Below are 144,179 nucleotides of genomic sequence, written 5' to 3'. Positions count from 1 at the left end.
GATCTTCCATACTTCCATTGCTAATGAAGTCAGCTTAAAAATGTTTGCTTTGCGGGAGCGATTGATTGGATGCCCATTGCTCTCGCATTTTTCTGCTTTTCGTGATCAGCTTTTCATGGACCATTTGAAGGATACGTTCTGAGAGGTTTCTGAGTGTACACAGTTATAGTAGTTAATTATTTTCTGTCAAATTGGTTCGCAGTTAATTATTTATTACCTCATTAGTTAAGAGGCTTAACATAGCTAAGAAAGATAATTTATTTATCAGTCAAGAGTTTTTACTCAATTTTGTAGTACGTAAGCACTAATCCGGATTTTTTGAGCCTACCAAAATCGTTCAACTTAGTCTAGGTGCCCACGTAGCGCGGAGCACAGACTGGGCTTTTCTTTCCTCATGAACAGAAATTTAATTTAGTTCAGTTAGTTTAGTCTATGGGGTTTAGCATCCCAAACTTTGGCGGAGGGGCGCCGTAGTGGAGAGCTCAGGAAAGTTCAAACACCTGGAGTTCATTAGCACGCACACACATTGCGCATGTACACTGGAGCCTTGTAAACTCTGCGTAAACTGCAAATGGTTGCATTGGGAAGGCAAGAAGCATTATCATACAACTGGCTGGGCGCCTGAGCTGCGCTGTATAGGAAGGAAAGAAGGTAGGAGTGAGAGAAAGTGACACTGTATTGGAGGGCTACGGAATAACTCCCATCACCTAGTGCCTTTTACGTGCACTGATATCACTGTGCCTTTTTTTTTTTCTTAACGACAAACAGTCAAGCAAACGAATGCTTTCGTATGTACATCTTAGTCGGCTTATCGCAAAGTTAAGTACTGGGCAATCGTCTATCTCCTGATACTGTTAGGAATTAATACGTTAACATTTCATTAAAGCTCGTGCACATCACAAGATAACAAGATTAAGGCATAAATGAAGCCATTTACTTCAATACAAACCAGGCTTGCAACTCCTACACAAAACAGTTGCGAGCATTGCAAAAAAAAATATATAACCCAAAGCGAGAATGCTTACTCATACATTGACAAATTTATCAGAATTTCTCCGTATTCTCTATTCTTCTACACCGCATTTTCTTAGAAATTATCAATGGATGATTATTTTTCTGTGTAGATACCTTGTCATCAATTTTTGTAGTCACAATTGTGCTGCGATTATGTAGGCCTTGGGCTGTTCAGGTTCCTCGTTGTCTGGTCAGCAGAATCATATCAAAGCTATAAAATGAAATAATCCAATATTGAATTTTTAGAGCTTCTTCGAGAAATTAGATAAGATGCTTTTGTCGTAAAGGGAACAGAATAGTACAATCTTTGTTATGTTAACGTAAGATTTATGCGAATCGATACCTTCGGCACTGTTTTTTAATGCGACCAATTCGTAAAGGTGAATCGAATATTTCGTGGAAGAATGTTTTTTCTGCCTTCTACAATCTTTGTACAGAGATACTCGTTACCTCATCTGCTCCTACTATATTTGTAGAGAAATTTGCATTCCTCTATCAAATGTCATGAAACTAGGATGTGATTTACATTTTCTATGTCCAGGACAAAGTTATTACATGGCCTTTGATTGACTTCCTGTTGCATAAAAAGCATTAACTGAGCATCGATTGCCGCTCATTACAAATGTTTCTTATCCATCTATTTTCATGAGGTTTCAAACTGTTAATATAGTTTCGCTCTCTTTGCCAGTAATTATATTATATAGTGCAAACTGACTTCTCTACTAGTTTGCGCATATGTAGATCCAACATTTCCTTTTTGGCGTTGTACAACATGTACCTTAAAATAAATGCTCGGTAAAACTAAGGATAAAATAGCACCTTCATAATTTAACGAAAATAGCGGTAAAATACATGAAAACCCCTTAAGGTGTGAAGAGACACTATTATCAGCAGAAACGTTTCCAGCTATTGGTAACACAGGCATAACCTGTTAGAAAATAGAAACAAACCTGACAGGAGCGCCAATTAAGAAAAGAAACCAGAATCGGCAGGTCAAAAACAGGCAGAGGACTACGTAGTACCGCTTTGTAAAGAAACGTAACAAAGGGAATGTGTTCATATGAATCACAGAGAGTGTAGTCCCTTCTTCAGGGAGCGGCTCGCAAAGGTGCAAGAAAGCATTATCGGAGACAAACTTGTTAAAGCTGGATCAAGCACACCAGATGCAACTCAAAAAAGTGTTAGCTATGACCTAAGTAATCAGACTAGAAACAGAACGATCTCTATGTAAGAAAAATAAAGAAAAACTGACATCAAGGCTTCCTTCGCTACGGTTGAGATAGAGTCAACTTTACGCCCTTACAAAAACAAAAAAAAAAGCCCTACGTCGCTCAATGACGGCTCTATCATTTACGCTCTCCTCAAAAACATGCCAAAAATGTCGCGAAAAATTCCGCTCTCTCAGGTTAACGCTGTGTGAGCCTCAGAGAACCTCCCAAAAACCTACAAAACAGCAATGGTTATCACCACAGCCTAATTTGAGAAGAAAACCTTTCTGATGACATGTACACTCCTGATCTCGTTCCCAGCTTTTGCTGCTCAGCAAGTGAAAAAACGATACTGGTGATACGCCCACAAAGGCTCATCAAAGAAAGACCGTTTCTTGCCGACTCAAAGAGGGTTCGCAACAAAAATATCTGATATACTTGGTCCATTTTTTTCATTTGTAAGCACCAAGCGATAAAAGAGAGAGTGCGAGATGTCTATCTAGAACCACTGCCAGCCATTGTTGTTTATTGGCACTATTTATTTTCAATGTTGTTTATTTTGCTCTCATGTCCTATAGTCAATGCGCGGCCGCTCTGGTAGATGCAAGCAACCATGAAGCTAGCGTTGGCACAAGTATATTGACAGACGTTTTCTCTATTCGCAACCAGTCAACCAGAAACAAAGACTGCCATGTTCGAAGCGAGGAACACGCTCACTAAAATCACGTGCGAGCGCTGACAAGAGCATCTGCGAAGGAGGCTACGAAGGTTTGCTCGAACGCTCCAAAAAGGCAGCTTAACAAGAGACAGTCGGGGTCTTTTGACAGAATAAATGCAAGAACGCTTCCAAGGAGTATCTGCTTGGACGTAAACTCGTGCGCAAAAGTGGAGAGACTCCGCGTTTTGGCAAAACTGGAAGCCAGCTTTTTCTGACAGTGAAGCGGTTATTTCTAAGCGATGCATAGGATAGCCTCACTAATACGCTTGCAACGTGCCCAAGCAAACTTGTCAGGTGAATCTTTTTTTGCAGAAAAATAATATTTGCAGCGGTTCATGTTGTCTCTCCACTTTTGCGCAGGGGTGTACCTCCAGAGTACTGCGTCTTCATAACGACCTAAATCTTCTTGCCTGTGGTGCCATGTAGGCAAATTCCGGCTGTCTTCGTAGCGCTCTGCTCTGTACGAAACTAGAGCCGCGTTTTGGTAGCACATTTCTCGGTACTAATTACAATCGTACTCATACGTGAGCAATCGTCTTAAGCATGAGCTTCTTTTACCTGCATTCCACACAACACAACATTTTTGAGGACCTCTGTAGCTGTAGTGATCGCTTGAGTAGGCGAAGTTGGTGAGATGCGTCCATTCTTTCAATATTTCCTTTAAACTGCCTACAGTTCCCCACGCGGAAGAAACACCGGCCCAATTCCGCACAAAAGTTTTCTTTTTTTTTTTTTTTGCTGTAGACGGACGGATAGACAGAGGGACAAAAATCTGCAGACAAAGAGAAGTAAAAATGCAGCCATTAATTATATTTTCGCTTAAATACTATACTCTGCGCTCGCCAAAACAAAGCCCTCTATAACCTGAGTTATATTGCACTGCATTTGAGCCTTTCGGAAATAAAACTGTTCCGTACCGGCCACGGGATGGGAGACGATTGCACACCGATGACGTATGCTGGCGCTCGTTGCAGCGTTACTTAAGTTGAATTTGTTGCTGGGCTAGTTGGTTCATGATCGTACGGGGAAAGTAAGCGCAAACAAAGAGACAAACACAAGAGAGGAGACAAGACAACGCGCTCAGAGCGCTTACTTTCCCCGCAGCGTTACTTATAAGAGAGCGCTGCTTTCTCGGAATAAAGGCTTTTTGCGTATCAGTCACTGGCTCGTCTGTCTGCTGCTGAGAATAGAACAGAAACCACTGCATATGAATTTACTAATGCCTTAAGGGTTTGCTCGTACCTCAAACCAGTAAAAATACAAGACGACGCCTCAACCCCTCACCCGGCCCCCTACTAAAAACTGACCTGACGGGCAATCTCCTGAGATTTTGAACATAGCTATGTCTGAACTACTTAGAAAATTTAGAAGGTTGAATCGAATACATCTACAGTGCAACATTTACTTAGATACCACAATATAGTGCAACCGAGGAGGCCTCAACGAGCGGGAAAACATGGTACAAGAAGGATGAACGCTGTTCCCTGAACGCTGTTCCGAATAAGTTCAGGAACAAGGAAGGACTCGCCTGGTTCCAGCGCAAGTCGGAGTTCATGATGGGGGCGAAAGAATGCAACAAAATAAAAGCGGATCTACGATAATCATAGGCTAGCAAATCAATTTATCAAAATCACTAACGAGGTAAACACCTTATAACCAGGTATATATACACTGAACGGTTTTCATTCCGTACTGACTCTTTAAAATATTCATACTTTGCTCATGTTACACGCGAATGGAACACTTTGAACACGTCCATTACTGCTAGTCCGACATTAAATGCCTTCATAACACTGGTTTAAAATGAACTACTTACATCACAGTAATCGCTGTGTTTCGATGTCATTGCAAATAATGTTCCTACCTTGTGTCCTTTGCGGTAAAACTATTTGTCCGCCTAATTTTTGTCGCATTCTCCTTATTCTAGTTAAACTCCTATACGTATTTTCTCGTGCATAAGTTTGTGCAATGCATTTATACTTTTATTACTCATGATTGCTATATTTGTATGTCACTGTACCTTTGAATTCCCTGCCTTTGACGGGATTTACAATATCAGATGTATATATGATTATTTATTTATTTTATTTCTATTAATTTTTGCGCGCTCTTCGGTGGTTTTCCACTTTTGAAGAGACACGCTCCCGCTAGTTGCTTCTGTCTCTCATCCTGTGATAGATGCAGTGTGTGTTTTTCTAAACAGGATTTCGTGGTCATTTTTGGTTCGTGGGCACGTGATGGCTTTGTTTGTTTAAATTATAGCCTGCATTTCAATTCACCACTTCTCCTGTTGTCTGCGTGCTGCTACGTTCTACATCTTACAACCTTTATCATTTGCTGTTAACAGACGTGCAAGGGGAGGGGCATATTGTTACTGGTGAAGATAGTCAAACTAACGATTCGCCTAGGTACGATCCCACGTAATGGTATTCCTTTTCTCATTGCAGTCATCTTCCGCCGTCTTTTTGACTGCTCAAATAAAAGTAGCTGTATTTCTTGGAACAGACTCGTTAGGGTACAACTGTTGACTATAGGCATAAAGGCGCTAGAAATGATACTATTGTAGGCATAGGGGACCTAGACCAGGACCACAAAAGTTATGCAATAAAACAATCAAAATAAGGGCAGAACTTACTTTGCTGCCAGGTGTTTTCAGACCATGAAGGGCAGTTAACCGCTATCCTTCACAGGAAAACTACGTACCGTCTTTGCCAAAAGTAATCAGGCTGCAGGGTCCGTTTCTCGGCCGTGTGATCGTAAATTCATACTAAATCTGAAGCTCTAAATCTAAATCTTGTAAAACTAAAGGCCAGTGCCTTTCTTCACTTCTTAACGAGTTGTGATCCTCTGGGAAGCTTTAGTAGCGTTATGATACCAGTGATTTTTATGAAAGCTCTGGCCAAACGCTTGCAGTCAGTGATAACAACTTTAGTTGGACCGCACCAGACTTGTGGCATAAAAGGCAGAAGTATAGCAACTAATGTCCATGTTGCTAGGAGTATTCTTTAGTGTTGCGATGCATTTGGTGACCGCGTGGCTATGATGCAGCTCGACCTGGCGAAGGCGTTCGACCGTGTATCGCACGAGATTCTGCTATGCGTTTTGGAGCATTCGAACGTCGGTCCTGTTATAACCGAGGGAGTGAGAATGGCCTACACGAAGTGCTCAACGCGAGTCATAGTAAACAGAGAACTCACTGGCAGCCTGCCAGTTTTGTCGTCCGTGAGGCAAGGATGTCCGCTGTCACCCTTGCTGTTCGCTGTTTACCTCGAGCCACTCTGTTTGGCCATTGCAAATAGCCAACTTATAACAGGATATAGACTGCAGGCGGCCCATGTTAAAATCTTGGCTTACGCCGATGATATCGCCATTTTTTGCTCAGACAGAAACAGTATTCAGCATGCCACAACTGTTGTACAACAATTTTGTGAGTGCACCGGGGCCCAGATAAACTGGGAAAAGAGTCATGGGTTTTGGCATGGAGACTGGGAAGCCACGTCGGACAATTTTTGTCGGCTCAATTGGGCATCTGTTCCAAAACGTTATCTTGGTGTACCGCTTGATGCCTATCGCGACCCAGAGCCATATTGGGCTAACCAAGCGTTGTCTGCAAAAGAAAAGGCTGACGCGTGGCAAGGAAGGCAATTGTAGATGTTTTCCCGAGCCACAGTCTGCAATCTCTTCCTTGTATCTAAGATCTGGTATGTAATGAATGTGTTGGGTGCCATGAGGATCAGTGTACAAAAACTTCATCGTGTTTTTGCTGCGTTCATTTGGGCTTCGACATGGGAGAGAACAAGTCGAAACAATCTTTTCCTTCCTGCCAAGAAGGGAGGACTAGGGCTTGTGCATTTATTTATGCGCCAGGTTGTATCGCGCTTCATTTATCTACGCGACCAAAACAATCCATTTCTCAGGACAGTGATTCAAGTCAGGCTTAGCAGACTCCTTCCAGGGTTCGTGGTGTTGTCATGTCAAAATATGTGCGGTGCCGTGACTGGATATCTGCGTGAAGTTATGCTTGCTTATAGGTTGTTAAATGTGCGTTTCTCTCATGAATATCTTTGCAATGTCACCAAGAAGAAACTCTATACAGACCTCACTGACATCATGCTTCCCCAGCCATTGTACCGTTTGCCATACCGTGGAGGCCCCGGACAAGACGTCCTTAAAAGAGTTAAAAGAATGCCGGTAATATCTTCAGCCAAATCTTTTTTCTTTAAATTGCACACTAACACGCTACCCGTTAAGACATGGCTTCATAGCAAAGGCATCTTCATACCCTGGACTACCAATTGTTTTTTATGCAAAAAACCTGAAACAATAGAGCATGTTTTTCTTGACTGCTGCGACCCAATATTTCACTGGGATGTTTTACAGCGCACGCTTAAGAAACAGTTACCACTCGATCCATATGGAATAAGGTTCTTGCCGATAGAACATGTAGTTGGTGATTAGCTGAAAACATGTAGTTGGTGATCTGCGAACGAATATCGCATCACACCACGCAGGATCTTCACGGCGTTGCGAAAAACACAGCAAGTTGTCACCAGAGGAGACCAAATCCTCCGCACCATGCCACCAGCAGCGGAATGTTTTGCCCACCACGAGGCGGCCGCCCCCTTCGCCCCTCCTCCGATACATCATCGTGACGTAGGCCAGGAGAGGTCTAGTGTACGTCGCTGTGACGGGACGTCACAACATCACGTGTTTGCTTTGCCACACGGCTCTCGGGGAGTGCCAAGAAACTAAAGCCTCGCTTATAGTCGACACGCAGCCTTTTATGGGAGTTAAGCTACCATTTACTCTTTCTACCATGTTCTGGTTCTTAAAGGTTTCGCCGAGTTTACAAGAGCAAGAAAGGCCGTTAAAAACAAGTTGCGCTATAATTACTGTGCAATAACTATGCCACGTTCTTTTAAAGAAATTTAGAAGCTAAATTTCCTCAACATAATAACGTAAAAATTTTATTTTTTGTTTTGTTTTTTACACCGTAGTTGCAATATTTACAACCCCGTTTTAAGATGTCCCTACAAGCGATTGGTGTCGCTGGCAATGGGTTTCTGTCCCAGTTTGGTTCCAAGTAACGCGACCGTGGTAAAGAAAAAGAAGGGCAAACACCAAGGCCGCCTCTGACTATCTTTAATCCCTGGCTGTCCACACGATTCTCAATCTGCCAACATGGCTCTCTGTCTCTACCGTGCGCTCTCTCACACACCTCGTCTTTCTTCTCGTTGTTACGCTTGCAAATTGTTGCAAGATCTGCAACACATGGGATGAGCCTTGGCCCGCTCAGCCAGCTCGCTGCAACTCGCACCATCCCATGCGCCGACTGGCTCGCGGCGCATGGGATGGATCGGGCTGCCGCTGCCTGCAAACAAAGCCATGAAGCCACGGCCGCGGCTGATTTTGTTCACTCGAGCAAAGGTTGCGAGCAGCGCAATCGTGGCTTGCGAATGCGCTAGTACGTGATTGTTCCTGCAATTTGCGGGCTTTCATTGGAGCTCGGAAAAAACGATTTCACGTGAGGTGTTCTTTATCGCAAGTAAACGGAATAGGCTTTCCTGAAGGTGCTCTCCAACTTTGCAGCTAACTTTTACTATCTCAAGGCAATATTAAATAAATTGATAACTTAAATCACATATAATTGCTTTTAAAAAAACTTCCAGCCTACATCAAATGCTTACACTTGCCACAAGTTAGCTCGGACACCCAGTATATATATATATATATATATATATATATATATATATATATATATATATATATATATATATATATATATATATATATATATATATATATATATATATATATATATATATATATATATATATATATATATATACCTGGTGTCCCAGCTAACTTGAACCAAAGGATACAAAATAATATATTTCAGGTAGGTCAGTGAAAGAGACTGCATACAACTGCCAGCCTCCTTGCGCACTACAGGCAATTTTTTGTTTTGCAATTACTAATTAGCTAATTATGTTAATTTTTCTAATTTATTAAATATCCGCTTTAGACCAAAAATGTGAAGTGGAAAGTTGTAGAGCACCTTGTTGTATATATATATATATATATATATATATATATATATATATATATATATATATATATATCATACTTTAGTGATTCATTTAAGGGTCACCGGGGTATATTCCGGAGTTGGCTCATCTTGGTGCGTTGGAAATCCACTCTTGAGGATCAGTGCCTTCGAGTTCGTCAACTATTTAAGTGCTCCTAATGGTGTCGGTTTCTTTTATTTGTACGAACAGTACGTGTACTGCTTATGAGTAATAAGTGAGTGAAAAAGTTTTAGTACCTGGTTTTGTCATCAATTCAATGATTTCTTGATGTCTCTGCAGCCATTCAAAAAAAGTTTGCTAAATAATATGTTCTCTGTGGCGGAGGTGTGAGTGCTTAAACGGCTGAGTCATGTCAAGAACAGGAGTCATGGGCTAACGTAATCGTTATTCATATTTTTCCAATTGGATCCAGATTTACTTTTGTAGAATCTTCTGCGAGAGGCTTTTCATCATCATTGGCACACACCGAAGAGCTCGAGTAACACTGCGGCTTTTGACACCATTTTTTGAATCTGTAACTTGAAGTTTCAAAACCGTTATAAGAAGAAAATAGGATTTATTAAATGTTACAAGATGTGACGGGTACCATTAGACCATGTCGCTGTACCAAATGAAACTATTTGAGTCATGTTAAGTTGTCGGGTAATAATGGCTTAAGATAGCTTTCAAAGATGTTCCACTGCGGCGTCGGCTTTACTTCCATATCATCAATATTTAATGTCAAATACTTTTGCCAGTGGCACCCATGCAACTTCTACACCTCTAGCGATGTGTTATACACTACTGCGTCCTCATTTTCAACAAGAGTAGAAGATCTTGAGACGGTGAATTGTTTCTTCACTTGCTAACACCGTTAAAAAAAAATCATCAGCAATTTTGTGTACTCCGTGTCGAATGCATGAAGTATACAATTTAGTAGTGAAAGCACTCCAGTAAGTGTGTCATTGCTGTTCTAAGGGCCAAAGCAAGGGCTGCCTTCAGTAATTGTAACGAAATTGAAAGTGCACTGGAGATTCAGACTTAACAGCTGCAAGCTTCCTTGATGTTAGCATCAAGGCGTTCCAGTTTCAGATGAGTCGCGTAGGTTTACTTTCATTTATTCTAGGGCTTTCTGAGATCTCCTCATACGCTTGCCATACATTCTTATGAAGGCGGAGGCGCGCTCCTATTTGATCAGGCAGTTTCATTCGTTCCTAACGAGATCTCAAAGCACAGCAATATTTCAAGTTCAGAAAGAAGGGCAGAAGAAAAAATGAGCAACTCTATGATGTGATTACGTAGGCTTAATCATCTGCATGGCGCTCGACAGAAAATGAAAGAGGCAACCTTGAAACTGGCTGCCTTATTCGGCGCAAGCCGAGATGAATGAGGAAGCAATATTACAGGGACTTTGATTATTACCACAGCTTGCCACCCTCCTTTCTCGAAATTTATATATGTACATTTATGCGAAAATCCTGTGCCTTGCACATGACAAGGTTGAGGAACGTAATTTTGTTACGAGTGATTAGGTTTGAGCAATCACGTCTTCTTCAAATCTGCGACGTATATGTAATCTAAGCAGCTTTGAAAAAGGGATTTGTTTTGCTTGTTTTTCTAGGGAAGATTTAATTAATATCCGCGATGGACATACGCAACAAAAATATTATACTGTTTTCCTACTTTAAACGAGAGCATTAAGCACCAGAATTTCTCTCTTAACTTGCTTCTCCATGTTTTCGCTTAAGCCAGGTTTGTTATTCTGGTATTAGTGGGGGGACATATAATGATGGGATATAAAGGGCGTTTTTTTTTTTTTTTTTAGAAGGTCCCAAAATTTTAAAAAGGGTAACTGACTGACAATTTTAGTCCTGCGGCTAAATTGGGGGCTTTGTCGGCCACCGGGTAAGATGCAAGAGAATTCGATTAGTTCACTGATTACCCAAATGTAGTAAATTACCTTTAACTTTCACTTTAGGGGGTATGTTGTATTTGCAGAATTTAAACTCTTCCTCCAAGCGAAAACCAATTCTCTTTAAACATTTTGTACGGGCTTTTAAAAAGTCGACGAATGTGACCCTAGTAGGCTGTTTCACCCAATAACGCAGCGCCAGTGGCGCTTATACTGCTCAGCCAATGCACGGCTTGAGGCCGGACTGTAAGCGCAATGACTGCGCATTGGCCAACGCGGCGGCTATTGGCAAGGCCGCGGTCGAAACGAGATTCAAAACGAACCGGCGTGCACACGTCTGGCTCTCAGATGATGCCACTAGAGTGACGAAATCTATGAGTGGAGTACATACGTCACATGTGCTGTGCTTGTGTGTGAAACTGCCTGTCAGGACGAAAACATTTATGGGGCTTGTAACAGGCGCTACAGTTTTTTAAAGAACATTGTCTTTCTTGGCTATACCATTTGGAGGACGAGCCACAATTCTACAAATCATAAAACATTCATTATTTTTATAAGAACACTTTGCAAGTATACAGAAAATATAATGTCCAAATCTGAGTAATTTTAAATAATTCAATAATGCTTCCTAAAGTTCTCATTTTAGAGCGTTTTCTAGCCGGTTGTTCCAGTCTTAATTGGTTCAGAGAAATAGGAACATATAATTATACAATACAAAATTGTGCACAATCCAACATATTCCAGAACAGTTCATTCTAAATCCTTCGTAACTCAAATAAACCGACATTTTTTGCTATCTTCAAGATAGAAATAAATACAACACAGTCCAGCAGAATCCACCTTACTATAACATAGGTCACCCTTATTGAAACGTAATCCATTCTAAAGCTACCTGATTCAATCCTTCGTCCGACGAAATCCAACTCAATCTACCATATTCGAACTCAATCATATCTAATCCACTCTTATTTCACTCCAATACAGCCCTCATAATGTCACGTGGGCCAAGAGACGCTCTCGAATTCAGCACCATTACTAGCTAGTCTTCAGGGAAGTGACGTCATGGTCCTGCTAGACCTACGTGAGTTTCTCGATGCACATTTTCTCTGACAACAGCGGGTTTGGATGCGAATGCGCTGGGTAAAGCTTCCACTCTAAAAAAAAAAAAAAATCGCTGTATTTGGAAGGGCGTTAGAATCCGCTTTTTAATTACGGGATAACATATCAAAAAGATGTCATCGTGGTACCAGTAAGCTGCGCAGAAAACGCATCATTTACGAACTTCCTCACTAAATTAAAAATCTTCCCAGCTGGCGCACTTGTTGCACGCTTTCTTTCTGCAACAAAAGGCTTGGTCATAAGAAATGGTTCACAATTTTCCACCTCACTTTTGCCTTCTAGCCGACTGGAACAACTGTCTAATATGAACAAGAATGATCCACCTGAAACTCCCTGGGATTACAATACATTCTTTATTAAATCAATGTCTATACACATATGTCGGGCAGCCTCAGCTAGGAGGAGGAGGCTGGCAGCTTGCCACATGCACATGAGACCGAAATACCAACGACAGCTTGAATCATGAAGAAAAGCAAGAAATAAATTAAGCACACAAAAAAAAACATGAAATGAAAACTGAAATAATCAAGTATATAAATTTATTATAAGATTCTTCACATTCTAAAGACGTCTTGAACAAAATGGGCAATTAAGGACATCACGAACGAGATCATCATTTCTTGTCCGCACACGAAGTACAAATGAAATGTTCTTGCAGGCGCAACATTCGACCAGCGACATATAGAAGGCAAATCTCATAAACCTACAAGTACCTCAACATCACACTTCCTTCAAATAGCAAGATTATCAGAGGCTTATCTGGGCCCAAACACACAGCAGTACTATCGGTAGGCCACGTCACCGCAGCACAAGTTACGTTTCAATTGGTAGTCAACTATAATGCATCAGAAAATCGGACTGAACTGAAATAACGAACACAGCAGCACCCACACAATTTGCTGAGGTTTGAGCGACATTTTCCTTATAAACTGTGAGCATAATGTGTTAACAGTTAGGGCAGACACGCCTTTTAGCCCTGATGTTTCTAATAAGAGCCCAATATCTGTTTTAGGAGATTTTTAGTTAATTTGAAGAGGAGGGACAAATACAGAAATGTTGAGAGAACTCAGCTTTACAGAATCAGAAAAACGCACCAATTCAGTTTTCGTTTGGTTAAACGAAATATATACATTCTGACTAATGGTGTTCACTGCGTTCATTTGAACCTTAGCAACGCTTCCGTTCGTAGTCATACACGTGCAGAAAAAGCAGCAATTAGATATAACCTGACTGAAATCTTTCACTTAAATCTAGAGTGGTTCCTCACTGCAGACATGAGGACGCACTCTACAGGAATTTGGCCGTGATTTTATATCAGGATTTAATATTGCCGAAGCTCCATCAAGGCAATAATTCTTACTAAACGACAAAAAAAAATAAAAAAAAACGAGATGAACGTCAGACCTCTGGAGCTGATGAAGTCCTTCCCTGAGGTTCGAATGTTCAAACCCGTGTTTTATTGCCAGAATTCAGGTTCAAGAACATTCTCTCTTCACCAATTTTCTTTTAAATAAGTTAATTCAGCTGAACATTTCAGAATGTCAAAGCCACAGGCAAATAATATTGGTTAGGCAATAATAGGATGTGTCCTATAAAGAAGCTTCCAATAACACTGAAAAAATATTTTTACATACTAGTCGAACGCATAAATGCACATAAATTTATTTACGTCCGGTATTAGAAAATACTTCCCTGCTTTCACACAGGAGAAGCAAAAGACCTTGCTTTAAGTCACTCGACTTGTGTTGGGATACGTTATTGACAGCTACTTGAATGGCAGTTGTCATGCCCTCAGGATTTCTGCAAAGAACGTCCAGACACGTGTCATCTATACCCGGTAACGTATTTTGTTCAAGTCAAAAAAGATATAACGAATATTTGACCTGAAAATCTACTTTTTTGATGACTGTGAAAAAATCATGGCATTATTTTTTTATTCGTACCGTTGTCTTGTTTTTTGACAAGATTTTATGCTTCTTTATATATATATATATATATATATATATATATATATATATATATATATATATATATATATATATATATACATATATATATATATATATATATATATATATATATATATATATATTTTTTTTTTTTTTTTTTTTTGGGGGGGGGGGTCAGTATACTCATGAGGACGGATTCTCCAGCTGCACTGCTAACTGATATTCCCCGTGTCTGAGGTAGGCACTTCAAGGCCACCTGTGGCTTTGACAGGACCACTATATATGAAGTACTTTTGCTAATCTGTCAAGTATTTTCAGGTTACTTTAGCAAGACGGAAGGCTCAACAACCGATTTCGTTGCATGGAAAGTGGCTGCCTTACAGAAAGAGGGAGTTTTAGAGCATTCAGTTGATCAGTTCGTTTCAGTTAATCAGCAAACTTTGTATATGGAGGTCAAAACTTTTATCCATGGCGATCTTGCATCTAATTATTGACAATTCACTACATGTAAACTTCATGACTCTGGTTCAAAACAGCTGTTGCTTCAGATTTTGCTACCCACTCTTGTTAATATGATTTATGCTGGAATTTTACACCTTGGTGAAGCTTTTGACAGCGCGATTTTCGAATCAGTACTTATATGCTGTTTTGCGCAAGAGTGTACACAGGGAATCAATAACAGCGATCTTTCCGCCGCCATTGGATTGGGTGCGAAAGATACCAATTTCTCCTTGAATGGAAGCATTTTAATTACATTATACCTTGAAGTACTATGTTAGCACATGGCTCCATGAGAAAATTATTTTTGCACGTTTGCTTAGCAGGCATCCGAAACAACTGACCACTGTTCATTAACTGCAAAGACTCGAGTTTTGTTCGGGACGCGTCGCAAGGAGCTTTCGAGGAAGACTGTAGTAATGCTAAACCGCCTTCCACCAACCAGGGGTCGGCGAGAACTGCGCCTTTGCCCAGGAAGTGGGATAGATGCACCAGAGGTGCTCCTCCGCGAGGCACGGATATGGGCTCGACAGAAGGATCTTGATGAAGAGCTTAGAACTTTTACATACAAACTTATTTGCATTGCATATTTAAACAGATTGCACAAGTTATAATAATCTCTGGAAATGGCTGGATCGTCTTCCTGTGAGCGACTCTCAATTCGGCAGAGCCGATGGTGGCGGGCATGAACATAAGGCGGCACCAGAGTCAAAACAACGAATTCGCCTTCAGCACCTTCAGTTCACACCTCGATTTCTCACCTCTTTGCCTGAAGCCTCCAATCACGGATCATAAGCAGCGTGACTGGGCCAAGAAGATTTACTCTCGCCCCTTACCCGGTCACGGCTATCCTCAGCACTCTTCCCGCACTGAAAACAACACAGGCAAACAAGCGACCCATTGCGCTTCCTTTTTCAGGTTCATGGTCACCCATCCCGTGATGATGCCCGCACACAGGTCCTTTTTGGCCCTAATCAATCTTACCATCATTGAATGCTCATCGCGACCCTCCTCCAAGGGTACCTGGCCTATCCGCTACGGCTTGTAGTGGTTTCTCTTCTGCTGGACCTCCTCAATGGGGCACCCCATACGCGGTTCCGACACGATATCGATTAGTGAATTCCACAGTCGCCTCGCGGTGCCCTCTCGCGCGCTATACCGCTCGCGTCTTTCTTCGAAAGACCCACGGAGAGGGCAGCCACCGTAGGTGTGTGCGTCCCCTTCCCTTTCAGGCAATCGGGACGACCAACCCCCATCAATGCATCGTTTCCCGTGGCGACGGGAGATGCGCATGTCGCTCCGCCGCTCCCTGTATTGACCTAAGCGGCCGATTACGCTTTCTTTTCAACGGCCGGATGAAGCTATCCTTTGCATCTGTTCTATATTGATGCGGCGTACAATATATGTTGTAGTTACTCAAGCTGATATAGGAATAAAGACATGATTTTATTGTTGGTTCCATAGACTTTGGAAGGTGATCATATTGACCTGCAAAAGTGAACGTGTTGCTCTACGCAAGATTCGTTTTAGTCGCATGATGTTCGAGCGAAACAATATTTAAAAGGAAATAAGTTTTAACCAGACTGCATTCCGCTGTTGACACGGCGTGTATATTTACCGGCCTTTTAGTTATTTTCTGTAAGAATAGTGCAGCTCAACCAAGGCTGAGTGTTTGAAAATAGTCTGTCTAATAACCGTTCCTTTAAATAAAAGCATGCATTAAATTCGATGTATGAAGAAACAATCAGTATCGAAATGTATGGTCTATCTACGTGGCCAGCAAACCTAATCTTTTTGCCTCGGCTTCGCTTCAAAACCCAGTGGCGGCATGATTTCGTTTTCTAGCGATTGCAGGAGGGAGGCTACTGATTTTGTCCTAAATACTACAAGTTATAATATTGCAATGGCAATGTTCCCATAGAAGAACTGCCTGATCTATCGACCATTTTGCTAGCCCACGTCAATACAATTGCATTCTGTGCCGGTCGACGCGCTCGTTGTAGATACACCTGTCACAACTATAAGCGCTCAATAATATGTTCATTTCATAAAGCTGGCGCTGTAGAGGTTAGTAGTGGCAATCTGTGTAGCAATGCGATGAAGAGTAAGGAATACCTAAGCCTTTTGCAACTCTCAATGCCGGCCTTACCTATAGTGACTACGCTGCTGTGCCCCTAACAATCTTGCTTGGCAGCTGCGCATTGAAGTGTAACGCATGTTTTGTTTCATTACAGGTAATCCGTGTGCTGACAGCGCCTGCCGTGTTGCCAAAGCTATTTTTTGTACAGAGGCACCAGAGCTCACGTGCTCATGATGTGCATTATGAACAGTGCACCTGCTGATGACATGCAGAACTACTGGCAGTTTATTTAAATTATTTTCATTCACATCACGATGTGATCAACTAAATGAGTACCGAACAAAGAAAACAGTATCTAGAACGTCAGAACAAAGAGACGAATGATTGTGCTATTTCTCGTTGTTTCTGACTACGATTGGGGGGGAATTTAGAGAGCAATACGAGGATGCGAAACGTCCGCAGCTGCGATTGAGTGAGCTTTTTAGTATAAGATTTATTACACCGTTCTTGCTTTGTTTTTTTTTTTTCCATAGCCAAGATCCGGCACCAAAATCTGTTCATGACATCCACAATACTGAAGTTAATGTCCAGGAACACTCCTTTTCTCGTGAAAGCGATTCCGGACGTTCCTTGTACTTCCAATATAATATTCAAGCTGCCTGAATGAACTGAAATATCCTGAGAAAATAACATTACCAGACGATGCGTAATAAAGTTTCGCAGAAATATTTTTTTTCAGCTATGGCCTTGTTCGCACTAAATCTTTTTATGTAATGACATGTTTTTTTTCTTTTATCAAGTATATGAATCAAAATGAGTCAAAAACCGCCTTCGGGTTAAAAACATTGCGAATAAGCGCTCGGTCATTCGAAAAAACAACACAGTAACGTCGTTCGTTCCATCTTGATGACTACATTTTGTTACCTGGAAGGGGCGGAGGCTGTGAAATTCAAACATGCAGTTTTTATGCTACCAATACTTTACTGCCTATCCATACACATGGATTGGATGGCATTCTCAACTTTCCTGTTTTCCTATATATGGTACGTGGCTTTATATGGGAGATGAGCGGAACAACTGAGAGAACCTTTTGCTTCGTTCCAACGCACCAATTTCTGCGAACTGACATAGGTATAAAACTGTTTTGCGAAGAGGTATCGTCATGCGCTAAAAAGAAGTACGTACCATCGCCCACTTCAATCATGGCCCCATACAATGGAAGCTCGGCAAAGACAAAATATGTGCACCGTAGCCTTCGAAACCGATAGAAAAATAAATGAGCGAAATTTGCGATTTCATAGAAAAACGCAATAGTCCCTATACATGCATAGCCATTGCGTGACTAGAAAAATTCGAGTGGCCTTAAAGGTTTCCCATTTGCACGCAGGGTAACTTGGTACGGTTTCTCAGTAGAGCAGGCCTGGGCCGGGCAGCTTCACGACAAGCGACTCCTTGTCACGCTTTGGAAGGCGGCGCCGGCCGGGTCCTAGTCACTGGGGGAAGACCATTCGGAGCAAGAACAGGGACCTCTGCAGTTGCTGGTTGCTCACGAAGTGCAGCACAGGACTGAGCGTATACTGCGAAGAACAGAACAGATGTCACTCGTACCAAACTTGAAGGCATCATCAATTTATTGCGATATTATCCCTTACGTGGTGATTTGGCTCATTGGTATCTGTCTTTAAAAGACACACCAATCATTCTTTCGAAGACCACTCGAAACACAACCTGAATATATCTACTGCTGACAACCACCTTCTACCAGCACGAAGCAAATGCCTGATATGTGAAAAATGCGGCTAGTTAAAAATACAAAGGAACGAAAGGCTTCCTGTTCCTTGAAACAGGCCGTTTGCTGTTTCTATTGCTAAACTGAAGATGAACACACTAAACAGACGCACGTCTAGATAGGAGAGCTTTTTCAGAGTGCATCAGTGCTCAGCTTAGCAAGAAAAAGAACATTTTTCCATGCTTCTTACGTTTCAAAAGCTTGCACTGAGTGCATGTCTGCCAAGTAAGAACATATACAGGTACGCAGATAGAGAGATGGTGCAGTCTAACTGGCCCAATACACTTCATAGCAATTGTACTTAAAGACAGCCGCATGTTCTTCAGATACCAACTACCGGAAGGGCAAGGGGAATATAAGAAGTTGAATATGAAAAAAAAGCAGGGGGAATCTGAGCAGAGTGAACAGCACCGTTTCCGCATCCCTGGAGGCTGGTAGAGAAGGGGGGGGGGGGGGGGGGGGGGGAGAGGGGGAGTCGTTTTATATTTTTTTTAAATATTATGTATCCACCAAATGACTGAAGTAGAAAGAAGTACGACGGTAAGGAAGAAGCGCGTGCCTTCCTATACATAGAAGAAAGGCGATGTAGTACTTTAGATGTTATCTACAAGAACAACGTTAGAACACAACAAAAAAAACAAGATATTCTTAGAAAACATACCCCAGTAATATTATCAACATCACTTCTAGTCGTTCCAACCACCGTAAGAACTAAGGATTTCTTTAACTGCAATTTACATACTATTACTAAATACCGGCCCCCGTACAATCACAAACCAAACAAGAAATGCACCTCAGTCACCAAAGGGGTGAATATGTTTGATTGCCTTAAGTATCATGAGCTAAAACGAATTTTATGAAAAAAAGACTCCGTGAAAGCAATGCTGTTTTTCTTTACGTGTTTGTGATCTCTGCGACGACAAATGTATTGCGATCAAGCCCACTCAAGGTGACAGTTTATTCAAATACATTTATTCTCAGCACTTCATATGAGCTAGGTTTGCAGCATTAGCTTTGCTAGATTTTAGTAATTGCTTCTAGAAAACACTGGTCGCCTGTGTGCCGCAAATATTCATGATATATCTCCTTTTAACTGCCTCAGCTTTAGTCGTGTTTGTGTAACTGAATGACGAACAAAAACAAAACTTAAATACCGTATACGGACTTTAATCAAATCTTATTACCCATTCTCTTGAATATTGGGGTGGAGGAATAAACAAAAGCTGATGGAGCAATTGAAGAAGCGCTTCAAGCAGTTGCACTTAGGAGCCAATACCTTCTCGTACCTAATGTATAAAAGAGCCCCGAGGTCATGAACCGGTGTGATGGAGGTCCTTTTGTTGGTGAGCTGAGCGGTAAGTCGTGGCGATGCAACACTGAAGCAGGTATTCCTTTCTGTTCAGAGTCATACAAGGTTCCTAGACTTACTCACTCTGGATGATCTATTTTGACGTGAACACTTTTTAGTTTTTTATGGCTTCGGAGCCTCCATTCAGTGTTAAACACTTTTCGGTAATACTAAATTCAACCTAAACACACAGTTTGCGTCCACAAAACGCCAGAAAACAAGCCTAACGATACATAGGAACATGTATACACTCGATCCCGCATATATCGAACTAGATGGGGATCGCGATATGGTTAGATCATTTGATAATTCAATAAACAATTGTGGGTGATTAAGCATGGCTTAAACTTAGGGATAGAGCGAAAGCGGTTAATGTTGCAGCGATAGCTTCTGTGACAGCGCTTTTCAATCCGCGTTTTATTTTATTTTTTCATAATTTTTATTTATGTTAGGTTTTGGGAAATGTAAGGAGCCTGGCACTAACCGTGGACGTCTACACCTAACCAGGTCAAGGTCATGTTTTCATATTTTTATTGTAAATTGCAAATTGGTTTATAAGAAAGGGAAGGCGCAGTATCCGTCAGACCTCGCGCACACCTTAACTGCTCCATGAGGGAAGAGAGGAAGGTGGGAGTTAAAGCGGAAAGAGTGAAAGAGGTCCCGCGCCTGAGGGCTATGAAGTAATTTTGGCCAACTGGGGGCCTTTAAGGTGCACTGATATCGCACCAACACACGTCGTTCTCTCCGTTTAAACTGGGTTTTGAGGAAAGGAAGGCGCAGTATACTTTTGTATGCGCCCCACGCAATATTGAACACCCGCAGTTGATTAGGTCAAGGTCACTTGGAGGTCAAATTTAGAGCCACGCGAGGACCGGTTATGCCTAGCGTAGTAAAGCATTCTCTTCAATAAAAAATGGGAGATGAGCTCATCTCTAACCCAAAAGAGTAAATACGGTGCACTTGCACAAGCGGCTCACATCCTGCAGCGATGTGCTGCTGCCCGCCGGCCCACAAGGAAGCCCGCTCGCCGTGGTAGTGGCCACCAGCGTGCGGGCGATAGTCACCGACTTTAAAGCACCAGTGCTCTGACCTTCACCTCGCGCCAGACGTCGAAAAGAGGGGCGCGAGCGCCCGGTAAAGATATTAGTACGAAAGCTTTCATGCACTCACCACCAGCAACAAAGAATCTTGACCGATCTTGTTTGTTACTGTAGGTCTGGTTGGCTGTTTCGTGATGTCACAAGCACATGGCGCAGTAGTGTGTAATTCAAACTAAGTCCGGCATAGTGCGTTTGCACGTGGGCGCTGCCATATGGCTGCTCGGCTGTAACACCATCCAGCGTCTACTCGTGCCTTTGAGCCGCAATAGACAATTTTCCCGAGCAAGAAGAAAAGTATCGGTGTGCCCTTTTATCCTCTCTCTGGTTGGCGCGGCAGCCGAGCGACAATATGGAAGCACCCACGTGTAATTCGAACTTACACGCACCAGGACAGGTGCTTATTAAATCACGAAACAGGGAACCAAGCGACGGCGCGAACAAGATTTGACAAGATTCTTGGTTGCAGGTGGTGAGTGTATGAGTTTTCGCACCAATATTTCTAGCAGAACGCTCGCTCTAACGGAGCGCAAGTGGATGTGCACCCAGTGCACCCCTCTTTTCGGCGCCTCGTCCGAGGTGAAGCTGGGAGCACTGCTACTGTGAAGTCAGTGACTTTATGGCTCGCAGGCGTGCTCCTCGTAGTGGCCACTACAACGGCGAGCGGGGTTGCTTGTAAGCCTGCTGGCAGCACACCGCTAAGAAAGCGCCCCACTTGCGTGAGTAAACCGTTTTCACTGTTATGAGTTGCAGATAAGCTCATCTCTTCGCATTTTTTCTTTATTCAGTTATCAATATATCGAAATATTTCGCTATCCCCTTCTAGTTCGGTATATCCGGAATCGAGTGTATATCTGTTTCAATATAGCGTAAGGCTTGTTTTGTGGTGTTTCGGGGAAGACAACTGTATGTTCAGGCTGAATTTGTTATTCCCGAGAATTGTCCAACGCTGAATTTTGGCTCCGCAGCCATCAAAAAAAAAAAAAAAAGTTCCTTTCGAAACAAGTCATTCAGACTAAATCCGTCTAAGAGGCTTTTATGACTCTGAAGAGGCAGAAAATATATTTTTCAGTGTTGCATCACCATGACTTACCGCTCAGCCCCCCAGCAAAAGTACGTCTACATCACACCGCTTCATGGCCTCGGGAAGTTTTTCTACATTAGGCACGAGAAGGTAACGGCGACTAAGTGCAAATGCTTCATCAGCGCTTTTTCACCTGCTCCGTCAGCTTCCATTTATTCCTCCAGTTCAAAATTGAACACAGTCGGTCATAAGAACTGGTTAATATAAGCATCAAATAATTGTTGTTGTTTTTTCCGCGGTGAGTTTGTTGTGTGCTGGCAGGCAGCACATCGCGGCCGCAAGTGCCTCGCTTGCATGATTGGTTGGTTGGTTGGTTTGTGGGGCTTAACGTCCCAAAGCAACTCAGGCTATGAGAGACGCCGTAGTGGAGGACTCCGGAAATTTCGACCACCTGGGGTTCTTTAACGTGCACTGACATCGCACAGCACACGGGCGCCTTGCTTTTCGCCTCCATCGAAAAGCGGCCGCCGAGGCCGGGATTCGATCCCGCGTCCTTGGGAACAGTAGTCGAGCGCCGTAACCACTGCGCCACCCCGGCGGGGTCGTCGCTTGCATGAGTACGCAGTAAGTGTATTCACTCTTCTGAGTTACAGATGAGCTCATATGTTTGCATTTTTTTTTTATATCTCCTCTGACAGCTTTCTTCAGCTTTGACGACGCGCTCATCTCCACCTTTGCTTTCCTTCCCCTCCCCTTCGGGTCCCCGTTGTGGTGTGTGGCTGCAAGTTCAGGGGACAGTTATAGCACCCCGCAATCCCCTCTTCTTCAAGTCTTTCCACTTACAAGAACCTCGCCTTAACGCGCGAGTCTCCCAGACGGATCTTTCCACTTCACCAGCCAATAGACAGTCACGGAGCCTATGAGTGAATAATGACTGATTATTACCCCTTGAAATGCTTTCACGCTACGAAAAACCGATCTGAGTGAATACTAATCGGTCACGTTCAAACCCGCGGCCTCAGGTTCAGTTGACGAGCGTTTTAACGACTGTTTCGCTGCGGCGAGTACCTTGCCTTGTTATCACCAGGTTAGGGTACTGCGTAAAACATACCCCACTTGACGGGGCTGTTCCTCGATGGCGCCACAAATCCGTGGGCTCCGCTATAAAGCATGCATTTGCGCTGGAAATGATCTCGAAGGCCATGGTTAAAATTCCGTCATTTGACGCGGTGGTTCCCAGATGGTGCCATATGCGCAAATTAAACTGGAGTTTGCCGGGCTTTCCCACTATGATGGGTCTAACGAAAATAACCGTTGCCAATTCATTTTTTTTTTTTTTTTTGTGGCATACGTACCGGAGTGTCGGATCTCTCACTGCTCGAACCTCGCGTCTTACACCACGCGGCTCTGCTTAGGGTTCATTTTAAAACTGCTGCCCATGCTGCTTTGAGGATAGTAATCGGTGATGAAAATAGCCATATTTATGTTACTGGTGCTCTACAAACGCCATAATAACAAGCTAAAATTGCCCACAGTCGCTTTGTTTGTGTCCTCCAGCAGCAATGTTCAGTCGAGAACCACTGTAAGCTTTTGGTCAGTAACACTGGCTTCACTGTACGACAACCATAAACTGATCCACGACTTCCTCGCATGACAGCTGTGTTGCAATAAAAATGAGCCATCCAGATTGAAAGCAAGTTTCAATCGGAGTCTAATACCCCAGTCACACGGGCAAGTTTAGTGACACTTTCACGAAGTGCACTTACATAGGAAGAGTGACACTTTCGGTGCTCGCTGTCACAAGGCAAAATCAAGTGTCATTTTGAAATGACGGCAGTGCCGATGCGGATGCTGCAGCCCTATGTGTAAATTGATTAGTTTTCACGAAAATACCTTAACATTCAATTTTATTGCCAGCACATTTACTCCAAGCTAATATTCAGTTTATTTGTGCATTTGAGTACATGGTTTCCACTAAAAAAGCATCGCGATGTCGCACGCACTTTTCGCTAACATGCATGGTTACTGCTCTTTACATGCAAAACCGACCTCATTTATGATATATAGTTACGCTACTAACTGCGGTTATCGCGAACGTAGCTTTGCGACTTTAATCGGCATCGTTAACTGGGAAAATGCCGGTAGCGCCTACATATGGAACGGAGTCAGCGGTGTTCGAGCGCGAAAAGTGCACGAGTTGTATGATTCAGAGCAGCGTGCATTTTCCACACGGAATCATATCCGACGGCGCTTCTATGCAGCCTAAAATGTCCAGCTGCGCAGCACCCACGCACGGCAGCATCGTCACGTCTTCACAGCGTTTACTTGGCGGCGTGTAGTTGTAACACAGCGTCGAAATATGTCCAGTTTCCGCAGCATCACGAAAGTAGGCGAAACGTTTGCAGCGTTCACAGCTCCGGATGCTACTAGCTTTCTGCTGTAATGCCACCCGTGAGCGCCCGCGAACGGCAGAGCGCGCGGGGCAAGTAGCGCTTAGCCGCGTGCTCCTCCGTGGTCGTCGCTAGGCCTATAGTTTGTTTCGCATCGAAGGATCAGTGTGCGGCGCTTTCGTATGGCCAGCTTAATAGGATATATGGCTCACTTGTGGCACTGCCTTGAGAGAAATGAGAATAATGAGAGAAATGTGTCATTGAAATCGACGCCGCCTTAGGAGCGTAGCTAGCGTTTACGTGTACTACAAGGGTGAGCTGCGCCGCGCCGCCTGCGACGATGGCTAAGTAGTGAGCAGAAATTTGCTTGTATCGCAGCAATTACTCCTGCTAGTGACTCAGTACGGGTCAACGATCCCCAAGAAGGATTAATTTCTGACATTGCTTTACTCCAGAGATTATTATTTACTCAAAAAACAAATTCTCGCACACTTTTCTGACGCCAGTGACAGCGGGGCCAGATGCACCGTAAAGGTGCTGGCTTGGAGCTGGCGGCTTGCGGAAGCAAAAGCGGCGCTGTCTTCGGCCGGCGCTTGAGCGAAATGCTGTCATGTCAAGGGACGACTTTCTAGAGATTGGGTCACAAATAACTCCAACTTCGTTGATGCAGCTTGAGATACCGCATACCATCGAGGTGCAACGTACGTACAGCAGACGAACGCCTTCGCCTTAGCGCAAGCACTGAGAGCGAGGGTAGCTATTCAAGTGTACGCATCGTGTTTAGTTGCTGGCAGTTTAAATCCCTTGCCTATTAATTGAAACACTCATAAAATTACGATAAACATTTCAAAACATTGTAATGCTCAAAAAATGCATGAATAATATGAAGTGCCCTGTTGTCGAGACTGCACACTCGCCTGCCGGACAAAGTGTAGTGAGTTCGCCAAACTGACTTCACGCAGAATGTGTTCGGCAGCGAGTGTCATTAAAGTTCATCGTGTGACACGATGCGAATGAAACTAACGGCGAGTGCACTCGTTGAAAGTGACACTAAACTAGCTCGTTTGACCGGGGTTTAACAGCGTTAGCGCTGCAGCGGCTGCCCTAAGCTGCGCGGACGACCCGGCTTCGCGCTCGAACAAGTAATCTTTGGGGCGTTATTATGATGCGACGCTCACGTGGGCACAGCGCTCAGTTCCGATAAATTCCACTGAACATGTGTTCGACACACACGACCACTCCTATACTTTTGCTTAGTATTCTCAAGAGCATGTTCCGAGAGCACGATATAAGCAATAATTCGATATATCCGGGTCGATTGTGTCAGCAGATCTTGTTTTTTACTGCCATAAATGGCTCGTTGCTCCTACAGCAGCAAAACGTTCTTCGCTCCACTTCAAATCTCATACCTACAAATAAACTAATAAACACAGAGATTTCGTGTGTACGCGTTTATCATATCCCTCGGCAAACTCCTTTTCGGCTGCCATCAAACATAACAAAACACTGAATTTATCGCGCGACTTTTTAATATTACAGTATAGACGCCCAAAACAGTAAGAAAAACCACTTCTGATCATAGGAAAACGCGACATCTCACAGAAAGCCTACCAACAGCGCTGGAAACAGTAAACCATGCGACAAATCAAACTTGGAACAAATTGCGACACTTTTGGCGAGACGTGGACATTTACACCCTCAAATTCGAAAACAGCCACCCGCACTAAGCCATATTTGGAATAACATTCATTATGGCAGCCGCATCGATCAAAGCATGACTGAAACTACGACCTCGTTATATTCTAGTAAAATTGGACTGGTGTAAGAATACTTCATCAAACAAAATGACTATGTCAACAACGTGTTCAAGAAACACATAATTTATGGATTGCATCGATGAGCACTCTTTGACAGACTTTTTTTTTTAAAACAGCAACAAGACGCTAAAAAAAAAAATCACGACACGACACTGCAACCCAGCCAGATCTTTACATTGTGCGTAAAAACAGCGAAGAAGTACAAGCCGAGACAATTCGCATTAACACCCACCCTACATACAGCACACGTGACAGTGCAAATATGGAAAGTTAAAATGACTAAGGTTTCCAATGCATACGCACACCTTGCAGCCACACGCCCAAAGAGAACTAGATTCCATATAGAAGAGGTATAAGGTAGAATTCCCCATTGCTGAGGGTTTCAGCGCATATAGAATAGCCTGGTGTTACCGAAGTTCCCACCGAATAGGTAACAAGGGCGACCACTATGTAAATAACGCCGATCTATATCTAACCTATAAGCATCACATAGCCATAAGGGAAAGAGACAATGCCTAATTGCTGACCGATCAAGATACAAGTTGGTACGGTGGTTCTGTGAACTGCTGCTGGTAAAACACACCCGAGCTCTGAGAAGCTACCATCGTATGAGATTATGTTGCACAATAATGACTACCACAAACTACGCACGCACTGGCAACTAGGCTGAGGGCACTAAGAAAGTGGGCCTCTCTCACATCACTGCCGTTTTGTGGCCAAAGATCTAATAGGCAGTAAAAAACAGCTGGTTCTATGCTACGGAAAAAAGTTTGGATAATAAAATAATAGAGGAACTGGGTGAAGAAGGAGTAAAACAAATCAGGAAGAAACTACTTCCCTTTCATGGTTACGGAATTCAAAAAAACCGACCCAGGTATCAGGAGCGGTTGTTGAAACTTTTAATTTTTTATCCGTAAGCATTTTTAGCCGATTCTCACAGCACAGTATACTTATACTGTGCAATGCTGTAGAAGGAGCCAGCGCCCTTCACTACGGCGTGATTATTATTAAATTAGTTTTGTGAGGTTAAACACCTTAAACAAAACGAAAAAGGCGCCATGGCTGCCAAAAAATACAATCATCCCCAAATAATTAATCGTGCTTAGCCACGTACTGCACAGGCAGCGATGCATGAGCTTGAAGGGCCCCTGAGATGCTATTTTCGGTATTATTGTAAAGCAAGAAATCCATGCAGATGGTTCCCATTACTATTGGAGTCAAATTTCAAACCTTTGCGTGGAGCGTATTATTTACAAATAATTTTTAAAAAGAGCTCCCAGCGACCGCTCGCCACCGATTGGGGCGACACATCCCCGTCCGTACCACGCGTAAACCTCCAATACGTCATCGTATAGGCTTTTTTGGACGCGTTCGCTCAATCGACTCTCACAAGTTAGTCGGGCGGGACGGGGCATGTTGAGGCGCTGTCGCGACTTCTGTTTATTTCAGTAGAATTAGTTGCTGGGCTCCTTGGTAGTGTAGATTTAAGCACATAGTTTTCAGCGCGAAGGCACACGGCCAAAGAAGGGAAGAAGAAAGAGCAGAATGGAGCACAGCGCTGACTGACAATTCCTTTTTGTTCACTTCTTTTTTTCTTGCACGCCAGCGTGGGCTGCGCTGAGTTGGAGTATGTGTGTGTGTGGAGGGGGGGGGGGGAGGGAGGGGGCGGGAAAAAGAGCCTCATTTTTGATCTTCCATACTTCCATTGCTAATAAAGTCAGCTTAAAAATGTTTGCTTTGCGGGAGCGATTGATTGGATGCCCATTGCTCTCGCGTTTTTCTGCTTTTCGTGATCAGCTTTTCATGGACCATTTGAAGGATACGTTCTGAGAGGTTTCTGAGTGTACACAGTTATAGTAGTTAATTATTTTCTGTCAAATTGGTTCGCAGTTAATTATTTATTACCTCATTAGTTAAGAGGCTTAACATAGCTAAGAAAGATAATTTATTTATCAGTCAAGAGTTTTTACTCAATTTTGTAGTACGTAAGCACTAATCCGGATTTTTTGAGCCTACCAAAATCGTTCAACTTAGTCTAGGTGCCCACGTAGCGCGGAGCACAGACTGGGCTTTTCTTTCCTCATGAACAGAAATTTAATTTAGTTCAGTTAGTTTAGTCTATGGGGTTTAGCATCCCAAACTTTGGCGGAGGGGCGCCGTAGTGGAGAGCTCAGGAAAGTTCAAACACCTGGAGTTCATTAGCACGCACACACATTGCGCATGTACACTGGAGCCTTGTAAACTCTGCGTAAACTGCAAATGGTTGCATTGGGAAGGCAAGAAGCATTATCATACAACTGGCTGGGCGCCTGAGCTGCGCTGTATAGGAAGGAAAGAAGGTAGGAGTGAGAGAAAGTGACACTGTATTGGAGGGCTACGGAATAACTCCCATCACCTAGTGCCTTTTACGTGCACTGATATCACTGTGCCTTTTTTTTTCTTAACGACAAACAGTCAAGCAAACGAATGCTTTCGTATGTACATCTTAGTCGGCTTATCGCAAAGTTAAGTACTGGGCAATCGTCTATCTCCTGATACTGTTAGGAATTAATACGTTAACATTTCATTAAAGCTCGTGCACATCACAAGATAACAAGATTAAGGCATAAATGAAGCCATTTACTTCAATACAAACCAGGCTTGCAACTCCTACACAAAACAGTTGCGAGCATTGCAAAAAAAAATATATAACCCAAAGCGAGAATGCTTACTCATACATTGACAAATTTATCAGAATTTCTCCGTATTCTCTATTCTTCTACTCCGCATTTTCTTAGAAATTATCAATGGATGATTATTTTTCTGTGTAGATACCTTGTCATCAATTTTTGTAGTCACAATTGTGCTGCGATTATGTAGGCCTTGGGCTGTTCAGGTTCCTCGTTGTCTGGTCAGCAGAATCATATCAAAGCTATAAAATGAAATAATCCAATATTGAATTTTTAGAGCTTCTTCTTCGAGAAATTAGATAAGATGCTTTTGTCGTAAAGGGAACAGAATAATACAATCTTTGTTATGTTAACGTAAGATTTATGCGAATCGATACCTTCGGCACTGTTTTTTAATGCGACCAATTCGTAAAGGTGAATCGAATATTTCGTGGAAGAATGTTTTTTCTGCCTTCTACAATCTTTGTACAGAGATACTCGTTACCTCATCTGCTCCTAGTATATTTGTAGAGAAATTTGCATTCCTCTATCAAATGTCATGAAACTAGGATGTGATTTACATTTTCTATGTCCAGGACAAAGTTATTACATGGCCTTTGATTGACTTCCTGTTGCATAAAAAGCATTAACTGAGCATCGATTGCCGCTCATTACAAATGTTTCTTATCCATCTATTGTCATGAGGTTTCAAACTGTTAATATAGTTTCGCTCTCTTTGCCAGTAATTATATTATATAGTGCAAACTGACTTCTCTACTAGTTTGCGCATATGTAGATCCAACATTTCCTTTTTGGCGTTGTACAACATGTACCTTAAAATAAATGCTCGGTAAAACTAAGGATAAAATAGCACCTTCATAATTTAACGAAAATAGCGGTAAAATACATGAAAACCCCTTAAGGTGTGAAGAGACACTATTATCAGCAGAAACGTTTCCAGCTATTGGTAACACAGACATAACCTGTTAGAAAATAGAAACAAACCTGACAGGAGCGCCAATTAAGAAAAGAAACCAGAATCGGCAGGTCAAAAACAGGCAGAGGACTACGTAGTACCGCTTTGTAAAGAAACGTAACAAAGGGAATGTGTTCATATGAATCACAGAGAGTGTAGTCCCTTCTTCAGGGAGCGGCTCGCAAAGGTGCAAGAAAGCATTATCGGAGACAAACTTGTTAAAGCTGGATCAAGCACACCAGATGCAACACAAAAAAGTGTTAGCTATGACCTAAGTAATCAGACTAGAAACAGAACGATCTCTATGTAAGAAAAATAAAGAAAAACTGACATCAAGTCTTCCTTCGCTACGGTTGAGATAGAGTCAACTTTACGCCCTTACAAAAACAAAAAAAAAAAGCCCTACGTCGCTCAATGACGGCTCTATCATTTACGCTCTCCTCAAAAACATGCCAAAAATGTCGCGAAAAATTCCGCTCTCTCAGGTTAACGCTGTGTGAGCCTCAGAGAACCTCCCAAAAACCTACAAAACAGCAATGGTTATCACCACAGCCTAATTTGAGAAGAAAACCTTTCTGATGACATGTACACTCCTGATCTCGTTCCCAGCTTTTGCTGCTCAGCAAGTGAAAAAACGATACTGCTGATACGCCCACAAAGGCTCATCAAAGAAAGACCGTTTCTTGCCGACTCAAAGAGGGTTCGCAACAAAAATATCTGATATACTTGGTCCATTTTTTTCATTTGTAAGCACCAAGCGATAAAATAGAGAGTGCGAGATGTCTATCTAGAACCACTGCCAGCCATTGTTGTTTATTGGCACTATTTATTTTCAATGTTGTTTATTTTGCTCTCATGTCCTATAGTCAATGCGCGGCCGCTCTGGTAGATGCAAGCAACCATGAAGCTAGCGTTGGCACAAGTATATTGACAGACGTTTTCTCTATTCGCAACCAGTCAACCAGAAACAAAGACTGCCATGTTCGAAGCGAGGAACACGCTCACTAAAATCACGTGCGAGCGCTGACAAGAGCATCTGCGAAGGAGGCTACGAAGGTTTGCTCGAACGCTCCAAAAAGGCAGCTTAACAAGAGACAGTCGGGGTCTTTTGACAGAATAAATGCAAGAACGCTTCCAAGGAGTATCTGCTTGGACGTAAACTCGTGCGCAAAAGTGGAGAGACTCCGCGTTTTGGCAAAACTGGAAGCCAGCTTTTTCTGACAGTGAAGCGGTTATTTCTAAGCGATGCATAGGATAGCCTCACTAATACGCTTGCAACGTGCCCAAGCAAACTTGTCAGGTGAATCTTTTTTTGCAGAAAAATAATATTTGCAGCGGTTCATGTTGTCTCTCCACTTTTGCGCAGGGGTGTACCTCCAGAGTACTGCGTCTTCATAACGACCTAAATCTTCTTGCCTGTGGTGCCATGTAGGCAAATTCCGGCTGTCTTCGTAGCGCTCTGCTCTGTACGAAACTAGAGCCGCGTTTTGGTAGCACATTTCTCGGTACTAATTACAATCGTACTCATACGTGAGCAATCGTCTTAAGCATGAGCTTCTTTTACCTGCATTCCACACAACATTTTTGAGGACCTCTGTAGCTGTAGTGATCGCTTGAGTAGGCGAAGTTGGTGAGATGCGTCCATTCTTTCAATATTTCCTTTAAACTGCCTACAGTTCCCCACGCGGAAGAAACACCGGCCCAATTCCGCACAAAAGTTTTCTTTTTTTTTTTTTTTTTTGCTGTGGACGGACGGATAGACAGAGGGACAAAAATCTGCAGACAAAGAGAGGTAAAAATGCAGCCATTAAGTATATTTTCGCTTAAATACTATACTCTGCGCTCGCCAAAACAAAGCCCTCTATAACCTGAGTTATATTGCACTGCATTTGAGCCTTTCGGAAATAAAACTGTTCCGTACCGGCCACGGGATGGGAGACGATTGCACACCGATGACGTATGCTGGCGCTCGTTGCAGCGTTACTTAAGTTGAATTTGTTGCTGGGCTAGTTGGTTCATGATCGTACGGGGAAAGTAAGCGCAAACAAAGAGACAAACACAAGAGAGGAGACAAGACAACGCGCTCAGAGCGCTTACTTTCCCCGCAGCGTTACTTATAAGAGAGCGCTGCTTTCTCGGAATAAAGGCTTTTTGCGTATCAGTCACTGGCTCGTCTGTCTGCTGCTGAGAATAGAACAGAAACCACTGCATATGAATTTACTAATGCCTTAAGGGTTTGCTCGTACCTCAAACCAGTAATAATACAAGACGACGCCTCAACCCCTCGCCCGGCCCCCTACTAAAAACTGACCTGACGGGCAATCTCCTGAGGTTTTGAACATAGCTATGTCTGAACTACTTAGAAAATTTAGAAGGTTGAATCGAATACATCTACAGTGCAACATTTACTTAGATACCACAATATAGTGCAACCGAGGAGGCCTCAACGAGCGGGAAAACATGGTACAAGAAGGATGAACGCTGTTCCCTGAACGCTGTTCCGAATAAGTTCAGGAACAAGGAAGGACTCGCCTGGTTCCAGCGCAAGTCGGAGTTCATGATGGGGGCGAAAGAATGCAACAAAATAAAAGCGGATCTACGATAATCATAGGCCAGCAAATCAATTTATCAAAATCACTAACGAGGTAAACACCTTATAACCAGGTATATATACACTGAACGGTTTTCATTCCGTACTTACTCTTTAAAATATTCATACTTTGCTCATGTTACACGCGAATGGAACACTTTGAACACGTCCATTACTGCTAGTCCGACATTAAATGCCTTCATAACACTGGTTTAAAATGAACTACTTACATCACAGTAATCGCTGTGTTTCGATGTCATTGCAAATAATGTTCCTACCTTGTGTCCTTTGCGGTAAAACTATTTGTCCGCCTAATTTTTGTCGCATTCTCCTTATTCTAGTTAAACTCCTATACGTATTTTCTCGTGCATAAGTTTGTGCAATGCATTTATACTTTTATTACTCATGATTGCTATATTTGTATGTCACTGTACCTTTGAATTCCCTGCCTTTGACGGGATTTACAATATCAGATGTATATATGATTATTTATTTATTTTATTTCTATTAATTTTTGCGCGCTCTTCGGTGGTTTTCCACTTTTGAAGAGACACGCTCCCGCTAGTTGCTTCTGTCTCTCATCCTGTGATAGATGCAGTGTGTGTTTTTCTAAACAGGATTTCGTGGTCATTTTTGGTTCGTGGGCACGTGATGGCTTTGTTTGTTTAAATTATAGCCTGCATTTCAATTCACCACTTCTCCTGTTGTCTGCGTGCTGCTACGTTCTACATTTTACAACCTTTATCATTTGCTGTTAACAGACGTGCAAGGGGAGGGGCATATTGTTACTGGTGAAGATAGTCAAACTAACGATTCGCCTAGGTACGATCCCACGTAATGGTATTCCTTTTCTCATTGCAGTCATCTTCCGCCGTCTTTTTGACTGCTCAAATAAAAGTAGCTGTATTTCTTGGAACAGACTCGTTAGGGTACAACTGTTGACTATAGGCATAAAGGCGCTAGAAATGATACTATTGTAGGCATAGGGGACCTAGACCAGGACCACAAAAGTTATGCAATAAAACAATCAAAATAAGGGCAGAACTTACTTTGCTGCCAGGTGTTTTCAGACCATGAAGGGCAGTTAACCGCTATCCTTCACAGGAAAACTACGTACCGTCTTTGCCAAAAGTAACCAGGCTGCAGGGTCCGTTTCTCGGCCGTGTGATCGTAATTTCATACTAAATCTGAAGCTCTAAATCTAAATCTTGTAAAACTAAAGGCCAGTGCCTTTCTTCACTTCTTAACGAGTTGTGATCCTCTGGGAAGCTTTAGTAGCGTTATGATACCAGTGATTTTTATGAAAGCTCTGGCCAAACGCTTGCAGTCAGTGATAACAACTTTAGTTGGACCGCACCAGACTTGTGGCATAAAAGGCAGAAGTATAGCAACTAATGTCCATGTTGCTAGGAGTATTCTTGAGTGTTGCGATGCATTTGGTGACCGCGTGGCTATGATGCAGCTCGACCTGGCGAAGGCGTTCGACCGTGTATCGCACGAGGTTCTGCTATGCGTTTTGGAGCATTCGAACGTCGGTCCTGTTATAACCGAGGGAGTGAGAATGGCCTACACGAAGTGCTCAACGCGAGTCATAGTAAACAGAGAACTCACTGGCAGCCTGCCAGTTTTGTCGTCCGTGAGGCAAGGATGTCCGCTGTCACCCTTGCTGTTCGCTGTTTACCTCGAGCCACTCTGTTTGGCCATTGCAAATAGCCAACTTATAACAGGATATAGACTGCAGGCGGCCCATGTTAAAATCTTGGCTTACGCCGATGATATCGCCATGTTTTGCTCAGACAGAAACAGTATTCAGCATGCCACAACTGTTGTACAACAATTTTGTGAGTGCACCGGGGCCCAGATAAACTGGGAAAAGAGTCATGGGTTTTGGCATGGAGACTGGGAAGCCACGTCGGACAATTTTTGTCGGCTCAATTGGGCATCTCTTCCAAAACGTTATCTTGGTGTACCGCTTGATGCCTATCGCGACCCAGAGCCATATTGGGCTAACCAAGCGTTGTCTGCAAAAGAAAAGGCTGACGCGTGGCAAGGAAGGCAATTGTAGATGTTTTCCCGAGCCACAGTCTGCAATCTCTTCCTTGTATCTAAGATCTGGTATGTAATGAATGTGTTGGGTGCCATGAGGATCAGTGTACAAAAACTTCATCGTGTTTTTGCTGCGTTCATTTGGGCTTCGACATGGGAGAGAACAAGTCGAAACAATCTTTTCCTTCCTGCCAAGAAGGGAGGACTAGGGCTTGTGCATTTATTTATGCGCCAGGTTGTATCGCGCTTTATTTATCTACGCGACCAAAACAATCCATTTCTCAGGACAGTGATTCAAGTCAGGCTTAGCAGACTCCTTCCAGGGTTCGTGGTGTTGTCATGTCAAAATATGTGCGGTGCCGTGACTGGATATCTGCGTGAAGTTATGCTTGCTTATAGGTTGTTAAATGTGCGTTTCTCTCATGAATATCTTTGCAATGTCACCAAGAAGAAACTCTATACAGACCTCACTGACATCATGCTTCCCCAGCCATTGTACCGTTTGCCATACCGTGGAGGCCCCGGACAAGACGTCCTTAAAAGAGTTAAAAGAATGCCGGTAATATCTTCAGCCAAATCTTTTTTCTTTAAATTGCACACTAACACGCTACCCGTTAAGACATGGCTTCATAGCAAAGGCATCTTCATACCCTGGACTACCAATTGTTTTTTATGCAAAAAACCTGAAACAATAGAGCATGTTTTTCTTGACTGCTGGGACCCAATATTTCACTGGGATGTTTTACAGCGCACGCTTAAGAAACAGTTACCACTCGATCCATATGGAATAAGGTTCTTGCCGATAGAACATGTAGTTGGTGATCAGCTGAAAACATGTAGTTGGTGATCTGCGAACGAATATCGCATCACACCACGCAGGAACTTCACGGCGTTGCGAAAAACACAGCAAGTTGTCACCAGACGAGACCAAATCCTCCGCACCATGCCACCAGCAGCGGAATGTTTTGCCCACCACGAGGCGGCCGCCCCCTTCGCCCCTCCTCCGATACGTCATCGTGACGTAGGCCAGGAGAGGTCTAGTGTACGTCGCTGTGACGGGACGTCACAACATCACGTGTTTGCTTTGCCACACGGCTCTCGGGGAGTGCCAAGAAACTAAAGCCTCGCTTATAGTCGACACGCAGCCTTTTATGGGAGTTAAGCTACCATTTACTCTTTCTACCATGTTCTGGTTCTTAAAGGTTTCGCCGAGTTTACAAGAGCAAGAAAGGCCGTTAAAAACAAGTTGCGCTATAATTACTGTGCAATAACTATGCCACGTTCTTTTAAAGAAATTTAGAAGCTAAATTTCCTCAACATAATAACGTAAAAATTTTATTTTTTGTTTTGTTTTTTACACCGTAGTTGCAATATTTACAACCCCGTTTTAAGATGTCCCTACAAGCGATTGGTGTCGCTGGCAATGGGTTTCTGTCCCAGTTTGGTTCCAAGTAACGCGACCGTGGTAAAGAAAAAGAAGGGCAAACACCAAGGCCGCCTCTGACTATATTTAATCCCTGGCTGTCCACACGATTCTCAATCTGCCAACATGGCTCTCTGTCTCTACCGTGCGCTCTCTCACACACCTCGTCTTTCTTCTCGTTGTTCCGCTTGCAAATTGTTGCAAGATCTGCAACACATGGGATGAGCCTTGGCCCGCTCAGCCAGCTCGCTGCAACTCGCACCATCCCATGCGCCGACTGGCTCGCGGCGCATGGGATGGATCGGGCTGCCGCTGCCTGCAAACAAAGCCATGAAGCCACGGCCGCGGGTGATTTTGTTCACTCGAGCAAAGGTTGAGAGCAGCGCAATCGTGGCTTGCGAATGCGCTAGTACGTGATTGTTCCTGCAATTTGCGGGCTTTCATTGGAGCTCGGAAAAAACGATTTCACGTGAGGTGTTCTTTATCGCAAGTAAACGGAATAGGCTTTCCTGAAGGTGCTCTCCAACTTTGCAGCTAACTTTTACTATCTCAAGGCAATATTAAATAAATTGATAACTTAAATCACATATAATTGCTTTTAAAAAAACTTCCAGCCTACATCAAATGCTTACACTTGCCACAAGTTAGCTCGGACACCCAGTATATATATATATATATATATATATATATATATATATATATATATATATATATATATATATATATATATATATATATATATATATATATATATATATATATATAAATATATATATATATATATATATATATATATATATATATATATATATATATATATATATATATATATATATATATATATATATACCTGGTGTCCCAGCTAACTTGAACCAAAGGATACAAAATAATATATTTCAGGTAGGTCAGTGAAAGAGACTGCATACAACTGCCAGCCTCCCTGCGCACTACAGGCAATTTTTTGTTTTGCAATTACTAATTAGCTAATTAAGTTAATTTTTCTAATTTATTAAATATCCGCTTTAGACCAAAAATGTGAAGTGGAAAGTTGTAGAGCACCTTGTTGTATATATATATACATATATATATATATATATATATATATATATATATATATATATATATATATATATATATATATATATATATATATATATATATATCATACTTTAGTGATTCATTTAAGGGTCACCGGGGTATATTCCGGAGTTGGTTCATCTTGGTGCGTTGGAAATCCACTCTTGAGGATCAGTGCCTTCGAGTTCGTCAACTATTTAAGTGCTCCTAATGGTGTCGGTTTCTTTTATTTGTACGAACAGTACGTGTACTGCTTATGAGTAATAAGTGAGTGAAAAAGTTTTAGTACCTGGTTTTGTCATCAATTCAATGATTTCTTGATGTCTCTGCAGCCATTCAAAAAAAGTTTGCTAAATAATATGTTCTCTGTGGCGGAGGTGTGAGTGCTTAAACGGCTGAGTCATGTCAAGAACAGGAGTCATGGGCTAACGTAATCGTTATTCATATTTTTCCAATTGGATCCAGATTTACTTTTGTAGAATCTTCTGCGAGAGGCTTTTCATCATCATTGGCACACACCGAAGAGCTCGAGTAACACTGCGGCTTTTGACACCATTTTTTGAATCTGTAACTTGAAGTTTCAAAACCGTTATAAGAAGAAAATAGGATTTATTAAATGTTACAAGATGTGACGGGTACCATTAGACCATGTCGCTGTACCAAATGAAACTACTTGAGTCATGTTAAAGGGACACTAAAGACAGCCAAAGATGGTATGAAAATCTAATAAACTACATTTGGTGACACTGTCGCCGCATATCCGGCAGCAAAAAATCGAATAATTGCTGAGATATTGCGATAAGAAGTTGAGGTTTTTTCTTGTTCCCGCCGGTCGAATTCAAACTGTGGCCTCCAACTACGTAGTTGGAGTTGAGTGACGCACACTATGACGTAAGCGCAGACTCCGTGATAGCTAGCGAGCCGGCGCGGCCCGCGGCGTCGCATCCCTCAAGGGCCAACTTGGCAACAGCGTGCTCGCAATGACGACCTCAGCCGAAATAAATAAAACGATGAAGAGAGTAATTTACCGAGCGATGGGCCCATAAAGGAAGAAAAAAAAAACATAGAGGGCTTGTAATGCACAATACTTTACATGTTTCTCAAGCTTTTGCGCTCCTTCTTGCACTGTGTATAAACAAACCGAGCCCTCGGTCATCGCAACGCTTCCTGTCATGTTTACATACAAATAAGATTTAGTTACCAGCAAAATAGTGTCCTCGCTGCTGCGCTTGTCAGTTTTTAAGCTTCGTCGCACTTTTTTCCTTCAAGGTTTGTGCTACAGCTCCGTGTTCAGCGAAAATTACGTCCACGGTAGCAGAACATGACCGAAGTGCCGGCGCCACTACATTTGCCAGCGCTGTGAAATTCCACATGTTAAAATGGATCCAGTGCACAATATAGTGCGCATAGGCATCCAGATCATTAGTTGCAAGACGTGAGAGCAGGCAGCATGCGCCAATGATCAAGAAGTTGTAATTTTTAGACCGGCAGCAGAAACACTTTATTGTAAATGGGGCCATGAGATAAAAACTATAAATATTTCCAAGGTTCTTGTGGCGCGGCGTAGCCGAGCGGTTAGTGCCGAACGCTACGGAGCAAGCAGTAGCGAGTGTCTCACCGCTTCTGGCGGTTTTTTTTTTTAAATCAATTTTTTTTAACCTTTTGTAATGTATTTCTGGTGCTTCGTTATTTTTAGTTTTTACTTTTTACCCGAGGTCCTTTTTTTCGCCGGTCGACGAGCGCAATATATCGACGCTCTCCTTGGTATGAGCGGCAAGTATGCCCCTTTTGTTTACGACGCCTGCAAATGGCACGTTGAAGGTCTTGTTGACGCAGTATATGTTGGTCAGATGTGCCATGATTTAGTGAAAATTGAATGATAATGCGTTTTTCCTTCGGCACTTAGCATATGTATGCTTTTCGTGGCGTACGTAGCTGCAGTCAAGCAGTCAGGTCGAAGCGGCAACGGCGGCGATATGTTGGCGCAGAAGTGTGAACGAAGGAGTGTGTCGGCGGTAGCGGATTTCGCTCGCTCGTGCCTCCGAATGCTCAAATGGGAACCATCAAGGCGCATCTGCTGCTCCAAGCTCGTAATTCAGGCGCTGCAGGTTCAAACAAACTATCCCAGTGCGCACGAAATGCCTGAGCCGAAACATAACCAAAACTGAAGTGGGCGCCTGTGGCGCCTCCAAGTATATTTTTGTATTTGCCTTGCAACGTTTACGTTGTCTTTTCGCCGTCGTTTAAGTATGATAAAAGCGAGTTATCATGTTTGAGAAAACACGTACTACCGCATTCAAACATTGAACGTAATTCGCATTTGTCAGCCTCCGGGATCCCTAGCGCGTCACGTGATTTGTAGTTTCGAGCCTCGGCCGTTTGGCTGTGGTGGCGATACCTGTATTTCTGTTATTCTTCTTTACTACCTTATAACAGCTCTGTTTTCAGTAAGAGTGGTCTTTCTGTAATCAGGAACTGGCATTCTATCGATGCAAACCCACTTCCTTTCTCTCTTTAGTGTCCCTTTAAGTTGTCGGGTAATAATGGCTTAAGATAGCTTTCAAAGATGTTCCACTGCGGCTTCGGCTTTACTTCCATATCATCAATATTTAATGTCAAATACTTTTGCCAGTGGCACCCATGCAACTTCTACACCTCTAGCGATGTGTTATACACTACTGCGTCCTCATTTTCAACAAGAGTAGAAGATCTTGAGACGGTGAATTGTTTCTTCACTTGCTAACACCGTTAAAAAAAAATCATCAGCAATTTTGTGTACTCCGTGTCGAATGCATGAAGTATACAATTTAGTAGTGAAAGCACTCCAGTAAGTGTGTCATTGCTGTTCTAAGGGCCAAAGCAAGGGCTGCCTTCAGTAATTGTAACGAAATTGAAAGTGCACTGGAGATTCAGACTTAACAACTGCAAGCTTCCTTGATGTTAGCATCAAGGCGTTCCAGTTTCAGATGAGTCGCGTAGGTTTACTTTCATTTATTCTAGGGCTTTCTGAGATCTCCTCATACGCTTGCCATACATTCTTATGAAGGCGGAGGCGCGCTCCTATTTGATCAGGCAGTTTCATTCGTTCCTAACGAGATCTCAAAGCACAGCAATATTTCAAGTTCAGAAAGAAGGGCAGAAGAAAAAATGAGCAACTCTATGATGTGATTACGTAGGCTTAATCATCTGCATGGCGCTCGACAGAAAATGAAAGAGGCAACCTTGAAACTGGCTACCTTATTCGGCGCAAGCCGAGATGAATGAGGAAGCAATATTACAGGGACTTTGATTATTACCACAGCTTGCCACCCTCCTTTCTCGAAATTTATATATGTACATTTATGCGAAAATCCTGTGCCTTGCACATGACAAGGTTGAGGAACGTAATTTTGTTACGAGTGATTAGGTTTGAGCAATCACGTCTTCTTCAAATCTGCGACGTATATGTAATCTAAGCAGCTTTGAAAAAGGGATTTGTTTTGCTTGTTTTTCTAGGGAAGATTTAATTAATATCCGCGATGGAGATACGCAACAAAAATATTATACTGTTTTCCTACTTTAAACGAGAGCATTAAGCACCAGAATTTCTCTCTTAACTTGCTTCTCCATGTTTTCGCTTAAGCCAGGTTTGTTATTCTGGTATTAGTGGGGGGACATATAATGATGGGATATAAAGGGCGTTTTTTTTTTTTTTTTTAGAAGGTCCAAAAATTTTAAAAAGGGTAACTGACTGACAATTTTAGTCCTGCGGCTAAATTGGGGGCTTTGTCGGCCACCGGGTAAGATGCAAGAGAATTCGATTAGTTCACTGATTACCCAAATGTAGTAAATTACCTTTAACTTTCACTTTAGGGGGTATGTTGTATTTGCAGAATTTAAACTCTTCCTCCAAGCGAAAACCAATTCTCTTTAAACATTTTGTACGGGCTTTTAAAAAGTCGACGAATGTGACCCTAGTAGGCTGTTTCACCCAATAACGCAGCGCCAGTGGCGCTTATACTGCTCAGCCAATGCACGGCTTGAGGCCGGACTGTAAGCGCAATGACTGCGCATTGGCCAACGCGGCGGCTATTGGCAAGACCGCGGTCGAAACGAGATTCAAAACGAACCGGCGTGCACACGTCTGGCTCTCAGATGATGCCACTAGAGTGACGAAATCTATGAGTGGAGTACATACGTCACATGTGCTGTGCTTGTGTGTGAAACTGCCTGTCAGGACGAAAACATTTATGGGGCTTGTAACAGGCGCTACAGTTTTTTAAAGAACATTGTCTTTCTTGGCTATACCATTTGGAGGACGAGCCACAATTCTACAAATCATAAAACATTCATTATTTTTATAAGAACACTTTGCAAGTATACAGAAAATATAATGTCCAAATCTGAGTAATTTTAAATAATTCAATAATGCTTCCTAAAGTTCTCATTTTAGAGCGTTTTCTAGCCGGTTGTTCCAGTCTTAATTGGTTCAGAGAAATAGGAACATATAATTATACAATACAAAATTGTGCACAATCCAACATATTCCAGAACAGTTCATTCTAAATCCTTCGTAACTCAAATAAACCGACATTTTTTGCTATCTTCAAGATAGAAATAAATACAACACAGTCCAGCAGAATCCACCTTACTATAACATAGGTCACCCTTAATGAAACGTAATCCATTCTAAAGCTACCTGATTCAATCCTTCGTCCGACGAAATCCAACTCAATCTACCATATTCGAACTCAATCATATCTAATCCACTCTTATTTCACTCCAATACAGCCCTCATAATGTCACGTGGGCCAAGAGACGCTCTCGAATTCAGCACCATTACTAGCTAGTCTTCAGGGAAGTGACGTCATGGTCCTGCTAGACCTACGTGAGTTTCTCGATGCACATTTTCTCTGACAACAGCGGGTTTGGATGCGAATGCGCTGGGTAAAGCTTCCACTCTAAAAAAAAAAAAAAATCGCTGTATTTGGAAGGGCGTTAGAATCCGCTTTTTAATTACGGGATAACATATCAAAAAGATGTCATCGTGGTACCAGTAAGCTGCGCAGAAAACGCATCATTTACGAACTTCCTCACTAAATTAAAAATCTTCCCAGCTGGCGCACTTGTTGCACGCTTTCTTTCTGCAACAAAAGGCTTGGTCATAAGAAATGGTTCACAATTTTCCACCTCACTTTTGCCTTCTAGCCGACTGGAACAACTGTCTAATATGAACAAGAATGATCCACCTGAAACTCCCTGGGATTACAATACATTCTTTATTAAATCAATGTCTATACACATATGTCGGGCAGCCTCAGCTAGGAGGAGGAGGCTGGCAGCTTGCCACATGCACATGAGACCGAAATACCAACGACAGCTTGAATCATGAAGAAAAGCAAGAAATAAATTAAGCACACAAAAAAAAAATGAAATGAAAACTGAAATAATCGAGTATATAAATTTATTATAAGATTCTTCACATTCTAAAGACGTCTTGAACAAAATCGGCAATTAAGGACATCACGAACGAGATCATCATTTCTTGTCCGCACACGAAGTACAAATGAAATGTTCTTGCAGGCGCAACATTCGACCAGCGACATATAGAAGGCAAATCTCATAAACCTACAAGTACCTCAACATCACACTTCCTTCAAATAGCAAGATTATCAGAGGCTTATCTGGGCCCAAACACACAGCAGTACTATCGGTAGGCCACGTCACCGCAGCACAAATTACGTTTCAATTGGTAGTCAACTATAATGCATCAGAAAATCGGACTGAAGTGAAATAACGAACACAGCAGCACCCACACAATTTGCTGAGGTTTGAGCGACATTTTCCTTATAAACTGTGAGCATAATGTGTTAACAGTTAGGGCAGACACGCCTTTTAGCCCTGATGTTTCTAATAAGAGCCCAATATCTGTTTTAGGAGATTTTTAGTTAATTTGAAGAGGAGGGACAAATACAGAAATGTTGAGAGAACTCAGCTTTACAGAATCAGAAAAACGCACCAATTCAGTTTTCGTTTGGTTAAACGAAATATATACATTCTGACTAATGGTGTTCACTGCGTTCATTTGAACCTTAGCAACGCTTCCGTTCGTAGTCATACACGTGCAGAAAAAGCAGCAATTAGATATAACCTGACTGAAATCTTTCACTTAAATCTAGAGTGGTTCCTCACTGCAGACATGAGGACGCACTCTACAGGAATTTGGCCGTGATTTTATATCAGGATTTAATATTGCCGAAGCTCCATCAAGGCAATAATTCTTACTAAACGACAAAAAAAAATAAAAAAAAAAAAAAAAAACGAGATGAACGTCAGACCTCTGGAGCTGATGAAGTCCTTCCCTGAGGTTCGAATGTTCAAACCCGTGTTTTATTGCCAGAATTCAGGTTCAAGAACATTCTCTCTTCACCAATTTTCTTTTAAATAAGTTAATTCAGCTGAACATTTAAGAATGTCAAAGCCACAGGCAAATAATATTGGTTAGGCAATAATAGGATGTGTCCTATAAAGAAGCTTCCAATAACACTGAAAAAATATTTTTACATACTAGTCGAACGCATAAATGCACATAAATTTATTTACGTCCGGTATTAGAAAATACTTCCCTGCTTTCACACAGGAGAAGCAAAAGACCTTGCTTTAAGTCACTCGACTTGTGTTGGGATACGTTATTGACAGCTACTTGAATGGCAGTTGTCATGCCCTCAGGATTTCTGCAAAGAACGTCCAGACACGTGTCATCTATACCCGGTAACGTATTTTGTTCAAGTCAATAAAGATATAACGAATATTTGACCTGAAATTCTACTTTTTTGATGACTGTGAAAAAATCATGGCATTATTTTTTTATTCGTACCGTTGTCTTGTTTTTTGACAAGATTTTATGCTTCTTTATATATATATATATATATATATATATATATATATATATATATATATATATATATATATATATATATATATATATATATATATATATATATATATATTTTTTTTTTTTTTTTTTTTTTTGGGGGGGGGGGGGGGTCAGTATACTCATGAGGACGGATTCTCCACCTGCACTGCTAACTGATATTCCCCGTGTCTGAGGTAGGCACTTCAAGGCCACCTGTGGCTTTGACAGGACCACTATATATGAAGTACTTTTGCTAATCTGTCAAGTATTTTCAGGTTACTTTAGCAAGACGGAAGGCTCAACAACCGATTTCGTTGCATGGAAAGTGGCTGCCTTACAGAAAGAGGGAGTTTTAGAGCATTCAGTTGATCAGTTCGTTTCAGTTAATCAGCAAACTTTGTATATGGAGGTCAAAACTTTTATCCATGGCGATCTTGCATCTAATTATTGACAATTCACTACATGTAAACTTCATGACTCTGGTTCAAAACAGCTGTTGCTTCAGATTTTGCTACCCACTCTTGTTAATATGATTTATGCTGGAATTTTACACCTTGGTGAAGCTTTTGACAGCGCGATTTTCGAATCAGTACTTATATGCTGTTTTGCGCAAGAGTCTACACAGGGAATCAATAACAGCGATCTTTCCGCCGCCATTGGATTGGGTGCGAAAGATACCAATTTCTCCTTGAATGGAAGCATTTTAATTACATTATACCTTGAAGTACTATGTTAGCACATGGCTCCATGAGAAAATTATTTTTGCACGTTTGCTTAGCAGGCATCCGAAACAACTGACCACTGTTCATTAACTGCAAAGACTCGAGTTTTGTTCGGGACGCGTCGCAAGGAGCTTTCGAGGAAGACTGTAGTAATGCTAAACCGCCTTCCACCAACCAGGGGTCGGCGAGAACTGCGCCTTTGCCCAGGAAGTGGGATAGATGCACCAGAGGTGCTCCTCCGCGAGGCACGGATATGGGCTCGACAGAAGGATCTTGATGAAGAGCTTAGAACTTTTACATACAAACTTATTTGCATTGCATATTTAAACAGATTGCACAAGTTATAATAATCTCTGGAAATGGCTGGATCGTCTTCCTGTGAGCGACTCTCACTTCGGCAGAGCCGATGGTGGCGGGCATCAACATAAGGCGGCACCAGAGTCAAAACAACGAATTCGCCTTCTGCACCTTCCGTTCACACCTCGATTTCTCACCTCTTTGCCTGAAGCCTCCAATCACGGATCATAAGCAGCGTGACTGGGCCAAGAAGATTTACTCTCGCCCCTTACCCGGTCACGGCTATCCTCAGCACTCTTCCCGCACTGAAAACAACACAGGCAAACAAGCGACCCATTGCGCTTCCTTTTTCAGGTTCATGGTCACCCATCCCGTGATGATGCCCGCACACAGGTCCTTTTTGGCCCTAATCAATCTTACCATCATTGAATGCTCATCGCGACCCTCCTCCAAGGATACCTGGCCTATCCGCTACGGCTTGTAGTGGTTTCTCTTCTGCTGGACCTCCTCAATGGGGCACCCCATACGCGGTTCCGACACGATATCGATTAGTGAATTCCACAGTCGCCTCGCGGTGCCCTCTCGCGCGCTATACCGCTCGCGTCTTTCTTCGAAAGACCCACGGAGAGGGCAGCCACCGTAGGTGTGTGCGTCCCCTTCCCTTTCAGGCAATCGGGACGACCAACCCCCATCAATGCGTCGTTTCCCGTGGCGACGGGAGATGCGCATGTCGCTCCGCCGCTCCCTGTATTGACCTAAGCGGCCGATTACGCTTTCTTTTCAACGGCCGGATGAAGCTATCCTTTGCATCTGTTCTATATTGATGCGGCGTACAATATATGTTGTAGTTACTCAAGCTGATATAGGAATAAAGACATGATTTTATTGTTGGTTCCATAGACTTTGGAAGGTGATCATATTGACCTGCAAAAGTGAACGTGTTGCTCTACGCAAGATTCGTTTTAGTCGCATGATGTTCGAGTGAAACAATATTTAAAAGGAAATAAGTTTTAACCAGACTGCATTCCGCTGTTGACACGGCGTGTATATTTACCGGCCTTTTAGTTATTTTCTGTAAGAATAGTGCAGCTCAACCAAGGCTGAGTGTTTGAAAATAGTCTGTCTAATAACCGTTCCTTTAAATAAAAGCATGCAATAAATTCGATGTATGAAGAAACAATTACTATCGAAATGTATGGTCTATCTACGTGGCCAGCAAACCTAATCTTTTTGCCTCGGCTTCGCTTCAAAACCCAGTGGCGGCATGATTTCGTTTTCTAGCGATTGCAGGAGGGAGGCTACTGATTTTGTCCTAAATACTACAAGTTATAATATTGCAATGGCAATGTTCCCATAGAAGAACTGCCTGATCTATCGACCATTTTGCTAGCCCACGTCAATACAATTGCATTCTGTGCCGGTCGACGCGCTCGTTGTAGATACACCTGTCACAACTATAAGCGCTCAATAATATGTTCATTTCATAAAGCTGGCGCTGTAGAGGTTAGTAGTGGCAATCTGTGTAGCAATGCGATGAAGAGTAAGGAATACCTAAGCCTTTTGCAACTCTCAATGCCGGCCTATAGTGACTACGCTGCTGTGCCCCTAACAATCTTGCTTGGCAGCTGCGCATTGAAGTGTAACGCATGTTTTGTTTCATTACAGGTAATCCGTGTGCTGACAGCGCCTGCCGCGTTGCCAAAGCTATTTTTTGTACAGAGGCACCAGAGCTCACGTGCTCATGATGTGCATTATGAACAGTGCACCTGCTGATGACATGCAGAACTACTGGCAGTTTATTTAAATTATTTTCATTCACATCACGATGTGATCAACTAAATGAGTACCGAACAAAGAAAACAGTATCTAGAACGTCAGAACAAAGAGACGAATGATTGTGCTATTTCTCGTTGTTTCTGACTACGATTGGGGGGAATTTAGAGAGCAATACGAGGATGCGAAACGTCCGCAGCTGCGATTGAGTGAGCTTTTTAGTATAAGATTTATTACACCGTTCTTGTTTGTTTTTTTCCATAGCCAAGATCCGGCACCAAAATCTGTTCATGACATCCACAATACTGAAGTTAATGTCCAGGAACACTCCTTTTCTCGTGAAAGCGATTCCGGACGTTCCTTGTACTTCCAATATAATATTCAAGCTGCCTGAATGAAATGAAATATCCTGAGAAAATAACATTACCAGACGATGCGCAATAAGGTTTCGCAGAAATATTTTTTTTTTCAGCTATGGCCTTGTTCGCACTAAATCTTTTTATGTAATGACATGTTTTTTTTTTCTTTTATCAAGTATATGAATCAAAATGAGTCAAAAACCGCCTTCGGGTTAAAAACATTGCGAATAAGCGCTCGGTCATTCGAAACAACAACACAGTAACGTCGTTCGTTCCATCTTGATGACTACATTTTGTTACCTGGAAGGGGCGGAGGCTGTGAAATTCAAACATGCAGTTTTTATGCTACCAATACTTTACTGCCTATCCATACACATGGATTGGATGGCATTCTCAACTTTCCTGTTTTCCTATATATGGTACGTGGCTTTATATGGGAGATGAGCGGAACAACTGAGAGAACCTTTTGCTTCGTTCCAACGCACCAATTTCTGCGAACTGACATAGGTATAAAACTGTTTTGCGAAGAGGTATCGTCATGCGCTAAAAAGAAGTACGTACCATCGCCCACTTCAATCATGGCCCCATACAATGGAAGCTCGGCAAAGACAAAATATGTGCACCGTAGCCTTCGAAACCGATAGAAAAATAAATGAGCGAAATTTGCGATTTCATAGAAAAACTCAATAGTCCCTATACATGCATAGCCATTGCGTGACTAGAAAAATTCGAGTGGCCTTAAAGGTTTCCCATTTGCACGCAGGGTAACTTGGTACGGTTTCTCAGTAGAGCAGGCCTGGGCCGGGCAGCTTCACGACAAGCGACTCCTTGTCACGCTTTGGAAGGCGGCGCCGGCCGGGTCCTAGTCACTGGGGGAAGACCATTCGGAGCAAGAACAGGGACCTCTGCAGTTGCTGGTTGCTCACGAAGTGCAGCACAGGACTGAGCGTATACTGCGAAGAACAGAACAGATGTCACTCGTACCAAACTTGAGGGCATCATCAATTTACTGCGATATTATCCCTTACGTGGTGATTTGGCTCATTGGTATCTGTCTTTAAAAGACACACCAATCATTCTTTCGAAGACCACTCGAAACACAGCCTGAATATATCTACTGCTGACAACCACCTTCTACCAGCACGAAGCAAATGCCTGATATGTGAAAAATGCGGCTAGTTAAAAATACAAAGGAACGAAAGGCTTCCTGTTCCTTGAAACAGGCCGTTTGCTGTTTCTATTGCTAAATTGAAGATGAACACACTAAACAGACGCACGTCTAGATAGGAGAGCTTTTTCAGAGTGCATCAGTGCTCAGCTTAGCAAGAAAAAGAACATTTTTCCATGCTTCTTACGTTTCAAAAGCTTGCACTGAGTGCATGTCTGCCAAGTAAGAACATATACAGGTACGCAGATAGAGAGATGGTGCAGTCTAACTGGCCCAATACACTTCATAGCAATTGTACTTAAAGACAGCCGCATGTTCTTCAGATACCAACTACCGGAAGGGCAAGGGGAATATAAGAAGTTGAATATGAAAAAAAAAGCAGGGGGAATCTGAGAAGAGTGAACAGCACCGTTTCCGCATCCCTGGAGGCTGGTAGAGAAGGGGGGGGGGGGGGGGGGGGAGTCGTTTTATATTTTTTTAAATATTATTTATCCACCAAATGACTGGAGTAGAAAGAAGTACGACGGTAAGGAAGAAGCGCGTGCCTTCCTATACATAGAAGAAAGGCGATGTAGTACTTTAGATGTTATCTACAAGAACAACGTTAGAACACAACAAAAAAACTAGATATTCTTAGAAAACATACCCCAGTAATATTATCAACATCACTTCTAGTCGTTCCAACCACCGTAAGAACTAAGGATTTCTTTAACTGCAATTTACATACTATTACTAAATACCGGCCCCCGTACAATCACAAACCAAACAAGAAATGCACCTCAGTCACCAAAGGGGTGAATATGTTTGATTGCCTTAAGTATCATGAGCTAAAACGAATTTTATGAAAAAAAGACTCCGTGAAAGCAATGCTGTTTTTCTTTACGTGTTTGTGATCTCTGCGACGACAAATGTATTGCGATCAAGCCCACTCAAGGTGACAGTTTATTCAAATACATTTATTCTCTGCACTTCATATGAGCTAGGTTTGCAGCATTAGCTTTGCTAGATTTTAGTAATTGCTTCTAGAAAACACTGGTCGCCTGTGTGCCGCAAATATGCATGATATATCTCCTTTTAACTGCCTCAGCTTTAGTCGTGTTTGTGTAACTGAATGACGAACAAAAACAAAACTTAAATACCGTATACGGACTTTAATCAAATCTTATTACCCATTCTCTTGAATATTGGGGTGGAGGAATAAACAAAAGCTGATGGAGCAATTGAAGAAGCGCTTCAAGCAGTTGCACTTAGGAGCCAATACCTTCTCGTACCTAATGTATAAAAGAGCCCCGAGGTCATGAACCGGTGTGATGGAGGTCCTTTTGTTGGTGGGCTGAGCGGTAAGTCGTGGCGATGCAACACTGAAGCAGGTATTCCTTTCTGTTCAGACTCATACACGGTTCCTAGACTTACTCACTCTGGATGATCTATTTTGACGTGAACACTTTTTAGTTTTTTATGGCTTCGGAGCCTCCATTCAGTGTTAAACACTTTTCGGTAATACTAAATTCAACCTAAACACACAGTTTGCGTCCACAAAACGCCAGAAAACAAGCCTAACGATACATAGTAACATGTATACACTCGATCCCGCATATATCGAACTAGATGGGGATCGCGATATGGTTAGATCATTTGATAATTCAATAAACAATTGTGGGTGATTAAGCATGGCTTAAACTTAGGGATAGAGCGAAAGCGGTTAATGTTGCAGCGATAGCTTCTGTGACAGCGCTTTTCAATCCGCGTTTTATTTTATTTTTTCATAATTTTTATTTATGTTAGGTTTTGGGAAATGTAAGGAGCCTGGTACTAACCGTGAACGTCTACACCTAACCAGGTCAAGGTCATGTTTTCATATTTTATTGTAAATTGCAAATTGGTTTATAAGAAAGGGAAGGCGCAGTATCCGTCAGACCTCGCGCACACCTTAACTGCTCCATGAGGGAAGAGAGGAAGGTGGGAGTTAAAGCGGAAAGAGTGAAAGAGGTCCCGCGCCTGAGGGCTATGAAGTAATTTTGGCCAACTGGGGGCCTTTAAGGTGCACTGATATCGCACCAACACACGTCGTTCTCTCCGTTTAAACTGGGTTTCGAGGAAAGGAAGGCGCAGTATACTTTTGTATGCGCCCCACGCAATATTGAACACCCGCAGTTGATTAGGTCAAGGTCACTTGGAGGTCAAATTTAGAGCCACGCGAGGACCGGTTATGCCTAGCGTAGTAAAGCATTCTCTTCAATAAAAAATGGGAGATGAGCTCATCTCTAACCCAAAAGAGTAAATACGGTGCACTTGCACAAGCGGCTCACATCCTGCAGCGATGTGCTGCTGCCCGCCGGCCCACAAGGAAGCCCGCTCGCCGTGGTAGTGGCCACCAGCGTGCGGGCGATAGTCACCGACTTTAAAGCACCAGTGCTCTGACCTTCACCTCGCGCCAGACGTCGAAAAGAGGGGCGCGAGCGCCCGGTAAAGATATTAGTACGAAAGATTTCATGCACTCACCACCAGCAACAAAGAATCTTGACCGATCTTGTTTGTTACTGTAGGTCTGGTTGGCTGTTTCGTGATGTCACAAGCACATGGCGCAGTAGTGTGTAATTCAAACTAAGTCCGGCATAGTGCGTTTGCACGTGGGCGCTGCCATATGGCTGCTCGGCTGTAACACCATCCAGCGTCTACTCGTGCCTTTGAGCCGCAATAGACAATTTTCCCGAGCAAGAAGAAAAGTATCGGTGTGCCCTTTTATCCTCTCTCTGGTTGGCGCGGCAGCCGAGCGGCAATATGGAAGCACCCACGTGTAATTCGAACTTACACGCACCAGGACAGGTGCTTATTAAATCACGAAACAGGGAACCAAGCGACGGCGCGAACAAGATTTGACAAGATTCTTGGTTGCAGGTGGTGAGTGTATGAGTTTTCGCACCAATATTTCTAGCAGAACGCTCGCTCTAACGGAGCGCAAGTGAATGTGCACCCAGTGCACCCCTCTTTTCGGCGCCTCGTCCGAGGTGAAGCTGGGAGCACTGCTACTGTGAAGTCAGTGACTTTATGGCTCGCAGGCGTGCTCCTCGTAGTGGCCACTACAACGGCGAGCGGGGTTGCTTGTAAGCCTGCTGGCAGCACACCGCTAAGAAAGCGCCCCACTTGCGTGAGTAAACCGTTTTCACTGTTATGAGTTGCAGATAAGCTCATCTCTTCGCATTTTTTTCTTTATTCAGTTATCAATATATCGAAATATTTCGCTATCCCCTTCTAGTTCGGTATATCCGGAATCGAGTGTATATCTGTTTCAATATAGCGTAAGGCTTGTTTTGTGGTGTTTCGGGGAAGACAACTGTATGTTCAGGCTGAATTTGTTATTCCCGAGAATTGTCCAACGCTGAATTGTGGCTCCGCAGCCATCAAAAAAAAAAAAAAAAAAAAAAAGTTCCTTTCGAAACAAGTCATTCAGACTAAATCCGTCTAAGAGGCTTTTATGCCTCAGAAGAGGCAGAAAATATATTTTTCAGTGTTGCATCACCATGACTTACCGCTCAGCCCCCCAGCAAAAGTACAGGCGCGGTCAAAACTACGCGGCCCACGGCTCCGATCGGCGGAGCGGCTGCGAGCCGCACCGCTGCGCTCGCGCCAGTGCTGCGAGGGTATGCACTGTGACGACAGATTTCTCCCTCGCTCTCGAGCGGAGACGTCACGCGGTTGATAAAGTTTTAGTGCGACGTTCAGTTTTTTCGCAGCTTATGGTCACGGCGAAAGAGGGCTCCCGTTTGCACGAAGCGTTGTCGCGCTGGTGCCGCCTCGTATGTCGTTTCCTACGTGTGCGGAACGACTGCAGCGCGCGCACGCGGAGCTGTTCACGAAGCGGATGGCGCCCGGCTTTCTAGCATCGTAGTTGGGATGACGCTTCTTGCATGTAAACCGCCATGGTGGGCCAGTCTGTATGGTGCTCGACTGCTGAGCCAAGAAACGCTGCTTCAATCCCAGGAGCGGCATTCGCTGCATCTAGGTTGAGGCGAAATGCCAGAGGACCGTGCAATGTGCGTTATCACCGCAGGCTTAAAAACCTCAGGCGGTTAAAATTTTAGAGCCCCTCCACTATGGCGCATCTCACCTATGCAGGATTGAGATTTGATTGCTCTTGTTGAGAAACAATCTCGCAATATGTTAAGCCGAAAGTTCGACGGCTCAAAATTGTGCAAAAAATAACTACTTTAAATTTTTCAAATGCTCTTGCTCTGTCAGCAATAAATCATGAGTGTTCTGAAAACACATGCCTCAAGAAAATTTTAATGCCCTACAGATTTCTCACCATTTATTACGTAGAGTCAATGTAAACAAAGAACTACGATTTTATTTCGGACTGAAATGCTATTGTCATCGGCAGTTTACAAATGTGTAATGTTATCCTCAGCAATATATTTAAATACAAACGAGCAGGAGAAGCGCACAGTTTGTTGCCATATACAAAAAAATTATCGCGATAAAAGAGAAACACAAAATTCATTGAATAGCTCTTTATAAAATGAAAAAGATGCAAGCGTCTCTAAACTCAGCGGCACTTTGTAACAAGCAATTAAAATGCCATATTTACCTTTAACAACAGGTATGCTATTATCACCTTATGCGGCCGATACACTACCGTAAAACCGTAATACTCGCCCCTGCTACACCATACGTCTCAATCCTTTTTTGTTATATTCTTCGAACTTTATCTTGATGACGATGATGACTGACACCCGTAACAAGTGACACTAATGAGCCTTCTCGTGAATACATCAGTAATAAATTTCGTCATTTTGTGGTTTTACTGCTGCGGATCACACGGAAGTGGGCAACGAGCAAGCATGAAAATTGGTTTGTAAGTTTTATCCGAAAGCATTTCAGGTTATGAGAGACGCCATAGTGGAGAGTTTCTAAAATTTCAACCGCCTGAGGTTTTTAAACCTGTGTTGATAAAGCACATTGCACGGTCCTCTGGCATTTCGCCTCAACCTAGATGCAGCGAATGCCGCTCCTGGGATTGAAGCAGCTTTTTTAGGGGGTCAGCAGTCGAGCACCATACTGACTGGCCCACCGCGGCGGTTTACATGCAAGAAGCGTCATCCCAGCTACGATGCTAGAAAGATGGACGCCGTGCGCTTCGTGAATAGCTCAGCGTGCGCGCGCTGCAGCCGTTCCGCACGCGCGGGAAACGACATACGAGGCGACACCAGCGCGACAACGCTTCATGCAAACGGGAGCCCTCTTTCGCCGTGACCATAAGCTGCGAAACAGCTGAACGTCGCACTTGAACTTTATCAACTGCGTGACGTGTCCGCTCGAGAGCGAGGGAGAAATCTGTCGTCACAGTGCATATCCTCGCAGAACTGGCGCGAGCGCCGCGGTGCGGCTCGCAGCCGCTCCGCCGATCGGAGCCGTGGGCCGCGTATTTTTGACCGCGCCTGTACGTCTACATCACACCGCTTCATGGCCTCGGGAAGTTTTTCTACATTAGGCACGAGAAGGTAACGGCGACTAAGTGCAAATGCTTCATCAGCGCTTTTTCACCTGCTCCGTCAGCTTCCATTTATTCCTCCAGTTCAAAATTGAACACAGTCGGTCATAAGAACTGGTTAATATAAGCATCAAATAATTGTTGTTGTTTTTTCCGCGGTGAGTTTGTTGTGTGCTGGCAGGCAGCACATCGTGGCCGCAAGTGCCTCGCTTGCATGATTGGTTGGTTGGTTTGTGGGGCTTAACGTCCCAAAGCAACTCAGGCTATGAGAGACGCCGTAGTGGAGGACTCCGGAAATTTCGACCACCTGGGGTTCTTTAACGTGCACTGACATCGCACAGCACACGGGCGCCTTGCTTTTCGCCTCCATTGAAAAGCGGCCGCCGAGGCCGGAATTCGATCCCGCGTCCTTGGGAACAGTAGTCGAGCGCCGTAACCACTGCGCCACCCCGGCGGGGTCGTCGCTTGCATGAGTACGCAGTAAGTGTATTCACTCTTCTGAGTTACAGATGAGCTCATATGTTTGCATTTTTTTTTATTTCTCCTCTGACAGCTTTCTTCAGCTTTGACGACGCGCTCATCTCCACCTTTGCTTTCCTTCCCCTCCCCTTCGGGTCCCCGTTGTGGTGTGTGGCTGCAAGTTCAGGGGACAGTTATAGCACCCCGCAATCCCCTCTTCTTCAAGTCTTTCCACTTACAAGAACCTCGCCTTAACGCGCGAGTCTCCCAGACGGATCTTTCCACTTCACCAGCCAATAGACAGTCACGGAGCCTATGAGTGAATAATGACTGATTATTACCCCTTGAAATGCTTTCACGCTACGAAAAACCGATCTGAGTGAATACTAATCGGTCACGTTCAAACCCGCGGCCTCAGGTTCAGTTGACGAGCGTTTTAACGACTGTTTCGCTGCGGCGAGTACCTTGCCTTGTTATCACCAGGTTAGGGTACTGCGTGAAACATACCCCACTTGACGGGGCTGTTCCTGGATGGCGCCACAAATCCGTGGGCTCCGCTATAAAGCATGCATTTGCGCTGGAAATGATCTCGAAGGCCATGGTTAAAATTCCGTCATTTGACGCGGTGGTTCCCAGATGGTGCCATATGCGCAAATTAAACTGGAGTTTGCCGGGCTTTCCCACTATGATGGGTCTAACGAAAATAACCGTTGCCAATTCATTTTTTTTTTTTTTTTTTTTTTGTGGCATACGTACCGGAGTGTCGGATCTCTCACTGCTCGAACCTCGCGTCTTACACCACGCGGCTCTGCTTAGGGTTCATTTTAAAACTGCTGCCCATGCTGCTTTGAGGATAGTAATCGGTGATGAAAATAGCCATATTTATGTTACTGGTGCTCTACAAACGCCATAATAACAAGCTAAAATTGCCCACAGTCGCTTTGTTTGTGTCCTCCAGCAGCAATGTTCAGTCGAGAACCACTGTAAGCTTTTGGTCAGTAACACTGGCTTCACTGTACGACAACCATAAACTGATCCACGACTTCCTCGCATGACAGCTGTGTTGCAATAAAAATGAGCCATCCAGATTGAAAGCAAGTTTCAATCGGAGTCTAATACCCCAGTCACACGGGCAAGTTTAGTGACACTTTCACGAAGTGCACTTACATAGGAAGAGTGACACTTTCGGTGCTCGCTGTCACAAGGCAAAATCAAGTGTCATTTTGAAATGACGGCAGTGCCGATGCGGATGCTGCAGCCCTATGTGTAAATTGATTAGTTTTCACGAAAATACCTTAACATTCAATTTTATTGCCAGCACATTTACTCCAAGCTAATATTCAGTTTATTTGTGCATTTGAGTACATGGTTTCCACTAAAAAAGCATCGCGATGTCGCACGCACTTTTCGCTAACATGCATGGTTACTGCTCTTTACATGCAAAACCGACCTCATTTATGATATATAGTTACGCTACTAACTGCGGTTATCGCGAACGTAGCTTTGCGACTTTAATCGGCATCGTTAACTGGGAAAATGCCGGTAGCGCCTACATATGGAACGGAGTCAGCGGTGTTCGAGCGCGAAAAGTGCACGAGTTGTATGATTCAGAGCAGCGTGCATTTTTCACACGAAATCATATCCGACGGCGCTTCTATGCAGCCTAAAATGTCCAGCTGCGCAGCACCCACGCACGGCAGCATCGTCACGTCTTCACAGCGTTTACTTGGCGGCGTGTAGTTGTAACACAGCGTCGAAATATGTCCAGTTTCCGCAGCATCACGAAAGTAGGCGAGAAGTTTGCAGCGTTCACAGCTCCGGATGCTACTACCTTTCTGCTGTAATGCCACCCGTGAGCGCCCGCGAACGGCAGAGCGCGCGGGGCAAGTAGCGCTTAGCCGCGTGCTCCTCCGTGGTCGTCGCTGGGCCTATAGTTTGTTTCGCATCGAAGTATCAGTGTGCGGCGCTTTCGTATGGCCAGCTTAATAGGATATATGGCTCACTTGTGGCACTGCCTTGAGAGAAATGAGAATAATGAGAGAAATGTGTCATTGAAATCGACGCCGCCTTAGGAGCGCAGCTAGGGTTTACGTGTACTACAAGGGTGAGCTGCGCCGCGCCGCCTGCGACGATGGCTAAGTAGTGAGCAGAAATTTGCTCGTATCGCAGCAATTACTCCTGCTAGTGACTCAGTACGGGTCAACGATCCCGAAGAAGGATTAATTTCTGACATTGCTTTACTCCAGAGATTATTATTTACTCAAAAAACAAATTCTCGCACACTTTTCTGACGCCAGTGACAGCGGGGCCAGATGCACCGTAAAGGTGCTGGCTTGGAGCTGGCGGCTTGCGGAAGCAAAAGCGGCGCTGTCTTCGGCCGGCGCTTGAGCGAAATGCTGTCATGTCAAGGGACGACTTTCTAGAGATTGGGTCACAAATAACTCCAACTTCGTTGATGCAGCTTGAGATACCGCATACCATCGAGGTGCAACGTACGTACAGCAGACGAACGCCTTCGCCTTAGCGCAGGCACTGAGAGCGAGGGTAGCTATTCAAGTGTACGCATCGTGTTTAGTTGCTGGCAGCTTAAATCCCTTGCCTATTAATTGAAACGCTCATAAAATTACGATAAACATTTCAAAACATTGTAATGCTCAAAAAATGCATGAATAATATGAAGTGCCCTGTTGTCGAGACTGCACACTCCCCATACAAAAATTTCCTATGGTCAGCTAAAGAAAATCCTTTGTATGGTCGGCTATAGAAATTTGGCCCAAATATCTATAGCCGCTTCTATGGTTGTCTTTAGGTTTTTCTATAGTCTGTTCTATAGAAGTCTTTAACCTGTTCTATGGACTTATCGCTGCCTATTTACTGCAGTCTTTAGCATTTTCTATGGTCGCATACAAACGTTTATGGCCAGCTATAGAAAATCCCGTGTATCGTCGGCTATAGATAATTGGCCCACAAATCTATAGGCTGCTATAGAAGTCTATAACCTATGGACTAATTCTGGATGTCCTAATGTAAGTATTTGCAGTCTTTAGTATTTTCTATGGTCAGCTATAGAATATTGGCGCGAGCGCGCGCGCGTGTGTATGTGCGTGTGTGTGTTTGTGCATTCGCAAGTGTGTATGTGCATGTGTGTCATGCTCTATATCTTCGGACGTTTATTTTCAACTCGATGAATAAATAACTGAAAATTGGCCAGCAGTCCCCACGACTAAAACCATCATGGGTCGGAGGTACTCATTGCAGGCGTACTTCCATGCGGCGACAGTGCTCCCACCAGTTATACCAAGATTGTGACGTAATCCATTTGTCGTACAGCGTCGTAGTTGATGACATACGTTTTCTCGTTGCATACAGCAGAGAACTTTTAATCAAGCTAGAGTACAAGTAGCACGAGGGATTCGAACCGACGATATATGTACATTCATATAAGGGTGTACGCCTACTGGTCTATAGCTTTTGGTATATACAATATTCTATAGCCAGCTAAAACAGGTTATATGACTTGCAGTCTGTAGCTTTAGAGGCATTGACATTTCTATAGAGGGCTAAAGATAACTGTATGGCTACTAGTCTGTAGCTTCAAGAGCATGCACTTTTTTATAGCCTGTTAAATCAGCTTATATGACTTGCAGTCTATAGCTTTAGAGGTCTTTGATATTTCTAGACAGCTAAAGACAACTGTATGACTACTAGCCTATAGCTTCAGGAGCATACACTTTTCTATAGCCAGCTAAAGCAGCTTATATGGCTATCAGCCTGTAGCTTTATAGCCATTTAAATTTCTATAGACAGCTAAAGATAACTGTATGACTAATAGTATATAGCTTTAGGAGCATATCTGTTCCATAGCTAGATAAGCAGCTTATATGGCTTGCAGTCTGTAGCTTTAAAGACATTCACATTTCTATAGACAGCTAAAGGCATCTGTATGACTAGTAGTAGTCTATAGCTTCAGGAACATACACTTTTGTATAACCAGCTAAATAAGCTTATATGACTTGTAGTCTGTAGCTTTAGAGGCACTCAAATTTTTATAGACAGCTAAAGATATCGATATTACTAATATTCTATAGCTTCAGGAGCATAAACTTTTCTATAGCTTGGAGTCTGTAGCTTTAGAGGCATTCAAATTACTATAGACAGCTAAAGATTTCGGTATTACTAATATTCTATAGCCTCAGGAGCATAACATTTTCTATAGCTTGCTAGAACTGATTCTATGGCTTGCAGTCTGTAGCTTTAGAGGCATTCAAATTTCTATAGACAGCTAAAGATAACTGAATGACTAATAATCTATAGCTCCAAGAGCATAAATTTCTTTATAGCTTGCTAAAACTGATTCTATGGGTTGCAGTCTGTAGCTATAGAGCCATTCAAATTTCTATAGACAGCTAAAGATTAGTGTGTGACTAATAGTCTATAGCTTCATGGACATATGGTTTTCTATAGTTAGCTAAAGAGATTTTGTATGGACCAGAAGCTATAGACAAAGTGGTATAGAATTTTCTATAGCCGCCTATAAATATTTCAAAGGTACTTTATAGACGACTATAAAAGTCCATAGGTAGACATAGCTGACCATAACCTTTTCCATTGAAGTACATAGACCATTTTTGTATGGGTCGCCTGCCGGACAAAGTGTAGTGAGTTCGCCAAACTGACTTCACGCAGAGTGTGTTCGGCAGCGAGTGTCATTAAAGTTCATCGTGTGACACGATGCGAATGACACTAACGGCGAGTGCACTCGTTGAAAGTGACACTAAACTAGCTCGTTTGACCGGGGTTTAACAGCGTTAGCGCTGCAGCGGCTGCCCTAAGCTGCGCGGACGACCCGGCTTCGCGCTCGAACAAGTAATCTTTGGGGCGTTATTATGATGCGACGCTCACGTGGGCACAGCGCGCAGTTCCGATAAATTCCACTGAACATGTGTTCGACACACACGACCACTCCTATACTTTTGCTTAGTTTTCTCAAGAGCATGTTCCGAGAGCACGATATAAGCAATAATTCGATATATCCGGGTCGATTGTGTCAGCAGATCTTGTTTTTTACTGCCATAAATGGCTCGTTGCTCCTACAGCAGCAAAACGTTCTTCGTCCCACTTCAAATCTCATACATACAAATAAACTAATAAACACAGAGATTTCGTGTGTACGCGTTTATCATATCCCTCGGCAAACTCCTTTTCGGCTGCCATCAAACATAACAAAACACTGAATTTATCGCGCGACTTTTTAATATTACAGTATAGACGCCCAAAACAGTAAGAAAAACCACTTCTGATCATAGGAAAACGCGACATCTCACAGAAAGCCTACCAACAGCGCTGGAAACAGTAAACCATGCGACAAATCAAACTTGGAACAAATTGCGACACTTTTGGCGAGACGTGGACATTTACACCCTCAAATTCGAAAACAGCCACCCGCACTAAGCCATATTTGGAATAACATTCATTATGGCAGCCGCATCGATCAAAGCATGACTGAAACTACGACCTCGTTATATTCTAGTAAAATTGGACTGGTGTAAGAATACTTCATCAAACAAAATGACTATGTCAACAACGTGTTCAAGAAACACATAATTTATGGATTGCATCGATGAGCACTCTTTGACAGACTTTTTTTTTTAAAACAGCAACAAGACGCTAAAAAAAAAAATCACGACACGACACTGCAACCCAGCCAGATCTTTACATTGTGCGTAAAAACAGCGAAGAAGTACAAGCCGAGACAATTCGCATTAACACCCACCCTACATACAGCACACGTGACAGTGCAAATATGGAAAGTTAAAATGACTAAGGTTTCCAATGCATACGCACACCTTGCAGCCACACGCCCAAAGAGAACTAGATTCCATATAGAAGAGGTATAAGGTAGAATTCCCCATTGCTGAGGGTTTCAGCGCATATAGAATAGCCTGGTGTTACCGAAGTTCCCACCGAATAGGTAACAAGGGCGACCACTATGTAAATAACGCCGATCTATATCTAACCTATAAGCATCACATAGCCATAAGGGAAAGAGACAATGCCTAATTGCTGACCGATCAAGATACAAGTTGGTACGGTGGTTCTGTGAACTGCTGCTGGTAAAACACACCCGAGCTCTGAGAAGCTACCATCGTATGAGATTATGTTGCACAATAATGACTACCACAAACTACGCACGCACTGGCAACTAGGCTGAGGGCACTAAGAAAGTGGGCCTCTCTCACATCACTGCCGTTTTGTGGCCAAAGATCTAATAGGCAGTAAAAAACAGCTGGTTCTATGCTACGGAAAAAAGTTTGGATAATAAAATAATAGAGGAACTGGGTGAAGAAGGAGTAAAACAAATCAGGAAGAAACTACTTCCCTTTCATGGTTACGGAATTCAAAAAAACCGACCCAGGTATCAGGAGCGGTTGTTGAAACTTTTAATTTTTTATCCGTAAGCATTTTTAGCCGATTCTCACAGCACAGTATACTTATACTGTGCAATGCTGTAGAAGGAGCCAGCGCCCTTCACTGCGGCGTGATTATTATTAAATTAGTTTTGTGAGGTTAAACACCTTAAACAAAACGAAAAAGGCGCCATGGCTGCCAAAAAATACAATCATCCCCAAATAATTAATCGTGCTTAGCCACGTACTGCACAGGCAGCGATGCATGAGCTTGAAGGGCCCCTGAGATGCTATTTTCGGTATTATTGTAAAGCAAGAAATCCATGCAGATGGTTCCCATTACTATTGGAGTCAAATTTCAAACCTTTGCGTGGAGCGTATTATTTACAAATAATTTTTAAAAAGAGCTCCCAGCGACCGCTCGCCACCGATTGGGGCGACACATCCCCGTCCGTACCACGCGTAAACCTCCAATACGTCATCGTATAGGCTTTTTTGGACGCGTTCGCTCAATCGACTCTCACAAGTTAGTCGGGCGGGACGGGGCATGTTGAGGCGCTGTCGCGACTTCTGTTTATTTCAGTAGAATTAGTTGCTGGGCTCCTTGGTAGTGTAGATTTAAGCACATAGTTTTCAGCGCGAAGGCACACGGCCAAAGAAGGGAAGAAGAAAGAGCAGAATGGAGCACAGCGCTGACTAACAATTCCTTTTTGTTCACTTCTTTTTTTCTTGCACGCCAGCGTGGGCTGCGCTGAGTTGGAGTATGTGTGTGTGTGGAGGGGGGAGGGAGGGAGGGGGCGGGAAAAAGAGCCTCATTTTTGATCTTCCATACTTCCATTGCTAATAAAGTCAGCTTAAAAATGTTTGCTTTGCGGGAGCGATTGATTGGATGCCCATTGCTCTCGCATTTTTCTGCTTTTCGTGATCAGCTTTTCATGGACCATTTGAAGGATACGTTCTGAGAGGTTTCTGAGTGTACACAGTTATAGTAGTTAATTATTTTCTGTCAAATTGGTTCGCAGTTAATTATTTATTACCTCATTAGTTAAGAGGCTTAACATAGCTAAGAAAGATAATTTATTTATCAGTCAAGAGTTTTTACTCAATTTTGTAGTACGTAAGCACTAATCCGGATTTTTTGAGCCTACCAAAATCGTTCAGCTTAGTCTAGGTGCCCACGTAGCGCGGAGCACAGACTGCGCTTTTCTTTCCTCGTGAACAGAAATTTAATTTAGTTCAGTTAGTTTAGTCTATGGGGTTTAGCATCCCAAACTTTGGTGGAGGGGCGCCGTAGTGGAGAGCTCAGGAAAGTTCAAACACCTGGAGTTCATTAGCACGCACACACATTGCGCATGTACACTGGAGCCTTGTAAACTCTGCGTAAACTGCAAATGGTTGCATTGGGAAGGCAAGAAGCATTATCATACAACTGGCTGGGCGCCTGAGCTGCGCTGAATAGGAAGGAAAGAAGGTAGGAGTGAGAGAAAGTGACACTGTATTGGAGGGCTACGGAATAACTCCCATCACCTAGTGCCTTTTACGTGCACTGATATCACTGTGCCTTTTTTTTTTCTTAACGACAAACAGTCAAGCAAACGAATGCTTTCGTATGTACATCTTAATCGGCTTATCGCAAAGTTAAGTACTGGGCAATCGTCTATCTCCTGATACTGTTAGGAATTAATACGTTAACATTTCATTAAAGCTCGTGCACATCACAAGATAACAAGATTAAGGCATAAATGAAGCCATTTACTTCAATACAAACCAGGCTTGCAACTCCTACACAAAACAGTTGCGAGCATTGCAAAAAAAAATATATAACCCAAAGCGAGAATGCTTACTCATACATTGACAAATTTATCAGAATTTCTCCGTATTCTCTATTCTTCTACTCCGCATTTTCTTAGAAATTATCAATGGATGATTATTTTTCTGTGTAGATACCTTGTCATCAATTTTTGTAGTCACAATTGTGCTGCGATTATGTAGGCCTTGGGCTGTTCAGGTTCCTCGTTGTCTGGTCAGCAGAATCATATCAAAGCTATAAAATTAAATAATCCAATATTGAATTTTTAGAGCTTCTTCTTCGAGAAATTAGATAAGATGCTTTTGTCGTAAAGGGAACAGAATAATACAATCTTTGTTATGTTAACGTAAGATTTATGCGAATCGATACCTTCGGCACTGTTTTTTAATGCGACCAATTCGTAAAGGTGAATCGAATATTTCGTGGAAGAATGTTTTTTCTGCCTTCTACAATCTTTGTACAGAGATACTCGTTACCTCATCTGCTCCTAGTATATTTGTAGAGAAATTTGCATTCCTCTATCAAATGTCATGAAACTAGGATGTGATTTACATTTTCTATGTCCAGGACAAAGTTATTACATGGCCTTTGATTGACTTCCTGTTGCATAAAAAGCATTAACTGAGCATCGATTGCCGCTCATTACAGATGTTTCTTATCCATCTATTTTCATGAGGTTTCAAACTGTTAATATAGTTTCGCTCTCTTTGCCAGTAATTATATTATATAGTGTAAACTGACTTCTCTACTAGTTTGCGCATATGTAGATCCAACATTTCCTTTTTGGCGTTGTACAACATGTACCTTAAAATAAATGCTCGGTAAAACTAAGGATAAAATAGCACCTTCATAATTTAACGAAAATAGCGGTAAAATACATGAAAACCCCTTAAGGTGTGAAGAGACACTATTATCAGCAGAAACGTTTCCAGCTATTGGTAACACAGACATAACCTGTTAGAAAATAGAAACAAACCTGACAGGAGCGCCAATTGAGAAAAGAAACCAGAATCGGCAGGTCAAAAACAGGCAGAGGACTACGTAGTACCGCTTTGTAAAGAAACGTAACAAAGGGAATGTGTTCATATGAATCACAGAGAGTGTAGTCCCTTCTTCAGGGAGCGGCTCGCAAAGGTGCAAGAAAGCATTATCGGAGACAAACTTGTTAAAGCTGGATCAAGCACACCAGATGCAACACAAAAAAGTGTTAGCTATGACCTAAGTAATCAGACTAGAAACAGAACGATCTCTATGTAAGAAAAAGAAAGAAAAACTGACATCAAGTCTTCCTTCGCTACGGTTGAGATAGAGTCAACTTTACGCCCTTACAAAAACAAAAAAAAAAGCCCTACGTCGCTCAATGACGGCTCTATCATTTACGCTCTCCTCAAAAACATGCCAAAAATGTCGCGAAAAATTCCGCTCTCTCAGGTTAACGCTATGTGAGCCTTAGAGAACCTCGCAAAAACCTACAAAACATCAATGGTTATCACCACAGCCTAATTTGAGAAGAAAACCTTTCTGATGACATGTACACTCCTGATCTCGTTCCCAGCTTTTGCTGCTCAGCAAGTGAAAAAACGATACTGCTGATACGCCCACAAAGGCTCATCAAAGAAAGACCGTTTCTTGCCGACTCAAAGAGGGTTCGCAACAAAAATATCTGATATACTTGGTCCATTTTTTTCATTTGTAAGCACCAAGCGATAAAAGAGAGAGTGCGAGATGTCTATCTAGAACCACTGCCAGCCATTGTTGTTTATTGGCACTATTTATTTTCAATGTTGTTTATTTTGCTCTCATGTCCTATAGTCAATGCGCGGCCGCTCTGGTAGATGCAAGCAACCATGAAGCTAGCGTTGGCACAAGTATATTGACAGACGTTTTCTCTATTCGCAACCAGTCAACCAGAAACAAAGACTGCCATGTTCGAAGCGAGGAACACGCTCACTAAAATCACGTGCGAGCGCTGACAAGAGCATCTGCGAAGGAGGCTACGAAGGTTTGCTCGAACGCTCCAAAAAGGCAGCTTAACAAGAGACAGTCGGGGTCTTTTGACAGAATAAATGCAAGAACGCTTCCAAGGAGTATCTGCTTGGACGTAAACTCGTGCGCAAAAGTGGAGAGACTCCGCGTTTTGGCAAAACTGGAAGCCAGCTTTTTCTGACAGTGAAGCGGTTATTTCTAAGCGATGCATAGGATAGCCTCACTAATACGCTTGCAACGTGCCCAAGCAAACTTGTCAGGTGAATCTTTTTTTGCAGAAAAATAATATTTGCAGCGGTTCATGTTGTCTCTCCACTTTTGCGCAGGGGTGTACCTCCAGAGTACTGCGTCTTCATAACGACCTAAATCTTCTTGCCTGTGGTGCCATGTAGGCTAATTCCGGCTGTCTTCGTAGCGCTCTGCTCTGTACGAAACTAGAGACGCTTTTGGTAGCACATTTCTCGGTACTAATTACAATCGTACTCATACGTGAGCAATCGTCTTAAGCATGAGCTTCTTTTACCTGCATTCCACACAACACAACATTTTTGAGGACCTCTGTAGCTGTAGTGATCGCTTGAGTAGGCGAAGTTGGTGAGGTGCGTCCATTCTTTCAATATTTCCTTTAAACTGCCTACAGTTCCCCACGCGGAAGAAACACCGGCCCAATTCCGCACAAAAGTTTTCTTTTTTTTTTTTTTTGCTGTAGACGGACGGATAGACAGAGGGACAAAAATCTGCAGACAAAGAGAGGTAAAAATGCAGCCATTAAGTATATTTTCGCTTAAATACTATACTCTGCGCTCGCCAAAACAAAGCCCTCTATAACCTGAGTTATATTGCACTGCATTTGAGCCTTTCGGAAATAAAACTGTTCCGTACCGGCCACGGGATGGGAGACGATTGCACACCGATGACGTATGCTGGCGCTCGTTGCAGCGTTACTTAAGTTGAATTTGTTGCTGGGCTAGTTGGTTCATGATCGTACGGGGAAAGTAAGCGCAAACAAAGAGACAAACACAAGAGAGGAGACAAGACAACGCGCTCAGAGCGCTTACTTTCCCCGCAGCGTTACTTATAAGAGAGCGCTGCTTTCTCGGAATAAAGGCTTTTTGCGTATCAGTCACTGGCTCGTCTGTCTGCTGCTGAGAATAGAACAGAAACCACTGCATATGAATTTACTAATGTCTTAAGGGTTTGCTCGTACCTCAAACCAGTAAAAATACAAGACGACGCCTCAACCCCTCACCCGGCCCCCTACTAAAAACTGACCTGACGGGCAATCTCCTGAGGTTTTGAACATAGCTATGTCTGAACTACTTAGAAAATTTAGAAGGTTGAATCGAATACATCTACAGTGCAACATTTACTTAGATACCACAATATAGTGCAACCGAGGAGGCCTCAACGAGCGGGAAAACATGGTACAAGAAGGATGAACGCTGTTCCCTGAACGCTGTTCCGAATAAGTTCAGGAACAAGGAAGGACTCGCCTGGTTCCAGCGCAAGTCGGAGTTCATGATGGGGGCGAAAGAATGCAACAAAATAAAAGCGGATCTACGATAATCATAGGCCAGCAAATCAATTTATCAAAATCACTAACGAGGTAAACACCTTATAACCAGGTATATATACACTGAACGGTTTTCATTCCGTACTGACTCTTTAAAATATTCATACTTTGCTCATGTTACACGCGAATGGAACACTTTGAACACGTCCATTACTGCTAGTCCGACATTAAATGCCTTCATAACACTGGTTTAAAATGAACTACTTACATCACAGTAATCGCTGTGTTTCGATGTCATTGCAAATAATGTTCCTACCTTGTGTCCTTTGCGGTAAAACTATTTGTCCGCCTAATTTTTGTCGCATTCTCCTTATTCTAGTTAAACTCCTATACGTATTTTCTCGTGCATAAGTTTGTGCAATGCATTTATACTTTTATTACTCATGATTGCTATATTTGTATGTCACTGTACCTTTGAATTCCCTGCCTTTGACGGGATTTACAATATCAGATGTATATATGATTATTTATTTATTTTATTTCTATTAATTTTTGCGCGCTCTTCGGTGGTTTTCCACTTTTGAAGAGACACGCTCCCGCTAGTTGCTTCTGTCTCTCATCCTGTGATAGATGCAGTGTGTGTTTTTCCTAAACAGGATTTCGTGGTCATTTTTGGTTCGTGGGCACGTGATGGCTTTGTTTGTTTAAATTATAGCCTGCATTTCAATTCACCACTTCTCCTGTTGTCTGCGTGCTGCTACGTTCTACATCTTACAACCTTTATCATTTGCTGTTAACAGACGTGCAAGGGGAGGGGCATATTGTTACTGGTGAAGATAGTCAAACTAACGATTCGCCTAGGTACGATCCCACGTAATGGTATTCCTTTTCTCATTGCAGTCATCTTCCGCCGTCTTTTTGACTGCTCAAATAAAAGTAGCTGTATTTCTTGGAACAGACTCGTTAGGGTACAACTGTTGACTATAGGCATAAAGGCGCTAGAAATGATACTATTGTAGGCATAGGGGACCTAGACCAGGACCACAAAAGTTATGCAATAAAACAATCAAAATAAGGGCAGAACTTACTTTGCTGCCAGGTGTTTTCAGACCATGAAGGGCAGTTAACCGCTATCCTTCACAGGAAAACTACGTACCGTCTTTGCCAAAAGTAATCAGGCTGCAGGGTCCGTTTCTCGGCCGTGTGATCGTAAATTCATACTAAATCTGAAGCTCTAAATCTAAATCTTGTAAAACTAAAGGCCAGTGCCTTTCTTCACTTCTTAACGAGTTGTGATCCTCTGGGAAGCTTTAGTAGCGTTATAATACCAGTGATTTTTATGAAAGCTCTGGCCAAACGCTTGCAGTCAGTGATAACAACTTTAGTTGGACCGCACCAGACTTGTGGCATAAAAGGCAGAAGTATAGCAACTAATGTCCATGTTGCTAGGAGTATTCTTGAGTGTTGCGATGCATTTGGTGACCGCGTGGCTATGATGCAGCTCGACCTGGCGAAGGCGTTCGACCGTGTATCGCACGAGGTTCTGCTATGCGTTTTGGAGCATTCGAACGTCGGTCCTGTTATAACCGAGGGAGTGAGAATGGCCTACACGAAGTGCTCAACGCAAGTCATAGTAAACAGAGAACTCACTGGCAGCCTGCCAGTTTTGTCGTCCGTGAGGCAAGGATGTCCGCTGTCACTCTTGCTGTTCGCTGTTTACCTCGAGCCACTCTGTTTGGCCATTGCAAATAGCCAACTTATAACAGGTTATAGACTGCAGGCGGCCCATGTTAAAATCTTGGCTTACGCCGATATCGCCATTTTTTGCTCCGACAGAGACAGTATTCAGCATGCCACAACTGTTGTACAACAATTTTGTGAGTGCACCGGGGCCCAGATAAACTGGGAAAAGAGTCATGGGTTTTGGCATGGAGACTGGGAAGCCACGTCGGACAATTTTTGTCGGCTCAATTGGGCATCTGTTCCAAAACGTTATCTTGGTGTACCGCTTGATGCCTATCGCGACCCAGAGCCATATTGGGCTAACCAAGCGTTGTCTGCAAAAGAAAAGGCTGACGCGTGGCAAGGAAGGCAATTGTAGATGTTTTCCCGAGCCACAATCTGCAATCTCTTCCTTGTATCTAAGATCTGGTATGTAATGAATGTGTTGGGTGCCATGAGGATCAGTGTACAAAAACTTCATCGTGTTTTTGCTGCGTTCATTTGGGCTTCGACATGGGAGAGAACAAGTCGAACCAATCTTTTCCTTCCTGCCAAGAAGGGAGGACTAGGGCTTGTGCATTTATTTATGCGCCAGGTTGTATCGCGCTTTATTTATCTACGCGACCAAAACAATCCATTTCTCAGGACAGTGATTCAAGTCAGGCTTAGCAGACTCCTTCCAGGGTTCGTGGTGTTGTCATGTCAAAATATGTGCGGTGCCGTGACTGGATATCTGCGTGAAGTTATGCTTGCTTATAGGTTGTTAAATGTGCGTTTCTCTCATGAATATCTTTGCAATGTCACCAAGAAGAAACTCTATAGAGACCTCACTGACATCATGCTTCCCCAGCCACTGTACCGTTTGCCATACCGTGGAGGCCCCGGACAAGACGTCCTTAAAAGAGTTAAAAGAATGCCGGTAATATCTTCAGTCAAAACTTTTTTCTTTAAATTGCACACTAACACGCTACCCGTTAAGACATGGCTTCATAGCAAAGGCATCTTCATACCCTGGACTACCAATTGTTTTTTATGCAAAAAACCTGAAACAATAGAGCATGTTTTTCTTGACTGCTGGGACCCAATATTTCACTGGGATGTTTTACAGCGCACGCTTAAGAAACAGTTACCACTCGATCCATATGGAATAAGGTTCTTGCCGATAGAACATGTAGTTGGTGATCAGCTGAAAACATGTAGTTGGTGATCTGCGAACGAATATCGCATCACACCACGCAGGATCTTCACGGCGTTGCGAAAAACACAGCAAGTTGTCACCAGACGAGACCAAATCCTCCGCACCATGCCACCAGCAGCGGAATGTTTTGCCCACCACGAGGCGGCCGCCCCCTTCGCCCCTCCCCCGATACGTCATCGTGACGTAGGCCAGGAGCGGTCTAGTGTACGTCGCTGTGACGGGACGTCACAACATCACGTGTTTGCTTTGCCACACGGCTCTCGGGGAGTGCCAAGAAGCTAAAGCCTCGCTTATAGTCGAAACGCAGCCTTTTATGGGAGTTAAGCTACCATTTACTCTTTCTACCATGTTCTGGTTCTTAAAGGTTTCGCCGAGTTTACAAAAGCAAGAAAGGCCGTTAAAAACAAGTTGCGCTATAATTACTGTGCAATAACTATGCCACGTTCTTTTAAAGAAATTTAGAAGCTAAATTTCCTCAACATAAGAACGTAAAAATTTTATTTTTTGTTTAGTTTTTTACTCCGTAGTTGCAATATTTACAACCCCGTTTGAAGATGTCCCTCCAAGCGATTGGTGTCGCTGGCAATGGGTTTCTGTCCCAGTTTGGTTCCAAGTAACGAGACCGTGGTAAAGAAAAAGAAGGGCAAACACCAAGGCCGCCTCTGACTATCTTTAATCCCTGGCTGTCCACACGATTCTCAATCTGCCAACATGGATCTCTGTCTCTACCGTGCGCTCTCTCACACACCTCGTCTTTCTTCTCGTTGTTCCGCTTGCAAATTGTTGCAAGATCTGCAACACATGGGATGAGCCTTGGCCCGCTCAGCCAGCTCGCTGCAACTCGCACCATCCCATGCGCCGACTGGCTCGCGGCGCATGGGATGGATCGGGCTGCCGCTGCCTGCAAGCAAAGCCATGAAGCTACGGCCGCGGCTGATTTTGTTCACTCGAGCAAAGGTTGAGAGCAGCGCAATCGTGGCTTGCGAATGCGCTAGTACGTGATTGTTTCTGCAATTTGCGGGCTTTCATTGGAGCTCGGAAAAAACGATTTCACGTGAGGTGTTCTTTATCGCAAGTAAACGGAATAGGCTTTCCTGAAGGTGCTCTCCAACTTTGCAGCTAACTTTTACTATCTCAAGGCAATATTAAATAAATTGATAACTCAAATCACGTATAATTGCTTTTAAAAAACTTCCAGCCTACATCAAATGCTTACACTTGCCACAAGTTAGCTCGGACACCCAGTATATATATATATATATATATATATATATATATATATATATATATATATATATATATATATATATATATATATACCTGGTGTCCCAGCTAACTTGAACCAAAGGATACAAAATAATATATTTCAGGTAGATCAGTGAAACAGACTGCATACAACTGCCAGCCTCCTTGCGCACTACAGGCAATTTTTTGTTTTGCAATTACTAATTAGCTAATTATGTTAATTTTCTAATTTTATTAAATATCCGCTTTAGACCAAAAATGTGAAGTGGAAAGTTGTAGAGCACCTTCAGAAGCCCCATTCCATTAATTGCGATAAAGAAAGTCTTACGTGCATCTTTTTTTCCGGGCTCAAAAGAAAGCCCGCGAAATACAAATAATACCACGTGACTAGTGCATTTGTGCGCCGCGATTGTGATGCTCTCAGTCGTGGTTTGAGCGAACGAAATTAGCTGCGGTCGTGTCTCCTTGATCCCGTTAAAGCGGCAGGCCGATATGCCTGCGATGGCTTCTTCGCCCGCCTCAGACAGCCGGCCCACGTGACGGTGCAAGTAGCAGCGAGAGCGGCGAGCTGACACCACCGAGATTCTAACAAGGCCTCCTTCTCTTCCATCAGCGGACGTCACGACAAACGGATGAGCGATAAGGTATCAGCCACAGAATCTGCGCATACAGGCTTGAGTAAAGGGGCGAGATGACATCATGTGACTCGACTAAAATTAGCGCTGCACCTTCTTTTGCCGGTTCTTTATCCGCCTGTCGTGATGTAGGCTGCTGCGGTGCGCAGGCCTGGCCAAAATCTCGGTGGCGACGGGCGAGCTCGAGCTCACTCGAACCATCGCCAACATTTCTGCCGCCGCTGCAACGGGACCATCGGGTCACGGCCGCAGCAGATTTTGTTCGCTCAAACCACGACTGAGAGCACCACAATCATGGCGCTCAAATGCGCTAGTCACGTGGTATTATTTGTATTTCGTGGGCTTTCTTTTGTGCTTGGAAAAAAAGGCTTTCTTTATCGCAATTAATGGAAGGGGGGTTTCTGAAGGTGCTCTACAACTTTCCACTTCACATTTTTGGTCTAAGGTGAATATTTATTAAGTTAAAAAGATTACCATAATTAGCCAATTAAGTAATTTCAAACAAAAATTGCTGTAGTGCGCAAACAGGCTGGTAGTTGTATGCAACTGGTTTAACTGACCTACCTCAAATATATTATTTTTTAACCCTTGGTTCAAGTTAGCTGGGACACCCGGTATATAGATATATGCCAGGTTATTTTCCTCAGCAGGTCCGAAATGTTGAAACACAGGGCAACTAATTTCAGATTAATTTTGCGCCCTCGGGACAATTTGGGGGCTACGGCGCACACAGTGTAGCCGTAGAAGGCTCAAATTGGTGCGCTAAGTGCCAAAATATTTCAAATGCCTTTTCTTTATATTTGAGGGGTGTGTTGCATGTTTGGAGCTCATCCTCCAAGTACTATAGCCGCTAAAGAATTCTTAAAAGGAATTGCAGCGGACGTTACAAGGCCCACCAATGTAGCCTCATATATGCAGATGGACGGACGGACGGACGGAAGGAAGGAAGGAAGGAAGGAAGGAAGGGAAGGAAGGAAGGAAGGAAGGAAGGAAGGAAGGAAGGAAAGGAAGGAAGGAAGGAAGGAAGGAAGGAAAGAAAGAAGGAAGGAAGGAAGGAAGGGAAGGAAGGAAGGAAGGAAGGAAGGAAGGAAGGAAGGAAGGAAGGAAGGAAGGAGGAAGGAAGGAAGGAAGGAAGGAAGGAAGGAAGGAAGGAAGAAGAAGAAAGAAATAAGAAAGAAGAAAGAAAGAAAGAAAGAAAGAAAGAAGAAAGAAAGAAAGAAAGAAAGAAAGAAGAAAGAAAGAAAGAAAGAAAGAAGAAAGAAAGAAAGAAAGAAAGAAAGAAAGACAAAGAAAGAAAGAAAGAAAGAAAAGAAAGAAAGAAAGGAAGGAAGAAGGAAGGAAGGAAGGAAAGGAAGGAAGGAAGGAAGGAAGGAAGGAAGGAAGGAAGGAAGGAAGGGAGGGAGGGAGGGAGGGAGGGAGGGAGGGAGGAAGGAAGGAAGGAAGGAAGGAAGGAAGGAAGGAAGGAAGGAAGGAAGGAAGGAAGGAAGGAAGGAAGGAAGGAAGGAAGGAAGGAAGGAAGGAAGGAAGGGTTTTTTTTCCTATATCTAGAATATAGTTTTAGTTCGGTTAACTACACCGTCATATTATTTATTGAATTTTGATTCCTACATTACTAACATTATTTCACTTTTATGCTTTGAAGCCATCAATCTTCCAATGGCTTTTTGCTAGCTTTCCCCGCAGATTTATTTCACCCGATCACTGGTATCTCTAAACCCCAGGGCCTCAGGAAGAGTTACTGCGCCTGCATCGACATCAGGATGGATACCCTCCCATTCGAGTATAGGGTGTTCAAATGTTTCTATGGATTTACTGCATGCTGCACACCTGCCATCTTCTTGGTTAAATTTCTTTTTCTAGCTGCGTGTTCTAAGGCACCCTGATCTAGCTTGAAAAAGTAGAGCACTGCATCTTGAGTTTAAGAAAGCTTCCTTCCTTATCTGCCTTTTCCACTTTCGGTATAGTTCCATACTCTTTTTCTTTTCCATAGATTTAATCCAATTTTACCTTCCGTGTTTCTCACCTGTTGTTTAACGCTCTTTATTTCTCCGGTCTTGTAACCAGCATACTTACTGGTGAGTTCTTCTAAATTACTGGTGAGCGTCCTAGTGCTTTTCCTGCATTGCGAGTCGACGCTTTTTAGGTATAGGTATTTAAATACTTTAGCTGCTCATCTGTTACTCTCCAATTTCCTCAGGCGTTCCTCATATAATATTTTACTCTGAGCTTCCCGTGCTTCGGAAGATGCCCAGCTCATATTCTCCCTGTACCGCCTCATCTGTGGTTTTGCCGTGGGAACCCACTGCAAATCGTCCGACGGCTCTGATTTTTTTTCTAATGTCGACTGTACCCCTGCTTTTAGGCACGAAACCGCTTTTCCGAAAGTAATCCTGGGCACCATAATTCCTTCCAAATAATCCTCAACCCCTGATACCTATTGTATCCCCACAATGCCATGTGCTTCATTATCAAGGCATTTCTTCGCCCTTTCGCCCTGAGTTATTGCTCATGCTTTTCAATGTATGCCAATCCTTCGTTTAACCGTACCCTGAGATATTTATATTCTGCCACTCTGGGTATGTCGTGGCCTTGTATTTTAAGACTCTGATCAGTTGAGCCGTTGAAAATAATCAGACCCGACTTAACTGCGCTAAAACTTCCCCCTTCCTAGGCAGAGTCACATCGCACTCGTCATCATGAAAATGGTTTATGCACTTATGTTAACCCCACCCCTTATGTAATACCCTCAAAAAAGAAGTCTTTAAGGAAATAAAAATGAAAAGAAAAATTTGTGGAGATTACCCTATCGTCGCTCTAGAATGACTCGGCTATAAGTGATGTAATGTAGTTCACAGTGTTGTTTTCCTTTAAACAATATCCCTCGTTATCTTGTATCCTGTCCTGCTTTCTTTGATTATTTTTACCTAGTCGGCGTATAATATGGTTGTACAATTTTCTTAGTCCGCCTTTAGTGGCATCGTGGATTTCAGCCATCTAGCGATCGGTGGACTGCTTTATTTTACTTTGGACAAATGCCTGTACTTCAGTTTTTTTCTTTTTTTTTTTTTTTGTCGGTATGGTTCCTGGTTTCACAAAATACCACACCGCCATCCCTCGGCCAATCCGCCTTTTTAAGCAGGACTTAAAACGGAATGACTACGCGGATTGTGTACCGAGGCGGCGTCTATCAGTGAGGCCGCGGGCGAAACGAAATTGTCAAGGGACTGCCGTGCGCTCGTCTGGATATCAGATAATGCTAGAAAAGTTCTGGGCGGAGCGATCTAAGTTACAGCCGCTGCGCTAGTGTGTGAGACTGCCTATTATTGACAATTGAGGGCCTTATAATGCGAGCTGCAACATTTTTAAGAACTTATTTTTCACGGCTATAATGTCTAGAGAACGAACTTCAATTCTACAAATACATCGCACCCCCTAAAATAAAACATTATTAAGGTAATTGTATTGTACTAGGTAATTCGCGAACTAATTGAATCAGCTGGTCTCTTACCTGGTGTGCGCCGCAGCCTCCAGTATTGCCTCAGGCCTACAAATGTCTAAAACCAGTTACCTTTCCCTAATACCCTTGGACATTAGTACGTAGGTGTATATATATATATATATATATATATATATATATATATATATATATATATATATATATATATATATATATATATCATACTTTAGTGATTCATTTAAGGGTCACCGGGGTATATTCCGGAGTTGGCTCATCTTGGTGCGTTGGAAATCCACTTTTGAGGATCAGTGCCTTCGAGTTCGTCAACTATTTAAGTGCTCCTAATGGTGTCGGTTTCTTTTATTTGTACGAACAGTACCTGTACTGCTTATGAGTAATAAGTGAGTGAAAAAGTTTTAGTACCTGGTTTTGTCATCAATTCAATGATTTCTTGATGTCTCTGCAGCCATTCAAAAAAAGTTTGCTAAATAATATGTTCTCTGTGGCGGAGGTGTGAGTGCTTAAACGGCTGAGTCATGTCAAGAACAGGAGTCATGGGCTAACGTAATTGTTATTCATATTTTTCCAGTTGGATCCAGATTTACTTTCGTAGAATCTTCTGCGAGAGGCTTTTCATCATCATTGGCTCACACCGAAGAGCTCGAGTAACACTGCGGCTTTTGACACCATTTTTTTGAATCTGTAACTTGAAGTTTCAAAACCGTTATAAGAAGAAAATAGGATTTATTAAATGTTACAAAACGTGACGGGTACCATTAGACCATGTCGCTGTACCAAATTAAACTACTTGAGTCATGTTAAGTTGTCGGGTAATAATGGCTTAAGATAGCTTTCAAAGATGTTCCACTGCGGCGTCGGCTTTACTTCCATATCATCAATATTTAATGTCAAATACTTTTGCCAGTGGCACCCATGCAACTTCTACACCTCTAGCGATGTGTTATACACTACTGCGTCCTCATTTTCAACAAGAGTAGAAGATCTTGAGACGGTGAATTGTTTCTTCACTTGCTAACACCGTTAAAAAAAAAAAATCATCAGCAATTTTGTGTACTCCGTGTCGAATGCATGAAGTATACAATTTAGTAGTGAAAGCACTCCAGTAAGTGTGTCATTGCTGTTCTAAGGGCCAAAGCAAGGGCTGCCTTCAGTAATTGTAACGAAATTGAAAGTGCACTGGAGATTCAGACTTAACAGCTGCAAGCTTCCTTGATGTTAGCATCAAGGCGTTCCAGTTTCAGATGAGTCGCGTAGGTTTACTTTCATTTATTCTAGGGCTTTCTGAGATCTCCTCATACGCTTGCCATACATTCTTATGAAGGCGGAGGCGCGCTCCTATTTGATCAGGCAGTTTCATTCGTTCCTAACGAGATCTCAAAGCACGGCGATATTTCAAGTTCAGAAAGAAGGGCAGAAGAAAAAATGCGCAACTCTATGATGTGATTACGTAGGCTTAATCATCTGCATGGCGCTCGACAGAAAATGAAAAAGGCAACCTTGAAACTGGCTGCCTTATTCGGCGCAAGCCGAGATGAATGAGGAAGCAATATTACAGGGACTTTGATTATTACCACAGCTTGTCACCCTCCTTTCTCGAAATTTATATAAGTACATTTATGCGAGAATCCTGTGCCTTGCACATGACAAGGTTGAGGAACGTAATTTTGTTACGAGTGATTAGGTTTGAGCAATCACGTCTTCTTCAAATCTGCGACGTATATGTAATCTAAGCAGCTTTGAACAAGGGATTTGTTTTGCTTGTTTTTCTAGGGAAGATTTAATTAATATCCGCGATGGACATACGCAACAAAAATATTATACTGTTTTCCTACTTTAAACGAGAGCATTAAGCACCAGAATTTCTCTCTTAACTTGCTTCTCCATGTTTTCGCTTAAGCCAGGTTTGTTATTCTGGTATTAGTGGGGGGACATATAATGATGGGATATAAAGGGCGTTTTTTTTTTTTTTTTTAGAAGGTCCGAAAATTTTAAAAAGGGTAACTGACTGACAATTTTAGTCCTGCGGCTATATTGGGGGCTTTGTCGGCCACCGGGTAAGATGCAAGAGAATTCGATTAGTTCACTGATTACCCAAATGTAGTAAATTACCTTTAACTTTCACTTTAGGGGGTATGTTGTATTTGCAGAATTTAAACTCTTCCTCCAAGCGAAAACCAATTCTCTTTAAACATTTTGTACGGGCTTTTAAAAAGTCGACGAATGTGACCCTAGTAGGCTGTTTCACCCAATAACGCAGCGCCAGTGGCGCTTATACTGCTCAGCCAATGCACGGCTTGAGGCCGGACTGAAAGCGCAATGACTGCGCATTGGGTCGCCAACGCGGCGGTTATTGGCAAGGCCGCGGTCGAAACGAGATTCAAAACGAACCGGCGCGCACATGTCTGGCTCTCAGATGATGCCACTAGAGTGACGTTATCTATGAATGGAGTACATACGTCACATGTGCTGTGCTTGTGTGTGAAACTGCCTGTCAGGACGAAAACATTTATGGGGCTTGTAACAGGCGCTACAGTTTTTTAAAGAACATTGTTTTTCTTGGCTATACCATTTGGAGGACGAGCCACAATTCTACAAATCATAAAACATTCATTATTTTTATAAGAACACTTTGCAAGTATACAGAAAATATAATGTCCAAATCTGAGTAATTTTGAATAATTCAATAATGCTTCCTAAAGTTCTCATTTTAGAGCGTTTTCTAGCCGGTTGTTCCAGTCTTAATTGGTTCAGAGAAATAGGAACATATAATTATACAATACAAAATTGTGCACAATCCAACATATTCCAGAAAAGTTCATTCTAAATCCTTCGTAACTCAAATAAACCGACATTTTTTGCTATCTTCAAGATAGAAATAAATACAACACAGTACAGCAGAATCCACCTTACTATAACATAGGTCACCCTTAATGAAACGTAATCCATTCTAAAGCTACCTGATTCAATCCTTCGTCCGACGAAATCCAACTCAATCTACCATATTCGAACTCAATCATATCTAATCCACTCTTATTTCACTCCAATACAGCCCTCATAATGTCACGTGGGCCAAGAGACGCTCTCGAATTCAGCACCATTACTAGCTAGTCTTCAGGGAAGTGATGTCATGGTCCTGCTAGACCTACGTGAGTTTCTCGATGCACATTTTCTCTGACAACAGCGGGTTTGGATGCGAATGCGCTGGGTAAAGCTTCCACTCTAAAAAAAAAATCGCTGTATTTGGAAGGGCGTTAGAATCCGCTTTTTAATTACGGGATAACATATCAAAAAGATGTCATCGTGGTACCAGTAAGCTGCGCAGAAAACGCATCATTTACGAACTTCCTCACTAAATTAAAAATCTTCCCAGCTGGCGCACTTGTTGCACGCTTTCTTTCTGCAACAAAAGGCTTGGTCATAAGAAATGGTTCACAATTTTCCACCTCACTTTTGCCTTCTAGCCGACTGGAACAACTGTCTAATATGAACAAGAATGATCCACCTGAAACTCCCTGGGATTACAATACATTCTTTATTAAATCAATGTCTATACACATATGTCGGGCAGCCTCAGCTAGGAGGAGGAGGCTGGCAGCTTGCCACATGCACATGAGACCGAAATACCAACGACAGCTTGAATCATGAAGAAAAGCAAGAAATAAATTAAGCACACAAAAAAAACATGAAATGAAAACTGAAATAATCGAGTATATAAATTTATTATAAGATTCTTCACATTCTAAAGACGTCTTGAACAAAATCGGCAATTAAGGACATCACGAACGAGATCATCATTTCTTGTCCGCACACGAAGTACAAATGAAATGTTCTTGCAGGCGCAACATTCGACCAGCGACATATAGAAGGCAAATCTCATAAACCTACAAGTACCTCAACATCACACTTCCTTCAAATAGCAAGATTATCAGAGGCTTATCTGGGCCCAAACACACAGCAGTACTATCGGTAGGCCACGTCACCGCAGCACAAATTACGTTTCAATTGGTAGTCAACTATAATGCATCAGAAAATCGGACTGAAGTGAAATAACGAACACAGCAGCACCCACACAATTTGCTGAGGTTTGAGCGACATTTTCCTTATAAACTGTGAGCATAATGTGTTAACAGTTAGGGCAGACACGCCTTTTAGCCCTGATGTTTCTAATAAGAGCCCAATATCTGTTTTAGGAGATTTTTAGTTAATTTGAAGAGGAGGGACAAATACAGAAATGTTGAGAGAACTCAGCTTTACAGAATCAGAAAAACGCACCAATTCAGTTTTCGTTTGGTTAAACGAAATATATACATTCTGACTAATGGTGTTCACTGCGTTCATTTGAACCTTAGCAACGCTTCCGTTCGTAGTCATACACGTGCAGAAAAAGCAGCAATTAGATATAACCTGACTGAAATCTTTCACTTAAATCTAGAGTGGTTCCTCACTGCAGACATGAGGACGCACTCTACAGGAATTTGGCCGTGATTTTATATCAGGATTTAATATTGCCGAAGCTCCATCAAGGCAATAATTCTTACTAAACGACAAAAAAAAAATAAAAAAAAAACGAGATGAACGTCAGACCTCTGGAGCTGATGAAGTCCTTCCCTGAGGTTCGAATGTTCAAACCCGTGTTTTATTGCCAGAATTCAGGTTCAAGAACATTCTCTCTTCACCAATTTTCTTTTAAATAAGTTAATTCAGCTGAACATTTAAGAATGTCAAAGCCACAGGCAAATAATATTGGTTAGGCAATAATAGGATGTGTCCTATAAAGAAGCTTCCAATAACACTGAAAAAATATTTTTACATACTAGTCGAACGCATAAATGCACATAAATTTATTTACGTCCGGTATTAGAAAATACTTCCCTGCTTTCACACAGGAGAAGCAAAAGACCTTGCTTTAAGTCACTCGACTTGTGTTGGAATACGTTATTGACAGCTACTTGAATGGCAGTTGTCATGCCCTCAGGATTTCTGCAAAGAACGTCCAGACACGTGTCATCTATACCCGGTAACGCATTTTGTTCAAGTCAAAAAAGATATAACGAATATTTGACCTGAAATTCTACTTTTTTGATGACTGTGAAAAAATCATGGCATTATTTTTTTATTCGTACCGTTGTCTTGTTTTTTGACAAGATTTTATGCTTCTTTATATATATATATATATATATATATATATATATATATATATATTTTTTTTTTTTTTTTTTTGGGGGGGGGGGGGGTCAGTATACTCATGAGGACGGATTCTCCAGCTGCACTGCTAACTGATATTCCCCATGTCTGAGGTAGGCACTTCAAGGCCACCTGTGGCTTTGACAGGACCACTATATATGAAGTACTTTTGCTACTCTGTCAAGTATTTTCAGGTTACTTTAGCAAGACGGAAGGCTCAACAACCGATTTCGTTGCATGGAAAGTGGCTGCCTTACAGAAAGAGGGAGTTTTAGAGCATTCAGTTGATCAGTTCGTTTCAGTTAATCAGCAAACTTTGTATATGGAGGTCAAAACTTTTATCCATGGCGATCTTGCATCTAATTATTGACAATTCACTACATGTAAACTTCATGACTCTGGTTCAAAACAGCTGTTGCTTCAGATTTTGCTACCCTATCTTGTTAATATGATTTATGCTGGAATTTTACACCTTGGTGAAGCTTTTGACAGCGCGATTTTCGAATCAGTACTTATATGCTGTTTTGCGCAAGAGTCTACACAGGGAATCAATAACAGCGATCTTTCCGCCGCCATTGGATTGGGTGCGAAAGATACCAATTTCTCCTTGAATGGAAGCATTTTAATTACATTATACCTTGAAGTACTATGTTAGCACATGGCTCCATGAGAAAATTATTTTTGCACGTTTGCTTAGCAGGCATCCGAAACAACTGACCACTGTTCATTAACTGCAAAGACTCGAGTTTTGTTCGGGACGCGTCGCAAGGAGCTTTCGAGGAAGACTGTAGTAATGCTAAACCGCCTTCCACCAACCAGGGGTCGGCGAGAACTGCGCCTTTGCCCAGGAAGTGGGATAGATGCACCAGAGGTGCTCCTCCGCGAGGCACGGATATGGGCTCGACAGAAGGATCTTGATGAAGAGCTTATAACTTTTACGTACAAACTTATTTGCATTGCATATTTAAACAGATTGCACAAGTTATAATAATCTCTGGAAATGGCTGGATCGTCTTCCTGTGAGCGACTCTCACTTCGGCAGAGCCGATGGTGGCGGGCATCAACATAAGGCGGCACCAGAGTCAAAACAACGAATTCGCCTTCTGCACCTTCCGTTCACACCTCGATTTCTCACCTCTTTGCCTGAAGCCTCCAATCACGGATCATAAGCAGCGTGACTGGGCCAAGAAGATTTACTCTCGCCCCTTACCCGGTCACGGCTATCCTCAGCACTCTTCCCGCACTGAAAACAACACAGGCAAACAAGCGACCCATTGCGCTTCCTTTTTCAGGTTCATGGTCACCCATCCCGTGATGATGCCGCACACGGGTCCTTTTTGGCCCTAATCAATCTTACCATCCTTGAATGCTCATCGCGACCGTCCTGCAAGGGTACCTGGCCGATCCGCTAGGGCTTGTAGTGGTTTCTCCTCTGCTGGACCTCCTCAATGGGGCACCCGATACGCGGTTCCGACACGATATCGATTAGTGAATTCCACAGTCGCCTCGCGGTGCCCTCTCGCGCGTTATACCGCTCGCGTCTTTCTTCGAAAGACCCACGGAGAGGGCAGCCACCGTAGGTGTGTGCGTCCCCTTCCCTTTCAGGCAATCGGGACGACCAACCCCCATCAATGCGTCGTTTCCCGTGGCGACGGGAGATGCGCATGTCGCTCCGCCGCTCCCTGTATTGACCTAAGCGGCCGATTACGCTTTCTTTTCAACGGCCGGATGAAGCTACCCTTTGCATCTATTCTATATTGATGCGGCGTACAATATATGTTGTAGTTACTCAAGCTGATATAGGAATAAAGACATGATTTTATTGTTGGTTTCATAGACTTTGGAAGGTGATCATATTGACCTGCAAAAGTGAACGTGTTGCTCTACGCAAGATTCGTTTTAGTCGCATGATGTTCGAGCTAAACAATATTTAAAAGGAAATAAGTTTTAACCAGACTGAATTCCGCTGTTGACACGGCGTGTATATTTACCGGCCTTTTAGTTATTTTCTGTAAGAATAGTGCAGCTCAACCAAGGCTGAGTGTTTGAAAATAGTCTGTCTAATAACCGTTCCTTTAAATAAAAGCATGCAATAAATTCGATGTATGAAGAAACAATCACTATCGAAATGGCGTTATGGTCTATCTATGTGGCCAGCAAACCTAATCTTTTTGCCTCGGCTTCGCTTCAAAACCCAGTGGCGGCATGATTTCGTTTTCTAGCGATTGCAGGAGGGAGGCTACTGATTTTGTCCTAAATACTACAAGTTATAATATTGCAATGGCAATGTTCCCATAGAAGAACTGCCTGATCTATCGACCATTTTGCTAGCCCACGTCAATACAATTGCATTCTGTGCCGGTCGACGCGCTCGTTGTAGATACACCTGTCACAACTATAAGCGCTCAATAATATGTTCATTTCATAAAGCTGGCGCTGTAGAGGTTAGTAGTGGCAATCTGTGTAGCAATGCGATGAAGAGTAAGGAATACCTAAGCCTTTTGCAACTCTCAATGCCGGCCTTACCGATAGTGACTACGCTGCTGTGCCCCTAACAATCTTGCTTGGCAGCTGCGCATTGAAGTGTAACGCATGTTTTGTTTCATTACAGGTAATCCGTGTGCTGACAGCGCCTGCCGCGTTGCCAAAGCTATTTTTTGTACAGAGGCACCAGAGCTCACGTGCTCATGATGTGCATTATGAACAGTGCACCTGCTGATGACATGCAGAACTACTGGCAGTTTATTTAAATTATTTTCATTCACATCACGATGTGATCAACTAAATCAGTACCGAACAAAGAAAACAGTCTCTAGAACGTCAGAACAAAGAGACGAATGATTGTGCTATTTCTCGTTGTTTCTGACTACGATTGGGGGGAATTTAGAGAGCAATACGAGGATGCGAAACGTCCGCAGCTGCGATTGAGTGAGCTTTTTAGTATAAGATTTATTACACCGTTCTTGTTTTGTTTTTTTTTTTCATAGCCAAGATCCGGCACCAAAATCTGTTCATGACATCCACAATACTGAAGTTAATGTCCAGGAACACTCCTTTTCTCGTGAAAGCGATTCCGGACGTTCCTTGTACTTCCAATATAATATTCAAGCTGCCTGAATGAAATGAAATATCCTGAGAAAATAACATTACCAGACGATGCGTAATAAAGTTTCGCAGAAATATTTTTTTTCAGCTATGGCCTTGTTCGCACTAAATCTTTTTATGTAATGACATGTTTTTTTTTCTTTTATCAAGTATATGAATCAAAATGAGTCAAAAACCGCCTTCGGGTTAAAAACATTGCGAATAAGCGCTCGGTCATTCGAAAAAACAACACAGTAACGTCGTTCGTTCCATCTTGATGACTACATTTTGTTACCTGGAAGGGGCGGAGGCTGTGAAATTCAAACATGCAGTTTTTATGCTACCAATACTTTACTGCCTATCCATACACATGGATTGGATGGCATTCTCAACTTTCCTGTTTTCCTATATATGGTACGTGGCTTTATATGGGAGATGAGCGGAACAACTGAGAGAACCTTTTGCTTCGTTCCAACGCACCAATTTCTGCGAACTGACATAGGTATAAAACTGTTTTGCGAAGAGGTATCGTCATGCGCTAAAAAGAAGTACGTACCATCGCCCACTTCAATCATGGCCCCATACAATGGAAGCTCGGCAAAGACAAAATATGTGCACCGTAGCCTTCGAAACCGATAGAAAAATAAATGAGCGAAATTTGCGATTTCATAGAAAAACGCAATAGTCCCTATACATGCATAGCCATTGCGTGACTAGAAAAATTCGAGTGGCCTTAAAGGTTTCCCATTTGCACGCAGGGTAACTTGGTACGGTTTCTCAGTAGAGCAGGCCTGGGCCGGGCAGCTTCACGACAAGCGACTCCTTGTCACGCTTTGGAAGGCGGCGCCGGCCGGGTCCTAGTCACTGGGGGAAGACCATTCGGAGCAAGAACAGGGACCTCTGCAGTTGCTGGTTGCTCACGAAGTGCAGCACAGGACTGAGCGTATACTGCGAAGAACAGAACAGATGTCACTCGTACCAAACTTGAGGGCATCATCAATTTATTGCGATATTATCCCTTACGTGGTGATTTGGCTCATTGGTATCTGTCTTTAAAAGACACACCAATCATTCTTTCGAAGACCACTCGAAACACAGCCTGAATATATCTACTGCTGACAACCACCTTCTACCAGCACGAAGCAAATGCCTGATATGTGAAAAATGCGGCTAGTTAAAAATACAAAGGAACGAAAGGCTTCCTGTTCCTTGAAACAGGCCGTTTGCTGTTTCTATTGCTAAATTGAAGATGAACACACTAAACAGACGCACGTCTAGATAGGAGAGCTTTTTCAGAGTGCATCAGTGCTCAGCTTAGCAAGAAAAAGAACATTTTTCCATGCTTCTTACGTTTCAAAAGCTTGCACTGAGTGCATGTCTGCCAAGTAAGAACATATACAGGTACGCAGATAGAGAGATGGTGCAGTCTAACTGGCCCAATACACTTCATAGCAATTGTACTTAAAGACAGCCGCATGTTCTTCAGATACCAACTACCGGAAGGGCAAGGGGAATATAAGAAGTTGAATATGAAAAAAAAGCAGGGGGAATCTGAGAAGAGTGAACAGCACCGTTTCCGCATCCCTGGAGGCTGGTAGAGAAGGGGGGGGGGGGGGGGGGAGAGGGGGAGTCGTTTTATATTTTTTTTAAATATTATTTATCCACCAAATGACTGGAGTAGAAAGAAGTACGACGGTAAGGAAGAAGCGCGTGCCTTCCTATACATAGAAGAAAGGCAATGTAGTACTTTAGATGTTATCTACAAGAACAACGTTAGAACACAACAAAAAAAACAAGATATTCTTAGAAAACATACCCCAGTAATATTATCAACATCACTTCTAGTCGTTCCAACCACCGTAAGAACTAAGGATTTCTTTAACTGCAATTTACATACTATTACTAAATACCGGCCCCCGTACAATCACAAACCAAACAAGAAATGCACCTCAGTCACCAAAGGGGTGAATATGTTTGATTGCCTTAAGTATCATGAGCTAAAACGAATTTTATGAAAAAAAGACTCCGTGAAAGCAATGCTGTTTTTCTTTACGTGTTTGTGATCTCTGCGACGACAAATGTATTGCGATCAAGCCCACTCAAGGTGACAGTTTATTCAAATACATTTATTCTCAGCACTTCATATGAGCTAGGTTTGCAGCATTAGCTTTGCTAGATTTTAGTAATTGCTTCTAGAAAACGCTGGTCGCCTGTGTGCCGCAAATATTCATGATATATCTCCTTTTAACTGCCTCAGCTTTAGTCGTGTTTGTGTAACTGAATGACGAACAAAAACAAAACTTAAATACCGTATACGGACTTTAATCAAATCTTATTACCCATTCTCTTGAATATTGGGGTGGAGGAATAAACAAAAGCTGATGGAGCAATTGAAGAAGCGCTTCAAGCAGTTGCACTTAGGAGCCAATACCTTCTCGTACCTAATGTATAAAAGAGCCCCGAGGTCATGAACCGGTGTGATGGAGGTCCTTTTGTTGGTGAGCTGAGCGGTAAGTCGTGGCGATGCAACACTGAAGCAGGTATTCCTTTCTGTTCAGAGTCATACAAGGTTCCTAGACTTACTCACTCTGGATGATCTATTTTGACGTGAACACTTTTTAGTTTTTTATGGCTTCGGAGCCTCCATTCAGTGTTAAACACTTTTCGGTAATACTAAATTCAACCTAAACACACAGTTTGCGTCCACAAAACGCCAGAAAACAAGCCTAACGATACATAGGAACATGTATACACTCGATCCCGCATATATCGAACTAGATGGGGATCGCGATATGGTTAGATCATTTGATAATTCAATAAACAATTGTGGGTGATTAAGCATGGCTTAAACTTAGGGATAGAGCGAAAGCGGTTAATGTTGCAGCGATAGCTTCTGTGACAGCGCTTTTCAATCCGCGTTTTATTTTATTTTTTCATAATTTTTATTTATGTTAGGTTTTGGGAAATGTAAGGAGCCTGGTACTAACCGTGGACGTCTACACCTAACCAGGTCAAGGTCATGTTTTCATATTTTTATTGTAAATTGCAAATTGGTTTATAAGAAAGGGAAGGCGCAGTATCCGTCAGACCTCGCGCACACCTTAACTGCTCCATGAGGGAAGAGAGGAAGGTGGGAGTTAAAGCGGAAAGAGTGAAAGAGGTCCCGCGCCTGAGGGCTATGAAGTAATTTTGGCCAACTGGGGGCCTTTAAGGTGCACTGATATCGCACCAACACACGTCGTTCTCTCCGTTTAAACTGGGTTTTGAGGAAAGGAAGGCGCAGTATACTTTTGTATGCGCCCCACGCAATATTGAACACCCGCAGTTGATTAGGTCAAGGTCACTTGGAGGTCAAATTTAGAGCCACGCGAGGACCGGTTATAGCTAGCGTAGTAAAGCATTCTCTTCAATAAAAAATGGGAGATGAGCTCATCTCTAACCCAAAAGAGTAAATACGGTGCACTTGCACAAGCGGCTCACATCCTGCAGCGATGTGCTGCTGCCCGCCGGCCCACAAGGAAGCCCGCTCGCCGTGGTAGTGGCCACCAGCGTGCGGGCGATAGTCACCGACTTTAAAGCACCAGTGCTCTGACCTTCACCTCGCGCCAGACGTCGAAAAGAGGGGCGCGAGCGCCCGGTAAAGATATTAGTACGAAAGATTTCATGCACTCACCACCAGCAACAAAGAATCTTGACCGATCTTGTTTGTTACTGTAGGTCTGGTTGGCTGTTTCGTGATGTCACAAGCACATGGCGCAGTAGTGTGTAATTCAAACTAAGTCCGGCATAGTGCGTTTGCACGTGGGCGCTGCCATATGGCTGCTCGGCTGTAACACCATCCAGCGTCTACTCGTGCCTTTGAGCCGCAATAGACAATTTTCCCGAGCAAGAAGAAAAGTATCGGTGTGCCCTTTTATCCTCTCTCTGGTTGGCGCGGCAGCCGAGCGGCAATATGGAAGCACCCACGTGTAATTCGAACTTACACGCCCCAGGACAGGTGCTTATGAAATCACGAAACAGGGAACCAAGCGACGGCGCGAACAAGATTTGACAAGATTCTTGGTTGCAGGTGGTGAGTGTATGAGTTTTCGCACCAATATTTCTAGCAGAACGCTCGCTCTAACGGAGCGCAAGTGGATGTGCACCCAGTGCACCCCTCTTTTCGGCGCCTAGTCCGAGGTGAAGCTGGGAGCACTGCTACTGTGAAGTCAGTGACTTTATGGCTCGCAGGCGTGCTCCTCGTAGTGGCCACTACAACGGCGAGCGGGGTTGCTTGTAAGCCTGCTGGCAGCACACCGCTAAGAAAGCGCCCCACTTGCGTGAGTAAACCGTTTTCACTGTTATGAGTTGCAGATAAGCTCATCTCTTCGCATTTTTTCTTTATTCAGTTATCAATATATCGAAATATTTCGCTATCCCCTTCTAGTTCGGTATATCCGGAATCGAGTGTATATCTGTTTCAATATAGCGTAAGGCTTGTTTTGTGGTGTTTCGGGGAAGACAACTGTATGTTCAGGCTGAATTTGTTATTCCCGAGAATTGTCCAACGCTGAATTGTGGCTCCGCAGCCATCAAAAAAAAAAAAAAAAAAAGTTCCTTTCGAAACAAGTCATTCAGACTAAATCCGTCTAAGAGGCTTTTATGACTCTGAAGAGGCAGAAAATATATTTTTCAGTGTTGCATCACCATGACTTACCGCTCAGCCCCCCAGCAAAAGTACAGGCGCGGTCAAAACTACGCGGCCCACGGCTCCGATCGGCGGAGCGGCTGCGAGCCGCACCGCGGCGCTCGCGCCAGTGCTGCGAGGGTATGCATTGTGACGACAGATTTCTCCCTCGCTCTCGAGCGGAGACGTCACGCGGTTGATAAAGTTTTAGTGCGACGTTCAGTTTTTTCGCAGCTTATGGTCACGGCGAAAGAGGGCTCCCGTTTGCACGAAGCGTTGTCGCGCTGGTGCCGCCTCGTATGTCGTTTCCTACGTGTGCGGAACGACTGCAGCGCGCGCACGCGGAGCTGTTCACGAAGCGGATGGCGCCCGGCTTTCTAGCATCGTAGTTGGGATGACGCTTCTTGCATGTAAACCGCCATGGTGGGCCAGTCTGTATGGTGCTCGACTGCTGAGCCAAGAAACGCTGCTTCAATCCCAGGAGCGGCATTCGCTGCATCTAGGTTGAGGCGAAATGCCAGAGGACCGTGCAATGTGCGTTATCACCGCAGGCTTAAAAACCTCAGGCGGTTAAAATTTTAGAGCCCCTCCACTATGGCGTCTCTCACCTATGCAGGATTGAGATTTGATTGCTCTTGTTGAGAAACAATCTCGCATATGTTAAGCCGAAAGTTCGACGGCTCAAAATTGTGCAAAAAATAACTACTTTAAATTTTTCAAATGCTCTTGCTCTGTCAGCAATAAATCATGAGTGTTCTGAAAACACATGCCTCAAGAAAATTTTAATGCCCTACAGATTTCTCACCATTTATTACATAGAGTCAATGTAAACAAAGAACTACGATTTTATTTCGGACTGAAATGCTATTGTCATCGGCAGTTTACAAATGTGTAATGTTATCCTCAGCAATATATTTAAATACAAACGAGCAGGAGAAGCGCACAGTTTGTTGCCATATACAAAAAAATTATCGCGATAAAAGAGAAACACAAAATTCATTGAATAGCTCTTTATAAAATGAAAAAGATGCAAGCGTCTCTAAACTCAGCGGCACTTTGTAACAAGCAATTAAAATGCCATATTTACCTTTAACAACAGGTATGCTATTATCACCTTATGCGGCCGATACACTACCGTAAAACCGTAATACTCGCCCCTGCTACACCATACGTCTCAATCCTTTTTTGTTATATTCTTCGAACTTTATCTTGATGACGATGATGACTGACACCCGTAACAAGTGACACTAATGAGCCTTCTCGTGAATACATCAGTAATAAATTTCGTCATTTTGTGGTTTTACTGCTGCGGATCACACGGAAGTGGGCAACGAGCAAGCATGAAAATTGGTTTGTAAGTTTTATCCGAAAGCATTTCAGGTTATGAGAGACGCCATAGTGGAGAGTTTCTAAAATTTCAACCGCCTGAGGTTTTTAAATCTGTGTTGATAAAGCACATTGCACGGTCCTCTGGCATTTCGCCTCAACCTAGATGCAGCGAATGCCGCTCCTGGGATTGAAGCAGCTTTTTTAGGGGGTCAGCAGTCGAGCACCATACTGACTGGCCCACCGCGGCGGTTTACATGCAAGAAGCGTCATCCCAGCTACGATGCTAGAAAGATGGACGCCGGGCGCTTCGTGAATAGCTCAGCGTGCGCGCGCTGCAGCCGTTCCGCACGCGCGGGAAACGACATACGAGGCGACACCAGCGCGACAACGCTTCATGCAAACGGGAGCCCTCTTTCGCCGTGACCATAAGCTGCGAAACAGCTGAACGTCGCACTTGAACTTTATCAACTGCGTGACGTGTCCGCTCGAGAGCGAGGGAGAAATCTGTCGTCACAGTGGATATCCTCGCAGAACTGGCGCGAGCGCCGCGGTGCGGCTCGCAGCCGCTCCGCCGATCGGAGCCGTGGGCCGCGTATTTTTGACCGCGCCTGTACGTCTACATCACACCGCTTCATGGCCTCGGGAAGTTTTTCTACATTAGGCACGAGAAGGTAACGGCGACTAAGTGCAAATGCTTCATCAGCGCTTTTTCACCTGCTCCGTCAGCTTCCATTTATTCCTCCAGTTCAAAATTGAACACAGTCGGTCATAAGAACTGGTTAATATAAGCATCAAATAATTGTTGTTGTTTTTTCCGCGGTGAGTTTGTTGTGTGCTGGCAGGCAGCACATCGTGGCCGCAAGTGCGTCGCTTGCATGATTGGTTGGTTGGTTTGTGGGGCTTAACGTCCCAAAGCAACTCAGGCTATGAGAGACGCCGTAGTGGAGGACTCCGGAAATTTCGACCACCTGGGGTTCTTTAACGTGCACTGACATCGCACAGCACACGGGCGCCTTGCTTTTCGCCTCCATTGAAAAGCGGCCGCCGAGGCCGGAATTCGATCCCGCGTCCTTGGGAACAGTAGTCGAGCGCCGTAACCACTGCGCCACCCCGGCGGGGTCGTCGCTTGCATGAGTACGCAGTAAGTGTATTCACTCTTCTGAGTTACAGATGAGCTCATATGTTTGCATTTTTTTTTTATTTCTCCTCTGACAGCTTTCTTCAGCTTTGACGACGCGCTCATCTCCACCTTTGCTTTCCTTCCCCTCCCCTTCGGGTCCCCGTTGTGGTGTGTGGCTGCAAGTTCAGGGGACAGTTATAGCACCCCGCAATCCCCTCTTCTTCAAGTCTTTCCACTTACAAGAACCTCGCCTTAACGCGCGAGTCTCCCAGACGGATCTTTCCACTTCACCAGCCAATAGACAGTCACGGAGCCTATGAGTGAATAATGACTGATTATTACCCCTTGAAATGCTTTCACGCTACGAAAAACCGATCTGAGTGAATACTAATCGGTCACGTTCAAACCCGCGGCCTCAGGTTCAGTTGACGAGCGTTTTAACGACTGTTTCGCTGCGGCGAGTACCTTGCCTTGTTATCACCAGGTTAGGGTACTGCGTGAAACATACCCCACTTGACGGGGCTGTTCCTGGATGGCGCCACAAATCCGTGGGCTCCGCTATAAAGCATGCATTTGCGCTGGAAATGATCTCGAAGGCCATGGTTAAAATTCCGTCATTTGACGCGGTGGTTCCCAGATGGTGCCATATGCGCAAATTAAACTGGAGTTTGCCGGGCTTTCCCACTATGATGGGTCTAACGAAAATAACCGTTGCCAATTCATTTTTTTTTTTTTTTTTGTGGCATACGTACCGGAGTGTCGGATCTCTCACTGCTCGAACCTCGCGTCTTACACCACGCGGCTCTGCTTAGGGTTCATTTTAAAACTGCTGCCCATGCTGCTTTGAGGATAGTAATCGGTGATGAAAATAGCCATATTTATGTTACTGGTGCTCTACAAACGCCATAATAACAAGCTAAAATTGCCCACAGTCGCTTTGTTTGTGTCCTCCAGCAGCAATGTTCAGTCGAGAACCACTGTAAGCTTTTGGTCAGTAACACTGGCTTCACTGTACGACAACCATAAACTGATCCACGACTTCCTCGCATGACAGCTGTGTTGCAATAAAAATGAGCCATCCAGATTGAAAGCAAGTTTCAATCGGAGTCTAATACCCCAGTCACACGGGCAAGTTTAGTGACACTTTCACGAAGTGCACTTACATAGGAAGAGTGACACTTTCGGTGCTCGCTGTCACAAGGCAAAATCAAGTGTCATTTTGAAATGACGGCAGTGCCGATGCGGATGCTGCAGCCCTATGTGTAAATAGATTAGTTTTCACGAAAATACCTTAACATTCAATTTTATTGCCAGCACATTTACTCCAAGCTAATATTCAGTTTATTTGTGCATTTGAGTACATGGTTTCCACTAAAAAAGCATCGCGATGTCGCACGCACTTTTCGCTAACATGCATGGTTACTGCTCTTTACATGCAAAACCGACCTCATTTATGATATATAGTTACGCTACTAACTGCGGTTATCGCGAACGTAGCTTTGCGACTTTAATCGGCATCGTTAACTGGGAAAATGCCGGTAGCGCCTACATATGGAACGGAGTCAGCGGTGTTCGAGCGCGAAAAGTGCACGAGTTGTATGATTCAGAGCAGCGTGCATTTTTCACACGAAATCATATCCGACGGCGCTTCTATGCAGCCTAAAATGTCCAGCTGCGCAGCACCCACGCACGGCAGCATCGTCACGTCTTCACAGCGTTTACTTGGCGGCGTGTAGTTGTAACACAGCGTCGAAATATGTCCAGTTTCCGCAGCATCACGAAAGTAGGCGAGAAGTTTGCAGCGTTCACAGCTCCGGATGCTACTACCTTTCTGCTGTAATGCCACCCGTGAGCGCCCGCGAACGGCAGAGCGCGCGGGGCAAGTAGCGCTTAGCCGCGTGCTCCTCCGTGGTCGTCGCTGGGCCTATAGTTTGTTTCGCATCGAAGTATCAGTGTGCGGCGCTTTCGTATGGCCAGCTTAATAGGATATATGGCTCACTTGTGGCACTGCCTTGAGAGAAATGAGAATAATGAGAGAAATGTGTCATTGAAATCGACGCCGCCTTAGGAGCGCAGCTAGGGTTTACGTGTACTACAAGGGTGAGCTGCGCCGCGCCGCCTGCGACGATGGCTAAGTAGTGAGCAGAAATTTGCTCGTATCGCAGCAATTACTCCTGCTAGTGACTCAGTACGGGTCAACGATCCCCAAGAAGGATTAATTTCTGACATTGCTTTACTCCAGAGATTATTATTTACTTAAAAACAAATTCTCGCACACTTTTCTGACGCCAGTGACAGCGGGGCCAGATGCACCGTAAAGGTGCTGGCTTGGAGCTGGCGGCTTGCGGAAGCAAAAGCGGCGCTGTCTTCGGCCGGCGCTTGAGCGAAATGCTGTCATGTCAAGGGACGACTTTCTAGAGATTGGGTCACAAATAACTCCAACTTCGTTGATGCAGCTTGAGATACCGCATACCATCGAGGTGCAACGTACGTACAGCAGACGAACGCCTTCGCCTTAGCGCAGGCACTGAGAGCGAGGGTAGCTATTCAAGTGTACGCATCGTGTTTAGTTGCTGGCAGCTTAAATCCCTTGCCTATTAATTGAAACGCTCATAAAATTACGATAAACATTTCAAAACATTGTAATGCTCAAAAAATGCATGAATAATATGAAGTGCCCTGTTGTCGAGACTATCGCCTGCCGGACAAAGTGTAGTGAGTTCGCCAAACTGACTTCACGCAGAGTGTGTTCGGCAGCGAGTGTCATTAAAGTTCATCGTGTGACACGATGCGAATGACACTAACGGCGAGTGCACTCGTTGAAAGTGACACTAAACTAGCTCGTTTGACCGGGGTTTAACAGCGTTAGCGCTGCAGCGGCTGCCCTAAGCTGCGCGGACGACCCGGCTTCGCGCTCGAACAAGTAATCTTTGGGGCGTTATTATGATGCGACGCTCACGTGGGCACAGCGCGCAGTTCCGATAAATTCCACTGAACATGTGTTCGACACACACGACCACTCCTATACTTTTGCTTAGTTTTCTCAAGAGCATGTTCCGAGAGCACGATATAAGCAATAATTCGATATATCCGGGTCGATTGTGTCAGCAGATCTTGTTTTTTACTGCCATAAATGGCTCGTTGCTCCTACAGCAGCAAAACGTTCTTCGTCCCACTTCAAATCTCATACATACAAATAAACTAATAAACACAGAGATTTCGTGTGTACGCGTTTATCATATCCCTCGGCAAACTCCTTTTCGGCTGCCATCAAACATAACAAAACACTGAATTTATCGCGCGACTTTTTAATATTACAGTATAGACGCCCAAAACAGTAAGAAAAACCACTTCTGATCATAGGAAAACGCGACATCTCACAGAAAGCCTACCAACAGCGCTGGAAACAGTAAACCATGCGACAAATCAAACTTGGAACAAATTGCGACACTTTTGGCGAGACGTGGACATTTACACCCTCAAATTCGAAAACAGCCACCCGCACTAAGCCATATTTGGAATAACATTCATTATGGCAGCCGCATCGATCAAAGCATGACTGAAACTACGACCTCGTTATATTCTAGTAAAATTGGACTGGTGTAAGAATACTTCATCAAACAAAATGACTATGTCAACAACGTGTTCAAGAAACACATAATTTATGGATTGCATCGATGAGCACTCTTTGACAGACTTTTTTTTTTAAAACAGCAACAAGACGCTAAAAAAAAAAATCACGACACGACACTGCAACCCAGCCAGATCTTTACATTGTGCGTAAAAACAGCGAAGAAGTACAAGCCGAGACAATTCGCATTAACACCCACCCTACATACAGCACACGTGACAGTGCAAATATGGAAAGTTAAAATGACTAAGGTTTCCAATGCATACGCACACCTTGCAGCCACACGCCCAAAGAGAACTAGATTCCATATAGAAGAGGTATAAGGTAGAATTCCCCATTGCTGAGGGTTTCAGCGCATATAGAATAGCCTGGTGTTACCGAAGTTCCCACCGAATAGGTAACAAGGGCGACCACTATGTAAATAACGCCGATCTATATCTAACCTATAAGCATCACATAGCCATAAGGGAAAGAGACAATGCCTAATTGCTGACCGATCAAGATACAAGTTGGTACGGTGGTTCTGTGAACTGCTGCTGGTAAAACACACCCGAGCTCTGAGAAGCTACCATCGTATGAGATTATGTTGCACAATAATGACTACCACAAACTACGCACGCACTGGCAACTAGGCTGAGGGCACTAAGAAAGTGGGCCTCTCTCACATCACTGCCGTTTTGTGGCCAAAGATCTAATAGGCAGTAAAAAACAGCTGGTTCTATGCTACGGAAAAAAGTTTGGATAATAAAATAATAGAGGAACTGGGTGAAGAAGGAGTAAAACAAATCAGGAAGAAACTACTTCCCTTTCATGGTTACGGAATTCAAAAAAACCGACCCAGGTATCAGGAGCGGTTGTTGAAACTTTTAATTTTTTATCCGTAAGCATTTTTAGCCGATTCTCACAGCACAGTATACTTATACTGTGCAATGCTGTAGAAGGAGCCAGCGCCCTTCACTACGGCGTGATTATTATTAAATTAGTTTTGTGAGGTTAAACACCTTAAACAAAACGAAAAAGGCGCCATGGCTGCCAAAAAATACAATCATCCCCAAATAATTAATCGTGCTTAGCCACGTACTGCACAGGCAGCGATGCATGAGCTTGAAGGGCCCCTGAGATGCTATTTTCGGTATTATTGTAAAGCAAGAAATCCATGCAGATGGTTCCCATTACTATTGGAGTCAAATTTCAAACCTTTGCGTGGAGCGTATTATTTACAAATAATTTTTAAAAAGAGCTCCCAGCGACCGCTCGCCACCGATTGGGGCGACACATCCCCGTCCGCACCACGCGTAAACCTCCAATACGTCATCGTATAGGCTTTTTTGGACGCGTTCGCTCAATCGACTCTCACAAGTTAGTCGGGCGGGACGGGGCATGTTGAGGCGCTGTCGCGACTTCTGTTTATTTCAGTAGAGTTAGTTGCTGGGCTCCTTGGTAGTGTAGATTTAAGCACATAGTTTTCAGCGCGAAGGCACACGGCCACAGAAGGGAAGAAGAAAGAGCAGAATGGAGCACAGCGCTGACTGACAACTCCTTTTTGTTCACTTCTTTTTTTCTTGCACGCCAGCGTGGGCTGCGCTGAGTTGGAGTATGTGTGTGTGTGGAGGGGGGGGGGAGGGAGGGGGCGGGAAAAAGAGCCTCATTTTTGATCTTCCATACTTCCATTGCTAATGAAGTCAGCTTAAAAATGTTTGCTTTGCGGGAGCGATTGATTGGATGCCCATTGCTCTCGCATTTTTCTGCTTTTCGTGATCAGCTTTTCATGGACCATTTGAAGGATACGTTCTGAGAGGTTTCTGAGTGTACACAGTTATAGTAGTTAATTATTTTCTGTCAAATTGGTTCGCAGTTAATTATTTATTACCTCATTAGTTAAGAGGCTTAACATAGCTAAGAAAGATAATTTATTTATCAGTCAAGAGTTTTTACTCAATTTTGTAGTACGTAAGCACTAATCCGGATTTTTTGAGCCTGCCAAAATCGTTCAACTTAGTCTAGGTGCCCACGTAGCGCGGAGCACAGACTGGGCTTTTCTTTCCTCATGAACAGAAATTTAATTTAGTTCAGTTAGTTTAGTCTATGGGGTTTAGCATCCCAAACTTTGGCGGAGGGGCGCCGTAGTGGAGAGCTCAGGAAAGTTCAAACACCTGGAGTTCATTAGCACGCACACACATTGCGCATGTACACTGGAGCCTTGTAAACTCTGCGTAAACTGCAAATGGTTGCATTGGGAAGGCAAGAAGCATTATCATACAACTGGCTGGGCGCCTGAGCTGCGCTGTATAGGAAGGAAAGAAGGTAGGAGTGAGAGAAAGTGACACTGTATTGGAGGGCTACGGAATAACTCCCATCACCTAGTGCCTTTTACGTGCACTGATATCACTGTGCCTTTTTTTTTTCTTAACGACAAACAGTCAAGCAAACGAATGCTTTCGTATGTACATCTTAATCGGCTTATCGCAAAGTTAAGTACTGGGCAATCGTCTATCTCCTGATACTGTTAGGAATTAATACGTTAACATTTCATTAAAGCTCGTGCACATCACAAGATAACAAGATTAAGGCATAAATGAAGCCATTTACTTCAATACAAACCAGGCTTGCAACTCCTACACAAAACAGTTGCGAGCATTGCAAAAAAAATATATAACCCAAAGCGAGAATGCTTACTCATACATTGACAAATTTCTCAGAATTTCTCCGTACTCTCTATTCTTCTACTCCGCATTTTCTTAGAAATTATCAATGGATGATTATTTTTCTGTGTAGATACCTTGTCATCAATTTTTGTAGTCACAATTGTGCTGCGATTATGTAGGCCTTGGGCTGTTCAGGTTCCTCGTTGTCTGGTCAGTAGAATCATATCAAAGCTATAAAATGAAATAATCCAATATTGAATTTTTAGAGCTTCTTCTTCGAGAAATTAGATAAGATGCTTTTGTCGTAAAGGGAACAGAATAATACAATCTTTGTTATGTTAACGTAAGATTTATGCGAATCGATACCTTCGGCACTGTTTTTTAATGCGACCAATTCGTAAAGGTGAATCGAATATTTCGTGGAAGAATGTTTTTTCTGCCTTCTACAATCTTTGTACAGAGATACTCGTTACCTCATCTGCTCCTAGTATATTTGTAGAGAAATTTGCATTCCTCTATCAAATGTCATGAAACTAGGATGTGATTTACATTTTCTATGTCCAGGACAAAGTTATTACATGGCCTTTGATTGACTTCCTGTTGCATAAAAAGCATTAACTGAGCATCGATTGCCGCTCATTACAGATGTTTCTTATCCATCTATTTTCATGAGGTTTCAAACTGTTAATATAGTTTCGCTCTCTTTGCCAGTAATTATATTATATAGTGTAAACTGACTTCTCTACTAGTTTGCGCATATGTAGATCCAACATTTCCTTTTTGGCGTTGTACAACATGTACATTAAAATAAATGCTCGGTAAAACTAAGGATAAAATAACAGCTTCATAATTTAACGAAAATAGCGGTAAAATACATGAAAACCCCTTAAGGTGTGAAGAGACACTATTATCAGCAGAAACGTTTCCAGCTATTGGTAACACAGACATAACCTGTTAGAAAATAGAAACAAACCTGACAGGAGCGCCAATTGAGAAAAGAAACCAGAATCGGCAGGTCAAAAACAGGCAGAGGACTACGTAGTACCGCTTTGTAAAGAAACGTAACAAAGGGAATGTGTTCATATGAATCACAGAGAGTGTAGTCCCTTCTTCAGGGAGCGGCTCGCAAAGGTGCAAGAAAGCATTATCGGAGACAAACTTGTTAAAGCTGGATCAAGCACACCAGATGCAACACAAAAAAGTGTTAGCTATGACCTAAGTAATCAGACTAGAAACAGAACGATCTCTATGTAAGAAAAATAAAGAAAAACTGACATCAAGTCTTCCTTCGCTACGGTTGAGATAGAGTCAACTTTACGCCCTTACAAAAACAAAAAAAAAGCCCTACGTCGCTCAATGACGGCTCTATCATTTACGCTCTCCTCAAAAACATGCCAAAAATGTCGCGAAAAATTCCGCTCTCTCAGGTTAACGCTGTGTGAGCCTCAGAGAACCTCCCAAAAACCTACAAAACAGCAATGGTTATCACCACAGCCTAATTTGAGAAGAAAACCTTTCTGATGACATGTACACTCCTGATCTCGTTCCCAGCTTTTGCTGCTCAGCAAGTGAAAAAACGATGCTGCTGATACGCCCACAAAGGCTCATCAAAGAAAGACCGTTTCTTGCCGACTCAAAGAGGGTTCGCAACAAAAATATCTGATATACTTGGTCCATTTTTTTCATTTGTAAGCACCAAGCGATAAAAGAGAGAGTGCGAGATGTCTATCTAGAACCACTGCCAGCCATTGTTGTTTATTGGCACTATTTATTTTCAATGTTGTTTATTTTGCTCTCATGTCCTATAGTCAATGCGCGGCCGCTCTGGTAGATGCAAGCAACCATGAAGCTAGCGTTGGCACAAGTATATTGACAGACGTTTTCTCTATTCGCAACCAGTCAACCAGAAACAAAGACTGCCATGTTCGAAGCGAGGAACACGCTCACTAAAATCACGTGCGAGCGCTGACAAGAGCATCTGCGAAGGAGGCTACGAAGGTTTGCTCGAACGCTCCAAAAAGGCAGCTTAACAAGAGACAGTCGGGGTCTTTTGACAGAATAAATGCAAGAACGCTTCCAAGGAGTATCTGCTTGGACGTAAACTCGTGCGCAAAAGTGGAGAGACTCCGCGTTTTGGCAAAACTGGAAGCCAGCTTTTTCTGACAGTGAAGCGGTTATTTCTAAGCGATGCATAGGATAGCCTCACTAATACGCTTGCAACTTGCCCAAGCAAACTTGTCAGGTGAATCTGTTTTTTACAGGAAAATAATATTTGCAGCGGTTCATGTTGTCTCTCCACTTTTGCGCAGGGGTGTACCTTCAGAGTATTGCGGCTTCATAACGACCTCAATCCTCTCGCCTGTGGTGCCATCCGGCTGTCTTCGTAGCGCTCTGCTCTGTACGAAACTAGAGCCGCGTTTTGGTAGCAATTTTCTTGGTACTAATTACAGTCGTACTCATACGTGAGCAATCGTCTTAAGCATAAACTTCTTTTACCTGCATTCCACACAACACAACATTTTTGAGCACCTCTGTCGCTGTAGTGATCGCTTGAGTAGGCAAAGTTGGTGCGATGCGCCCATTCTTTCAATATTTCCTTTAAACTGCCTACAGTTCCCCACGCGGAAGAAACACCGGCTCAATTCCGCACAAAAGTTTTTTTTTTTTTTTTTTTTTTTTTTTTTTTTTTTTTGCTGTGGACGGACGGATAGACAGAGGGACAAAAATCTGCAAAGAGAGGTAAAAATGCAGCCATTAAGTATATTTTCGCTTAAATACTATACTCTGCGCTCGCCAAAACAAAGCCCTCTATAACCTAAGTTATATTGCACTGCATTTGAGCCTTTCGGAAATAAAACTGTTCCGTACCGGCCACGGGATGTGAGACGATTGCACACCGATGACGTATGCTGGCGTTCTTTGCAGCGTTGCCTATAAAAGAGCGCTGCTTTCTCGGAATAAAGGCTTTTTGCGTTGCTGCCACTGGCTCGTCTGTCTGCTGCTGAGAATAGAACAGAAACCACTGCATATGAATTTACTAATGCCTTAAGGGTTTGCTCGTATCTCAAACCAGTAAAAATACAAGACGACGCCTCAACCCCTCACCCGGCCCCCTACTAAAGACTGACCTGACGGGCAATCTCCTGAGGTTTTGAACATAGCCATGTCTGAACTACTTAGAAAATTTAGAAGGTTGAATCGAATACATCTACAGTACAATATTTACTTAGATACCACAATATGGTGCAACCGAGGAGGCCTCGACGAGCGGGAAAACATGGTACAAGAAGGCTGAACGCTGTTCCGAATACGTTCAGGAACAAGGAAGGACTCGCCTGCTTCCAGCGCAAGTCGGAGTTCATGATGGGGGCGAAAGAATGCAACAAAATAAAAGCGGATCTACGATAATCATAGGCCAGCAAATCAATTTATCAAAATCACTAACGAGTAAAACACGTTATAACCAGGTATATATGCACTGAACGGTTTTCATTCCGTACTGACTCTTTAAAATATTCATACTTTGCTCATGTTACACGCGAATGGAACACTTCGAACACGTCCATTATTACTAGTCCGACATTAAATGCCTTCATAACACTGGTTTAAAAGGAACTACTTACATGTCACTAATCGCTGTGTTTCGATGTCATTGCAAATAATGTTCCTACCTTGTGTCCTTTGCGGTAAAACTATTTGGCCGCCTAATTTTTGTCGCATTCTCCTTATTCTAGTTGAACTCCTATACGTATTTTCTCATGGATAAGTTTGTGCAATGCATTTATATGTACTTTGATTACTCATGATTGCTATATTTGTATGTCACTGTACCTTCGAATTCCCTGCCTTTACGCTCCCTGACAGGATTTACAATATCAGATGTATATATGATTATTTATTTATTTTTAATTTATATTAATTTTTGCGCGTTCTTCGGTGGTTTTCCGCTTTTGAAGAGACACGCTCCAGCTAGCTGCTGTCTCTCATTCTGTGATAGATGCAGTGTGTGTTTTTCTAAACAGGATTTCATGGTCATTTTTGGTTCGTGGGCACGTGATGGCTTTGTTTGTTTAAATTATAGCCTGCATTTCAATTCACCACTACTCCTGTTGTCTGTGTGGCTTCTGTTTTGTCCTTCCTTTTTGTGCTGCTACGTTCTACATCTTACGACCTTTACCATTTGCTGTTAACAAACGTGCAAGGGGAGGGGCATATTGTTACTGGTGAAGATAGTCAAACTAACAATTCGCCTAGGTACGATCCCACGTAATGGTGTTCCTTTTTTCATTGCAGTCATCTTCCGTCGTCTTTTTGACTGCTCAAATAAAAGTAGCTGTATTTCTCGGAACAGACTCGTTAGGCTACAACTATTTACTATAGGCATAAAGGCGCTAGAAATGATACTAAGGTAAGTATAGGGGACCTATACCAGGACCCCAAAAGTTATGCAATAAAACAATCACAATAAGAGTAGAACTTACTTTGCTGCCAGGTGTTTTCAGACCATGAAGGGCAGTTAACCGCTATCCTTCACAAGAAAACTACGTACCGTCTTTGCCAAAAGTAATCAGGCTGCAGGGTCCGTTTCTCGGCCGTGTGATCATAAATTCATACTAAATCTGAAGCTCTAAATCTTTTAAAACTAAAGGCCAGTGCCTTTCGTCACTTCTTAACGAGTTGTGATCCTGTGGGAAGCTTTAGTAGCGTTATAATACCAGTGACAATCAAAACATGCTGCCTGGTCACTTTTGGCAAAGATGGTACATACAGGTACGCATATACGGCAGAAACCTGGAAGCTAAGGTAAATGGTGCTAACTAAATTGACAGCAGTGCATCAGGTTATGGCCCAAAAATATTGTCTTAAGATTTGGAAGCAAGATGAGAGCAGAATTGATTAGCGAACCAACTCGAAGTTATAACATCTTAATCGAAATCGAATAAGCTGGAGCTGGCACAGGGCGGATTAACTGGGAAAATATACTAGAGCCTTCGTCATCAACTGGACTTCGTCAGGCTTTTGATGACTACGATCACGGTGATGGTGTTGTTGATGATTCCGCATCATGAGGAAAGCCAAACAGCCGAAGCTCTCCTACCTGGAATAGGTAACTGCGCCGACGGAACGAGACCTCTGCATGCATACGGCACTGGGATTCTCCGGGCTCGAAGCGCAGCTCGAGGCGAGGCCGAAGCCAAGACTCGCTCTCCACGGCCACTAACTGCTGGGGCACGTATTCCACCACGTGGTAGGACGTCTCGAGCTCGCCTGCGAGATCCAGGTGCAAAGCGAAACAAAGAAGCACCTGTAAATGGTTGGTTTTCGATGTGCATTATGGGAACATAATAGAATGTTTTAGTGGCTATAGCAACCTCAGTGAGGTGGAAGCACGGTTTTACAACGTACTGATATCAAAGCCCCACACCACTACGTCTCAATAGCTATTTCACACTGACGTGCCGGTGGCTTCGGCTGCGCAAATTGGAGAAGGTGGTGAGTTTCACGGACTGCCCAGAAAGCCTGTTTCTTCAAAAGTGTTCTTTTATTTTGCCATAAAAGCGGACCTGTGCCAAACGCGCTTCATGCTATAAGATGTTTCTCTATTTACACATTCCCCTAAAGTTACAAGGCATCATGTAATAGATAGCAACTACAGAACGACCACGGTCGTTAGACACATGTTTTTATAAAAAGCGGAATAGTATACCAGGGTGATAAGAGGTACTACATATTACCCTTGTGCAGAAGCTTGCCACACTGGATTGCAATGACAGATAAAAAAGCTTGGCAGCTGAAGAATCAGTGAACTCGTTTTGCCGAACATTCAGCTTTGCTTTGACGTTCTCCGACATATTCGATTAGCATCTTGTGTAAGCTAAGTAGTTGTTTTAAGGACGTGCGATTACCATTCATAAAGATCTAAAAAAGTAGAAGAGTTCCTTGATCTGGCTGACAAGGAATGTTTCGGCGTTAGAGAGCTTGAATTCCATTCATATCTCCAAGGGCTTACCAGTAGAACAAGCCGTGTAAATTGTACCTAGGTCAGGACGTGATCAGTCATTAAACTTGGTGGCCCGTTTCGTGCTTTGGGGACAAGGCTTCTTAAAACCGCACAGACGTTCAAAATTTTCATCCCGCATGCTGTTTTAGGAAAGCTATGAATATTTCAACACCACATGAACGTCACATTTTTTTTTTTTTTTTTTGATATCTTACCAATGATAGGAAGTTCGTAGGTGGCACGATACTCCTTCCCGACAGACATCTGCTTGCCGTCTGCTTCGCGGACGGCACTTACGAAAGGTAGCCACTGCAGAGAGGGAAATTAAGCTAATTAAGAAATTTAGGTAACAATATGAATCGTCAAGTGACTGCTAGGTTAGGCCGGGGGACATAAAAGCGACGCATGCTAACCTGGCTACATTAGAGCAGAACTACGTTCAAACAACATCTGTTCGGGAGAGAATGAATGCTTCTTTTCTTTTTTTCTTTTTTTTAGCGCGCAAGTTGGCTCGAATCGACAGCTCTTCTGCTCAGTCCAAAAGCTGGCAAGGTACAACAACACCGGTGAGCCTAGCGGCGGTGCTTCTGCATTCATAGGGATCCAAGACAACATGAATCTCGGCTTTCTTTTTTGAACAAAGACATTATATGATCTCGACACGTTGAGTTACGAAGAAGTGGCTTTCTAGCAAAGACCTTTTTTATGTACTGCCCTATACTTGATAGCTTCTAATGATAATGGCTGTTTCAAACAGCGCTATATTTTTTTATACATTGGGATTTTCCTTCGCCTTGCTAGAGCAGCAGACTTTAAGAACACCCTTGGCTTTCAGAATCGTAACTGCATGCGCTTACTTACCTTACTAAGATTCCTTTATCGAGGTGAACCATTCACGCAATTTGAATGTCACAATGCACCGATCGCAGCGACAACAATGTCAGCTATGACTAACTTTGCTCATGTACTCGGAGGTGGTGACGAAGCGGAAGGCGTCCCCTGCGTTGGCCTTGAGCGTAATGGTCTGCGAGGCAGCCCAGCGGTCATGGTCCACCTCCACCTGGTAGAGGATGGCTGCACCTGCCAGGCACACGGCCACGAATGAAAGCCAGCCGTTCGCCTGCATCCGCGCGCAAAGCAACAGCATGAGATCTAAAAACGAGCTACGACCACTTGAGCGGCAGGAAGGCCGCGTGTGGATGTATCATTCGAGCAATACTTTGTAGCAGGCCATACTCTACGTTCTCTGACCAGTGAAACAAACCAATATAGGCTGCTTGGTTGGGAATTTAGTGGGTATTTGTAGAGGGTAAAAGGGAACAAACCAAAACAAGAAACACTTGGCCAGAGCTTGGTGCTTTTCGGGACGCTTGATTCCATTGAACACTCAGACTGCACTCAATGGTGCTGTCTCATTTATTCCGCCGTTATCGTTTAATCCGCCGCAATTCAGCGGCCGCAAAACTATAAACACTTAAGGCCCTTGTACATAGTTGTGCATAAACAAATCTGAGAGTTTTTCTGGCGAAAACCCCGCCGGGGTGGCGCAGTGGTTTAGGGCTCTCGACTACTGCACCCAAGGAATGCGAAATCAAATCCCGGTCTCGGCGGCCGCTTTTCGATGAAGGCGAAAAGCAAGGCGCCCGTCGCTGTGCGATGTCAGTGCACGCTAAAGAACCCGGCGTGGTTGAAGTTTCCAGAGCCCGCCACTACAGCGTTTCTCCTAGCCTGAGTCGCTTTGGGAGGTTAAACCCACATGCCAAAACCAAGCCAATATTTTTCTTTGCGAAAGTCTACTACCCTTTGCACGATTTCTTTTTTTTTCTTTTTTTTTTTTTTTTTTTTTGCTGCATACCAATCACTGTCATTATGGATACGTTGCTTTTTCCATCGTGTACCTTGCTGAGCAAAAATGTATCATATAATTGTCAACGTAACCCCCATGCTTCAAGGTTGCCACGAAAGCTGGTTTCGCCACTTATCACGTTAAGGGACGCTTATGGTACGATACGCAGCTGTGGAAAATATTTCACTTGATCGCAAAATTTTCACTTTCTTTATTTCGAAGATACGAGTGAAGAACAAGGCAATATATTTCAGCTCACCAGTTTGCGCTTGTCCGCGCGTGTGCAGAAACAGCCTTGTTGGGGCTGATACGTAGCTATATGCTTGCTGCCGAAGGGCATCTGATACATGCGATGTTTTGTCTGAACTATTTATTCATTTTTATGGCGCAAGCAAAATGTACATAATGCGACAGAAATGTCTGCCCAAAAAGCAATGTTTTACCCAACTCGAAGCTGTCCTCCTTGCTGAGACGGCAGCGATATATTGAAGCACGACTATACGAAGGAAACTACTGAAATGAAGCGACGTCTTCAGGAAATGACTTGCCTTTGGTAATTCAACGAAGTTCTTCTATTCAAAATTCGATATCTATTTTCCTCGAACCAACACAGAAATGAAAGGAAAACTGAGATCCATTCTATAATATAGCCAGATGGCGGTTCCATGCAAGAAGATGAAATCCGCAATGGCTCAAGGATATAGATGATAAAAGACGGAACGCCGCGCTATAATTCCATAGCCATAGCGTCAGCACTGTGTTCGTTTTTTTTATTTTTTTTTTTTTTTTGCTTCTGTGCGTTGCGCTGTTTATGCAATCATCGTTCGCTCGCCTTTTCAAAGTACTTCGCGTTTTCCGTTAGCTTTTATGCCCGGATAGCAGAACACTTAGGGTTATGTAGGAAATACTGCGTGGAGCAGTATTTTAAATTTCACAGATCAAAACACAACCCTGGACAATGTGCGTTCTTTCTAGTGGGGCAAAAGTGTCTTTTGAGGACAATAGCTTCCCATGAGGCAGTTAGAAATGTTGAACTAATGTAAATCGCCGCTCCCATCGGCCCACCACCATCGCCTCCTCGGCACCATCGACCGAGGATGCCGACACTTGTTAAAAGTGTTAGTTGTACTAATCATAGGCGTGCCTCCGAAAGGTAGTCAAAATATTTTGAGCTGCATGCGTTGATGAGAAGGCTGTTTTATTTCGGATACAGTACGGGTGTCATGGTTAATATTCACACGTGAATATCCAACATATTTATTTATTTATTTATTTATTTATTTATTTATTTATTTATTTATTTATTTATTTATTTATTTATTTATTTATTTATTTATTTATTTATTTATTTATTTATTTATTTATTTATTTATTTATTTATTTATTTATTTATTTATTTATTTATTTATTTATTTATTTATTTATTTCAAAATACTGCAGGCCAATATTTTGGCCCAGGCAGGAGTGGATATACAAGGCATTAAAACAACAAATAAAAATAAAAACACGGGATTAGAGTAAATGAACAAGTCAACAAAATACAACACTGTATCATTAAAAAAAAATGCAACTCTAGAGCTTTAATGAAATTGGAAGACTGGAGAATGGCCTCAGGAAGACAGTTCCAGTCGGAAATGGTCCGTGGAAAATAGCTGTGCTTGAAAGAGTTAGTCCTTGCAAAAATGGGTTCGAGCAGGTTACTTCTTGAATGATGTGTCCTGCGCGACAATTGTTTAAGAATTTCAGGGCGAGGTATGTTTAATTTGTGTGTTAAGAGGTTGTGCATAAACAATAAACGGGACATTTTTCTGCGTGTTTCAAGTAGTGGAATATGGTTAGCTTTCATTAGTGTAGTAGGTGAGTCTGACCTCTTGTATTTACTGTAAATGAACCTAACCGCTTTCCTTTGCACCATATCTATTTTATGTATGTCTTTTTTTAAATAAGGATCCCATAAAACTGAAGCATACTCTAATTTAGACCTAATAAATGATGTGTATGCAAGAAGTTTGAGTTTACTTGGAGCATCATTAAGTTTCCGCCTCAAGTAGCACAGCTTGGAAAATGCGGAGGAACAAATGTCGGAAATATGAGAAGATCAAGTTAAATCATGAGTTAAGGTTGCCCCTAAATATTTATAATGTGTAGTCTCCTCAATTAAATGATTAAGCAGGCTGTAAGAGAAATGACTGATATGTTTTTTACGTGAAATTCGCAATAGGACTGTTTTGTCGAGGTTTAATTTCATGTCCCATTTAAGACACCATTGGTGAACAGCTAATAGCGAATTTTGCAAGGTGTAGTGATCGTTGGGCTCATTTATGGTCTTAAAAAGTATGCAGTCATCTGCAAAAAGCCTTAAAGAGACATTATCAGGAAGAGAAACAGACAGATCATTAATATAAATTATGAAAAGTAGTGCGGTCGCAACACGCTCCCTTGGGGTACACCTGATGTGACTGAAAACTCGTTTGATTTGAAACCATTAACCTCTACGTATTGTTTCCTGTATGTAAGATAAGCATTAATCCAATTAACAAGGTAGTTAGGGACGCCGATACTTACTAATTTATAAATGAGTTTACTATGGGAAACTGTGTCAAAGGCCTTGCAGAAGTCTAAAATGAGGACATCAATCTGCCCAGATTTATCGAGAACTACTTGGAATTCATTAACTGTGGTTACCAACTGCGTGACAGGGGACATACCCTTTCTGAAGCCGTGTTGCAAGGAGGATAAAATGTTATTTTCAGCTAGAAAGGAGTTAAGATAACCAGAGACTATGTGTTCTAATAACTTGCAACAAGAAGAAGTGATAGAAATTGGACGGTAATTAGAAATGGTTAGCTTATCGCCTTTCTTATGAATTGGAACAACACGGGCCATTCTCCAGTCTTCCGGCACTTCACCAGAAAGTAAAGAAACTTGAAAGATTTTTGCTAAAAACTCGGATAATTGCGCCGCAAAACGTTTAAGAAACACATATGTCTCTGATCTCGCCCTCTCAACGAAATTTTAAATGCTTTTGGACCGTTTGCTCGTCATACATACGACGCGACCATAGATTTTATTGTATTCATGGCATTTACTGCTAGGCTCAGTAACCTTATTCAGTCATTCAGAGTTGTGCATCGCAAAAATAAGACGTAGCTCCATAAATACATCAGTTATACCAGGTGCGGAACTATATAACGTCGGCTAAGGCTTAAATACGCGACGCAACATATCAGGAAGATGATAATTAATCGAGGTTTTGAGCACTGCACATTTATTAAGGCGGAGGGTGTTTGAAAATTAAAACAAAAAACTAATTTAGCTATTTTTCCCATTGCAGTGAAGCAGTGTTTAGGCCACTCAACTCCTAGGAGCGCGGCTTCACTCCCGACGGCGACGACAGCTTTTCGATTGAGGTCAAAGTTGAGGTCAAAAGCAATGCCCCCTTTTAATGTGCAATGTTCGCGCATGTTAAGGAATCGCAAGGGAATAAAATTTTCCGAGCCTTCGACTGCGGCGTCCTATATAGCCCAGATGGCTCATAAACGTTCATCCCTATAGATTCAATGAAACCAAATTTTACCTATTGCGTTTTCCGCGCCTATTCCAGCGTGATAGTGTAGAACGTCCCAAAAGTCGATTAACTCGTATTCTTAGTTTGATGTGCGCAACTTGTTGGGTATCTCCGCACTGAACAGAAAGCCAAGGAAATGAAATATTCCACGTGCTCCCCTCGACGGCAGTGCCCTCAAGCCTGGAATTTGTGAACTAATCTGCGAACGATAGTGCCCGCCAATTCGAAGGGCCGCGAAGCAATAAATTGGAGGCTGGTGGCCAAAATTTATAGTGCGAGATACTCTACAGGGCTGCGGCTCCGCTCTCAGAGCCAAACGCCGCTCTGCTAGCTCAGGCAGCACTGGTGGCCCCAATGAACAACACGAACACCGAGGACCAAAGGGTTATCCTTTTATTGGAGAGGTTCTCCGTCGGTCTTCCTCGGCCGCGCGCGCGATCCTGCAACATGCAGATTTAACCTTATCAGTCCGTCGTCGTCATGGACGCGTCCACCCCCTTCGCTCGTCGAGGTCCGCACTCGCTACTCGTTACCCGCACTCACTCACTCCTGTCTGCCACGGCCCACCGCCACACCCAGCCATGGCCTCCGAGATCACCCCCCTCGGGGGCCATGACCCAGCCAACCTAGCGCACGCCGTCGCCGGAGGACACAGGAGAGGGGGGAAGGAGGCTGGCCACGAGGTCTAGAAAGGAGAGGCCGCGCGCTTTTTCCCCGCTGCTGCGGCGTAACGGCGTAGCCAAGAGCCCACCGTGGCCGCAAGGGGAAGTGTACGAGAGAGCCGGTGATGTTGTATGCCTTCCCACAAAAGAAGCAATTTAAACTTGGTAAATGCGGGAAATGGCTGTCGCAGGGATTTCTGATAAGGATACGAGGGCTGAACCATTCACCAGCGATTTTACTCTACGACGTTAGTTTTGCATAGTTCTTCTGAAACTTGCGATTTTTCTCCAACGCTAAAAGTTGGCTGTATACTGTGCATCTCTCCCTTATCCGACTTATGGGGCAAATATGATGTACAGGGCTGCAAAAAGTGGCCAGACTATGCAATCTGCTGTGATTGATGATTTTCTATATAAAAATGCGCGCCTTACAATAGTGATCGGGTAAACGCGCAAGCATATCATGATGGTAACCATATACAAATCTTGAAAACAGCCACTGCGGCGTCAGTAAACGCTACCGTGTAGTTTTGTCAAATCACGGGGTCTCTCCGCTTTTGAGCAGCACTCTAATTTCAAGGAGCTTTCAGAGAAGCCAGCCTAGTCCTTCTGTTGACTCATGATACGATTTCATTGAATCATTCATCGATTACCTTCGTTGGCAATGGACGGTAAGCTTACTGGGCTCTAAATTTTCGAGTTCTTAGCGTCCCCATCCTATAGATAAAGTTCATATTTTGTTTAGTCAAAGATTCCGACGCGCTCGAGCCACGATGTTGTGCGTATGAAGGCACTTGTGTTCCGGGCCCTCTAAAGACAATTACAAACACGAAAGTTACCACAGCGCCAAGTATAAGGGGACAAAACACGCGAAAACCAATACCGCAGGAGGTGATTAAAAACACGCATGCAATTGCTGAGGCGTGCCTGATTTGACGCGCTGCTCCAGGTATAGTTTTTCTTTTTGAATTCCTTTGCCCTTCTTTGTTCAAAACAGCGTAACCTCGTAGTATCACAAGCGAGGGCCCCGTTACGACATACCACAACCAAAAAGCGCTTATGTTTAGCCGCATCTATCCCTGTGTACGAAATCACGGGATAGCCGAGCACAAGCGCCTGTGATGTGGGTATCCGGACGGAGAAAAGACAATCTGGAGGACGAAAGAAGCAGTTCAACGCGATGTCTTTCATATTTGTCACAGGATGCATTCCCAAGCACTTATATAACGCAGACAAGTGCGCGTGTGTGTCTACGGCTAGGTGATAGGTGTTTTGAAGAAGTTCTAGGACGAACTTTGAGGCGAAAATGAGGAGCTCAAAATTTTTTAATCCTTCAGATACTTCAATGAAAAGGGACTCGCATGATGGTGCAGTGGTTAGGGCACTCGACTACTGTGCCCAAGGATGCGTGATCAAATCCCGACCCCGGTGGCCACTTTTCGATGGAGGTGAAGAGCAAGGCACCCGCGTGCTGTGCGATGTCAGTGCGCGTTAAAGAACCCCATGTAGTAGAAATTTCCTGAGCCCTCCACTATGGCGTTTCTCATAGCCTGAATCGCTTTGGGAGGTTAAACCCCACAAACCAAACCAAGCCAAATCTTCGGCGCAAAAGAAAGGTGGGTGCCAAACAGCTTCATCATCATCATCATCATCATCAGCCTGACTATACCCACTGCAGGGCGAAGGCCTCTCCCATATTTCTCCAAATAACCCGGTTCTGTGCTAGCTGCATCCACTTGACCCCTGCGAACTTCTTAACCTCATCCGCCCACCTAATTTTCTGCCGCCCCCTGCTACGCTTTCCTTTCCTGTGAATCCAGTTTGTTACCCTAAGCGACCATCGGTTATCCTCTCTTCGCACAGCTTATCAAAACAGCTTATCGCACAGAAATGTCGCCAGAAACCAGTCAGATATCTTTAGAAAAGGCCTCCGGCTAACACTGGAAGTCTGCCACTGTGGAATGAACTTTGGATATCGTACGCACGAGGTACATGCTCAATTTACTAAGCCATCAATGTGATTTCAAAGCAATTGACAAGCAAACAAAAAAGAAATGTGAACGATGTAACTCGCAGCTCTCATGAGAAAGTTGCAGTGGCTGACGTTTGGTTATGGCGGGCTTATTCTGTTTTACATTAGTGTCGTTATGTGGCAAAAAACATAATTTTATTTCTGTAGTTATTTCTTGATGATACGATCATTGCAACTTTCATCATTTAAGTGGTTGATTAAAAACCGGCTTGCTCAAGGTTAAGTAAACATAACGTTTGTTTTCCTTCACATAAGACTTGGCTAAACATTGATGGCTTCGTAAATGATTTTATTCCCATTCCTACTTTTTACTTCGGGTCAGTTCTAAATGAAATGCACACTTTCCAACACACCACTTCATTTATTGTAACCGCCTGCAAAACTGGAGAACCTTACAAGGTCAAAGTTTGGGCCATGTAATGGCATCTTCCAAAGTTGACTTTTTTTTTTTTCACAATTTGAAAAGGAGAACGACACTTAATGCGCGAAAAATCCGAACGGCGAGGAAATAGCCCTGACTTCATTTGTAGAATATTTTTTTTTTCTGAAACAAAAAAGACGATCGCGGTTACCGGTTGATTCACTGGGGCCCCCCACCCCCCTTTCCTAGGCTGGCTCTCTTTACGCGTAAGGTAGGGATAACGTTTGTCTAACTTTTTAGACCTTATATTTAGGCATTCCGTAGAGTTTCGCTATGCGCCTGGGAAACAAACCCCATTAATTCGTTACTTTCGAATAAGGCGGAACATTAGCAAACAGCTACCGCTGCCCTGAAGCATGGAGTAGGGTGTGAATTAGTTGAAAGCAGAAATTCGAAATGGCAGCTCGAAAACCTCCGACAAAAGCGCATGATTTCAGAGGCTCAAAAGCAGTTAACAACCTTAATGTGGTAGGTTGACGGTTTTGTAAAGTCATGAAAGTTGACCATTTTCATTTTTAAAGTCAACCTAGCTTAGCTATAAAGTGAAGTATAAGTAACAGTACACATAAAGTGCCTGTATTCTCCACAAAAAAGCGAATGTTACAGATAAGGCTGGCACCTATTAAATAATCTAGCTGTTCCAAATGACATTACTCAGAGACACTGCGAGCTAGCTTTCTTTTCCACGTCGTTTCGCTGGCATGCTATAAATATTACGAATCATTATGACCTGACTGAGCACAGTAAGCAGCGCAAGAAGTTCCTGTATCTTCATAGAACTCTGAAAAAGTGACAGTATAATAAGCGTCACATCTAAACGTCACCCCCCTCTGCGTGCAGTTTGTAACAAATCGCAGTGCTCACTGAATATATAAACTAAGTAGCCTGGTTTAGACATTTTTTTTTAATTCGCTAAATCACATTGTTCATCATATTACACTATATACAAGCGCTACACTTTTCTGAGTGCCTCTGGTATGTCATTTTTTTTTCTACTATTTCTGTATGGGCCCGAGGAAGACCTGCAGCTTTCGTAAATAAACAAGAAGGAAGGCGGCAAATACAATGCGAATGTCAGACTGCCTGCTGTTTCTACTTCGCCGCATCACACGGCATGATCGCATGTCAGTATTTTTCCCCCCGTAAAGGCCGCAATATGGAAGCGCGTTTCATTTCGGAGACATGGAGGATCACCCTGAAAATTTCTCGAAGCATTAAATTTAGTCTGACGCGTTGGTTACATGTTTGCTTAGGTAAATTCTTCACACGAGGCATGTCATGGAACGCACACAATAAAACATGGCTCCGCCGCGTTGTGGCTTTTGAGCCAGTACTCAAATGTGCATATTTGTAGAGGGTCGCGTTTCCTTGTGACAGCAGTACGTGAGGAAGTAATACTGCCACTCGGAAAGCAAATGACTGAAGGGTAATTGCGGGTTTGGGACAGGTACTTAGTCCTTGGGCATGTGCCACCCTAGTTGAATTAGAATTGGCACACAGAGAATAAAAAGATTGCTAAGTTAGATGGCCTTCCTCAGAGTGTAGTTGTGCGCAAGGCTCCCCCGCCCTTTAATATGTTCGATGTCATTTTTCATTGCTCCGACTCATAGTAACAAAGAAAAAAAAAGAGTGCGTCAACCAGGTTCAGGTCATATAGCCTGGTCTTACTTGAAGGATTCACGCTATGAGCAAAGTTAAAATGCTTGGAAGAATCCTAAATCTTTATCGATGAAGTCTCCAGGCCTTTCTAAACGAAGTTTGAATTTACTCTCAGATATTTTCGTAATATAAATTAATAAATGCTTTACATGAAGTTACTATCGACTGTCTATTTTTTCGCTGATTCGTTGCGCAACTGATGACTCTTTCGTAAACGCCCTTTTGTGCGAAGTTTGCTTCCGTCAACGACGCACCAGGGAGTAGTATGGAGCTAACCAGGCAGGCGCAGCTTTTCTGCACCACGATACCACCACGCCACGTCATAGGCTACGCGTCAACGAAATACACATCTTTGTCTATAATGCTCGATATCCGCCAGAGCAGGCTTAAAACAATGCATCGGATGAACCTGAGCCCAAAAAACTATTCGGAACTACGCGTGCACCCTGCGCATGGTATGCCGCAAGCAAGCACTTACCATTGCACTAAGCCGAGCGCCGTCGCAATTGTTCAGAGAAGCAATGTTTTCGACCGGTTGCCATGCTCACCGTGTGAACACCATACCTGAGAAGAGCACAGACAACTCGTCACGCTCACGGGAGCGTGGCACGCACCGTGCAAAAGGCGTGTTTTTCATCGACCGGTCGGAGCTTTGTGTGCACGCTTGTTATGTGATGATTTCTTTTATGAAGCTCTCAGGGGGATCACCTTTTTTTCTTATACTATATAACTATACTATATTATATTACTATATTATACTATTACATTATTATTATTAGGTTTAATACCGCTCGGGATTTAACTTACAGATAGATAAAAGGAATGCTTGAGCAATTAATGCAGTTAGAGAAGAAACCCCATAGACTAAGCAACTGTTAAGCTTTTCCAAGTTGCTCCTAAATCAGCCTCATAGGCATCATGTAAAATATTAAGCCATGCCATTGGCGTATAGTTAGGGCTACGACACGTAGTTAAAATATGTCTTTACGCGTACTCGGTCGCCTAAAACAAGGCAAGCGTAACGGTTATAAAAAAAAATATTTAATATAAACGTAGGTATCAAAGGAAGTTTTTCATATATTTGAAGTCAGTGAACAAATAACCATTTATTATAGTTATGAAAATCAGTTTCAACAAAACGAGTTTTCTTTTGGCTTTTATAATACTTTCGTGTTGGCACTTATGACGCCCCCAGGTACAACAACCTAAAGATACCTATAAACCGCATGAGCGTGACGCTGCAACATACCAACTATAAATAAGCAACAGAGAATATAATTAGTGTGTAATACACGTACCTTTCAGCTACGCTTACCAGTAGCCTCACGTCCTTATGCGTTTAATACAGCGTGTCTGGGAAAGTTGTTGCTTTGAAGAGACAATCGAGCATCTCTTATGTGAATGCCCTGCATTTGTGAGTGAAAGATATAAGCTGCGTTGTGCGCTGGACCACCTCAACCCTCGCCCTTTAACGGCGGATAAGATCCTTTGTCCGTAGCCACGGCAGTCGACCGTCTTTAAGGCATACAGGGCACTGTTTACTTCTCTACCAGCCACCTGCTTGTGCGACAAACTCTTTCCCTTCTCCTCTTTAATCCCTTCATCCCAGTGTAGGGTAGCCAACCGAATGCTTTTGCGGTTAACATCCCTATCTAGGAGCCATAAAACGGTACAAAGGAATACAGCGGTTCGAAATGGTCATTTGGAAACAGCACTGAGCATCCTGTTGAATCAAATTGTGATTTTATGCATCCAAACAAACTAGCCTGCTTAGCTCGGTAATGAAATCAGAATAGAGTGAAAAATGAAACCCGTTTGCTGGAGCTAGGAACCAAAAAGGCAAACATACATTAGCGCAAGATTAAAGAAACAATATATTCATTAACGTTTGCGATTTTGTTATCTCTGTCAGTACCTTTGGCCGACGGGGCAAACCATAGAATAGTCATGCGCTCCTTTCTTGAGCCAAGCAGCATACATCACTGCAGCAAAAAAGGGAAGAATACAGTTCCAGTCGCACCTAGTGTGTGCTTGGATGGTATGGAGCAGAGGAATTGCGGCACAACATTCCTAGACGAACACCCTCCCCATGTGGAGATTAATGGAGGCTTTTGTCGGCCAGCGACCCATTGACCCACGCATGCTCGCTATAGCAACCCTTCCCATTGCCAGCTCTATTGCGCTTGCTAACGCCTGCGCCGTAATCGCGCCAAATATCAGCCTGGGTTCATTATTTGGCAGTATGACCATTACTTGGTGACTGCTACTGTAGATTTAAAAATGTTCACTTTTAGGGCCTAACTTTTGCACTTTAGAAAGCAGTTAGAAACTATTTCTGTTTATCTATATCAGTATTGTTGAAACCATATTTAATTCAAAGAGCAGCCACGCTAGCATTGTAACTTTGCGACTTTTGTCCCATTATGTGTAACACTACACCTGTAAAAAACGCAGATAGGGCACCTAATGGAGGCCGAAAAAATGTCATCCCATAATAGCCTCAGACACTCGCAGTTTTTCCACTGGTGTTTTTGTTGATTGCATGAAGACCTGTTTGGTTTGGGTCACCTTGTGGCCTTTAACGTCTCAAAGCAACTAGGGTTATGAGAGGCGCCACAGTGGAGGGCTCCGGACATTTTATCCACCTGGGGCCCTTTAACGCGCACTGACACCGCACAGCGCACGGACTCCTTGCCTTTCGCCTCCATCGAACAGCGGCCGCCGAGGCCAGAATTCGATCCCGCATACTTGGGCGCAGTAGCCGGGTGCCCAAACTGCTGTACCACCGCAGCGGCCATAACGAGCTGTTCTGCTAATATATTTAGTATTTTTCTTTATTGCCTGGATCGCCTCAGATATTTTTATTCTGAAAATTAACGCGCCCTTTCCTTCCAGGAAAGCCATAAACGGTGCGATTATTTTGAAGCCTCACCAAGGGGGACCAGCAGGAATCAGCACTGCTCCATGGAGCGAAAATTTACTGAACAAACGTCACCTCAGAGCCACATATACTTAATCTGTCTCCCCACCTGTTTTTCTCGAAATAATGAAACAGTACAGGGCTGTGACGTACTTAAACCGAGTAGGGCGTGCGAAAGTACTTGCCCACAGATGGAAGCTGATGGAGACGACGACGGGCATTGCACAGTAGCGCGAGAATGCGTTGCAGTCTGCAGGCTTGGCAATCGGCTTTCGGCACCAGCTTGCCGAGATAAATTCTCGACTTAGAATCCACTCCACTTCGTTAGTTATTTCCGTTTTTCTTTGTTTGTTTGTTTGTTTGTTTGTTTGTTTGTTTGTTTGTTTGTTTGTTTGTTTGTTTGTTTGTTTGTTTGTTTGTTTGTTTGTTTGTTTGTTTGTTTGTTTGTTTTAAGTATGGAAGGCCCACAAATGTATGTGCACACAAGCAGGTGGTTTTGCGCGGCTCTATCCTGAGTTCAATTTGGTTATACCGATATTACCACCTAAAAGCATTTCAAATCAGGAGCCAGGCACAAGCAATATCATTACCCAGCTCTGATGATGGCATCAGTGCTTTCGGAATCAAAAATTTGCAAAATCCGTCTCTAAAAAATAGCGCGACACTGAAAAAAGAGGAAAGCAGGAGCGTTTCACATAAAATATTAGTTAGCCGTAAACAATAGATGGTAAATAAAATAAAGTGAAAACAAGGTTTCCCCAGGCATTTTTGCGCCCTAAGAGAGAAAATTTGCGTTACAATGAGGAATACCGAAAAACCAAAAAGAAATACGCAAGATATCGGACGGCTAGCTGTCAGTAAATAGTCCATTTTTCAATAAACGTTTTTACGCTGTCGTTCGCCTTTTCGGAAAGGAATAGAACTCTAGATGAACGATCTCAAGGAGAAATCCAAATGTAATGTGGTTCCCATGACGTTGAAATGAGGACAGCCGTCGCCATAATGATGCAAAATAAACTTATGCGACGCTTCTTTCTTGGATTGAATCCCACGCGCACCCGTACAAGAAAGCAGCCTAGCTTTTCAAACGCAACAGAACATATTTAACGGCTCATCTGGCCTGCTTATTTACCTGCCGGCAATGTTTGGCCTTGCTCATTGGCGGTATGGCCTTTCCGCTCGCCTGCCACTCCCATGGTCGCGAGATCGACTCCCTGGCTGGCCGACCGCGTTTTAATGGAAATGCCGAAAGACTTGTGTGTTGTGTGATGTCACGTAACGGAACACTACCGTGTAGTATAAATTAACCGCAGCCCTCTCCTAGGCTGTGTCTGAAAGCCCGTGAGACACTCCAACACGTTGCAAGCTCCAAACTCCACGTTCTGTATTATCCCTAGTGCCTTAGCATAGCAGTAATCTAAGGAACCAATGTCGAGTAGAATCTGATACATTTTCGAAGATAGTACTTTCTACTTGTAACGGTGCAGCGGTGGCGTAGCGGTAGAACATCCACCTCGCATGCAAGAGGGCCGGTGTTCAAATCCCTGTGCCGCGCAATTCTCCACCGGATTAAAAAATTGTATATATATCCGCGTGTCGATTAGCCGTAACCTCTCATAATAAGTTTGGGGTGCGGCCTTATGCCGGTGAACACCTCCGGCAACGCACTCCTTCACCAGAACAGGAGTTGGCCACCCTGGTGCAGTAATTGACCGCAACCTCTCATGACAAGTTCCATAAAACCCCGGCCATCAGTCACCAGCGGCTGCGGAACAACTGACCACGGCGGCGGTCAGACCTGTGACGCAGCAGGGGGTGCTAAGAAAGCCTGGCTCCGCTGGACAGGCCGCCATTGGAAACTGACCCTGGCAACGTTTAACGCTAGAACCCTAGCTAGTAAAGCTAGCTTAGCAGTGCTGTTAGAGGAACTAGAGGGCATGCAATGGGATGTCATAGGGCTTAGTGAGGTTAGGAGGCCGAATGAGGCATATACTGCACTGAAGGATGGGCATGTACTGTGTTATCGAGGCTTACCAGAGAGGCGACAACTAGGAGTAGGTTTCCTTGTCAATAAGTATATAGCGGGTAATATAGATGAATTCTATAGTATTATTGAGAGGGTTGCAGGCATCGTAATTCGGCGTAATAAGCGGTATAAACTGAAGGTTGTACAAGCCTATGCACCTACATGTAGTTATGATGACCAGGCAGTTGAAAGCTTATCGGCAATGCGAAACGTAAAGACGCAGTATACTGTACTAATGGGCGACTTCAATGCGAAGGTAGGGAAAAAGCAGGCAGGAGACCAGGCAGTAAATGACTATGGCATTGGTTCTAGGAATAGTAGGGGAGAGTTACTAGTTGAGTTTGCCGAACGCAATAACTTAAGAATTATGAATACCTTCTTCAGCAAACGGAAGAACCGAAAATGGACATGGAAAAGCCCCAACGGGGAGGCTAAAAATGAAATTGACTTCATAATGTGTTGCAATATGCAACACATTATGCAAGATCCAATCCAATATGCAAGATGTAGAGGTAATCGGGAAAGTGCGATGCAGTGACCACAGGATGGTGAGGTCCCGAATTAGCCTAAATCTGAAGAAGGACCGCAACAGATTAGTAAGAAAGAAAACCATCAACGAATTGGCGGTGAGGGGGAGGGGCAGAGGAGTTCAGGATCTCGCTACAGAATAGATATTCAGCTCTAACCGAGGATAGCGACATTACCCTAGAAGCAATGAACAATGAAATCTGAGATATCATTACTGAATTCGCGGTAGAAGTAGGCGGTAGGATAGTTAGAGAGGATACCGGTAAGCTGTCTAAGGAGACGAAAGACTTGATTAAGAAACGCCAGAGTATCAAAGCTTTCAATCCAACAGACCAGATAGAATTGGCCGAGATATCAGAGCTGATCAATAAGCGCAAGGTGGCCAATATAAGGAAGTATAACATGGAGATAATTGAGCAGCCTGTAAAGAACGGGGGAAGCCTTAAAGCGGTAAAGAAGTAATTGGGCATAGACAAAAACCAGATGTATGCGTAAGGGACAAGGCGGGCATAGTCAAAGTAGTCGAGGAGGTCTATACAGATCTATACAGTAGCCAAAGTAGTCAAGACCGTAATGAGATTGGCGATAGGGAAAAACGGTCAGATGTTCTACCAGTGACGAAGGACGAGGTCAAGAAAGCATTAGAAACTTTGAAAAGGGGGAAATCAGCTAGAAAGGATCAGATAACTACAGATTTGTTGAAGGACGGGGGGGGGGGGGGGGGGGGGGGGGTATCGTGCTAGAAAAACTGGCCATCCTCTATACGCAGTGCCTGGTGTCATCGATGGTACTGGAACCATGGAAGAATGCCAGCATTATCTTCATTCATAAGAAAGGGGACTCTAAGGACCTTAAAAATTGCAGACCAATCAGCTTACTGTCTGTTACGGATAAGGTATTTACTAAGGTGATTGCTAATAGAATCAGGACAACCTTAGACTGCAATCAAGGAAATGATGAAGCAGGTTTTCGGTGACAGAACTCTACTATCGATCATATCCATACCATCAGTCAGGTGATAGAAAAATGCTCGGAATATAACCAGCCCTTTTATACATAGTATTCATTGATTACAAAAAAGCATATGACACAGTGGAAACCTCGGCGGTGATACAGGCATTGCGAAATCAGGGGGTAGACGAGCCGTACGTGAAAGTGCTGTAAGATATATATAGTTGCTGCACAGCAAGCATAGTTCTGCATAAAGAAAGCAACAAAATATCCATAAAGGTGTTAGGCAAGGAGACACAATCTCCCCAGTACTATTCACAGCTTGCTTAGAGGAAGTATTCAGAGACTTGGAATGGGAGCAGTTGGGATAATGGTAGATGGAGCATACCTCAGTAATATGCGATTTTCTGATGACATTGCCTTGCTAAGCAACTCGGTGGGGAACTGCAAATAATGATTGATGACCTAGACAGGAAACGTAGAAAGGTTAGCTTGAAAATCAATATGCAGAAGACTAAGGTAATGTTCAACAGCCTCAGGAAGAAACAACAGTTTACATTAGGCAGCGAAGTACTGGAAGTAATAGGCGAATATGACTACTTAGGACAGGTAGTAACCGCAGATCCGGACCGTGAAAAGGAAATAACAAGAAGAATAAGATTGGGATGGAGCGCATTTGGCAAGCACTCGCAGATTATGACTAGCAGCTTACCGGTATCGCTCAAGAGGAAAGTATACAACAGTTGCATCTTAACTGTACTCACCTATGTAGCTGAAATGTGGAGGCTAACAAAGAGGGTTCTACTTAAGTTGAGGAGATCACAGAGGGCTATGGAACGAAAAATGGGAGGGGTAACATTAAGAGATAGGAAGCGTGCAGAGTGGGTCAGAGAAATAACTCAAGTTACCGACATTCTAGTGGAAATTAAGAAGAAGAAATGGGCATGGGCAGGACATGTAGTGCGAAGAGAGGATAACCGATGGTCGCTTAGGGTAACAAACTGGATTCCAAGGGAAGGAAAGCGTAGCAGGGGGCGGTAGAAAGTTAGGTGGGCGGATGAGGTTAAGAAGTTCGCAGTGGTCAAGTGGATGCAGCTAGCAAAGAACAAGGATAGTTGGAGGAATATGAGAGGCATTCGCCCTGCAGTGGGTATAGTCAGGCTAATGATGATGATGATTATGACTTGTAACGTATTTAACTTATAGGGCGTAATGCCCACGATGATCGAAGGGCGCCCAGACTTAGCGTTACCAGAAAAGGATGCTTATTCGGGATGCCATCAAGCTGCCTCAGTAACGAGCGTGCTAGTTGTTGCCTTGATATATCGTTTACTCTATGAGAGAGTTTTTATCTAGAAATGGACTATACCTTTCAACTACATAATGTATTTAATGCAATCATTTGGATACTCCGTTCCTTTCATAGCACGATTCTAGTTTTATGCTTCGAAAAACTAAAATGTGGCTATTGCTAGTTTAGATAACAATATCAGAGGGGCTCCTTACACGTGGAATATTTTTTTTTAATGCCCCCATTCAGAGAACCCACGCTGTTTCCCAGCCGCAGCCGCGAATAACGTGCCACCCACGTTCTTTTCTCAAGTAAGAACAATCATTCTGGTTGTAGCGGAGACCCCGACGGTCGCGGTATTTTCGCCGTTTCAGCAGCGTTAGCGAATGCTGTCCTGCCGCGCTCTCTGTCGAATATGTTTGCCAACTTTCCGTCTGGTATCGACTTTCCCCTCTAGTCGGCGCCTTTGCTTCACCCTCCTGAAACACCTGCGGCGACGAAAAAGAAAGGAGTAGGGTTCGTGGCGCGCTCTGGTGGGAATAAATGCCACCTTCTCAATTGTTATTGCTTTCTTACTACTAGGTGATGCCGTCTCACAATGACAAACTTTGTTTTCTTTTTAGCGAAAGGAGCGATACTCAGAAACCTAAACTAAGTCGAATTGCAGTGTTAGAGAAAGCTCATCCATACATCTTTCTTTTGCAAAAGCAGCCAGAATTAAAACCGTCCTTATAATGCCCATTATTCTGCGCGCATTTTCTGTGTCAAACAAAAAATAGCCAGATTTTGCTTATAATTTATTTATTTATGGATTTGTTTATTTTTTTATTTATTCGAAATGCCTAAGTCGCCCTCAAGGACATTAGTGCAGAGGGATGCAATGAAACACTATGATGGCAAAAATCACAATACAAAGTAACTTTCGAATAGACGTAAAAGACAAAAAAAGGTGTTTAGCACGATTGTTGCATGTATCACGCATACTATGATCGTATGCAAATGGCAAGAGTTAAAATCGCAAGTAAAATGTTTCTATGACACGATACATAAATTTACAAGCAGCCAAAAATAAAGGAAATAAAGGAAGGAAAAGGAATGAAGGAAAAAGGAAGGAAGGAAGGAAGGAAGGAAGGAAGGAAGGAAGGAAGGAAGGAAGGAAGGAAGGAAGGAAGGAAGGAAGGAAGGAAGGAAGGAAGGAAGGAAGGAAGGAAGGAAGGAAGGAAGGAAGGAAGGAAGGCAGGCGGTTTTGGAATAGGAAGTTTTTCAAATCAGGGCTTAAAGTTGAGGGTTCCTTGTGACAATCCCTTTGACAAACCATTTCATTCAATTATTAAGGCGAAATCCTTCAATGCCTCATACTTTCGTTAGGAAATGTGTACGCGTTTCCGGTGCATGCCTTATATGGGATTTTTTTTTTTCAACGCAAGCTTGCCATAAGGCATATTATAGGAACTCATGTAAATTATTTTCGGTAAGGAACCGGAGCAGGCTTCCACTCTTGTCGTTGTCGGTGAGCCATTTACAGAAGTCCTCTTCCCTTGTAGTTAGTCCCACTTCGTGCAGAATCTGTGTCCTTGATGCCCTTGTCCCTGCACAAGTCCACAGCAGGTGGCGAACATCCACTTCTGCAGCTGGTGTCGCGTGGAACACTTCGGGCATGTGGTTGGTCCGATGTCTACTTGAGATTCCCATCGGCATGTTACCGACGGGGTAAGGGCCGCGTCAGCTCTTATACTTCTAAGGGAAACCTCCTCCAATCTAGTTATGAGGGAGGGGGAATGTACACGAGGGAATGAGGCAGCGCCATCTAGAATTTTTCAAGGCCTCCGCACTCCAGTTATGGTGGCTAGAAGGGAGAGGTGGCGCCAGCGCCGGCGTATCCGCCGAGAATGCGCGATCCTCTGGTTCAAGCGCTGCCGCGAAGGCCGCGGTGGCGCTGCGGTCAGCTTGGCGATGCAGTCACGCGATCGCGCGCATGTGCAGGTTCGCGCGCGGTGTATGGACGGTGCGGCAGCGTTCCTGTCTGTTCGCGGCTGCCAGCGTGATCTCTCGTTTATGACCATGATGTGTTGCGCTGCTGACATGTTAATGTGAGGGCCTAACTTCGCCGAACAGATGAACTCCAGCTCAAAAAAAAAAAAATCACAGTATGTCCCTCCCAAGCAAAATTATCCCAATTTTATGTTCTTACCAGGCAGCACTTCTATGTTAAGGCCCAGAACTGTAAGCGCAACGCTAAGCAGGGAAGAATGAAAGTGCTGAAACTTAGGAGGGTTCTCTAAGTTGCATATTTATTCAAGGTCGAATGTAATATACTTTTTTTAATTTAGCGGGAAGTGATATCCTTGCCTCCCCATTTCTTAGCGCCAAGCGATGGATGCAGTGCTGATAATCAATGTTTAATGTTTTTTTTCTTTCCAATTACACAGAAGCATGTGTAAATTTATCTGTTATTTTGAATTACCCTGAATGTTATGATGTGCAGTACATTGCTATTACTACGATGTGCAATAAATATTTGCTATGCTTCGTTTTGCTTGTTTGGATCCCCAATCACATTTTTTAGGAGTAATGCTGATGCTTCGTATCCTTGAAACTGAAGGAGGTGGAAAACATCGACCAAAGAACAGCAACCTTTTTTCTTTCATTTATTACCCCTTTTAATTTTCTTCTTACATATTATTTTATGCCTGGGGGCAAACAACGTTGTGGAAAAATAATGCGACCGCACGGACCCGAAACATCCTTCCATCCTCATTCTCTTGAAATAGTGCGTTGTTGGGCGAGTCGGTCAGACATATCTTCAAGGTATACTGCGCGCACACAAAACAAGGAGAAAGGTACACAACAAGCGCATCACCTGCGCTTGTTGTGTACCTTTCTCGTCCTTGTGTTTTGTGTGCGCAGTATACCTTGAAGACTCATTCTCTTGGTCTGTCTTCTACTTTCGACATGCACTATCTCGATCCGACGGGACTCATTCAAGACCCTTCAACTCCTGGAGCTGAAAGGATAGATATGCCCGTATTCTACGCACCAGAAGTGTTGGAGTACCAGCCGATCGATTTTAATTGTTTTGTTTGTTGGGTTTCATGTGCCAAAATTACTCGGGCGAGACACCGTAGTGGAGGACTCCTAAATTTTGACCACCTGGAGTTCTTTAACTTGTACTAACATCACACAGGACACGAGCGCCTTGCTTTTCGCCTCCAGTGAAAAGCGGTCGCCGCGGCCGGGATGCGATCCCTCATCCTTGGGCACAACAGCCGAACGCTCTAACCACTGCACCACCACGGCTTAAAATTGAATTCTGTCAGCCGTAATCAGGTTCGATTACAGTTTAATGAGCTAAACCATTACCTGCAACAACATCACTGAAAGGCCGACGCGTTGCACAGACGGCGGGCATACGTATGTTCAAGTACCGTGGCTGAAGGCGAGCGGCGCGTACCATGCATCGCACTACGGCCAACAGCGCCACCTACACCCGGCTTGAAATGGAGGAGCGGCTTACGTCCGCCGTTGGCGTCACCTCCCCCTTCTAGCCACCATACTCCAGTCTTTCGTTGGTCTGACGTCACAACACCTTGACCTAGCCGAAGGGGACCTAGGTTTCTCAACGTTCCGATAGGTGGCGTTGACAGTCAAATGCGTTTTTTTTTCTACCTTTGCTGACCGGCGGATGCGCGCACGCTTGCGCTTGGATGTAGTATTTCTTAAACTGTTTCGTGATTATAACCCAGCACACGGCGTGCAGACTGCACGAATAGTCTTTGAAGTGAAGTGGTGGTGTCGGAAAGTTTCCGAACAAGGTTGAAACTGGTCGTAAAGTCGACGACTAGGCGAAATCAGCGCATTAGGCCTGTGCCTGCGGTGTGGGACGACGATCCGCGAGGTTTCTGCATGCATCGAGAGCTGCGATGGGTCGCTGCTGCGTACCCAACTGCCACGGAAATTACGATAACGGTCCTAAAGTCAGACTGTTTTCGTTGCCGGGTGACGCTTCCCGAAGAAAGCAATGGGTGAGAGCCATCCGTCGTGACGATGTCGACATCTGCACCTTACGCGATCCCAAGGTATGTAGTACATACTTCCGCATGTTCTCTTCCGTAGGCGCCAAGTTTTAAAACAATGTCGTTTCTTGAACCAATGTATGTTTGTTTGTTTTTTTCTCTGCGGGGACTTTTTGTTTACTGTGTAAAAATGGTGAAAATGATTTCCTTTGGTTCCAGTGCTGCCTGCTAGCTTCGTGCTAAAATCGAGCAGAGCTAGTCGCATATTAAGAAATAGAGTTGGCTTCTCTTTGCATTTCCGGTAGAAATATTGGGATTTCGAATTTTGAAGTTTTGGCGAGCCACTTGTGCCTTTTGTACTCGTCTGGAGTACTGTGTCGATTGCGTTTCTTGATGCTGAACCTTTTATCTTGCACTTGACACGGCCCTGCTTGATTACTATTTGCTGAAGGATATATACGGCGCGTTATATATGAAAAAAAAAAAAAAACCAGTTGAGATGGTGAACGAACCCAAATCTTAATAATTGATCTTTGCTTTTGCTGTGAAGGTGTGCGAGCTGCACTTCAAGCCAGAGTATCTCCGGTCCACTTCTATCTATACAGCATCTGACGGGAGGACAGTGGAAGCAGCGATGGGGCTTACACGTCTGACACAGGCTGTGCCAACCATTTTCCCCAATAGCCCTGCCTACCTATCACACTTTGCTCCAGTGCGTGATGCACCGGAAGAAAAACGAAGGCGACTTGACGCATCCCATATGGACGAAGCCGTGCAGTTGTCACTGGCAGCACATGCTGAAGAAGAGCGTAAAAACAAGCTGGCGTCATATGGTGATCTACTTTCACGGCTTCCAGATATTCAGGTGTTCGATTTTTGGATGGTGAAGGCTGTTCAAAACGCCGTGTTTTTCGTGCACATTGCGGGTGATTCAGGAGAACTAGAGGTGGAACGCTCTGTTGTAGTGAGTGACCTTATGGAGGTTACGGCCTTCTGGAGGAAGGTAAAACTTTCTTCTGATGATGTAACTATGCCTAGCAAGCTGGATGATATGCGCTCTCTTGAGTCTCTCTTGGAAAGCGTAAAAATGTTCAAAGCACCATCTGTATGTCACACATGAAAAAGTGAAGGCGTCTTTTCAGCTAGTGTGCTCACTTCTTGATGACATTACGAGTGAAGATCTTTTGCCTCAAGAAAAAGTTGGAAACAGCTAAATTTTTAACTGAACAGTTGCACTTGCTCCTTAAAGATAAAAGTGCACTGAGGTATCCAGCAGAGCTTATGATTTTTTCAAGCATCCTTTATACCATTTCCCCACATGCCTATAGGTTCGTCCGCAGTACTAGCAAATTAACTTTGCCACACCCTTCTACAGTTATGAGGATTTGTGGCGAGTATCGTTCCAGTCCTGCGCATGAACAGACAGATGAACATTTCTTAAGCTATATCAAAAGAAGGACAAATCATCTAAAGAAACATAAAAAGTTGTCATTCTAATGATGGACGAAATTCATCTGACGCAGTACTTTGATTACAAAGGTGGCTCATTGACCGGCACAGCAGCAAACTGTTCTGATGCAGCAAAAACTGCTCATGTATTTATGATTCAGAGTTTGCTATCAGGGCGCAAAGATGTTGCGCATATCTTGCCTGTCTTTAGCATTGAAGCAAGGCAGTTGCACGATGTCCTCAAAAAAGTGATCTTAGAGCTTGAGAAGGCAGGACTCACAGTTATTGCTGTCATAACAGACAACAATGCGATAAACAGAAAAGTGATGTCCATGTTTTCACCGAATAACAGGTTGGGTATTGTATACCCTCACCCAGCTGACAAATCTAAGCCCCTATTTTATGTGGTGGATCCTGTTCATCTACTAAAATGTGTGAGGAACAATTGGCTTAATGAGAAAACTCCTGGAACATGTATTTTCTATCCGGAGTTTTCAAGTGCATCATCATTAGTTTGAATTAATGGCGCTTCTTTTAAGGCACTGCGCGACATACATGGGTTTGAAAAAAAAAAGTCTGTCAAAGTTTGGCTATGGGCTCACATACAAAGCTCTCCACCCATCCAACATAGAAAGACAGAACGTAAAACTTGCACTTAAAGTTTTCAGTCCATTCATTATTGAAGCCCTGAGGTCCCTTGGAGCAAAACTCAAATTGTCCTATGCTGAAGGAACGGCAGACTTTATCAATGTGATACTCAAGTAGTGGCACATTGTAAACGTAAAAACGCCTAAGAAAGGCCGTCGGCTAAGAGATCCTTATCAAGAACCAGTGACGAGCTTGTCTGGTGTGCACGTGCAGTTCCTAAGTTCTTTTGTCAGCTGGTTAGATGTATGGAAAGAGGTAAAAATGGATACCGGCGCGCTCACAACTGATACGCATGCTGCACTCAGGCTTACAACTTATTCGCTTATTGAGATCTGCCGCTATTGCTTTGACGAGCTTCACTTGGAGTATGTCTTGCTCGGCAAATTTCAAACTGACAGCCTCGAAGAAAGGTTTGGAAGATACCGTCGCCTTTGTGGAACAAACTACCATGTCTCTATCCAGCAAATATATGAGGTGGAAGCGAAGCTAAGGCTACAATACTCACTTATCTTCCCTGAAACGAAAGACATGTGGAAATCTAGCAGCAAGACATTAGATGCCAGCCGCCTCATAGAAGACTATAAGATAAAAATAACAGAAGAAGACATGAAAAGCAAGGAGTCGAGCTTGCCAGCTATTACATACATAGCTGGATTTTGTGCACATTCCGCTCTAAAAAAGGTTCCTTGCACAGCTTGCGCAGAAAATCTTACTGCCTAAGAAAGAGATATGGAACTGGATCACCACATAATAATTGAGAACCTCACCAGGGGTGGTTTGAAGTTCCCGAGGCCTGTGGTCATAGATGCCGTGCTGCGTATGCAACTTGTTCTGGAGAAATTGACTACAGCAGAAAATGTTGTGCAATTTCATGCTTCCAGACATCAGAGGGAACTGCTGATTAGTTTGACACAAGAAGTGATAGACGATGAAGGATTCGATATCTGTTCTCAAGGTCATCATCCTGATGTTGTCTATCGCAATATACTCTGGGCAGCAGCGAACACATTACTTAAAAATTATGTCCAAATGAAGACTGACCTCTTAACCAATGAACTGTCAAAGAAGAAAAAAGCAAAGAAAGCTCAAAACACTTTCATATTGCAGAGAAGTTGGTTGAAGGGTTTTGTTTGTATTGTTGGTAGTGAGTGTATTGTAATGTGTGTGACAATTCTTCATCCTTCAATGTGCATTTAAAGTAAATTTGTCAGTGTATTGTTCAGTGTTTTTTTTTTTTTTATAGAATGCTAGCGTTGGGAAATAAACGTTTTTCTTCATGCTACTGTCGCCCACTCTCTTGTTGCTTGCATGATCGCATGACACAGTTAAATAATGGTTTTAACCGCAGACTTTAAGATAGGGCATCATGTTGCCATGAGAAAGAAATTGACGCTAAATACTGGGCGCACATTAAAATTCTTGGGAGCGTCTGTTTCACTTCGGCTCAAAGGCCGACGGGCGGAAGCAAGCAGGCGCACTCCGGCGGGGTCGGGCAAGGTGCGTGACGTCATGGACGAAGCGCGCAGGCCTTGAATAATTCTAGGTGGCTCTGAATGAGGGCACATGTACTTTTCCTTAAAGAGGATGCTAAGGTGGGAACAGCGGAGCGGGCATCAAAAGGGAGCCTGGTGGGGGGCGCATTAGTGTTTGGAACTTAGTGTGTGAGGTGCTTAACGTTTCTCTGCTCAGTGTTCTCAGCATTGTCTTATGTCCAATGTATATGGATGTACATATGGATGGGCATATGCCAATCACCATTGAATCGATACTTAATGAATAGCACTCGGATGATATCGGAAATGATTTAAGGCACTTTCAAGATAATTTCATAATAATTTACGACTAATAAAAAAATAGTTAAGCAGATGCCCTTAGGAACCCATGCATTTGGAGGCCATCGTAACTATCACTAACCATCACTTACTATTAAGGGGTGTTTAACTAAGACTAATCAGACAATAACTAGTACTCAGAAAGTGCAAGTCATGGGTAACTATAACTAACCAATAGTAATGGTTAGAGGCTGGTGTGGTTGTACACAAAGGGTAAATTAGTTAATTAGTTAATTACCATATCAGACTAATTCACTATCCTGTTCTAATGGCTAACTAGTCACTAACCAGTAATGATTAAATCTACTTAATTAGTCATTATTCATGACTGAATATTCATTAGTAATAGCAGATGACTAACTATAACCCATGCATTTGGAGGTCATCGTAACTATCACTAACCATCACTTACTAGTTAAGGGTGTTTAACTAACACTAACAAGGCATTAACTAGTACTCAGAAAGTCATAGTTAACTATCACTAACCAGTAGTAATGGTTAGAGACTGGTGTGGTAGTACCCACAATGAAGCTGGGTTGACTTAGTAAATTACCCAATCAGGCTAATTTACTAACCAGTACTAATGGATAACTAGTCACTAACCAGTACTCATTGTATACTTCTAATTAGTCATTAGTCATGACTAAATAGTCATGAGTAATGACAGATGACTCACTATGATGCCATCACATGGTGATGCCATCGGCCGTGACGTAATGACGGGATGTGCCCGGCCATGTCTAATAACCTGAAGTTATAATGACGTCACATCCAGTCATGGCGTCATGACTGGTGATTTCTGGTGATGACGTCACTAGGAGATTCACGCATAAAAGAAGCTGACCCCGCCGGGCGATTCAGGCGTCCGTGCGGCGCCTATTTGGGAACACTGCACCCCAAAGCATATAGAAATAGACGGAGTACAGCAGGCATCAGTGGCATTTAAAATTGGTTGACAGCAAAGAAAAGACGCAGTATCTGTCACAATTCTAGTCAATCACAAACGGTCTCGCAGTCAATGCCTAACCAGCGCGGCGGGGAAGGCTTCCGCCTTGAAGCACTTTAGTGAGCCAAAGTGCCCACCGAATTTTTGTCTTCGGAAGGAAGCTATGCTTAAATATATTTACTCTGCATGCGTACTCACGTAGCTTAAGGGAATGGTCTCTGCGCGCACGTGCACACGTCGGTTTTTTTAGGTGTCTACCCCCATCAATGCCTGTGCTCGAGTTGAAAATACTATATAATAGTGATGTGTGCAAGTATTTTCTTCTTATTCCGTGAAGCAGTCAGCCCAGCTGGTTTGAAAAATCGCTGTATCTTTTCATAAAATCATAATCGCCTGAGAAGAAGCAAGCAAGAGAGATTTGTCCGGAAGAGGAAATGTACGAAGAGTTTCTCTAACGTTGTCATGGTGAATATTGATTTCTTCTTTCTTTTTTTTTTTTTTTGCAGTTAAGAATATCGTCCCATGTGGGCGAATGAGGCCAGGGAATCCCCGACGCCCGATGCTGAAGTTGGCGGGCGAGGTGACGCACTGCCTCATTGCTTGGGATTCCAGGATGACCAGGAATCCACCTCAGTATGACAGTGCGGGAATGTAGTTTGGTAAGAGATTCGCGTAGTTCTGCAGGAATAAGACGCGTATGAATAGCACATATAGCATGTACGAATTTATTGTATATGGCCTATCCTGAAGGGGTAGGAGTGCTGGAGAAAGCTCTTGAATACTGGCGATTATATTGACTGCCAATGATATAAAGGGATCAGTGGACCATCTGAACCTAGAAGTCGGCGATAACCATTGGTTCATTACCCGCCTCAGTGGATGAAGTAATTTTGCACCTCTGCAACAGTAAACCTTAAAGCATTTATTTGGAAAAATTGGCAGCAGCTTTTTGAATTCAATATTTTAAGCGAAATAGACGAGGCAGACAGGCCAACACTGACAGTTGGCTTGTTGGTATGCGCCCTGCCCATTGACAACATTGACATCCTGTAAAAATCTAATAGGGCATGCGGATTCCTAGTCTGGGACATCTCCCACCCGCCACTTAAGCCGGGGTTTTTATCTTCCACGAAGGTCCGTAGCATGTCCAAGTGGATCTAAAAGGGAACTGGGCAAGGACATCGTGGCTATATGCTCTTTTTGCTATTTAGACGGTATTTAGAGCGCTGAAGCAGTAACGGCACAATAAACACGGAGAACACTGTCATTCAACGAAGGATTTATTCCGTATTTTTGATATGACACCTGCAGGGTAGTCATCTACAGTGCGACCAGCATGTTTAAAAATATGCAAAGATCGACAAAACATTGGTACACATCTGTAAAATCTGCATACAAAGCATTATTCCATCATAACTTCGGTCCGCGCGCAAAAAAAAAAAAACAATATGGTGTAGGTTTTGGTAGTCTTTTTTTTTTCTGATAACATAACTAGATATAATATGTTGTGTAACATATGAAATAGAAGCCAAATAAACGTGCCTTTAAAGAATGTAAATTTGGAATATTAAATATGCGCTGCAAAACAAAATGTTATCTACCATAAAGATTTTACGAAGAAAAAATTAACTAGATGTGTAAGATTGAACTTGTACCTAAAAAGATATAAATTGAGTTTTTATATAATGTGCAAGATGTTTGGTCTTTTATTCGCCGCTATCTCTGAGAAAAATGGACGTGTTAACGGAGTAGTTTTCTTGGCAGAAATAACTGGAGACTCAAAACGAGGCCAACAGCCTAAACGGTACTAAACGAAGCACGGATGACGATGTTCTAGTCTGTTTTACGTCGTCGAAGTTAAAACTGAATTCATAGAGTAAACGCAGCTTGTTCGGGCTCGCTGCTGCTGAAGGTATTTATAAAATCAACAGAAGACTAGGTGAAGGTAAGAGATTTGCAACGTTTCCAGCCCAGCCTTTCTTGTTCTAAATTTAGACATTACCGCGCTTTCGGAACATGGTCAAGAAACGATGCGCCAAGTGAAAAAGAAAAGATTGAAAGCAAAACTCAGTTGTCTATATAATTATATGCCAGATTGCCCAGCGAGTTCGTAAGCAACACGAAATGCTCCTAAATTGGCGTAGAAGTCATTGTTAGCGGACTAAGCAATGTACCGAGTCTTCGCGGCGCGTACAAAAATAGTACCGCGAGAATAATAAACGAATATTACATTGGAAACTAAATTCCAAATGTCTAATTACATCCCAAATAGCGCAGCATATTCTTAAGCAACGCAAAAGGTTCCGAAATCGTAACAAGAAGTCATCTTTAGAGGGCTAGGTGGCGATTCCACGGTCGCCATCTTGAGAGTAGTTCATATTCTGCCACCAAGCTATGCCGCTAATCCATGACTGAGGAATTGTCTGCCCAGTAGCCCAGTCCTCTTGACTGGCGCTGCTTCAAGGCTTCTCCTTTTTCGAAGTTTTTTGTGGCTCCACAGGGAAGTCAAGCAGTCCAGCAGAGAAGGGAAGAGCTTTTGTGCCCATCCTGCACAGCATGCGCTGCCTCATTCAACTCCCCTCTTCACCCCACGGCTACCTCGAACAATACACGCCCCGGCAATGAGACAAGAGCATTCCTTCTCCTGCCTAGTTTCCGCTGTAGAGCCACGAACCTGACGCTCCTTCCTGTAGTGCGTGAGGGGGTTAGACTAGACTGCAATACCCTAACTTGCCTGAACACAAAACAAGCAGGTGTCAGCATGATTGCACAGTACAAATTTAGTACTAGTGAAAAGGAAAAGTGGATGCCAAAAAGGGAAAAATTGCGATATCATACGCATTATTTGTGTATCGTGCATATATTTCTCCAGGCTTCGTCGATGAACCGTAGTTGCAGTCGGCACCTGTTTTGTGTTATTTTGATCCTCTTCTTTAGCGCCGTGCAATCACGTGCTCATTAGCCAGCTTTAGATAAGGTGGCCCTATCTGTTAGGGGGATAGGATAATCATCATCAGCCTGACTATACCCACTGCAAGGCGAAGCCCTCTCCCATATTTCTCCTATTAACCCGGTTCTGTGCTAGCAGCATCCACTTGACCCCTGCGAACTTCTTAACCTCATCCGCCCACCTAACTCTCTGCCGCCCCCTGCCACGCTTTCCTTCCCTTGGAATCCAGTTTGTTACCCTAAGCGATCATCTGTTGTTCTCTCTTCGCACTACATGTCCTGCCCATGCCCATTTCTTCTTCTTGATTTCCACTAGAATGTCAGTAACTTGAGTTATATCTCTAACCCAGTTTGCACGCTTCCTATCTCTTAATGTTACCCCTACCATTTTTCGTTCCATAGCCCTCTGCGCTGTCCTCAACTTAAGTAGAACCCTCTTGGTTAGCCTCCACATTTCAGCCCCATAGGCGAGTACAGGTAAGATGCAATTGTTGTATACTTTCCTCTTGAGCGATGCCGGTAAGATGCTAGTATTAATGTGCGAGTGCTTGCCAAATGCGCTCCATCACAATCTTATTCTTTTTGTTATTTCCTTTTCGTGGTCCGGATCTGCGATTACTACTTGTCCTAAGTAGAGATATTCGCCTACTACTTCCAGTGCTTCGCTATCTAATGTAAACTGCAGTTCCTTTCCGAGGCTGTTGAACATTACCTTAGTCTTCTGCATATTGTGGAAGAAGGCGAGGTCGAGACGCCAAAGTCGTGACGGCAAGGCAAGGTACGCTGTGTCAGCGTTTTTAATCTGATGGTGAACCCAAGCGCGTGCTGGAGCCGGCGCCGCGGGACGATGACGATGGTATGTAAGATTATGGTATGTACAAATGAGAGAAGATCCGTGGAAGGCTCACACAATCTTCCCGGGGGGTCGGAAGCGGCCAGCCTGGCCGCTCCTAACCAACCGATCCACCGCGGCGCACAAACGGCTTCAAGCGAGAGACATGAACAATTTCAGTTCCACGGTGGCGTCGATCGGCTGGGGGATCAACAGGTGTGACTTGGTAGTTCACAGGGGAAGTTTTGTTGATGACCTTGTAGGGACCAAGATAGCGGCGCTGAAATTTATCACTAAGGCCAGGGGCGCGCAGTTGTATGTAAAGCAGGACTTCGTCACCAGGACGAAAAGAGACCGCACGATGCGTAGAATCGTAGCTACTCTTACGGTCTTCCTGGCAAGCTTCTGTATTGAAGCGGGCAAGATGACGGCATCTGGCCACACGGGATAAGAACTGGGCTGGTACTGATGAGGAGTAGTCGGGCGTAGAGAAGGAAGTGTCCAGCATTGTAGTGGGAGGACGGCCAAAAACGAGGAAAAACGTAGAGTAACCGGTAGACCGCTGTACTGCTGTATTATAGGCGAATGTGACGAATGGTAGAATAGTGTCCCAATTTCGGTGATCCGGTGTGATGTTGTGAAGAACATGTGTGTGAGTGGGGAGAATTTGATAAAAGACGAAGAAGGAAAACCACGTTTGGAGAAAGAAGAAGAGGAAAACGTGGAGGTTGGCTCGAGGAGCGCGAGGCACGAGCAGGAGAGAACAGTCGAGCAGTGGAGCCGATCGGCTGTCCAAGGAGCTCGGAGCGGTGCGTCTTCTGCCAGGCCTGACCCAGAAATCCAGACCTGGGGCCTGCCGGCCGTATCATGTCCTGTTCCTCCTGTTGTCCACGAAGCTCGGAACGGTGGTCGGGCCAGGGAGTTCCGCAGTGCCAGCTCTTCACCGCTGCTGTAACGGTAGCTCTTCACTGGCACGAGCGTTCGGCGCCGTGCTGAGCCTACGCACATCGGGGAGACCGGACTCATTGGCCGTGGTACGACAACCCGAGGCCTCGTGCTTCCACTGGGCCCCATTCGGTGGCCTAGCCTTCCGCTAGACCTGCCGAGGCCCTACGTCGGCGACCCTACAACGCGTGAACAACAACAACAAAAATTGTGAGGTTATTTTCTTTAAATCTTCTGGCCACCTTGTTATGTGGCTTATTCAGAGACAGCAATCTAAATAGATGACCAGACCGACCAATTTAACGGCGAATAATTTTATGTACACACATGGACGGGACGAGAGTAGGACGAGCAAGTAGGATGAAGACTAAACACAAAATTGTCTACAGTCACCAGTTCATTGGGTAGGCAGGAACGTGAAGTCGGTGTAGACGCTCGCTCCGGTTGTTCACGCGTTGTGACCCAAGTACGTCACCTCTGCAAAACCGAAGAAACATTTCTTTGGTTTTAAGCGAAGCCCAGCAGAGGCAAGGGCTTCGAGGACGAGTTTGAGCCGCGTTTGGTGTTCTTCAAACGTAGCCGAGCAGACAATTACGTCGTCCAGGTAGACCAACGCCATAGTCCACTTCATATTGCCTAATACGCGGTCCATGAGGCGCTGAAAGGTAGCTGGAACATTCGAGAGACCAAAGGGCATACGGTTGAACTGGTAAAGGCCGTCGGGAATCACGACAGCTGTCTTTTCCGCATCATCTTCGGGGTGAACAGGCACCTGCCAGTAGCCCGAGAGCGGATCTAGGGTGGAAAAATAACGGGCCCCCTTCAGGCGATCAAGTGCATCGTCGAGGCGGGGAAGAGGGTACACGTCGAGGTGAGTCATAGCATTTAACTTGCGATAATCAACGCAGAAGCGGAGTGTTCAATCTTTCTTGCGCACAATGACTACTAGGAACGACAAAGGGCTACAAGACGGGGCAATGATTCCCTAGTCAAGCATGTCGCATACGTGCTGCTGGATGACTCTCCGTTCGGCTGGCGCTACATGGCGAGGTTGGTGATGAATGAGCCCGCGGTTTTCGGTGTTGATCCAGTGTTGGACCCAGGAAGTACACCCGAGTTCACCGGCGCTTAGAGCAAAGCAACTGCGATGTTCGAGCAGCAAGGCCTTGAGAGAGGCAAGCTCCGCGTCGGTGAGGGTGGGGCCAAAGTTACATGTTTCCCTTGGTAGGACCGCCGGCGCTGGAGGGCGCTGAGGCGGTGCTTCAGGTTGTAGAGACGCAACCGGTGATCCGGAGTTCAGGATTGAGGCTGTACCCAATTGAGTGCCAGGAGTCAGCACGAGAGGTACGCGGCTGATGTTAAGCATAAATACGTGGGCCTCTCCTTTGAGCACAGGCAGAAGGCTTCGAGGGGAGGTCATCTCACGGGCTGGAGCTGAACACCGGATGGGTTCGAAAAGCACGTTCGTTGTGATCGGACTGGCAAGCTTGGCATACACCCACATTGCCGCACCCGGTGGCAGAGTCACGGCGGACGCTACAGTCACGGTAGTGACGTCGATCAGCTTGACTCGACGTGGTCACTTCGTTGCGAGGTAACGCACCGATTCTGAGGCACGCTTGGTCGCCGACACCAGGGACTGCCACAGGGCGACACCGAGACTGGAAATCCGGCTAAGCCAACCTGGCCCACGCAGAGTTCGGCTCGCCCGTGGTTCTGTTGTGGTAAAATTAAGGACGACTCCGGCTTGCTGGCACCACCCGCACCCGAGGACCACTGGCCAAATAGGGCTGTCTGCTACAACAAACTCGGTGGAGAGGGTCTTTCCGAGCGCTGTCAGATTGATGATGACACGTCCGACTTGCTCCACCGGGGCGCCGATAAAAGCTGAGCCGGGTTTTGGCGGCTGGAAGAAGCCGGTGGGGCTCGTTAACAATAAACAATTTGTCCAGCACATTGACAGCCGCTCCGGTGTCGACCAAGGCCTTTACGTGCCGGTCAAGCAGAGCGACGTCGACGAGTACGTAGGGAGCTTCAGTTGTTATCGAAGCCGACGAAAGGAGGGCACAAGGAGAACGAATGAGTGTGGAGACGGACTTTATTCGGCGGAACGGTGCCCCCTGAGTTTCGCCAAATCGTTTTCCGATGTCGGAAGGCTAGCACAGTCTCTCGCGTAGTGCCCCCTCAGGCCGCAGCGGAAGCAGGTCGTGCGGGTGTCGTTACGCCCGCGTCGGTTAGAGGCCGCTGTAGGGACTGCCAATCGAGGAGTCTGCACCGAGACGGTGCGCGCGGCAGACGGTGGCGACCCCCGCGTGGCCAATGAAGTCAATTCCGCCTCGATGGCGAGCGCCATGGTGGCGCGGACGGACTCAGGACGCCCAAAACGGACCAAGCGCTGCACCTCAAGGAGTCGGATGGCGTCGACAAACGCCTCGGTGCCGGCCAGGGCCACGGCGTTCTGAGGTTCCCCCGGCAGCGACTGCAAAACCAGGCGCTCAATGGTGGCGGCGAGGTCCTGGTATGTCTCCCCGGGCTCTTTACGGCGGGCTCGCAGGCGGTGGTACTGCGCACGGGGTTGACCTGAAGCACTGTAGTGGTCGGACAGGAGGCCCACCAGGATGGTGTAAGAGCCCAGCTGGTCGGGCGGCACGTTCTGCAGCAGCTCAGTCGCGCGGCCTCTCAGTTTGGAGACGAGCATCCATGCCTTCATTTGCTCGTCCCAGCCTCTCGCCGTCGCAATACCTTCCAGTTGGACGCGGTAAGCATCCCACGAGATAGTGCCGTCAAACGTGGGTAATTCCACTACGTCCAATGATGTACCCGCGCCGAGCACGTTATTGGCGGCTACGACAGCAGGCCCAGCGACGGCAGGGCTGGAGGCAGCGGTGGCGGTGACGCCTAAAGACTCATAACCTGTGTTCGGCTCGGCTGGCACAAGGCGATGGAAGTCGCGCCGGAGAGCTTCCATCTCCACAGCCTGGGCAGTCAGACGGGCCTCCCATGCGTCCATCCGCTGAGTAACTATATCCAGGAGGCGCTCAATACCGTCATCCAGCTGCTGCGAAGGACCGAGCCCCTCCAAGCGTCTAGGTCTAGCTGCGCCAGCCGCTGCGTCGTCGGCGCCATCGCCTGGTGGCAGAGTCCTGTCGTCTGGCACGTCGGGTCCTTGACTTTGGAAGCGGGTGAGCGGCATGATCTCACCGCTACCACCAAAATGTTGTGGGACGCTGTGCCCGCCTAAAGATAGACACAGAAGAACGGAGGACACCAGGCAAACACCACTTGCCCCGGCGCTCTTCTTTTGTTCTCTAACCCTCGCGCTGGCGCCGCGCGCTCGTCTCGCGCTCGTCCCGCGCGCCGTAACAATATGCATAGTGTGAACCATATGGGCGCTCCTGATTTACCAAGCTTCCGCTATCCCACATAAAGCTTTAAAGCATCTGGATTCCGATTGCTTAAAGGCAGTAAAAAAACCTGTCTGCAACTGCATTTGCAACTGCAGCTGGTGCCTGAAGCTATTGGTGTTTATACTGCCTGAGGTGTTCCTGCTCAGTTTCATGGTGTTTGTTTATTGCATTTATTTCTATTTTTGCCTTGTATCATTTGTGGTGTTAATGAAAGCACCTTGTATCTTTTCGCAAAAGACTTGCATGGATATCACATGCTGCAGTCTCAGTGAACTTTCATTAGTAAGTCACAATGCGCTGTGTCCCGAATGCTCCCTTCAAGGAACTCGCTAATGCATGTTTGGATTCAGGCTGCATGTGCACACCGGGTCTGATACCAAATGTATGTAGCTTGTGTATTTAATGTGGAAATACTTGTGTTAATTTGTGCCCGTGTGAACATAATTTTGCTTGTGCACATATGTCTCCACTTCTCCTCATTAACTTCTTGTTTTCCTCCTGTCTATCTCTTTACATTATTCCTTTTCATTTTTGCAGCCACAAATCGGGAGCCTAACAAGCATGCGGTCGTGGGCAGCACGCGTTTTTCGTTCATCACACATTTTGCAATAAATCACTGCAACCAACCACGACCTGATTGCGCGAACATTTATTCATACGCAATAATTGTTCACTATTGAAATCTAGTAGTGTACGAAGTAACATGGACATGAATGGACACTTCCTTTCAACTCTTATACAATACAGAAGAGGTGCTAACGATGTAAGCTCTTATTTCAGTCACAGGATGCAAGAGCCACAAGTAATGCGGCCACAGAAGTGATGTACAGTGTCCAGTTGCAGCCTAATTCATTCTAGAAATGGAACAGTCATGCCCCACTTATACGACCCCCTTAAATATGAGACTCAAAACTATGGACAATTTTTTTTGAAGGGGGGGGGGGGGGGGTATAAAGCTTTCTAAAGTATTTAGCCTTGTTTATATGGAAGCTCGCTGTATGGACAGTGGACAGGGTTTAAATGCAAGAAGGTCATTGGTGCTCATGTATTTCGGTCATGGTAATATGGGCAGTGGTGAGTATGTGTGTGACTGGCCCAGCCAAAAGTTGAAGTAATGGCTTTCTTTGGCAGTTTCATGCTTTAAAGTGCCGAGGTGCCTACTTGACATGCCTCATCGTTTGCTGCATGACAAACTATGAAGAAACATGTCTGCAGCTCATGCTATACTGAAAGATGCACTCGATAGCTGTCAGCTGACTGAAAGAACTGTGATATTTAATGTCCTGAGTGTATTACTCGAGAGTGCCAAATAAGTGTACTTTGAGTTTAAAATGTAGCCGCCATTGTCAGGACCAATCCCATGACCTTGGGATCGGGAGCTGGCTGCCAAAGCCAGAGTGCAAATATGAACTAGGGGTTTATGGGATGTGAAACTGCATTAAGCATGTCAAACTGCACCACATTACTTAATGACTACAATGCTCTTGATTTTCCCAGGATTTTTATCTTATTTCTCAGTTTACCAGCCACCACCGTGCAGAAAATCAGACATTGCTCAAAACGTTTTTTTTTTTCTGTTTTGTAGGATATCTTTATAAAATATCTCTTCACTCTTCTTTATGGACAGCTTTGGTTGGAAACCACAGTGTACGTAAAAACAAGGCACAACTGCATGTGCTGAAGCCAGAACGAGCTGCATTGTCTAGGCAATGTTCACCATACTACCTATGACACTTTATCATTTTGTCTCTCCCTCCACAAAAAGTTGGTAACAACACAAGCTGAACCAGGAACACACAAGCAGCATACACGGCAAAAGAAAAACACTTTTTAGGTAACAAACTAAATTCAACCAGCAAACAGCATGGAAAAAAATGCTACAAATTTGACACCTCCTTTAGTTGGGAAAAAGGGAGGGGGTGTTTAAGAAAAAGCACACAGCTGGCGTTCACACTCGGTAATCCCTCGGTAACTGGTCAGTAAAAGTGACAGCATTTTAAGACACAGGCACAGTTGTGGTCAAAAGTCGAATCTAAAGTATTTTTGTCTCAGCTGCAAAATGAAGCTGTCGCAGCACCATTAAAAATCAAAGGGTTCTGAAATTCCAGAAGACGATTTATTACGGAACGAAGGCTCATCTCTTAGCATTTGGAGATCATTTGGTCTTTGACAGCACAGTGGCAGCTCCATATTGCAGAACCAACGAAAATCCACTGATTGACTCCGACTTACATTTCAAGAGGTATGAGCAATGTAGTAATACATTGTTGATGGACAGTGGTCACTTGTTATCTAATTTACATGAAAAAATGCACCCAAACAGGCAGAACAATTATCACTACTAGTCAATATGCACTGCATAATATGCTGCATGCACAAAAATGTCATGTAAGCAACACTATAAGGGAAATGGCAATGCAGTTATGTGGCAGTCTTGCAGTAATGTGTAGTACGTATGTGTCCTATTGTAAAACAAGTCTTGAATAAAATAACAGGTTTTATGCATAAGCTTACATCTGTAAGCAGTAAATTTGTAGTGAGGAAAAGGCATACTTTTCAGTACAAACCGCAACTGCTCTACAGCCTTGCCTTCATCACACATGGCATTTCCAAGCTGGTGCTATAGACATCTAGCCATAGCGCACAATTCTTCGCAAGCGTGCTTCTTTTTTGTACAACAGCACTGCTGCCACTATACTGCTGCTAGAATTTCAGTCTTCCGTCCTCAGTCAAAAATAGGCTATAAACGTATGCTCAATGACTACCTCAATGTGGTGGCTGCCAAATTTCAAAAACTCTGTAATTTTTTTTCTTTCGAACACAGCAAGCAAAAAAAAAACAAAAAAAAGGAACGAGATCACTGTTTTACTCTGTCAAATGAATTTTCTTGCACTACCTTAGCTAATTCATAGAAGCCTGAAATGTCATAGAGCTCGCAAGACTTAGCAAACCTAGTTATCACGTCCGATATTGCCATGAGATCATTCAAATAAAAGCCGTTTGAAGGGTCGAGCGCTTGCTGTGACGGCCCCCACCCCAAACAGTTGGAAAAAACAAGGTCAAAAACGATAGTAAACAACAGGTAGTGAGGGTGAAGGGAGAAGCTTTAAAATGCGGTTAGCATCAAAAGCGAAATAATCGGAGGATACATTTCACGGGAAAATGATTGAAAGGTCAACGAACATCGGGTCTGGGCGCAGTCAACTTTGAAGCAGCAGCCAGTGTAACACCACTACAGCTAATAAGCATTGTCGAAGAAGCCGCGGCCTTTAGAAAAGTTTTTTTGACTGAGAAGTATACTTACATACGCCATATCGATGAAGCGAGCCAGTATAGTAACAACCACGGTGGTACCCGTCGCGCCGACTTGTTTAAAAACGGTGCGAAAAAGCACGAGGAGCACGAGCCTGGGCGCAGCCATCTTGAAAGTCAACTGTTGGTCACAAGGCGAAATCTGCCAAATTTAGCGGTGCATTAGCACAAAGACTGATAAGGAAATTTAATGCAAAGTATAATTTGCTTTTTAAAACAACTTTCCAGATGATGAAGAGGGACTTTTATTTTTGGAATAATAAAAAATAAAAAGAACGAACCGCTGCAGTAAAAGTAAATAACGTGTTCAAGTCTCCATCGGAACTCGTGGGCTCACGGCTTACGTTGACCGGCAGCGACGGCAACATCGGCAGTTTCGCAGGCAATTTAAAGATTGCGAGTATAGTGAACTAGAATACTTTCTAGTGGCGCCAACGGAAGGAAAATGGGCGCCTCTTGCCACGGCCGGTCTCGAGGGAGAGCGCGCGCTCTTTCTTACGGCCTTCTCAATCGCCGCGGGAACAATGGGAACGTTTAATGTAAATTGCAAAATGCTTTCATGATATAAATTATTAATATAACAGTCAAAGTAAACGTTGTTGGGTTAAGTTTTAAATGTTACTATAATTCATATATTAAGAAATGTGTTGTATTATAAACATTACTTTCATTTTGCAAATAAATATTGTTTTAATGAAATTTTTAGATGATATTAGGCTTATAAAAACAATCAAAAATAGCTTGATATTCATGACACCACTTGCGCTCGAAGTGGTATAAGAGAGGCCAATAAATGAAGCAGGTGATACTCAATGCAGTGGCTTACAAATAAATTCACCTGCTATATCGAAAGTATGCAAGAAACTTCTCAAGCGTTAAAGAAGGACACTCTCACTGAAGACACATTTCAAGCCCTATACAGCGATCCATTGAGGCTCTCTTCGGGAAAGTAAGGCTAATGTGCGGAAGGGAGCGACATGCTAGATGCGAGGGCCGTAACAGCTAGCGGCACAAGCTACATTGTCAAGACGGACGTTTCATCTAAAAGCAAAATCAAGGCACCTTGCGTCGATGCTAAAAAAAATCATTTCTGCTGTGCCACAATCAGTAACCGAGGAACTGAAGCAAGTGATGGCATCTCCTGCCATCCCATTACCCACTGTCACATATTTCGGTTTACCTTAACGTCGCTAGATATACCGTAAAGTTAATCAACTTCGGGTGTGACGCTTCTTGAAACTAGCGAAAGAAGCAGTCACATGTACATTTTTCTACGAGGACAATATTCTAGTGGACTGCATTATCCGAAACCAGAGCTTGTTGCCCTATTGGACAAGCTTTATCTTTTTTTTTGAAAAAGCTGACGTGCACCTACTACACGCAAATGTTCTCGAAGTACCTAAGATCGTGATTCAATCAGCACTTGAGAATTCACCACTGATTTACCCGGAAGCAATTGAAAACCGCCATGTTATAATTAATGTCCGTTTCTTTGATATTTGAAAAATTTATTAGAATCCTTCTTGCCAATTAATTACCCCAAGAAAGGGACAGATAGGGGCGAGATGCCAACTTCTTATGTGCACAAGTCGCGCAGGAAGATTTTGAGACACAATTTTCTAGCCGCAGTTCGCATTTTGATGAATTGATGAATATGCAGTGCAATGTGTAACTTTGAAGGACCATTTTTTTTAGTGTTTGCCGATCTTTTCAATTATGAATAACTGTCTATGCCCATTTCCTTTATTAAAAGTTTTTTTTTTATCTATGTATTAAACAGACTACGTACGTCTGTCATACATGTGCGTCTCGCGAGACTGCATATACATCTTTGGTCTTTCAACCGACTGATATGTTTTGAACGAAGCTAGAACAGCCCACTCCACCAGACAACTGAAATTTTAACTATGTACGCAAATTTTTGTTCTTTGCTCTGAATCTGAGACACGCCATTAAATTTCGCCGGTCCTCTTTTGCTGTGAACGAAAACGGCAGCGGTTGACAAAATCTCCACCATCAGTTTGCCATGCACTAGCTTCAGGTACCTGCAGGTACATAAATAGGTACAGGTACATGCACCTATTTACAGCTTTCAAAGGCACACTGCATAGCCTGGCACATTTATTTTGGTACACCATTTAGGGGCAAAAAGTGTTGAGGTAAGTGTACCCGAAGCTTCATATTCGACCGTGCGCGGCCGCCCTGGCGAAGGCGCGCGCGCGCGCGCATTATTGACTATTTTATTCCTCGTACAAGATAAATCTTGGACGCTGAATGCGGCGTCTTTGTATAAACAATAAGGAGTAAAATGTCAGGACCTGCGGGTTGCAACTGATGCGGGCGGAGCGAAGAGCGAGCGCACGTTTCCCTTGCGCGTAAGCGGCGGTAGCAGAGGCGCGGCAGTGGGGCGGTGGTGGCCCCACCGAGGCGCGGCGGGAGGTAGAAACAGACCCCATTGGTGAAGCCGTAAGAGAAGAGAGGCGCGCTCTCCCTCGAGACCGGCCGTGCTCTTGAAGGTCGGACGCCACTGACCGCCGCTGGTGGCGCTGCAGTTACGGTTACGCCATTTGGCCTTAAGTGATTGCATGAGCAACCACTTAAGGCCAAAGGGCGAAGGAATGCGGGGATAATGAAGCATAGGGCATTGTGGGGATACAACAGGTATGAGGTTTTGAGAGGTATTTGGAAAGGAATTATGGTGCCCGGACTTACTTTCGGAACTGCGGTTTTGTGCCTAAAATTAGAGGTACAGTCGGCATTAGAAATAAATCAGAGAGCCGTTGGACGATTAGCACTAGGTGCCCACGGCAAAACCACAAATGAGGCGGTACAGGAAGATATGGGCTGGGCATCTTTCGAAGTACGGGAAGCTCAGAGTAAAATATTATATGAGGAACGCCTGAGGAAATTGGACAGTAACAGATGGGCAGCTAAAGTATTTAAATACCTGTACTTAAAAAGCGTTGACTCACAATGGAGGAAAAGAACTAGGAAACTAACTAGTAAGTATGCTAGTCACAAGGACGGAGAAATAAAGAGCATTAAGCAACAGGTGAAAAACACAGAAGTTAAAAATTGGATAAATTCGATGGAGAAGAAACAGAGAGTGGAATTATACCGAAAGTGGAAAATGCAGATCAGGAAGGAAACTTTCTTTGATAGCTCAAGAGGCAGCGCCCTACTTTTTGAAGCTAGATGATCAGGGTGCCTTAGAACACGCAGCTAGAAAAAGAAATTTAACAATGGAGATGACGCGTGTGCTGTATGTGGTAACTCCAGTGAAACAATTGACCATATTATACTCGAATGTAATGGTATCCATCCGGAAGTTGATGCAGGCGCAATCACTGTTCCTGAAGCTCTGGGGTTTAGAGATACCAGTGGCCGGGTGAATAAACCGGCGGTGGAAACTAGCAAAAGACGACTGGAAGATTGGTGGCTTAAAAGCAAAGAAGTGACATAAGGTTAGCAATGTAGAAACAAAACTTTAATAAATAAAATGAAGGTTTAGTTAACCAATCTAAATCAATAATTAAGATATAGGGAGAAAAATGAGCATGATAGCTACTGCTACCACCCCGTTTGAAAGGGGACGCTCCTATATTCCATCCCATCGATCCATCCTATAGACCGCGTGCGCGTCCGCAAAGGGAAGTCAATGCTTGGCGCGCCGTGCAGTCTGCACATTCTTGCGATTTCGCCCTCGAACTTTCAGTTCTGCCTTCCATCACAGCAACTAAGACATCTCAGCTCTTCAAAAGCACCATGCGCAGTTCAAAATGGCCAGGAAAAAGACCAACTCGCACTGTTTTGCTCCGAGATGCCGAAGCGCGGCTATCCGGGCGCTCCGGAGTCACCTTTGTTTGCTGCTCCGAGGGACAACAAACATCGCAGAAAGTGTAAGCGAAGTTTGTGAAGGCAGGAAGAGCCTCTCAAAGAAACATCGGCAGTGTGTGAGCATCATTTCGAGCCGCATCTCATCCTGCTGCGTGACTACACACATATATGATCAACGGCAGAAGTGAGGATATCCCGCGTGAAAAGCCATCACTGGCACCTAATGCGGTGCCTATAGACAAGCGTCATGTTTGTAAACAAAGGTGGCGCTGCGATCGGCAGCGACATGGGGTGTAGGCAAAAACGCAGCGTGCCTACACAGAGCCAAGCGACGCTGCCTTCGAAACCAGTTCGCGCGTGCGAATATTCTGAAGCGTAAGCTTCGCTTGTGCGTAGAAATAGTTTTGTTTATGCCTGGGCAGTAGTTCAGCACTTTATCAGCCGATTACTTCTGGAATTACCTGGCGAAGAGCGCTGAATTGGCTTTCTTCTCCGT

At 43.7% G+C, this 144,179-nt stretch overlaps 1 protein-coding gene and 1 pseudogene across 1 annotated transcript; one reads left to right on the top strand and one right to left on the bottom strand.

Annotated features, from left to right (window-relative positions):
• Positions 1-82,449: 82,449 nt before the first annotated feature.
• Positions 82,450-139,922, bottom strand: LOC146183574 (uncharacterized). Its single transcript, XM_084608721.1, has 5 exons — positions 139,839-139,922; positions 102,565-102,729; positions 101,825-101,918; positions 100,707-100,876; positions 82,450-83,165 (listed from the first exon to the last, which is right to left on the bottom strand). Exons 1-5 carry the CDS (start codon positions 139,845-139,847, stop codon positions 83,079-83,081), a joined length of 525 nt encoding a protein of 174 aa, XP_084464847.1. The 5' UTR covers positions 139,848-139,922; the 3' UTR covers positions 82,450-83,078.
• Positions 123,434-131,026, top strand: LOC146183575 (uncharacterized; annotated as a pseudogene).
• Positions 139,923-144,179: the final 4,257 nt, after the last annotated feature.

Source organism: Amblyomma maculatum, chromosome 7, assembly GCF_055883805.1.
Source record: "Amblyomma maculatum isolate TAMU_Amacu chromosome 7, ASM5588380v1, whole genome shotgun sequence".
NCBI classification, from domain to species: domain Eukaryota; kingdom Metazoa; phylum Arthropoda; class Arachnida; order Ixodida; family Ixodidae; genus Amblyomma; species Amblyomma maculatum.
Note: the sequence above shows the minus strand (reverse complement) of the source record. Positions and strands in the feature narration are given on the sequence as shown.

Coding starts and splice junctions, on each gene's coding strand:
- LOC146183574 (XM_084608721.1), bottom strand. Junction 100,877..101,824: donor CTACGAACTTCCTATCATTG/GTAAGATATCAA, acceptor TGGATCTCGCAG/GCGAGCTCGAGACGTCCTAC. Junction 83,166..100,706: donor GGCGCAGTTACCTATTCCAG/GTAGGAGAGCTT, acceptor TGTTCTTCGCAG/TATACGCTCAGTCCTGTGCT.